This window comes from Oreochromis aureus, linkage group 22 (genome assembly GCF_013358895.1).
Source record: "Oreochromis aureus strain Israel breed Guangdong linkage group 22, ZZ_aureus, whole genome shotgun sequence".
Taxonomy (NCBI): Eukaryota; Metazoa; Chordata; class Actinopteri; order Cichliformes; family Cichlidae; genus Oreochromis; species Oreochromis aureus.
Genome location: NC_052962.1, coordinates 17461458 through 17571540, shown reverse-complemented (window position 1 = coordinate 17571540; position 110083 = coordinate 17461458). Strand labels below are relative to the sequence as shown.

The 110083-nt window shown below is 40.5% G+C and overlaps 3 protein-coding genes across 3 annotated transcripts; 1 reads left to right on the top strand and 2 right to left on the bottom strand.

Moving 5' to 3' along the window:
* Positions 1–8801: 8801 nt before the first annotated feature.
* elp2 (elongator acetyltransferase complex subunit 2) lies at positions 8802–44864 on the bottom strand. The gene is made up of 22 exons (XM_031729280.2): positions 44697–44864; positions 44489–44567; positions 44021–44094; positions 43664–43808; positions 39317–39394; positions 38883–38947; positions 38695–38761; positions 34726–34872; positions 34369–34464; positions 33267–33367; positions 26552–26683; positions 25908–26057; positions 24396–24587; positions 24120–24189; positions 23892–23987; positions 21636–21693; positions 20586–20658; positions 16767–16959; positions 11428–11549; positions 11165–11304; positions 10618–10731; positions 8802–9599 (listed from the first exon to the last, which is right to left on the bottom strand). The coding sequence occupies exons 1-22, from the start codon at positions 44826–44828 to the stop codon at positions 9404–9406; spliced, it is 2520 nt and encodes an 839-aa protein (XP_031585140.1). The 5' UTR covers positions 44829–44864; the 3' UTR covers positions 8802–9403.
* Positions 44865–50763: 5899 nt separating this feature from the next.
* Positions 50764–106518, top strand: ctnnal1 (catenin (cadherin-associated protein), alpha-like 1). Its single transcript, XM_031729278.2, has 19 exons — positions 50764–51253; positions 79796–79985; positions 85812–85999; positions 88242–88361; positions 89744–89833; positions 90088–90258; positions 90844–91044; positions 93573–93659; positions 93941–94099; positions 96663–96755; positions 97713–97863; positions 98742–98779; positions 98870–98920; positions 99264–99418; positions 101248–101296; positions 101846–101902; positions 103219–103338; positions 104046–104129; positions 104967–106518. Exons 1-19 carry the CDS (start codon positions 51158–51160, stop codon positions 105135–105137), a joined length of 2271 nt encoding a protein of 756 aa, XP_031585138.1. The 5' UTR covers positions 50764–51157; the 3' UTR covers positions 105138–106518.
* Positions 105445–109533, bottom strand: abitram (actin binding transcription modulator). The gene is made up of 6 exons (XM_031729442.2): positions 109342–109533; positions 109103–109154; positions 107582–107711; positions 107419–107495; positions 107271–107340; positions 105445–107004 (listed from the first exon to the last, which is right to left on the bottom strand). Exons 1-6 carry the CDS (start codon positions 109421–109423, stop codon positions 106867–106869), a joined length of 549 nt encoding a protein of 182 aa, XP_031585302.1. The 5' UTR covers positions 109424–109533; the 3' UTR covers positions 105445–106866.
* Positions 109534–110083: the final 550 nt, after the last annotated feature.

The following is a 110083-nucleotide window of genomic DNA, read 5'->3' as shown; positions in this document are numbered from 1 at the left end:
CTTCGGATGAAGCACATAAAGATTATACTCTGAAAAAAGAAGGTATCTAAAAGTGTTTAATTAAATTGCTATGCAGATAATCTACTCAAACACACCACTGTGTGTTGGAACAGGAACAGGAAGTGATACCCTACCACAGAGAGAGCGAACACCAAGTGACAGCCAGTGTGTAGCCACCACAAAAGACAGGATCATCCTAAGTAGATCCTTGAGTAGCCACCTGGCCAGGAAACGATAGGTGCAAACACTGGTTGGCGACCTGTCGAGCATGTACCCCGCCTCTCAACCCATGGCAGCTGGGATAGGCCTGGAGCCTATCCACACGACCGTGAATTGGACAAGCAGAAGAAGATGGATGGATGGTTTCTTTAGTTCACTCATGACCAAGAGTGTTATTGCCAGCCAAGCTGTGGTTCTACCTATAGACAGCAAAAGTCAAATGTTGGGTAATGAATGTACCTTTCAAGTTGCTGCGATAATTACTAACAGCTATTAACCTTATGAACAGAGCTTGTTCTTCAGAATTAAATATATATTGTTATGTACATCAGACTGTGTGAACGGTGACCCATGCATCTACTGTCGTGCATTTAAAAAGTGCGCATTAATGACATTTTCAGTCAGTATTGTGTGATTTAGTAAGATGTATTTACAATTTCTGAGGTAATAGCTAAGCTAAGCAATTATGTTGCTCACAGTGTTACACTTATCAAAAATCGCACTGATGTTCATTACGTACAGAAAACAAAACCTTACTGCCTTTGCTGCACATGGTTTGGACTTGAAAAAAACAGAATAACTTTAATTACTAAGAAATAAGAAATTGCTGGTATTTTTTTTCTTCATATTCTCCCATGAATAGCCAGTAAATGTAAGAACTGCATGTTCTTAATAAATAAGTAATAAAATCTCCGTTTACTAAGGATGTTCAATTTGTCACAGTAGGAAAGGCATGGGGGTGAACAATTAGTTGTAATACTGTGTCAGTGAAACACTTAGCATACACAGAATTAGCAAAAAAAGCTATTTTTTAGTGCTTATAAAAGGCAATACCACTTGCAGAAACCTCAGCACTACAGATACAGCAAACATTCAATTTGATTCCAAAGCACAAGAAAGTGTGGATGTGATACACTGGCCAGTCAACATCAAGGCTCTTATTGGCATGCAAAGGGCCCACAATGAAATCTGCTGTCCTCAAACATGAAAGCAAAGTGCAAAGAATAAATGTACAAAGAAAAGTCTTGTACACTGAGTTTGATAAATAATTGAACCGTGAGAAGAAACCCAGTGGCACACAGGATGAAGGAGAGTGTGTTACTGACAGGGTCACAGTGTGTTTGTTTTTGCATTTGCATTTGTGACTCATTTAAATAAGCTTGTTTATCATTTGCAAATATTGAGCCTGAACATGGTTGCAGCATTGTGCTCCACACAGAGAACCAGTAGAGCAGCCGGTTACGACTGTGGCTGACTGCATACCATGATCTGACTTTTCTTCACCGAGTGCAGACTTCACTCTAGTCTAAATTTGAAAAAGTCTTGCCTTCGCTCTGCGGTCCATCTCATTCCAAACCATCTTGACTCGTTTTAGGTCAGGTGACTGTGGAGGACAGGCCTTCTTGGTTAAATAGCCCTTACACAGCCTGGAGGTGTGTTCGGGGTCACTGTCCTGTTGAAAAATAAATGATGGTGCAACTAAACGCAAACTGGGTGGGATGGCATGTCACTGCAGGATACTGTGGTAGCCATGCTGGTTCAGTGTGCTTTCAAGTTTGAATAAATCCCCAACAGTGTCTCCAGCAAAGCACCCCCACACCATCACACCTCCGTGGTGGGAACCATGCATGTAGAGATCATCCGTTCACCTTTTCCATGTCACACAAAGAGACAGTGGGTGGAACCGAGGATCTCAAATTTGGATTCATCAGACCAAAGCACAGATTTCCACTGGTCTAATGTACATTTCTTGTATTTTTTGGTCCAAACAAATCTCTTCTGCTTGTCGTTTTTTCCTTAGTCATGGTTTCTTAGCAGCTATTAGACCATAAAGGCCTGATTTGTGCAGTCTCCTCTGAGCAGTTGATGTGGAGATGTGTCAGCTACTGGAACTCTGTGTGACATTTATCTGGGCTCTAATCTGGGAGGTGCTGTTAACTTGTGATTTCTGAGGCCGGAGACTCGGATGAATTTATCTTCAGCAGCAGAGGTGACTCTTGGTCTTCCTTTCCTGGATCAGTCCTCATGTGAGTCAGTTTCGTCGCAGCACTTGATGGGGGGTGTGGAAGTTAGCAGTTTTCTGGACTGACTGACCTTCAGTTCTTAAAGTAATGATGTTATTTCTCTTTACTTAGCTGATTGGTTCTTGCCATAATATGAATTCTAACAGCTGTCAAATAGGGCTGTCAGCTGTGTACCAACCTGACTTCTGCACAACACAACTGGACAATTGTCCCAACCTCATTAAGAAGGGAGGAAATTCCACAGATGAAGTGTCACAGAAACACAAAATTTGTTCTAATTTCTTCAGCTGAATCTATTAAAAATACCAGCAATAACATAGTCCGACAAGTATAAAATAGTATGTTGGCACCAAAAAGGTGATTCACAAAGAGGTATTATATAAAACCTTGGCATATCTCAGCATGATGTGGAGTGTGTCATGAGAGCTCCATCTGGCCCTGTAGTTAATCTATTGTTCACTGAAGCCTCATCAGAAATGGTGTCAGTGGAAGGGTGGCTGTCAAGAAGCTTTCTCAATTAAGTGAAACAAGGAGAAAAGGCTGAGGTATGCCAAATTATTGAAGAACTGGATCAAAAATCAGTAGTAATGGGTCTTATGGAGTAATGAAATTTGAAATTAAAATATATAGAGGAGGTCAGGAGAGACATACAGCAGCAAGTGTCTACAGCCACCTGTAAAACACGGTGGAGGGTCTATCATGGATTGGGGTTTATTTCAGCCAGTGATGTTGGGGATCTTGTCAAAAGTGATGAAATTATGAACACAGAAAAGTACCATCTGAATTTGTTCCACCCTACAACCTCATCTGGAAGGCATCTGATTGACAACTGCTTCATTTTTCAGCATGACAATGATCCATAACACACTGCCAATCCAGTAGAGGCATACCTGGATAGAAAAACACACAATAAAACACTCTCAGTCAGCGATTGGCCAATCCAGAGCACGGACCTTAACATTATTGAAGCAGTGGGGAAGAGAAAAAAAGACAGCCAACAAATTAAGATGAGTTTTGACCTTCAAGACTAGTTAAAAGAATTACAAGAAAAGTTGCATAAGAGAGTTTGGGCTGTGTTGAAGAGCAGAGGTGGTCTTATTAAATATTGACTTAGAGGCACTTTAGAATTGTACAAACTCTTTTTTTGCTTTACATAAAATATTTACATGTATGTTTGGACTTTTCAATGAATCACTGAAATTTAAGGAAATGGCTCACGACTTTTGCGTAGTATTGTCCAATGGACAAATACTGGTTAAAAACTCTGTTTCTGATGCTGTTAAAGTATTAGCCACTAATTTACATAAATAACCTGTGGATTGTGTGAGTACTCTACTTTATAGAAAACCCCAGATTAACATGGAAAATGCTTTGAGTAGATTCAGAAATCTAAAATTCAAATTTAAACATCATGAATGCTTAAACACCATTTTAGTTTTTAGTATTGATCATGTAAAGATCAATACCTCTCTAGGGAAAAGCTATGGAGAGCTAAGTATTTAATTTCATAGATTAGAGCATGTGAAGCTTTTTAGTTCTTGGAGAAAGTCTACTAAATGTGCCTTCACCCTTACTAGGTAGTGTCCAGATAAAGAAGTGGTCCTGTTCTTCTAAATGCTGCATGAAAGCAAAGCTGTATGTGCACAAAAAAATTGTAACTCTTCCTTTAATTTTCAGATGAGATAGATTTTCAAAGCCCTTTACAAGAAAACTGATAACTTTGTAATGACTGTAATTGTTTTTCAGGGAACTTAGCAGGACATCAAGTGATCAACTGATCAAACAACATCAAGTGAATCAAGCTTTTAAATACAGCCGATGTCTGTTCTGCTGCTTACTGATTCAGAGATATCCACGCATTTCACAGAAAGGCTTTGGCAGGAAGACATGCTCCAGTGTGTGTAAATGCTTCATGACCTTCTCTCTTGTCTCAGCGGGATCGTGCTGTGCAAATGGAAGACAGATTGATTAAGTTGACCTAAGTGTCAGTGGAAGGGAAGCGTCTATGTATCCTCCTTCGTGTGATGGCTCCATTGCAGAAATTAAGCCTGGCTGCAGAATAAAATGGAAAGTATGCAAGCCAGTACTCTATCCAATTTATCAAACTCGTGCACACACATAAATATCATTGATCTAAAGATTGTAATAGAGAGAAACAGATACAGAAGAAATCATGTGGTTATAGCAACCGTGACATCACCCACGAGTTTACAAAGTGAGCGTCATGGTGTATTTATAGATGACTTAAAACCAGCAACTAAACCCATTAGGAATTTGTTATTGAGGTCAATAATCAAGAAAAGAGGGAGTAAATTTCTTCTATAAAGTCTACTTTTCAGTCAGAGGTGTCGCCCTCTGCTGGTCAGACAATGCAGGATTAAAGCATTTCACTTTTGAGACTCAAAGCATACATCCACCAAAGTGATAAGGACGTTGGGACATATTGTCCTGATCATAATCACTTTAATGACCCCCTGACATTTCATCTGGTTCTACCACGAGGTGACATTTATAGCCTAGAGTGAAATTTCTAAACAACTCTTCTGTCTAGCATTGTCTGTTCAAATGTTCAGTCTGTCTGGCACTTTGGTTTAGGACATTCCCATCAGCTTTAATCTAATTAGCAGATGTTAACATGCTGTGATAGTGGAGGCAGGCTAAACTATATCAGCTCAAAATCAGAATGTAGCCATTAGCCCTGAGTTACCAAGGCACAGCGGAAGTACTTGACTCTTAACTATTAAAGTTTCATCTCATTTTATGTACAGCTGAGAGCTCTGCTAACTAATTTGCTTATATTAAGCGATGAGTAAAAATCAAAGGGTAGTTATTTTTTACTTTTTTCTCCAAAGTCCCCACATCTGTTCAATTCAATTTTATATTTGACATAGCACCTATTCACAACAACAATCTCCTCAAGCGGCTTCATGTTGTAAAGCAAAGACCCTACACTAATAGGGAGAAAACTCCAACAATCAGGTGAACCCTTATAAGCAAGCAGTTGGCGACAGTGGGAAGGAAAAACTCCCTTTCTACAGGAAGAAACCTCAATGCTCAGATGTGGAAATGCAAGAAATTCCTAACTAAGACTGACCAAAAATAAAAGCTTTAAACCGTATCCTAAAAGAGGGTGTCTGTCTACAGTTCAAACAAGGAGCTGATTCTACTGAGGAGGAGACTGAAAACTGAAGACTCTGCATCACATTCTACTTTTAAACACCCAGGAGTATTTTAATTTGATTCTAGATTTAAAAGGGAACCAATGAGGAGATGCTAGTATGGGAAAAAATATGTTCTCTCTTTCTGGTCCCTGTCAGTAATCTGCAGCATTTTGGATCAACTGAAGACTTTTCCGGGAACTTTTAGGACAACTTGATAATAATGAATTACAATAGTTGAGCCTAGAAGTAATAAATGCATGGACCAAGTTTTCAGCATTATTCTGAGATGGAATGTTTAGAGATACTGTGCAAATGCAAGAAAGAAATCCTAAATATTTGTTTAACATGCACATTGAAGGACATATCCTGGTCAAAAATGATTCCTCACAGTGTTACTGGAGCTCAAAGTAATGCCATCCAGAGCAACTATCAGGTTAGACACCATGTATCTAAGGTTTTTAGAGCTAACTACAATAACCTCAGTTTTATCTGAATTTAGAAGCAGGAAGTTAGAGGAGAGAGCAACCAATTCTTTCGCAAACATTTGTAGAAACACCTGCATGCCTGGGTGTTTGATTTTATACAGTTGGAAGTGATTGAAAACCTGAATTTGATGATTTGGATGGCTGAATAAATACTTTTGGCAATATAGTGTAGAACAGGTCCTAGCACAGAACCCTGGGGAACTCCATAATTAGCACAATTGTGAGAACAGGACTATTTTACATCCTATTGGACCTAATAGATTAATTCTGAAATTATCTGACTGTTTAGACTGACTGAATCCAGTCCTTGACTAAACGTTCAAAACACTTTAAATGGGATTTTGTAATAATTATGTTTGCCACACCCATTGGCAACTAATTTCAAGTGTACCTCTCCATCTTTGGTGGGAAAATATATCAGTACCCTCAACCAAACACACTAAGACATGACCTATTCAGAAACTTCACCAAGTAAACAGTAGATACACTCTGCGCAATGTTATCATTTAGACTGTGTAAAAACATATTCATTAAAATCTGTGATTATTCACCTGGGAGAACAGACTGACACCAAGGCATAATGATATAATCATCTCAAGTATTCCTCTGTTCAGTCCTTTTTTAAAGCACTGGTCCTGAAGTCTCTTATTGGTTTATTTACTGAGTGAATGGTTACAATTTTTTTTCCATTAATCTTAAGCATTAAAGGCTTTCTAGGTAAGACTTTTAATTTGTTTATATTATATTAGGGCAATCCAACCTCAGATGAGGGATCAAGGACACGCTGGAGAAAACGTGCACATATATGCCTCATGCATTAGTATGCTAGGCAGAACATTTAAACCATAAGAGCTCTTACCACAAATGTGTTCTTGAAAATCCTTAACAAGATAATCTCTCATATTTAAATGGAAACATAGTGATAATGATTTAATTATTACATTATGTTATATATGATGTGGAAAATCTCTCGAGAAATGGCCGCCTTGTCCCAAAACCTCATTTTACTTTTGAAAAACAGCCATTTCCTGGAGGAGCTGTGTGTGGCCTGGGTTGACTGATGCCTCCGCACTTACCAGGATATGTGATTAGAGGGAGAGTTATGGCCAGTAGTTACAGTCTCTTGCAGATAAATTTATGGCTAATATATAATGACGGCACACCCGGCTGAGCTCACAGTAAATCTGTGACATGGAATTCTCCTGTCCTTGAGAATTCAGTTCTGATCCTCATTGGCCAAAAGCAGATGTAGCCGAAATCAAAATCTGGGTTCAAAACCAGCCCTGTTTAGATTTATCCATCCTTTTTTACCAGCATTTTAGCAGGTCATTTTTTGATTTTATGAGGTGCAAAAATGTTCTAATAAAAGAAGGTTGTGAAAAAAAGCTCCATTAAACCTACGGTATTGTCCATGACTACCATGTAATACGATGTTTTTTTAAAAAGAGTGAGAGAAGAAAAAATAAAGATAAAAACTAGTTTGGGGAGTTTTTCTACTAGAGAGCAGGATTTTACACTCAGAAGTTTGTGGAAAAGCAAAAACAGATACAGGTCAGAAATGTACAGCCTCTTCCACTACCAACCAGAATCCAGGTGTACAGTGAAGGTAACAGTTATCGCTGAATTTGTAAGTTTACTCACAAAGAAACTAACAGTCTCAAAGGTTTATGATAGCTGAATATTAATGGAAAGAGACAGAAACTGATCGCCTACAACCTAGCAGGAATTCTGACTCCCACAGATTGGCCAGCAAGAAACTTGATGAGAAGGTCACAACTTTTGGTGAGATTATTCAGAAACGGAAGAAATATAAAATGACCTTCAGTCGCTCTCAGTCTGGCAAGCCCATGAGGCAAGATTTTAACTCATGGGCTGAGGATAATCATGAAAGGTGGTGGTGGTGGTGGAACAACCCAAAACTACATGGGTAGAGCATCGGCGTAACTTTGTGCTGAACATTGGGGGGGGGTCAAGATCTCTAAATAAATAAATCTGGGTAAATTCCCAGATGATTAAACATGCAACTGTTTGCTGGTAATACCTGAAACGAGTAAAGAAAATCAACAGCCTATTTATGCAAGATAAATTATAATTTTATTGGGGGAGTATATTGGTTGGGTCTTATTATTCGGGGGCTCATAACCCCCCTAACCCCCCTGGAAATTACGCCCCTGGGGAAGAGCTTGATAATGATTTGAAGGCAGTTGGGACCACAGAGACCAAGAACACCACTGGTAATACACCACACCATAATGTACTGAAATCTTGCAGTGCCCCCAAGGTTCCCCTACAGAAGATGGCACATACCACAGTGCTTGTAATGTGGTTGTTTTTGTTGTTCATTTTGTTGCAAATTAGCAAACTTACGAATTCAGCAGGAGATCAAATAATTATTTCACCCACTGTGCTTGATGATGATGTGGCTGTAGCTCAGGAGGTACGAGGTCACATACTAATCGGAAGGTTGTTGGTACGATCCCTAGCTGCTCTAGTATGCATGCCGAATATCCTTGAGCAACATACTAACCGTAAGTTGCTCTCTAATGCATCCATCTATCAAATGTTAGAAAGCACTTACGTAAGGAAAAAAAAAAAAGACAAAAGTGCCTGTGTGAATGGATGAATGAGGCAAGTTGTATAAAGCGCTTTGAGTGCTCAGCTAGAGAGGACAACCATTTACTATGAGAATAACCCGGCCACAGACAAGCATCTTACCTGGTTTTGTTTCACGAGAAAGAAAAAAAAAACTCCTCGAAACTTGCTAAAAACTTAAGATCATCTTTTCCGAGCCAAATTTTGGACTTTCTTTGTAAAGCACTTTACTGTAATTTTCACAAAAAATATGTTGAGTGCACTGGATTACAGAATGCCTGCAAGGTAGGAGAAATCTATTAAAAAGTCAAGACAGCAACAATATTTGCAAAATGGTCATCTTTAATACACTCAAGTTTGCACAGAGGATAAAAATGTGATCCCTAGTGTGTAGCAGTCATACATCATTGCTGCATACTGCACTGCTTGCACACTACCTATACACATGCGTGACATACATGAAAGACATTTAATCAACTGATCACAAGGCACAAACATGCAACACAAGCCCCGTCTCTGATGGCACTCAGAATTGAAGTGTTCCTTCAAGAATACAGTTCGCCATGCCAATGGTTACTTAGATGACCTGTATAAATACGCAGTCTGTATAGAAATCCTGCTGAGTCTTCTTCTTTGAATCTAAAACACTTTGAAGTGTCTAAGCAAAATACCACCTAAGGTCATGGTGTTTTTACCATCTTGCTTCCACCCATCAAATCCGTTCAGCTGTGTGCAGACAGACTGCAGGGCATGTGTGCTGTGGGTTTGTCCTGTGACTGACCCATGACTTAACTGGCTGTCACAGGGACTGCACGGCATGCCAGCAAGCAGCTGTGGCCTCGGTGCCTCAGTCAGGCCTGTGGCCCTCAGTCAAAGTGTCTCTCTGGGTGTGAGAGACATAATAGTGTCAGTGTTGGTGGTGCTAAAGAGCCCGTTTGTTGATGTTGAAGATTTTGACAGAGTGGTCTGCACTGGCGCTGGCGAGCTGGACCCAGGAGCTCTCCTCCTCGATTTCACTCTCTCCGTCACCCTGTCCATCCTTCTTGCCGTTCCCCCGACCTGCTCGGCCAGTCTTGGGCCTCCAGCGGAGCCGCTTTACTGCCAAAGTGTGGCTTTGTCTGTGAGAGGATGTGTGATGAAAGGAGACAACAGAATACTTGTCTGGATGACAAAACAAGCTTTCAGACAAAATCTACACAACTGACACAACTATTTTACACCAAACCATCATTTTTCTGTTAAACATATCCACACAACACAAAAACTTTGTTTGGTATATTTTGCTAGTACTGGGTTGGACCATCTTTTGCCTTCACAACTACCTTAATTGTTCTTGGCAAAGACTCAGCAAGGTGTTTGAACAATCCTCAGATGTCATATGAGTAATGTGGTCTCATTCTCATGTTTAAGAAACCAGTTTAAGATGATTTGAGCTTTGTGACATGGTGTGTTATCCTGCTGAAAGCAGCCATCAGAAAATGGGTACACTGTGGTCATAAAAGGGTTGGACTTGGTCTGCAACAATAGGCAGCAAGTAGAAACAATGCTCAGTGGTTCCAGGGGCTCTAAATGTGGCAAGAAAGTACCTTTGATACCTTGAACCTTTAATACAAGGCAGGGTGGATCCTTGCTTTCATGTTGTTCGTGCCTTTGTTACATATTGATGCTTATTTTTCTAATTTTAGTTTATTTCATCTCATTAAGACTGTTTTTATCATATTGTATTTCATTTATATTATTATAATACATATTAACGTTCTTTTGTTATGTTGTTCATTTTTACTTGCAGTAACAAAGGAATTTTCCAACTTATATATCATCTTAAAATATGAAAAAAAGGCTTATCTGAGGTGTGACTTTCTGATACAAAGACTGTGCAACCTATCTTGATCTTTACAGACTATAGTGGCACAGACCAGTGTGAGATAAAACATCGACAGAACCCAAATTAAGGTACCAGTTCATGCCATCTGCATCTCCTCTTCAAAGGAAGCAGACATCATCTCCATCGCGCTTATCTAATTTTTAAATGGTAAATAACAGAAAGCTTCTGGTTCTCAACAGCAATCAGAGTGAAGACCCACAACTGACACTGTGATGAACTTCAGATCGACTGCATGTGTGTAGTAAGGATACGAGGTGTCGGTTTCTCCGCAGCAGCTCCAGTTGTCTCCTCCTGCAGGCTCGCTGCCAGGGCTCCACCTGTACAGCCGGATCCTGCCACACTCCAGGCCAATTGCAAGCAGGTAGCTGCGGAAAGTAGGAAGGAAACACAACAAAGTAGAACTTCAGAGCAGACCTCGTTTTCCTTTGCTCTGACCTAGATGTCTTGAACCAGTACTGTCACTCTTCGCTACAAGAGTTAGACACTTTCACCACATTTAATTCCATTTCAGCACAGTATGAATGAACCTCCGGGGTCTTTAGATGAGAACGTGAAGCAGTTTGGTGTCAGCCACAGTTATGTCATGTGTTTAAATTAAGTGGATATAATGTTTCTTTATATGAGGTTAACAGCTTCTAAACCAATTAAACAATCAGTTAACTGATGAGCAGTTTAAGGGAGACGAAAATAGTTCAAACTGCAGCTTCAAATTATTGAAGCAAACTTCCAAAGTACTGAAGATAGATATAAGACCTGGCCAGTCGATATGACGGTAGTTGGATGTCATGTAACACAAACCTGTCATTAGAGCAGAGTACAGGGCAGAACGCTATAGCAGTAGCAGAATCGCCCACATCTAAGATGGAAGAGCATGGTTTAATCTCAGGAGGCAGCACAGGGTCTCCAGAGGCCAAACTACATGGGCCCCATATTATCACCTGGACACACACACACACACACACACACACACATTTTGTTTAGAAAAAAAATGCTACAACTCAAGAGCGCAACAAGGTGGTATAACTGTCAACGCATAATGTGACGCAACATTTAAAAATTACCTTCTTGTCTCGACTTGATGTTACAAAGAATTTGCTGTCAGGGCTCCAGTCACATGACCAGATGATTCGGCTGTGTATGGCTGTGTCCTTCTCTGTGTGCGCATACAGCGAGAACAGGGGCTCTATATGGAAACAGGAACAAAGAGCAAGAGAGATCATACAAACAACTGCATTCAAACAATGGTATGAGTGCCGGCACTACATGTACTGTGTCACATTTCATCTCCACAACAACACTTTTCCAACAGAGGATGAGCTGGTAGCAAAACTTTGTGTTATGATTACTGCAGCATGACATCAGCACGTTTAGATCCCTGCCTCACAGCTCGGTAGCAACAAAGCCTCTCCCGAGCGACAAATAAACAACCGAACAAGACAGAGAACCTCATTCCAGCCCTCCATTTCAGTCAGTTTTGGTTTATGACCTGCTGCTGTTTATTTCCCTAGCCTAAGTCATTTCAGCCTCCAGATTGGTTTTCCCTAGAGAGCTTGTTTGTATGCTGCTGGCAGCTGCCTGCCTGCATGTCTGCAGTAGCCCTGCTCTCCACTGGCACTCTCTCACACACGAACACACACACACATAGCATGAATATTGTAAAACATCAGCACTGCCACAAAAGTCTGAGTTAACCAAAGTGTTGAGGTTTGTGTTCAAAGGATTCTCCTTCTCTCTCCTTCACACTCTTTCATTAACACGACTGGCTGTTGAGCTATATCACATCACACACATATGGAGACTGGAGACACAGACTATAGAGAAAGTGTCCATCTTAATAAAACACACAAAATATATCAAGAAGACTAAAAGGTAGAACATAAAAAAGGCCACTCAGGTTTAAAAAAAAAAAAAAAAAAAGAGGAAGCGCAGAGGAGAGAGAAGGTGACAATGTCTCCAAGACCAAGACATTGGTGGAGGGAAATGCTCAGGCAAAACAGGTAGGAGCCAGAAGATGTGTGAATAGAATAGAGGTAGTCATTTTGTTTGATCAGCTCTGACTTCGTTTAACCTTCCCTAGTCTGAAGCTAGGAGACTGTGCGTGTCCGCGTGTGTGTTTGCGTGCGTGCTCTTCACAATCACCTTGAGTGATTCAGCAGTCAACCACAACAGACGGGGAGCCCCCCGCCCCTCGAAAAAGCAAAAAAACCCAAAAAACCCTGTATTCCCTCGCCATTTGTCTTAAGAGAAACCAAAGACCAACACACACACACACACACACACACACACACACACACACACACACACACACACACACACACACACACACACACACACACACACACCACCCTGCCTCTGCGTAGCCCACCATTCAGGCGAACAGAGGAGTGCGGGACGCCTCTGTCAGTGCCCATTAACACCATCCAGAGAAGCCAAGAGAAACATAAGATGCTTTACCAGGTGCAGGAGGAGGTAATCCTTAGGGCTTAAATGTCGTTCTCTGTTCACCTTAAATGCAGGATTGAGTTATTTGTAGAGTCTGTGTGCTGAGGTTCTCTCATATAAACATCCTCTCCAAGAACACACTCCTGTTGACAACAGCAACAGCTCTACACAGAACTTAGGCCAACAGAAATCCAATATCTGAGCTAGTTTTTTCTTTTTCTTTTAAATAAAATGTTTGATTGCTTTAAAATGTATTGTTTCTGAAGGTGTATTGATTATCTGGGTCCATATTCACAATGTTTCAGATGTTTGAGAATTAGATTTGGGAGATGTTTTCTACCTACTTAGAGTGAAAGTATAAAATTAAGAGCACCTCTCACAGTATCACACCATTAGTAAACACATATATATAATCATATTCAGACACAATTTACGCTATATCATGATAAAACATGACTCAAACTCTAAAGAAATACATTTTTCTGAGTCATACTGTGCAAAAGCTTTGAGTTGAATGATTTCAAAAATACTGATACGCCTAATCCTACGGTACAAGCTCCCAGCTAGGTCATATTGAAGAATTTGTGAACTACTTCTGTTTCTTCATGTAATTCCAGAAAACCACATCAAGATTAAACAAGTTCATAGGTAACTGACTACACTAACTAAAAAATAATGAGAAAAAATGAAAACTATTGAGAATTAAAATCTATGGACAAGTCAAGAAGGCTCACAAACACTCATATCTAGAACAAGTGAATCTTGCCTATTACTAAATGCAACGCTTTGAATTCAGAAGTGTTATGAGGACATGGTCGGTAGTAAAAAGTATAAAAACATGTCAATGCCTCAGTATGTCAGAGCACTGACTGTATTACTGATGTTACTGATGGTGACAGGAAGGCTCTAACATTTGGAGGATGTGGTCAACCAATAAGACCACGCCCCCATGATCATAACCTATCAGTTGATTATCATCATCTAAGAGGATACAAGTCGTATGGAAAATCTGTAGCAAAGCGATATCATTTCATACATGAAACATGTATCAATACCAACAATCTTATGTTAATGACTTGCTCGGTACATTAGGAGCGAGAACTTGTAATTGTAAGTAGTGTGCATGAAGTATATGCTGTGAAAATGGAGAAATGTTTGCAAAACAACGAATGTGACTTTGAACGTGAGCACAGCTTGGGTGAAGATCCATTAGGTGCAAATTGGACTAAATTCTGACCAATCCTCCAGTGCAATCTATTACAACTTGGCTTTTATCCACCAATGTCTTCAAATTCAACTATGATTTATGGTTGAAAATTCAGAAAAAGTTTTATAACTTAGAACCTATGTTTCTGACAAGTGAGATGTGTAATGTCATAATATAGAAAGAACCCTATAAAGATTTTAAATATGTTACATTTGAACTCTGACCTCTTTTTCAAGGCCAATAGAGTCATCTAAAGGTCAAATGATAACATTATATAGAGTTATTTAAAACAACCTTTCTTTCTATCATTGTTTATATTTAAAGCATACAGGCATAATCCCTGGCCTCTTCTTCAAGGTCAAATAAGGTCATAAAATGTCTCACTTTTACATTTTACATCTGCCTTTCTTTCAAGTTGACTCCAAAATGCATTATATGTTTCAAGAAAGTAATGTTAAGAGAAAGTAAATAAGCTGCCTAGTTAGTTAGAAATATGTTGTGGTACATTTCTAGATACAAGATAGTAGATGTAGTAATAATAATAATAATAATAGAAATAATACATTTTATTTATAGGCGCCTTTCAGACCCTCAAGGTCACCTTACAGTAGCACGTAAACAATACCATAAAAAACATTAAAAAAAATGTATATATAGCAAACATGGTAGATAAAATTTAGACATAGTATACGAATATAGTAAGCTCAATTTATTTATGTCCAGTTATTTACAAATCAGTGCCTATTATCCATTACCTACTCCTTCATGATGTTTGTATAATTAGAGTGAGCATCTGTCATGCTACCTTTATTTGATTTTAATTCCACTTCAAACTTCTTAAAGTATGTCCAAGAAGAGCAAAGAAAACAAAATGACTATATAGAAAGCACAACAATGTTGCCTTAAAAGTAAATACTGCCCAGAAAGCGAGCTGCCTTAGCCGAGGTTTGTACTCTGTGACTGCTGGGTGAGCAGACAGATGATGATCCTTCAGCTGGATGAGCTAAAAACTCTGTAATGTCGGGATTACAGCTTCATACCACTTCTGGCAGAGCTCCTTTTTCTCATCAGTGAATATTTATCACCCTTTATCACTCTGGTCGTGTGTCTGGAGACTCTGACATGCAGCAGAATAAATCTGGGACCAAAAAGATACCTTATGCCAGATGTGACTGGTTAGAATCTAAGTAGTACTGATTATGTAATAAAATGAAATCAACAAATTTATTTATTTAATAGATCATAAAAAGGCAAAAAACATTTAAAAAACAAGCAAAGTGAGACTGTTTTATTGGTTGGTTGTTCCATGGAATCGTTTAAGATTTGGGTCCAGAGATGATTTCTCACCCAATGTGAATCCTGACGGTGGTGACCTTAGAGAGACAAATCTATTTCTCTGACCATGTCAAAACCACTGAGTTAAGTCACAAAGGAGGGTAAAGGTCAAAAGAAATTGACAAAACGACTGAGAGAGCGCTAAAACTGAGACTTTTCAGCTGATATTTGCTGGGTTAAATTGGGCCAAGGTTATCCGTAGCTGACCGCAGCATGGCTACTCTTCAAGGTAACTGGGGGATATTTAACCTCATTATCTCCACTTTCAGCAGTGTATACACTCTTAAATTTGCTCTTAATAGTTTAAATAATGACTGAAATATGTATTCAGTGAGTCACATTAGACAGGATTTGCCAACCATCATATTTTTAGTGCAAGACACCAGCTCTCAAAGTGCGTAAACAAATCTCACACCTACCGCAAGGAAGCATCAAAGTATCCTCTTTATGGGTTAAACTGGCTTTTTGCACACAGCACACAATCTGAAGATCACACTTTTTAAACATTTTAGCACCTACACTGACCCACAAACACCACAGGAAGTGGAAAAGACAGTTTTTGTGGCTTGTAGCTGAAGTTGGCAAACACACAGAGGCCTCTTTATATTCACAAACCTTTCATGTACCTTCAGTGTTTTCTCATTTACTTCTCTCTACAATTTCACAGATCAGAGCCCCATAGAGCGCTACCCCCAATATCACAAATCCCAGTTTAACACAAAACTATAAATATCATTGTGGTTTGTCTTTATCAGCGCATGCAAAGGCTACTGCATCATGTTTTATGTCTGTATTTATTCAAAGTGTTACTTCAGAATTTTCTTTTCCAGCTTCATCCCAGAGAGCATAGATTTGATGAGATCTCTGCAATCCACCGCAGAGGATTTGATGTATTCTGCGTGGTAATTACCCATTTGAAAGCCTGTTTCAAATCATTGCTCTACCTACAAATGTGGAATTATAAGCCTTGAAGGAGGGAAGTAAGCAGTAATCGTTCATTTTGGTCTGGTCAGTTTCAAATCTTTCCTATATTATTAAATCCCTTTTGGACTAGATTCATTCAGTGCGTCACTTGTTTGGCTCTTCATAGTATTAATGAGGGGAGTCCTTCCAATAAGGCCAGCTTGACTTGAAATTCAATTTGGAGGAAATCTGCTCTGTGGGTTTACCTTATTTTAATTATTTGGAATTAGGGGAGCAATTCTATGTGCCAGAAGGGCTCCGGCATTGTCGTTTTTTCTTAATATTCACTCAAGCACATTTTTTAATTAAACGGAATTTATTTACAAAGCATTATGAGGAACTAACGTCTCATCCTGAGTCACACTGCATTTGAAAAGCAAATCCTAAAGACCAAACACGAATAATCCTGTAAAACAGATTTCCTTATTAGTCTGTGTTGTCCTCATTTCTCACCTGGACTTTCAGGTGTGGGGAGGTTCCTTCTCCATAAAGACCAAGTGCGATCTCGGGACACAGCCAACAGGAGCTGTGCATCAGGTGAAAAGGCCATTTGGGTGACCGTGAGGGTGTGACATGGAAGAACCTGCAGCTGACGCCATGTGGTTGTACTCCACAGCAGCACCGCTGCATGCTCAGCTTTGGATGCCTGGAAAGATAGTAAGGGGTCAGTTCATTGTCAGACATAAAATACACAATGCTTTATAAAATCACCTGTGTTTACTTTATAAGCTACTTCTACAGTTGAATTATTAGCCACTTCTATGAAAAATGTTATTTTTGAAGTATTGCCCAAGTGCCGTTAAACAGAGCAAGACATTTTTAACAGTTTTCTAAACATCCTAGCTTTATTTTAAACCCCTACATTACTTTACTTTGCATAATGAAACAAGATTATTCACAAAAAACAAAAACTACCACCATCAAAACAATTAGCACCCCTGATGCTAACAGTCAGTTCTGTATCATTTTCTCAAGCTCCTCCAGATTTGATGGTCTTCTGGCATGGACTTTGCTTTTCAGTTCACCTTCATAAACAATGCCTCTGTGGCCAAAGAGCTCCCGTTTCCAGTACGCATAAACTTTCTGCAGGTCGTTCTTTCTTACTTTAGTCTGGATTGCAGGTGTCTCTTCTGCAGAAGTTTCCTTGGTATGCAACCTCACACTTCATCTAGTGGTTGTCTTCTTTGAGACCACAGTTCCTGACCTAAGCCATTCAGTTGTATCTTAGCAGTTGTTCTGGTGTCTTTAGACACATCTCACACTTGTTTTCTTTCCAGAGTCTTTGAAATCTTTTGCTTCCTACCCTATGTCAAGTTTGTTCTGTACTGTGTAGTACTCTGTGATGATACTTCTCACTCCAGATCTTAACACTTGGAAATGTTGTGATAACTTTGTGTATCCATGTCCTGCTTTGTGAGCATCAACAAATCTTTTTATCAAGTCTAAACTGATTGATTTTGTTTTGGGCATGATGCATTCTCAAGTAACTGATCAAACCCTCACTGAAGTTTTTATAGTGTGTGTAAATTGGAAGATAACTCTCAGTTTGAACTTGATTTTTAGAAGCTTTGAGCATTACAAAGTTAAAGTACACCATTGCACAGCAGTGGTTTCTGCTTTGACTCAATAAAGAGGTCGGTTTTTCAGCAGGTCTAATAATATTGACCCTGATAATCTCATTTTTTTCTGAAATAATTCTGTTATTGTGTGCAAACAAAAATGATTTATGCTTTCTAAAGAAAACTTTTTTAAAAAGTCTAGAAATACTATGTTGAAAATCCCACGGTTTGTTGAAAAGAAAGAAAGAAAAAAAAACACTGAACATTTTTGACAAAAACCTTCAATTTCATAGGGGCTTAATAATTCTGTCCGAGTCCGTTTTTTGAGTCTGACGTTTTGCACAAAATATATCTTGAAGAGTAAAGAGATTAGATTTAATAAATACTGGATCAAAAATATACATTCACCCACATAGAAATGAATCTGGTGCTGCTGAAATTAACAAAATATCTTAACGTAGTTCCTCTTAATGGTCTGTGAAGTATCCATGATTAACTACAGCTGGTAATTTATTTGTGCAAACATAAAAAGGGTTTCACAGCTCACACAGTAAAATGTTAACGTTCAAGGATGCCAGTGAAGATCTGAGAAAGAGGATCACAGATTTAGACAAGTTAGTAATGTCTCTGTCTGCATAATTCAAGATGATCTGTTTAAACAGCTGCACAAGATTTGAAAACACCCTCAGTTATAAGGAAGTTGGTTAGATGGTCAGAAACAATCCAGAAACCACAAAGGTACAGGCCTACATAAACTGGAAGCTGCTGGACATCGCTGTCTACTCTCAAGTGAGTCTCACATGGCTATGTAAGGAGAGGCTGCTGTCTAAGAAAGAAGAAGGAAAACCTGGTTTCAAAATGAACAACCCCAAGCTCGACTAATGCTTGTAGCTGACCACATGGACGAAGAAATAAAACCTCTGAAAAAAGGTTTTATGATCAGATGAGACCAAAATTAAGTTGTTTGGCCACAAGTATTGTCAGGTCAGCCTGGGGTTTTAGAAAATATTGGGACCTAGAGGAAAATAAATCAACATACGGACTGGAAAGCAAACTAAGTAGAACCAATCTGCAGTCTGATTTGCCAACCAGAGCGTTAAAAGACCCACACAGCAACAAGAGCAGCAGCAGTCCAGAAGTTTTGAGATATACACGCACAGAATGGTGAAAATAAAAATAGTTATTAACTGTATTTAAAGCACATTTGGGTCAATTTGTCACAAACTTTGTGTACAGGATATTATGGGCTTATGGTGAAGAGCGGTTAAAATGGATGGCATAATTCAGCTTTTTTTCTCTAAATAATTCATAAACATTTGAGAAAATGTTTTGTTAAAATAAAGTAAAAATGACACATTACTGTTCGATGCGCGCATAATTGGGGATTGGCTTTATTTACATTTATTGTAAAAAATGGTCAAATGAAGTGGTAGAGGTTAGTTGGATGGTTCTATTGGATGTGTATATTTATTAGCATATAGATATTTTTTAAACTGGTTTTTGATTTGAAGGTTTTTCATCTAAAGATCTAATGACCCAATGACTAGTGTTGAAAGAAAAGTTAGACAACTGAACTAATTGAATCAATTAAAAAAGGTAAATAAATTAAAATGTACATGGTTATTGAGGGGAATCTAGTAAAACCACTTTGGGTAAATGAAAAAATCGCTTTTAAGCAAGGAAACTACACATTTAGGTAACTTGACAAATAAATCTAGTGAAGTAAAGGTATCATAGTGCTGGGCGATAGAACCTGTGGGACTGGCATACGTGGATGTAGTAATTAAGGAAAACTACCTCAGAAATCTTCAACATAACTTCCAACTAACCATGAGCCTGACAGCTGAAGCTTGAACACAGTGGGTGCTTGCAAAGGTCACTGACCCCAAACACACATTAAATGTGGTTGTGGAATAAGTAAAACAGCCAAAGTCCTGTCCTCAAACTTATTAAAAGTGTGTGGACTGTGCTTACAGTCATGTGAAAAACAAAGTATACCTTAGATGCTTCCAAAGGAATTAAGAGGGTAAGCAGCAGCCAGATGTTGCTGATCAAATGCATGCGATTAATTGATCATCAGCAGGTGTGAGCGCCTCTATAATAACAGAAGTCTTGGCAGTTTGCTGGTCTGGAGCATTTTGGTATGTGTGAACACATTTCCACCAGTGGATGTCCCAAGGTCAAACCACACAATGCTCAGAGAAATTATATTTAAAAAACAAAACACTTAGAGCTATATCTCAGACTCTACAGACCTCAGTTGCCATGTTACATGACAGCACAATTAGAAGAAGACTGAGGATGCTTCTTCTCTCTAAAAAGAACGAGGCGGTATGACACAGAAAACGATTACTTCCAGTTACTGCTGCTAAAGGTGGTTCTACAAGCTACTGAATGATGGTTGTACTTGGTTTTTAACAGGACTCTGTGAAACTGTGCTTATAAGAGTATTTAAATATCAAACTGGAAATATATTAAGTGTCTTCCATGTATAATTATGATTCTGCATGTATTGGGGGGGGGCAATCTTTTTATTCCCAACTGTGGGTTTTGCCCAATCATTGAGCCCCGAAAAAAGGAAGAGGTCAAAGAAATCATTGAAAGCCTGATATTGCCTTGGCAATCATTTGTATGATGACTGTAATTAAACTTTCGACTGCAATTGCAGTGCTGACTGTGACATGCAGTCCGGCCTGGAGCTTATCAAACTGACCTTGCATGCAGATGCCACCACTGTTCTGCTGCTGTCAGATGCAAGACAGAACATCTCAAAGCCGTGCCCATACCTGGGGACAGGGGACAATCATACAGAGGTTAACCATGAACAGCCACTGACTGTGCAGAAGGACAGATATATGTTACAGACAGACAGGGAAGGGATAAATGGTGAGGCAGAACAGAGGAAGTGCTCCCAGTGTGACAGTAAATTAAGTATTCTTTTATTCCAAAGTGTCACTCCAACAAGCTTCCAGGCTCGAGCCGTCGCCACTTGCTGACAGGTAAATAATTAGAGTGTGAAATTAAAATACTGATCTGTGATGACTAGTCCTTCTCCTGCTGACAGAGATGAACAATGATGATGCTCTAGCTAATCACTCACGGCCTAATTGCTTTTAGCTTGCCATCACCTGGTTGTTTTAAAATGCCAACAAGCTCAAACTGCAGTCTGCAACTCAGTGGAAAGAATTTCCTACCCCTACCAGCAAGCTTTCAAACACTGCAGCAATTTGGCCACAACAGGGAGAGGATTATTTATGCCACGAAAAATAATTTAGCCACTTACTCATTTTAATGTTTCTATTCTGCACTAAACGATTCAAGGGATGAAGCCAAATGAAGGTAGAAATATGCTTTTCAACACACACAGTGTTCGCACCTCAAATAAATGGCTGTGTCGTATGTCATGTTTATGGTGGAATGACCGGTAAATGGATTTAACATTGGCCAAAGTGAGGCAATATATTCAATCTGGAGAAGTGGCTCATGGGAAGCCAAGTAGCTGGATTCTGACTAGCTGATGAATATGCTGCTGGAGTTGTGGGTGCAGAGGTGAGGGGGTAACAAAGAAGTCTATGTAGGGAAATCTATTATTTTCAGATAGAGTAGAAACTTTTCAATAGAAGACACGAGGAAACACTGGTGTCTTTATAGGAAACAAAAGAACAAGAACCACAAATATATCAATAAGTATGTCAGCATTTCACTTACTCTGCATATTCTTACAGCAGGTAACAGAAAATACATATAAGATTTAGATACTCACAGTTTCTGGACCTCAGGCCAAAGTGTGTTCTGGAGAAGATGATCCTCTGGTGGTGGCTCTGCACACACACACACACACACACACACACACACACACACACACACACAATACAAATAGTTTGCTGCTATTTGTAACGCCCTGATATCTTAGTTGTTCAAAAATAATTAACAATCACTTTCCAGCTGAATAAACAAGGAATGACTGTCATAATCTGAATTTAAACACGTATCTGGAATCCGCACAAATTAAAGAGCAAAGAAAGACCTTAAAGGATTATAAGGGGGTTTAGTAAAGCCCTTTCAGAAACAACATCACTAGTATTTGCGGAACATAATGTACCACACTCAGTAGCTACACTGGGACACAGCTACATGTTAATAGCTGCTTTGATAGTTACAGGGATGTAAACATACACGCTTCAGAGTTTAGTAGACTGAATAAGACGATTACTAGACTGTAGATTACAAACTGTGACTAAGCACACATCATCATTTGCTTTCAGATCCTGATCGATCCCGTCTCCAAGTCAGGGATAATTTTTTAAGGTAATTAATCAACTTACAGATGTGGTGTGAATAAATGAGTGGCACTCTCTCAATTTGGAAATGTTTTTTGATTCTGTTGATGTCCGATTCTGCAGGTATGTAAGAAACTCAAAGACTTTTAAACCACAGAAATTAGAATAACAATTTAGTTATTCAATTTGTTAACACTTCACCAGAAATTCTGTTGATGATAAGAAAGAAAAAGAAATCAGATTCTCAGATTTTATACTATTTGCAGAAAATAAAACTATAATATATTTTTTAGAAATCAAAGGACTTCTTTAGGGGAGAGTGAGACTGGAAACCGGTGTCGCCTGCTCTTGCCAAATTTTGTTTTCTTAACTTGTGAACAGGCTGCACCTTCAGACATTAGGTAGGGACACTCAAATGCTCTCAGAAAATTGGAATTTAGACTAAAACTAAGCTTTAGTCTAAATTCAACCTGAACAAGCTGTTTGATCTATATTGAGCCTACGTCTTAGCCAATGCAAGGTGGTTACATTTCTAGGGAGGTGCACATTAGGTTAAGGGTTTGTGGTTAAACTGTAACTATGGCATAGCACAGAAGTGTGTGACTATCCCCTTTCAAAAAGGTTTATGATACAGACTGAAAAGAAGAAATGCTAAGAACATGAAAATCAGCTCAAGACAATGTCTCATATTCACATATATTTACATTTAGTTGCATGAAATCCTGAGAAATAAAAAACCCATCAGCTTCCCCCTAAAAGCAACACATTATTTTGAAATAACTTCCTGTTTCTTTCTACTGTGTGTTTCTTAACATTTGCAGGTGTTCAAGGGAGATTAAATGATGCCCAACTCTTTCCCTCACATCACCGGATCTGCACAAGTTCAGTTTCCCTGTCTGCTGCATGTAGTTGATAGCTGCACTTTTTGCGTTTTTGCTATCGGACATGGGCTTCCCATTTAGCCTGATTATTCATTTCTCTCCTTGCCCGCAGAACCCAATCAAACAAGTAAAAATGCATTGTTAACAGCGGTCTCCACACTTGGTTGCTCCCGACATAGCCCGGGGTCATCAATACTTAAACTTTGCAATCACATAAGCCCGCTTTCTAATTAGCATTGCAGATTAAGGAGTGGCTTCAATCATGCTGATGACAGCCCTTGACACCCTCTAGCCCAGGGGTTTTTAAAGGCTGCACTACTTTCTTTTCATTTGACTCTCGTTCAGTTCCCATCTGCCCGTTTCCTACAATTACCTTCTCTTTTGTTCCCCTAGTTTTCCTTTTCCTCTGTGACCGTTTTAAACCTTCTCTGTTTTTAAATGATCAGTTTTAAAACTTTTTTTTTTCTGGTTCCTGTTTCAACATTTATTAATTTATTTTCTTGTTGCTTCTGCTCGCATCACTGGCTCGGGATGGCTCTTCTATTTCCAAACACCTTTCTCCTGCTGTGATACCATCAGCCTTCAGCAGACCCCCCCACCAAAAAAAAAAACCCCCACAGTGGACTCTATAAATAAAGCTCTAACTAACTGCATATCATCGGCTCTTATAAGAGCAACCAGCAATAGGCATCTCTCTCAAACTCTTAAATGAGGAGTATGACTCAGGCTTTTAGACTCTAGAGGGAAACAGGGATCCCCTTTTGACTTCAAAATTATTTATCAGAGAGGTTTACCACATTTTAAGTGAGACTAGGTCACCTGTAAAAATACTTGAAAGTGTAGGTCATGCAGCAGTACCTGTCAGGTTGAGTGGGTGGAAGTAAGACTCCTGGTATTGGTCAGATACACTGTTGAACTGCTCCTCTTCTTCTTTGTTTTTCGGCACAAGGTCACCTGTAAATTGAAATTATACTATTACATTATGCAAAAGGAATGAACAAACCCGCATATGAATAAGCTTATGAAGCAAAATTGATTTCTGATGGAAATCATCAAACAAAACTGCGGCGTAATTCTCCATTTTACCCTGAAATACAGCCTTGTTGGACAGCCCGAGGGCAGGTGTGCTGGCTCCTTCTGGGAGGCTGGCAGAGTCCTGACATAGTTGAAACAAACACAGAAGGTATATTCATGTGTTAGAGACTGCAAAGGCTTTTTAAGGTGACTGAACAGTCCATTAAGTACTTTTCAGAGAATAAAGCTTTTGTAAGATTTAATTCCAAACATTTCCACCAATGGGAATAATATACCTTCAGAATAAAATCAAATATTCTTTAGATACACATTTAGCTGAACACTTACACTGGATGTTAACAGAGTTTCTTTTGAGGTCCCAGATATATTAGCAAAGTTCTCCACAAAGTTACGAGGTGCTTGAAATACTCTCAGGACCTTCTCATCAGCTCCAGACACAAACTGAAACCTTCCGATCATGGCCAGACACTGCATGTCATATCCATGGATCTGCGGCCGAGAGATTTCATGCCACGTGACCTGCAGTGATGAAAGTCACAAAAACATGCTGAACATGTGGCTCTGTTCATTTGGTCGCGTTGGGCAGTGCCTCCCTTTTCGATAGATCTCTGATGTTTGGGGATTTATTTTCTTGGCCCAAAACCCGGGCCTTTGAAACAACGCCAAATACAACATTGATTCTCCCGTGCAAGTGAAACATTTCCAGCTTAAGATCCAAAGTGTTCTCACAGGGGACGATGGAAGGCTCCAATGTGATAACTAGATTTCATTTGGCACTAGCATCAGGTGGTATTGTGGCAATAATCCAAACTGGCATCTTGAATAATGTAGCGGAAGCAGGAAGCTTGACTACAAATGTTTCTACCCCAACTGAATGCTAAACTGCTATGTCTTACCCTGCTTCTAAAATGCTAGGTGGATAACCATATTGGCAATTTAGAAGTGCAGTCTTTTACTTTAATATATTACCTCACTGCAATATTGGTTTCAGTCCCAGCTGAGTCATCTTAGAATATATATAGTGTTGAAACTAAATTAGATATAGCCTAACATTTTAACAAATGGAAAGAATAATACATTAGAACCTGCATATATATCCCATAAGGGACAAGGCAAACGGCCTGCGCCAAAAAAGAACAACACGCTAAGTAACAACTGTTAGGACGAGACAAGACGAAGCAAATAATTTGAATGGCAGCGATATTCACAAAAGTGCATGAAATATGGCTGATATATTAAATGATGAAAAAAATAAATGCTGTGGATGTTGTGCATGTTTTGTTACATCTAAACTGGACTACTGTAATACACGGCAGTTAGTCAATCATCTTTTGCCCCTTTTCAATTAGTCCAAAAATAAAAAACTGACTGGAACCAAGAGAGCCTTGCACTGCCTCCTTGTGCATTACAGAGTTGGTGCTGTTTCTGTTTAAAGCCTTATATGGTCTTGTACCGGCATATGTGGTAGATATGCCGGTACAAGACCAAAAGACCTCAGACAAGCATCAGCTGACCATTTTTAAATCTAAGTAGAAGACATAACTTTTCTGTCAAGCTTCCAGAAACTAATGATTTCTGGAACTGAGATTGAAGGATTGGCTGCTGTTGGATTATTTCAGGTAAACACTGAATGTGTGCATGTACGACATGGCATGGATTGTAGGTTTATGCTAAACGAAGCTTGAATTTTTGTTGAACGGTGAGGAAAAAAGAACTAACTAATATACCTCAAACACATTTTCATGGTATTATATCTCTAAAGCCGTATAGTGAGACAGAAAGGTCATTGTAAGTGCTGTTGTTATGATTTATTGCTGCTAATTTTGCATCTGTTTTTACCTTTTTGCTCTCTTGTGTCCTCCATGGAGTAAATAACCTGGTGGTCTGGTCAGAGCCCACACTGAGGATGAACTCACCCTCAGGGTCCCAGCTCAGGTCCTGAACTGCATTAAAGTGACCTGATATCACAACTCCAGGTCTCCACTCTCCCTGGAAGAAAGGATCGTGACAGCTCAGCTACAACAGTCCTGGATGACCACCACCTGGTTTTAGACATTAACAGCTATATCAGCGGTACATGTTCCTGTCTCAGAGGCAAATTTATTTTAAAACACAACCTCAGGTTTGTGCTGAACCGTAAATTTAAGTTCCAACTGGGTATAAATGTAAACCCAGTTGTCCCAGAATTAAATCATTGGGCCTTGAGACATTTATTCGATTTCAGGGACAAGCAACAAAGACAAATGCTAAGCCAGTCATACTGAGTGGCAGGCAGGAAACCTGGTGTGACTAATTACACTCAAATACACTCTCACAGTGAAGCCGAGGGGAAATTCACAAACAGTGAATCTTATTTCAAATTGAACTGCCACTCTGCTTCAACATAAAAACGATGTACACTTCTTCGGGAAATGATGGAAAAAACTAAGTAAAGGACATTGATTTAAAAGTTTGGGTATAATCACCTCATCCATGGCTCTCACCTCTTTGTCTAGGTCCTTGCACCAGAGATGTAGTGCACCGTGAAAAGCATGAGCCAGAATCATGGAGCCGTCCGCACTCATCTGGCAGCCGTAGAAGCCTAAAGTGTTACCACCAACCTCCCCGACACGCACCTGGCCGGAAAAGAAAAAAATAAATAACTGAGGGCAAACCTATTGGGATTTATTATATATATAATTGTGAGGAACCTAGAAATAATGATAATGCTGTCACTAAAACCAGCTTCTTTTTATCTAAGTCTACTCACAAAAGTGAAGCCATTCCTCTGTTTAGACTCGACTACTGTAATAGGCTTTATTCATGTGTCAATGTATCACTGCTTAGCCGACTGCAGCTGCTCCAAAGCACTGCTGCATGGTTATCAACTGGCACGTGCAATTGAGACCACACATATCTCCCACATTATCTCAACGTCCCTACACTGGTTGCCTGCGAGTTCAAAATAAAAGTCAAGATTTTATTATTTGCTTTTAAGGCATTTTATGGGTTGGGGCCTTCTTGGCTGTCTGATCTTTCAATATATCACCGAGGTCTGCAAATGCTCCTCGCTGTCCAGAGGTCCAGATTAAAGCACAGAGGAGATCAGGCCTTTGCAGTTGCTCTACTCACAAAATGTGGCTTCCAAACTGCCTCTTCACATCCAGATTCTTTTTTTATTCTTTGGCTTTTAAATCAGAATGAGCTGCGAGTCTTTTGTGTGTGAGGGTTGCTCATGTTATGTTTCCTTTCTTAAACTACGTCATTTTGTCCCATGCTTTTATGTTATTTGATTATTTTAGATGTATAGTAGATTTCTAAATAAATAAACTTGACTGAACAATCATCACTGACATTAACGTGCATTAAGTGTCACATCAGTGGCGTAAAGAAAGGATCCTACTGCATATAACAGTCTCACATGCAGTAGTGCATAAAGCTCATGTGTCTCCTCTTGGTTCTATGTAAGCCTACACGCTGAGGTTTATGCAAAACAGGTTGAGGGAGGAAGAAGTTAGGATTGTCAAAGCTCTTCTCAGTCTCCCTCTAAGACTTATTAACTAACAGACTCCGTAATGGTAGACAGAAGCAGGAAAAAAACGAAAAAAATAAAAACCTAACAAATTAAGCCAGCGAGCCAGATGAGAAATTATGTAAAATGGGACTTATTAGTCTCATTGAATAATAATAAGAAATTAAAAATTAAAATAATAAAAATTGAGTTGAATTAACTCTCTGCCCCCCCCCCCCAAACAAATACATTTGTCTAATACATAATGAATGCAATTGCAGCCCAGCGTATCACATTAAACAAATAATGATGAAAAATGTTCGAGCTTAAAAACACAGAGAGATTTGCATAAATTGGATTTGGTTGAGAGCTTGTGACCCGTGCATCATGCTATATAGAGACTAAACCCTCCATGTGGTGTGAGCTCGCAGTACAAAAGACATCCAATTTTAAAATTACCAGTAATCACGGCCAGAAAAATGATTGACTCCTTTAGGATTTTCATCACCTGTCCAATCATGTGCACCTTGCCTTTGTGCATACAGACAGTTTTGTATTGAATTTTGTGGATTCAAATCGCTGTCTGTAACAGAAAGCCCATTTTGATTTAAGTGCAGTTACCAATTACCCAAACAAATGAAAATTCACTGTTTAAACCCCCTATGAGGTCATCCGAACTCACTTTAAGTTTCTTTAAAGTTTATTCTAAGGCAAGAAGAGAAAAGAAGTGAAATACGTAAATCAAGTTTGATATAAGAAGTTACAGGAGAACTGCAACAACAAAAAATGAATATTCCACAAGAATTAGATGGCAACAAGAATACAGGCTATAAAGCTTTGCTTTAGCTCCAAAGATAAACTGCACTGGATTCTGGATTAATTCAACCATTCATTGAAATTAATACCCAAAGTAAATATAAATTACATCCTAAAATAGACGACAATATTAGTATTGTGCTGTTGCTTATATAATCAGTACAATTCAATGTGGGATTACGTGACAGAAATAACTTAAAAACAATGTAGAAATTAATCAGAGTATTCAGGCCACAGGGAGCTATTTAACCATGAGCTGTCAAGTGATGCAACTGGTTCGCACAAGAAAAGAAAACTACCTTCATACTTCAACAGTGATAGACAGCGCAACACACCGAGTCTGTACACTTCAAGGACAGCGGGCATATTGCAGACCAGGTTAAATTCTCACTGCCATGAAGAATTCAAACAATTAAAAGCTTTATTGGGCCTTGAGGCCTTGGAGGCAAACTGGGCCCAAAGGGGAGATCTATTCAAATCGATAGCAGTCAAACCAAACATCGAGTGCTACACTGCTCCCTCAGCAGCACTGTGTTCTGTATCCAGGTATCTCTTCCATCTTTAATTAGCCCATGCCTTAAAATGATATATGCACTGGCTATGAGGAAATTTGAGAATTGCTAAATTCACACTTTTTTTCCCTATTGTACAGCTTGGTCAGTAACCTTTGTTTTTTTAAAAAAGGGTAGTTTATCGTCACCAGTGACCTGAGGCAAACAGCAGAACACAGTGAACAAAGTGTATCAAACAAAGACCTTAAGAGGCTACGCAAAAACACAGTATCAGCAGAACATGCATAATTTAGCTACGACAGTGTACTGTATGTGGACATAAACTGAGGATCTCAGTCATCCTACGTTCTCGCCTGCATATACTGGTCAACAGTGACCTTGAAATTAATGCCTGTATGCAGGCTGAAACACAGCGGAACTAATGACAGCGATAAAGGCATGCCTTTACTTTGAATGGCACAATCTTCCAGCCATCTAGAAAGAGACAGAGTAAGAGAGAGGAAAGAGAGACAGCCTGGAAGAAACATAGATGGCGAGATTGAGAGAGAACAGGATGCAACATTAAGCAGATTGATTTTAAAATTCTGCACACAAGGGGCAGCCGTAAATCATGTAAAAACTCGCAGAGGCAAAAAGCCGTCATCTGTCTTGTTTACGAGAGCAGGAACAATATGGATGTGTGGTGTGCCTTATCGCTGGACAGTGGGTAGTGGGAGTATTTGGGAGTAATAGAACAAGGACAGTAAAAATAGGGAGGTATACATCATTCTCAGAGAGAGAGAGCTTAGCCATACTGAGAAAACCTATACAGCATGAAGCACAGGTGTTAAAACCCAGTTTTTTTTTTGGTTTTTTTTGGAGCAACACTGAAAGATGGTGAGAGTGGCTCTTCAGTTTTACTCGGTCCTGTAGAAAATACAATGTGAAAATCTGTGTAAAATATAATAAAAGATATAGTGAAGCATTATTTCCATGATATATGCGTTAATGGACTTCTCTTAATTATCTTGGCAGGCAATTAGCATAATCTACAGTGTGGGAATATTTGTGCTTGCCTAAAGATTTGGAAAAGATCTGACAGAATAAGAATGAATCAATGACGTATACACTATTTAACAGAAGGGCCGCCTGTTTATTACAGTGCTTCTCAGTATAAAGTTTGCAGGGTGTAACTGAGTTCAGACTGTCACGTGTGGGTTATTACTTGAAATATTATTTGGGAATTCATTTTCAACTTGAAAGTGGTTCATTAGGAAGAACAGATAAAAAAAATGTTTATGTGTGAAAGAATATTTTTTTTTAGCTTTCTGTGTTTATGATTGGGTTTTATCTTTGTTAATTCTTTTTAAAAACACATCTTAGTACTTTCACTTTAACGTTTGTGTACACATAATGTCAACAGCAACAGAAACTAATTCCTTTAATTTTTAGAGAAAACTGTGATATACATCTCAGAACCCAATGCAACTTCTTCAGGTTTTCAATTTTCAGTAAAACAGTAGTGTGCAAAAGTCTTGGGCCACCTATCGTTTCTTAATTTTGTTTGAGGATGATGGGAAATGGCTGCAGTGATTTCATGTAAAGTACAAAAATACATGAAAATGTAGTATGTAAGGCAAAAACTACCATTTTAACGACCTTTAAAATTGATATTTGGTATGACCACCTTTGCTCTTCAGCACAGCTTGATCGTGTTGCATTATGGATCATGCTGGTGAAATGCAGCCCTAAACCATGATAAACCATGGCTGTAGATACTCACTATTGTTCCTCCTTTCTAACGTCCTCCGTACATAAGGACAATGATTGGAGCTAAAAATTTCAAACTTGGATTCATCACTCCATAAGATATGTTACCACTGATTTTCAGTCCAGTTCTTCTGTAATTTGGCATACCTAAACCTTGACAGCCACCTTTCCATTTCTGATGAGTCTTCAGTGAAGAGCAGATACAGAGATGATGCAGAAATTCAGATGCATCTCTCAGGTCTTTGCTTTATTTCTTTCTTTGGTATTTTCCAACTAACGTAACAGCAGAATATGTGCTTTTGTGACAGGCTGCTAGTAACAAAGTGTCTAAAGATGCAAGTTAAAAATGGTTGTTTGCTTCGTTGTTTGTTATGTGTGGTTCATCTCTCGAATTAGGTGCCCTTTTTTATGCCTGAATGATTCGTAGGTCAACATTAGGTAGCTTAACATAAACATAGCAAAACAAACACATTCCTATGAAAATGGTCATGTACAAGCCTCGAAGAACTATTGCTCAAGACCTCTTTAAAAACTTACAAGAAAGTCTGGGTCCTTGGAAAAAAATATAAAGAAATGACATGTGGTTCAAGATTTTTGCAAAAAGAAAATAATAAAAATCACATGTTTTGGATTACTGACACGTTTGATTTGCCGATTTTTTTTAAACTATAGACTCACTTTGCATGAAATGAACTACGTGTAGCGTCATCTATAAAACAGAACTCACTTTGGACTTTGTTGCTTTCTGTGATCTTCCATGCGACTAAGTGTAACCTGAGGAGGATACATACGCAGAGGTCTAAATAAAAGGTTATCTTCAGACACACACACACACAAACTGATAATCCCTCTAGGCGTTGTGGTGGCCCGCTGTGGTCAGTTGGAGATGTTAATTACCAGTGTGCCTCGTTAGTGAGATGTGCTTTACGCAGCGGTGGGCCCCAACCATCCCACTGCTAACCCTGCTCTCCATTAAATCTCACCAATTACTCTAATCAGCGTAAAGAAGTGGAGCGCTTCTTTGTAAAAAATAGCTAATTAAGGCACACATGGCTGGTCATTTAGCTCTGTAGAATCCCCCCCCCCCCCCACAAAGAAAATGCCAGTCTCAAATGCCTTTAATTCCCAAAAATATATCATTATATAAATGGAGTTTAATTCAATTCTAGGTGTCATTGTTGTACCTGTGTGTTTCTGGTGTAAGTGACAAAGTGTCTAAGGTTAAGTTTCCTCTGCAGGCAGGGGAAACTGTCAGTTCAAAGGGTTTGAATCTCAAAAAGAAATGGAGGGGAGAGCAAAGAGAGGAGGAGACTCATATGCTATGCACTCTTACATTCAGCAAAAAGGTTATTTCAGGTATGGGGGTTATTTCTTTATTTTTGGTATCAAGACAAAAAGCTCTGGCTATGGAGGGAGATTGGCTGCACTAGACTTGACGCCCATCGCTGCTTTTTCTTTCCCCTCTGACTGCTTTGTCTAATCATACTGGGAAGAATTTGTGACATCAGTGCTCGCTTCAGGCCCTAATCATCGTCCCTTTGTCGGATTCAAGACTTTTATGATTTTCTCCTTTCTGTGGTCTTTGTTGCTCGTCGCTCTGGATGTGGACGATGAGATCAAAGGTGCAAAAATGCAACTGATCAAGTGTGGAATCTTATTCATTACTGCGGAATGTGATCACAGCCGAGGTGCCTGCCATGACGAGGTCAGCCACTTCTGTTCAACTGGATGAGTGCGATATGTGTGTGTGTGTGTATTTTTGGTTATCTTTCTGGGATGCCTCTGTGTCCGAGCATATCTTTGGCAGCAGTTTGCATCCGACTCCTATGCAGTAAGTGTCAGGTAGGAAGGAAGGTACTCTGAGGTAGCCCTGAACCACATGAGAATAGGCTTGCGTAAAAAAGAAAAAGCTGTGGGGCAGATGGGCAGAGAACTGTTTTTTTCTTTGCCATCCACACTTGAGTTAAATTTAGTCTCATTCTAGCACAACAGCAGCTGTTTGGGCTCCAAAGACACGAGGTGGAGGGGGGAGAAAGAAAAGGAGGACAGAGATGATGTCAGAAGGGGATAGAAAAAGAAAGGGAGGAGAACATTATGAAAGGTGGGTGTGAAGAGTCAAAAAGAAAGACTGATGATTAAAAAAAAAAATAGGAAAGGTGCTGCAGTCAAAGACTATGGCACATCTTCCACCAGCAGCCTCTCCATCTCTTGTTGGATGTGTTAGGGAATGGGCTGTAAAAAAAAAGGGGGCTCAGTGTGAGTAAGTAATAGAAGGGAGGATGGGGGGAGGACAACACCGGCTTTGCTAAACTCACAGTGCTGGGCTCAGCGCCTCTTCATCACTGTCTATCACTTCTATTCCTGACACTTCAATGTCAGGGAGAGTGGAAACTGACGCAAGGGCACTGACAGCAGGAGAAGGGATACTGTGGGCGGAGGGTGGAGGGGGGGTTCAGGCTCCAGATCATGTCACAAGCAACTGAAAGGAAAACTGGCCAAAATAGACTGAGGAGGTGGGTGTGCGAGTCTCCGTGGATGTGTGAACAAACCCTGTGCTGACTATCGAGAATGACTGAATTCACTTATTGTATATGTGTGTAGGCTCTGTGGACCTGCATGCACAACACTGACCTTCTCTATCCACACTCCAGAACCCTCCTCAGGAGCCCAGAGGATCATGGTTTTGTCCATAGAGGCAGAGAGCAAACAGAGACGCTGTTGCAGCTCGCCACCTGCAGGAGGAGATAAAGAGATCTATTTTCAGGAAAGGCATGGAGATCAAAAAATTGCTTAACAGTTGATCATTAGGCCAGTGCTTCTCCATCTTTATGACTTTTAAGCTGAAGTACATACTACTCCCAACATCCTTTGTTCTCGGCCGCATGCGCAAGTTATTTCAACAGTCAAATCTTCATAGCATGTTTTTTTAAACTACTTATCATTTTAATAATCTCAGCGACCTCTTTACTTTTAGTGCAGCTCAAAAACTCAAGGAGTACTGATGAACATGTTTTGCTCTTTTCAAACTGACTGCTCTCTATTTACAACAAACACCAAGAACAAGAAAAGATCACAAACGATGGTGCTGTGGTTAAAAGCTCTCTGCTCCCCAAACACACAGATAGCTGCAGGCATGACTGCTTTCCATGCAAAGACCACCAAACTGCAGGGAGAGTGCAACTGTCATTTCATGAAGTGTTTTTCAGTTTGGACAAATGTTTTTGCATTATAATTATTGTAACTTATGCTGAATTATAAATTAAAAATAAAAGACTGTTTGTAATGATGTATCTGAAGCAAAGATATATGTAAATTGAATGCGATGTAAATGCTTTTAGGAGAACCAGAGGTTTAAAGCAAGAATTTGTCACATCCATCGGTCATTCCTTTGAGGACTAATTAAGTCAATAACTTTTAACACTTCTATTTTTCTTTTTCCTTTTAAAATGTCACAGTCTCTCGCTGGCTTTTGTAAGCCAAGACTGAAAGACAAAAGGAGGAAAAATGCCTCTCAGCGTTGCGTCCAAGCCAATTCATTTACTTCCACCAGCTGTGGAAATTGAGTAAGTGATTGAAATGTTTTTTCTCTGAATCTAAAATAAATGGTCTGATTGTGTTTTTGACTAACATAACTAATAGATTGTAGCAATGACCTACTGGCAATTTTATGCAAGTGCAGGCCCAAAAACAGGCGTCATAGCAGCCATTTCCTCCCAGGTTTTAATCAAGGTACCTTGATAGAAAGGAGGCTGCCAGTGAACTCCATACACCCAGTTTTCATGGCCTGCCAGCACAGTTTCAAGGGACACAGCAAACACTGAGGACTTATCTGTAGAAAGAACACAAACAGAGGCCAAATGAAGCCTAAAAAACAGCTTAAAAAACAAAAAAAAACCCCACACAGGAATAGTGTCTGATTATGACAACAACTGCATGACATTTGAAAAATTCCACACACAAAAAAAACAATTATGTATAAACATACATACAGGTCTGTAACCATCATGTGCCATTAAACCTTCAAAAAGCATCTCTCTTCATTTGGCTAATTAGCGCCCCTTTTATAATCAAGCCTGGGTGGCCCACTCACCTCTCTCCTTCACTTCAAAAATGTCCTCTTTCATTTTGATGATGCTGTGATTGTCCTCTGCATGGGTGTCTGTGCCAGACTTGGCACACAGCCTCCACACTCTGATGAGAGAGTCCTGCGAACAGCTGGCTAATAACAGCTCCCCACCTGAATGAGTGAGAGTTAAAAACCCAAAAACCTTCACTACAAAGTTATTTTGTGTCGGCTCTTAAAATATTCTATTGCAGAATCTATCCTCATTTTGCATCGTTTTATTTAATCAGATCATGTCCTTCAATGAAACGTGTGGTATTATGAAATATAGTGCTATTGTTTTGGTGTGAACAGAAGCAATGACAGTCCAAAAAACCATAGAGAGATCAGACACATTAAGTTTAATGGTTAGTATACTTGAAAGTGTTGAAAACCTCATGACTTCTTTGTACTGTTCTTTCCACAAAGTGGAATAATTGTACATCTTCCGTGACTTTAAATAACAAGAACTGGGTGTACAAATTTAAAATTATTTGGGATTGGTGTCCACAGACCCGGCTTTTAAGCGTAGTCCACAGATTTTCAATAGGGTTGAGGTCGGGGCTTAGACAAGTCTATTTCAGAAGCTTTTCTAAACAGCTGCAGATTCCACGATCATCAGTTTAAAAAACTGTACAAGTTATCAGGACATGTCAACACTTTGCCAAGGTCTAGAAGAAGACCCAAACTGTTACCCTCAAGTAAGAGGAAGTTGGTTAGAAGCAACCCATGAACCATCAAAACTCAACCCCTTCATGAACTGGAAACTGCTGAAAGACCAGCATTACTGTCCATAGTGAGTAGAGTTTTATATCACCCTATCTTTACTGTACGCAAGGTGTCCCTCAGGGTTCAATTCTAGGCCCACTGTTATTTTCACTTTATGTAAATGACTTGCCCAATGTGTGCAAAAATGTGGACACGATTATGTATGCTGATAATATAATTTTTACACAAGCCAAAACTGCTGATGATGAAGCCCATCAGCTTTCATTGGCATTACATGATCTACAAAAATGGCTGAATGATTCATGCCTGTGCCTTTATAATTGATGTGTTTCCGTTACTGTCATCTATATTGTCCTCTGTTGTCCACTCTTCTTGTCATTGTTTGTTCTAGTATAATGTGATCACTGTTTTTGTCCTTGTCGCATGATGTAAATAAATAAATAAATAGTGTCTCTTTATGTTTTTCCTAACTTGTGTTTAACACCAACCTGCCAGAGGGTCTGCCGATGGAAATTAGCCCAAGGCTATAATCTGGCATATTTACATTTGTTAAAATGTTCATTAATATGTGTTGCCCCTCTTTCTAAATAAAATTAATAAAATAAAATTACAAAGGACTGAGAGGATGCCAACCAAGAAAGTAGTCCCTGCTCCAAAGTTAACACCTTCAAGCCTGATTAAAAGTTGCAGCTGCGCACATGGACAAGCAAAATGTTTTTTGATGGTCATATAAGACAAAGACTGAGCTATCTGGCCACAACGACAAGAGCTATGTTTCCAGGCGTAAAGGTGAGGTTTTCAAACCTAAAAACAGTGGGCCAACTCTCAAGCATGGTGATGGTAGCATCATGTTCTGGATGGAATGAGATGGAATAACAAAGTTGGAAGAATACCTTCAAATTCTTCAACTTCACTGCAAAACAACAACTAGATGGTAAAATGTGGATATTTGGCCAGGAAGAGTGGCCAAATATCCAGACAGAATTATGCCAGAAGCTGACTTGTAGCCAGTCAGAACACAGGTATGCTGGCCAAATACGCACAGACAGGTGGCAAACAAAGCACATGCCACTATTCCTGAGTGTGCCCGTCTCTCACATTGGTGCTTTAGTTTTAGTGCAGTAGCCACCGTTCCATTTTTATCTCTGCCAAGATAAACGGATATAACAAAAAAAAAAGTCCTGTGTTGCTACCACCAAAGGCCTCCAGAATGCTGGGATAAGAAGGATGAAGCCATTATAGTTTGTCAATCATGGCATAATGACACTAATGATAACGACAGCCATGATTTGTTTTGCTACTCGCCTCAAACTGTGCCAAAACGACGCGCAGTGGTGACTATTTCTTATGCAACAGTGTTTTAAAACGAGAACTGGGCATCAAAGTCATTTTTAACTTTGACTTTTAATTTATGATACTTTTACTATCTTAATCTTGTAGTTTCTGCACAGTCTCCGAAGAGGCCAACACACCCATGTTTTCTGACCATTTAATTATGAGGAAAAATATCAAACATATTAAAAGCCTTTCAAGTGAGACTTCTTTCTACAAAGCTTTTAGTGCATGACAGATGTCAAGCTGATTTTAAAGCAACATATAATTAAACCTAGTGAAAAAGAAAAAAAAAACAGACTAAAAGAGAGAAATACAAAACTAGAAATCACGCTCTGAACCCCAATATTGAACAGCTATGATAAACTGCTCCTCTAGTGCTCCAATTTGCCATCTGTCGAGTCATAAAAGAACAGAATGATTTATTTAACTACCCTCGCAGCAGAGAGAGGGTTTTTGTCATTCCTGTGAGAATACTTCATATAAACAAACTTCATTCTGTCTCTTTTTTGGCTTGTAGCTTGGCAGCATGGAGTAGGTCATAGACTGTGAGTAGGAAGGAGACACTGGTGAAGAGGGTTGGTTAAGGAGATGAAATAGCTTTTACACAGTCAGAACAGTGCAGTAATGAAGTGCCCTTGAAGAGGGTTACACAATTAGTAGAGCCTGGATTGGATCCATGCATTACCGGGTGCCATCAAAATAGTCTGAATGCAGTGGATGGTGAGGCTGGACTTTAGCATGGAAAGATGGAAACCATGTGCATGCTTTAGACATTTTCTGGGTCTGCGAGGAGAAAATTGCCTTTCCACTTCTTTGTTTTTCAATTTGCAAAGGTCAAAGACCACATGTCAGCCTTTCTTGTCAAATTGGTTAAAGGCTAGGACAGGAAATCTACTCCCACCTCTCAGCATTTACTCAGCAACATGTTATCTAACTCTTCCAAAGACCAGAAACTGTATTATCCCGCTTTGCAGGCTTTCTTAAGATCGACTAAAGATAAGTGAGAAATCAAGCACATGCTTTTCAGGCTCTGGAAGACAAAACACTACCATATCAGAAAAAAGAAAATAAGATAAAAAGGGTAAATAAAGGGATAAAGGGACTCCAGACCACAAAGTTATCAAGTCATTTTTTCTTTAATATGTTCTGTGACCATAACAGGTCCCTTTTTAGTAAGCTTAGTACATTTATTACCCACAGAACTCTTTAATTGACCAGCAACAAACATTATTTTATCAAATATTTAATAACTAAAAATGATAAAATAATGATTGTTACCGGTTAAAGAGTTCATTTTGGATATTCAGTAGTTGCCACCTAAAATTGATCCTGTGATCAAATCTCAGCCTACATACCCAAACAAAACAGGACTGGTTTAAGAAGACGCTGAAGATTGCCGGGCTGAATGTCGATTCAGCATGACTGTGTCTTTGTGCAAAACCTTTTAGTCAGCCCTCAGATCTTTACATTTTGCTTCTAAGGAGAAAGACTTCCAGTTTTTCAAAGCCGTCTTTAGCAAAAGTTTCCAGGTTTTCAAAGTTATTCCTTGGCAAACATCCAAAGAAGAGCTTTAAATGTCCTTCAAGTAGGTTTTTGAAATATTCCTGAAACTACATAAAGAAATTACAAGAGAGCTTGAAAGAGTTCAGCCTATGCCATACCAACGACTGACTTTTTTTGCCTTATATACTGTGTTTACATATATAATTGCAAACGTTTCAATCAATTGTTGCATCTATTATAACTATTATAATAAAATGAAGTGAGAGATCACTCAAGACTTAATGTACTGTACTTTGATTTTTAATTAAATGTGTCACATGTGTACACTCTACTAGGATAGTAACCTGCTTATACAGCTGATACAAAGAGTCTACAAACATTACCACTCACCTGCAGATGCCCACTCCACTCCACGAACCCAGTCTTCATGTCCTTGCAGGGACATGGCTCTCTGCAGCTATTGTAGAGGAATTAAAAAGGGTCAGACACTGCCCTCTAACTGTGGAAATTCAAAGGAAAGCATACACACAAAGAACATAAAAGAGCACTTCCTGAAAGAAATATCAACCTGAGCTTACCTGCCCATTGGCCTGCACATAGAGATGCACCCGAGAGTCATCACCCCCACAGGCCAATATGGGAACTGTGAGAAGAAGTTTTCACACAGTCACAAAAGCACGCGCATACACACACACACTCTCACACTCTCGCGCTCACAGCAGGCTTCATGCATTTACATCCCCATCTAGGTTTTATAAACAGAAGCGGAATGGAAAGGAAGCAGCACAGCATGAAACAGACAGAAAAGCGTGTAAAATAGCGAGGCAAAATGACACGAGACACTTCAAACGGAGACAGAGTTTTGAATATGTGAATATGACGTTCAGTTACAGGCACTAAAGCAGTCGTGTAAATTGAGATGGATGACAAGAGAGGAAAAAAGAATGTATGTGTGAGTGTGTGTGTGTCTCATAACTTAAGAGATGTCTATGGATGAACGGCTTAGGCTTACCTCTGCTGCCTGGCAACAGTACCAGAGAGACATCCATCATGAAACCGCTGCCAAAGGACACGTTATGGAGGCACTCAGCTGAGGAACGGAAACATACATGAAATTAAACTTTAAACACGATATAATAACAGGAAATAATTTAAGATAATACAGATGACATTATACATGTGGACACAGAGTTTTCCCCCCCCGTCTCCCCACGTTGATGAAGAAAGTACATTTCGAGCCACTGCTCTTCAAACGGCGCCGATCTGAAATAGACTGTATTCTTAACTGGGAATATAACCCAAGGTGATGCCTAGTCCACAAAAACGCACGCTTGATCTCGACAACTGTCAGGCTTCATTAATGTTTTTCTGCACTGAGAACTGGACGAGAACTCTCAGCAAAGAGGAGACGTTACGGGGGACAGCTAGAAACAAGGAAAGGACCATGGATGACAGAAAGGAACACGAAAGATGCTCACGTTTATTGAAAAGTAATGTAAATAAATAAAAAGACATTATTAAGGAAAAGATTTTACCAGGGATAATTATACAGCTTTGTATGATATGGGGTATAATAAATTTGGCCTTTTTTTTTTTTTTTTAAATCACCAGCAAGTTATTTTACCTACATTTATAAACATACACGTTACCCTTTAAAAGAACAATCAGATAATGAAGCTTTTAGATGTTCAAAGGGAATTTATGACTCTAGTTAGAAAAGTCTGAGGCTCACTCAGTTTGAAAGGTGATCAGTACCTGTAACCAATTAGTGTGCACATGGTGACTTAGTTTTAAGATTTATATCAGAGAGAAGAGTGAGTTAGTTTGGAAGCTTTGAGGGTAAAGCTTTACAAATAAATACATCTAATTCTTCTTAAATGTAAGTAAGTCCACTGAACCATGAAGACAGTCTATTGTAAGTGCTGTGGCACACATGACAAGCCTAAATAGTTTTGCAGCACAGCACTGATCATGTTACAAACATTGCCATGTTCTCTGAAAACCATTACTACAGGGAGTGCAGAATTATTAGGCAAATGAGTATTTTGTCCACATCATCCTCTTCATGCATGTTGTCTTACTCCAAGCTGTATAGGCTCGAAAGCCTACTACCAATTAAGCATATTAGGTGATGTGCATCTCTGTAATGAGAAGGGGTGTGGTCTAATGACATCAACACCCTATATCAGGTGTGCATAATTATTAGGCAGCTTCCTTTCCTTTGGCAAAATGGGTCAAAAGAAGGACTTGACAGGCTCAGAAAAGTCAAAAATAGTGAGATATCTTGCAGAGGGATGCAGCAGTCTTAAAATTGCAAAGCTTCTGAAGCGTGATCATCGAACAATCAAGCGTTTCATTCAAAATAGTCAACAGGGTCGCAAGAAGCGTGTGGAAAAACCAAGGCGCAAAATAACTGCCCATGAACTGAGAAAAGTCAAGCGTGCAGCTGCCAAGATGCCACTTGCCACCAGTTTGGCCATATTTCAGAGCGGCAACATCACTGGAGTGCCCAAAAGCACAAGGTGTGCAATACTCAGAGACATGGCCAAGGTAAGAAAGGCTGAAAGACGACCACCACTGAACAAGACACACAAGCTGAAACGTCAAGACTGGGCCAAGAAATATGTCAAGACTGATTTTTCTAAGGTTTTATGGACTGATGAAATGAGAGTGAGTCTTGATGGGCCAGATGGATGGGCCCGTGGCTGGATTGGTAAAGGGCAGAGAGCTCCAGTCCGACTCAGACGCCAGCAAGGTGGAGGTTTTGGCTGGTATCATCAAAGATGAGCTTGTGGGGCCTTTTCGGGTTGAGGATGGAGTCAAGCTCAACTCGCAGTCCTACTGCCAGTTTCTGGAAGACACCTTCTTCAAGCAGTGGTACAGGAAGAAGTCTGCATCCTTCAAGAAAACATGATTTTCATGCAGGACAATGCTCCATCACACGCGTCCAAGTACTCCACAGCGTGGCTGGCAAGAAAGGGTATAAAAGAAGAAAAACTAATGACATGGCCTCCTTGTTCACCTGATCTGAACCCCATTGAGAACCTGTGGTCCATCATCAAATGTGAGATTTACAAGGAGGGAAAACAGTACACCTCTCTGAACAGTGGGTGTTTCTCAATATGCGTACTTGTGCGTACTTGCGTTCTCGTGTACTCGTGAAACGTCATCAGTCGGAGACCAAGTACTGTTCCAATTCGAAGTACGCATCACGCCGAGAACGCGAAAAAGTCCCGGATGTGTTCTCGATCCGCCCGTTTTATCGAGCATGCATCAGTGTAGACTTGGGACAGCTATATATCCCAGAATGCATTTCGTCCAAAACTCAACAGCGGACTCCCGGCACATCGTCTCCCCCCCCCCCGCTCGCGGACTTCTCTCTACTCAGGTTAAAGAAACCCCAGCAGCTGTCTATAGTATTGAGTGTCCACTAAAATAAAAATAAAAGCGTTCTAACATCTCACCTGCTTGTTTTTATTAAGGTATGTACACGTATGTACATGTACACTATTTTTATTAATAGAGGTTTCACTACTGAGGTTAAAATGATATATAAGTCACTTAGATCACTTCTAAATGTTAATGTTTGGTTCATTTCAGTGTTTTATTTGTTCCTGAGTAAACCGGTTTGGCTGTGATTAAAGTTAAGCTTCATAACATGTTACTCACAGTTAAATTAGGAGGGGACGGCAGTAAAAACTCCGGACCTGTGACATCATCACGTACGCAGGTGTTCCGACTGTACAAATCACAGGTCCGTGCTCGCGTACTTGAGAATTGAGAAACATCCCACGAGTCCGTGCTCGCGTTCTCGGCGGGTACGTACTCCCGTGCGTTCTCGGCGAGTACGTACTCACCGAGCACGCGAGTACGTACTCGCGTACTTGGGCATTGATAAACGGCCAGTGTCTGGGAGGCTGTGGTTGCTGCTGCACGCAATGTTGATGGTGAACAGATCAAAACACTGACAGAATCCATGGATGGCAGGCTTTTGAGTGTCCTTGCAAAGAAAGGTGGCTATATTGGTCGCTGATTTGTTTTTGTTTTGTTTTTGAATGTCAGAAATGTATATTTGTGAATGTGGAGATGTTATATTGGTTTCACTGGTAAAAATAAATAATTGAAATGGGTATATATTTGTTTTTTGTTAAGTTGCCTAATAATTATGCACAGTAATAGTCACCTGCACACACAGATATCCCCCTAAAATAGCTAAAACTAAAAACAAACTAAAAACTACTTCCAAAAACATTCAGCTTTGATATTAATGAGTTTTTTGGGTTCATTGAGAACATGGTTGTTGTTCAATAATAAAATTATTCCTCTAAAATACAACTTGCCTAATAATTCTGCACTCCCTGTAGACAGTTAATCAGAAACAGTATGATAAACTCAAATAATTAAAAATTTATATGTCAGTTAATAGTTGGTGTATATAGAGGGGAAAGGATCTTGAAGCATTCTAGCTTGTGGCTGTGGACCGCCTACGTTTCCAGGTCATGTAATTTAGTTAATATCTTGTGAAATCTTAAAGGACACAAAAATATTTTGTTCTTTTAAAGCTCTTCACAAATTATTGCTTTTTCTTCTTGCTAAACTCTAAGCAGTGCTACCACTTTAGGGATCTCTGTTGAAACACATCAAACAATATGTGAAGAGAAATATAGATCTTTAGAGTAACCATGCCTCATAAGACATAACTTCTGACTAATCACACTCCTACCCAGCTCCATATTTTTACAGACTGAACTGCAGTAGCTTTGCATGATTCATCGTTCAAAATGATCCTTATTTAGCTTATCTTTGGTCTTGATGCAGCCCCTCAGTTCATCCACTGTATGAAATAAGATCTTCTAGCTTCTCTCCTTTTAATTCAATTTACTATTGATTTTGTGTGTTGGGCTTCTGTGCTTATGCTGCGTTCCAGTTACAAAGGAAGTTAGCTGTTGGGAACTCGGGAGTGACTCCTGAGTTAATGAATTCCAGGAAAAGCGTATTTAGCTTATTTGGCTTATTTAGTGAGCCACAAATGCACAACAGTGGCAGGACGGAATATTATTATGTGTTTACTACTGTTTATGGTCATTGCAGCCATCTCGGACTGTTAACTCTGGGTTCTTAGGGCTGCTTCAACATCCTAAGCAGGAAATCCTAGCTGAGAGGCTGTTCCTCTCTATGGGAACATCATTACTTTGATCAAGTTTAATGCAAGTAGAATTGTAACAGTACAAACAAGAAGACACTGTAACTATCAATTTCAGGAATCACAGCAACTTCCACGATCACAATTTGAAAACTTTTTCTTTCTTTTTTTTGGGGGGGGGGCAGTGTAATTAATTTAATGTTTTTTATCTCTTACCTTCTTTGGCGTCACAGCAGAGCCAGAGTTTAACTGTGGAGTCTGATGCTGAGGAGGCCACCAGTATCTTTGAGTCCTCCACGTAGATGGCATCAGCAGCACATACTGGACCAGTGTGGCCCTTACACTCAACAGACTGGATAAACTGGAAACATCACATTTTATTTATTTTTTTTAATCCACCTGTGTTACCTATATGCTGCCAAATCATGATGGAGATCACTTCAGAAAGTATGGCCATTATTATGGAATGAAATCAACATTTCTCCAAGGAGCATGCACTTGCTTTACTCGCTGAATAAAGAGGTGGCAAGGTGTAAGAAACAGTATGAGCAATATGTGCTGCAGGTGCTTCACCTTTCCATCCTGTTGAGCCTCCCAGAGGATGAGTCGATTGTCTGATGCTCCTGAGACTAGATGACCCTCTGGAGCTGTGACAATAACAGTAACACGGTTTTGATGGTTTGGCGTACATAACACAGTAACAACTACTGTAAACATAAATTTTGTAGCATATGGTAACGTTTTTCGAATATAGTTTCTCAATGTGCCAGGAGTCTCTGGAAAGCTCGCTGTAGGCTTGCTGCAGAATAAGATGACTAACCTGCATAGTGTCCTGACAGAAATATAGCTCAATACGAGTGCAACCTCTGCAAGGCTCTTAAAGAACAGCTGCCTTTGTGGCAGCACGAGCAGCATTGGATCAACAACGGAAACACGCACGCACGCGCGCGCGCGCGCACACACACACACACACACACACACACACACACACACACACACAAGCGGTTTGACAGCCATCAGCTCCATTCTCTCCACACTCACCGCTGTCCTCTCTGTGAACCCACTGGACCGCATTCACTCTGCCGGTGTGTCCGTTTAGAAGAGCTACAACTCTCCTCCCCTAAAGAAAGAACAAGTTTACTGGAGTAATAAAAAAAAATATATCGGCCCATTTAAAACTTCAGCATGCTCGTCGCTGGCTGTGACAGCTGACAGCGGATTCACAGTAGAAAGTGACGGCCTGTCCTACCTCTGGGTCGTATAGAGCCACTGAGTTACATGTCCCATAAGCGATAGTTCCTCCGCGACCCCAAGAAACAACATTTGGCGTCCTGTTTGCACAACAAGCTACATGGCATGTTTCAATTACGGCCGCCGCCATCTTGAAAGCTGAAGTTGTGGAGTTACTGTAAATGTGTCCGGGGCTAAACGGTATCATTGTGACAACGGTTCCGCAGTTTGAGCACAGTGAATGTTATTTTTTTTTAAAACAATTTACACACGTCTATAATGTGACTTATTTTAATAATATTAATATTTTAATTACAATATGGGTGCTTACTATGGACTAGTGACGGATATCACGCGGAGGATTAGTTATAGTTGCACTACCGAGTGGAGTCCAGTAGATGGCGTAAGGATATCACAAATCCATAGACACGCTACAGACGCGTGACAATTTGAAGGCAAAACCTGAACTTTTGACTCCTGAAGTGAGAATATCGGGCGACACTGTTGACTAGAGTAGAAGGAGCGTTCCGGAAAAATGAAGAATTAAAGCCAAGGTGCACTGAAGCTGCCTCAAAACATCACTAAGACGGGAAGGGAAGGTTTTTTTTTCCTTTAATAAGTCACAAAACGATAGAACCCTTTATCAATAGACATTTTATAACCCATTGTAACACCTTATGCTTAATATTCCCTAATTTGTATTGTATTGATATTATAACATTATTAAAATAGTATACATAATAAGCTATTTGTGTGACTTTTGATCTCTAGCAGGACTGAATTAAAGTAAAATAGGATAACAGTGAGTTGATTATTTTTTATTCTGAGGAGATTTTGTTTCATCTCCCCTACAGGGAATTTTGAAGGCTAGACAAAAACAAAACTGATGGAGATTTAGAGCCTTATTTGGAGATATTTTAGCCGGATGGATGATTGGAGATTTTGTCTTGTCTTGTGCCTGAAGGACAGCCACACTGCATCAACCAACGTACAAATATATAGAACTGTGGATTTGTATAAAATATTTGTATACACCATAGAGATGCTGGCACTCATAGTGCAAGTGAGTGCCATTTCAATCAAAATCTCAATTAAAACTCTCTATCAACAATCAACACGCCATAGCATAAGCACAGAGCTGTGTCAGACTGTATCATCTACTTGTCACTCTGTATTGAGGGTGAGTGGTCACAGCTGAGCTAGCTGCTAGCCAGACAACCTTACTTGTAAAGAAAAAAAGAAAAAGAAAAAAGCCCCCTGGGCTTTTTGGGCTTCAACAGCTGACACTTTTGTAACAAGAAGTTTTCGGGGCACCTATTTGACAGGATCAGAGGGGAAAATGTGATGGAGACTGTGAGGCCTTAAGTCATATCATAAATGACAGTGTAGCCAAGACAAACAGGAACAGACCCAAATAATAAGGAAAGTGAGAAAGGATGAAGGAAGGGAGGGTGTTGGGCCTGTGTTGGCTCACCTCTGACCATGCTGACTTACGGTATACGGGTGTGACAAAGACAAAACAGACACCCTGTCACCAACACTTCAGCAGAAAATAGATTATGCCCGGCTTGCTATTGTTGTCCCTCCTCAGTCACAGTGAAGCGGGATTTAGACAGACTTGGCAGAGTGAGACAACCTCTCTATGGGGCGCACGCCATGTGGAGGATACCCTATGGCTCTCATCTTTGGAGTGTCAGCTCATGAGTGGCAGAAAAGCCATTTTCAGATGCAGCCAAAGAGCTTCATCTGTGACGAAGTATCTGTATTATCTCTCATCCGCTTGTGTCTCTGTGGTTGCTTACATAACGCATGATTAATTCGATCAAATGTAACAGGTCATTGGAGGAGAGGGGAGATTTATTTAGGAAAGATCCCATTCATCTCTCATAAAGTGGAAAACAGGGTGTATATGGTTATGTGAACACATCTTTACACTGTAAAAACTCTTGTAATTCAATTCACACAAAGTACTTTAATTTATCCAGCTGATGCACTCTGCATCAATGCTGATGGCCTCATCATGAGGTTATGCTTGGAAGATAAAAACGTTGTTTCCTGCTATTCTGTGTATGTCAGCGAGGTCAGTTTGATAAGAAATCCACAGTAATGGATTTATGATTAGTTAACAGAGTCTGGAGTCCATATCATGACAAATGTTGTGGATATGAATGCAGGTATCTTTACTTTTTCTGTGTTTTCATTATATATAGAACTTTTCACGTTACATTAATGATAAAACTAATGCTATTCTTTCTGTTGTTACTTCAGAAAGTCTGAATCCTGACAGAAATGTAGAAACACACTTCTAAATAATGTCTACAAAATGGTGAAAATCTCACAAGGATGAATGAATACACAAAATGTCTTTAAATGTTCCACTCATTCATTTTATCGTACCATTTATTGCCTACAGGTGCAACCAAGGATCTCTGAAGATAGTTTTGTTAGAATATAGTAAATTAGAGAATCACTAGATTGAATTTTATATTCTATAAGAGTACTTAGGGGCTGATGGACGATGAAGAGACCTTCTAATATATTTTTTTAATATCTAATAAAATATCGTTCTGGTTTTTCAAACCCACAAAAAGGCATACTTTGCCACTGTAGTTGCAAGAGTCTATAAAAGCACACCTAATGAGTCTATAGTCATGCTTTTACAATTCCAAACTCCCAAGTGATAACAGCATTTTGCAACAGCTCACTGTGAATACTTTCTCCGAGCTCTTTCTTCAAGGTGAAAGAAGTGGGATTATCTTGGTGCGCACTTGCGTGCGAGAATGCAAATTAAACTAATAACCATTTATGTGTGTCATCTCCACACGGTCCCATGTGTTTGTTATTTCAAACAGCAGAAAGCATCTCTGACAAACGAGGCAGCCTTCAGAAAAAGGAGGAAAAAAAAGGAAAAAAAGGTGATCTGGATGAAAACAGAATGATAATGAGGCTATGTGAGGTGTCCGTGATTATGTAACAGCAGAAATGGAGACGCGGAAAAGCCGAGATTGCAGGGCTGGGGTGTCTGCATGCCACTTTGCTGCTGCCTGGTTTTGTTTATGTACAATTAAATTTGTCTTGTCCCTGAGGGCGCCTCCTTGGCAGAAGGATAACATGACCCGCTTCTTATTAGCACTTGTACTTAACTCTCCTTTTTATTTTGAACATATTAAAATGTCTTTCCAGCCAGTGTCTGTTATTCTCTGCATATTGTTTTCACTCAGGCAGTGCAATATCCTCTGACCACACCACAGCTTGTATTAACATAAACACCTGGGATTAAACTCATCTAACATTACAAACAACTGAAACCTTTAAGCCGCAACATAACTATAGGTCAGTTAAATAAAAGCAATGCAAAGCCAGCTGAACAGCCAAACAGGACACCTCACCTCAGCCTGAACTCCTCTCTTTCACAGAGGTCTCTGCGGTCACTGTATCGTGCTAAGGGGATGAGTTCAGCTGCAGGTCTCTGTGAAGGCCATGGCAGCTTTACGTGCAAGACCTAAGTTCATCTGATCAGCACGCTGTAGGTTACAGTTTCCCCCGGAGGACATGAATTTCTAAGCTGTGCATAACAACTGCATTAAGCTGCTAAGAAAAACAATGAAAAATAATGTTGTGCGAATGTGTGAGGAAGATTGTGATCACAAACATGCGCATTAAAAGCATGCTTTCATGCAGGCATGGGTTGTTTCCTCCAGCTGAAAATGTTCTACTGTTTTAAAAAATGCAAGGGGAAAAAAATCCATCAACATTCCACCACAATCCTCCCTTTGAAATCCCCAAATTTCAATCTACTTATCCAGCAGGGGACTATGACCGAGTGCACTCATTTTACATCTTGTAGACTGCGAAATCACTATCTCTTTAGGCTCAGCAGTTCCCGTCCCAGGAGCTGTACAACCAGAAGGAATGATCCAGAGAGAGAGCGAGCGAGAGAGGGAAGTCAGCACTTCTAAAGCACGGGAAGAGACAGTAGCAGCTGTTAGCAACACAATCACACCACGCATAAGCATCTTTTATTTAATGAGCAATACCCTTGGACTGTGCGAGACGAACATACACATCAGGGGCTCCCTGCTTATGTGCCGTTTCAGGCAAATTGTCAAAATGGAGCATGCCTCAAAGAGATTAGAGGCAAAAGAGCAAATATTGAATATTCCAGAACAAATGAGATGCTGTTTAGAAAAACAAGCCAGTGTCACAGCTCGGATGTGGCGATGACAAAAAAAGGAAAAGGAAAGAAACAAGAACAGACACGCAACTGCGTTTGGTTGAGATTGTGTATTGGAAGCTATCCGTCTTGGTGATAACTAATCTATTTCAGTCAAAATGTTACAGGATGTATCATATTTCTTATCTCACTCTTCCACTCGAACTTAAATGCTGTGACCAGCATCATTTCAGCCAAAACAAGCTAATACACCACAATGCAAAAAGGAGCCCGAGTGGAGTTTATCGCCTTATCAGCTGGAAAAGAGCCTCAGTGCAGATTACCAAGAAACATACAGATACTATCTAGCTGGTAGTAGAGCCATTCATCAAGGTGGAACAGAACCTTGTCCACACAGCAGCCAACCTACTTGCATGCCTTCATAATGATGCATTGCAAACGTGTGTATTTGTGTGGGTGTGTACATGTCTGCTTGTGAATATATGTGTGTATGTGTGTGGAGTGAAACCAATGTAAACAGGGAGGGTTAAACTAAAGCATAGCTCTGGGGTTTTAAATAAATACTGGCTAGGCCTGAGAGTGGCAGACACATACACTCACACAAACACAATAGTTGTCTCCACTGCTGACACAAGAGTGCCAGCCAGCCACCATAGGTGATGATAAAGCAGGCAGCAAAAGGCGTCACTAACAGTGCCACGGTGCTTATAAGCCGTATCTGGTCTCTGCCATCTGCTGTGTTTGTAATGTGAATCGTTTCTCACCACTTGTCATCCACTGACTGCACTTGTAAAGTTAGAAATAGCTTCCGGACCGGCTTGAGGAAACGGAGAATTTTGGCAGTCGTTTGGTCGGCCTCGGATACAGGCAACCATAAAGTACATTCGGTTCTGTTCTGCGGATACAAGTCACCAGGTCACAAAATAAGAAGAGGCATTACAAGGATGAGACGTTTCCTCCTCATTTCGGAGTGTGAAAGAAAAGGTTTAAAGGTTTGTAGAATTCAAACATAGGCTGTGATCTGTAAAAGGACTGGACACCTGGGGAATTTGGGAGATACATCTGGGTAAGTTCAGTAGAGATACATGTTTTGACTCTCTCTTTTGGCCAAATAATGAAAACCAGGGGGAAAAAATGGTTGTAAAAGGAAGTCAGCGACACCTCTAACTGAAATGAATGTCATTAGTGATGCAAAGCTTTCATAACTAAATTTTCAGTCATTTATTAAAGTCTGCGTAAGAAATAACTGTTTTGATTGTAGGAATTCAGGCAGATCCGCTCGTTCCCTTTTGTTCCAGACAACAAAATATCAGCGTTCAATGCAGTTTAGCTGATTTCCACCAAAATAAGGAGGCAGAATTAAAACACAAGAACTTTACTGCAGGCTTACCAATGCAGTCACTCGAGAGCCCTTTTTAGTTTCACAGCCTAGAGGACATCAAATGGTACATCATGAAAATGAATGTTTTCCCTCAAGACAGACAAAGGGTAACATTTGTAACTTCATAAGATCCCAGTCCATGTGCTTTAGTACTGCCTGGTTTTAATTGGTATGTCTGGTGAGGCTTTCCAGAGGGAAAGTAAGGCATTCTCACACTCCAGGGGATAATATAGGATTCTGTGTCTCAGAGATCAAACCAGAACTGTGGTGTGAGGGAGGCTATGCCCCTTCCTCTCTGATGCCCAGAGCCATGAAATCTTCATTCATTTTCAAAAGCAATAAAAAAAAAGTACATTTACATCAATTAATGATGCATTTCCCTTTATAATGTCCCTTCTTCTAGGCGCACTATAGATCAATTTGAAATGTAATTAATACTTAAATGACGTAACTGTAATTGCCACGTGCGTGAACACGTACTGTATATTAAAACATAAATAGCTCCCGGATCATCACTGTGCAGTGCACACAATGATGAACTGCTCAGCGCTCCCCACTTGAGCAGTCAGCAGTGAAAACCCGACTGCGTGTGCGTGCTCTGTGCGTGGTTGCCCACAGTGGTGTGCTGCAGTCCGCTCCCTGCCGTAGTTGAGTAAAGTACATGGACATTAGCGGGCGCAGCGGCACAACCACCGAGCTGGAGTGGATTAAAACTGCGTGCGTGCGTGGAGAGCCACTCGACGACCGACTGCGAAACCCCCGGAGTGTAATCCCAAGTCCGTTACACCAGTTTGCAAATGCGAAACAGCAAAGCAGAGGCTCTCGGTAAACTCAGTTAGTGGCGTGCATTGTGTGTGCGTGTATGTGTGTGTGAGAGTGTGTGTCAATCAGGGAGAGAGCGAGAGAGAGAGAAAGCTCGGCGGGAATGGCTTCATCTCCGTGCGGCAACAGTAACTTTGATTCCGGTCTGGAAATCAAAACTCGCTCGGTGGAGCAGACGCTTATTCCTTTAGTTTCGCAGGTGAGTACTCCGGAAACCTAAATCGTGACGTTTAGTTGTCGTATCCGAAGCCCTTGCGCTCTCAAACCACACTTAGACTTTACAGCTGTGTCGAGCACATGACACCGATTCTGTTGTTTACCTATTTGTGCACTGTGTCTGCAGTGCGTGCTTCCTTCCCGTGCTGCGTTTAAAAGCAGTCCCACGTGTGAATAGTTCATCAAGTTACGACACTGTGGTCGTCCTGTAACTGTTGTAGAAAACGGAAAAGTAACAATACTCAAAGTTGTCTTAAGTTACAAAGGTGGGCACAGCCAAGTCTGAAGAAAATAAGCTGTGGATACGCTGAACGGGTAACTAGGGAAGTTTGTGATTTACAGAATTACATAACAGACTAGAACAATGCAGGGTAGTGAAACTGTTCACACCCAGAAGGCAATAAAATTAATTATGATGATGGTTCTTTATCTTTGTGAGGCGATCACAAACTCTCCAGGAAGTCTTCACACTCTTCAGAGAGTAGCCCAGAAGCAGTAAGAGTTTTCCCTGAAGTCCTCCTTCGCCACTCCTGAGCTGTCCCCGAGCTGTGGCTCTCTCTTCTCTAATTGAGCCACTTTAAAGCACGTGCTTTGTTTTTCAATAAACACGGGAAAATGAAGGACCCACTTAAGGCCACTGCACTCCTTCAGCAACTCTCCACTCTTGCACACTTTAACAGTCCCCGGATTAAACAAAACAAGGAGCTTAGGTCAATGAGTTAATGAATTGTTTTATTGTATTTTGGTTAGAAACTTGAGGCTGTTTGGGCCATTTTAGGCTTTGATTTGCATGACTATCTTCCGCTCTTGTTTCCAGCATGTCACAAAAAATGGGGAAGTCGTCTGCTCCTGAATAGGGAAGTGACCACTAGTCTTATAAATGCTAATATCCCCCTGTTTTGTAGGACAGGGTCGTGGTTTTCACTTGAAAGACAGTGGGAGAAATCAGCATCTCACTGCTGGGTTAACAGAGGCTGGATAATACCACACTGGGAGGCCCATGACACTGTCCCTGCCCCTCCTGTGCTCACTGACAACCTGCTTCCTCCCTCTCATTGCACAGGCTCATTTGGAAAAAAAAAAAGGTCATCCTGTCCCGAATAGATATGGGTTACTTATCAGAAAAGGACATCTGTTAGAGGGATGTGCTTTCCATGTAGTATGATAAATCAGGGCTAAATCTGTGCAAGTGTATGCAAGCAGGAGTTGGGGGAACAATATTCACACTAAGTACTGCTGGAATAATGCGCAAAAGTGTACAATAAAAGTCCCATCCCTTGTGTTAGTGTAATATTTACAGTCCAGCAAACTTATGGTGCACTCCTGCCCGCTGAGTTATTGGCTGGGCTCCCGTCTGTAGAGGGGTAAACTGTAATATGCATTCAGCTTATTACAGTCCATAGAGGGCCTCAAGGACAGTGTTTCCTAATTTTCTTTTTTTCTCAGTGTAAGGCATGTCCCCATAGCAACAGAGCTCTGCAATGCTGAAAGAAACCACATTTTCAAGGACCGTCAACTCCATATGTAATATTTTGTTGTCGTTTTGTCATAAGAACAAGGTCACTGTTAACTGATACACAGGTCTTTGTGTGCAAAAATGCACAAAACTTTTTTGTTTTGTTTTTTTTAAAGAAATTATTCTGAGTATGAAATGATTAGTCTATTTTACAGAAGCAATAATTTTGACAATCTGATTCTGACAGTGGATGTTATTTGAATTTAGATTTTGAAACTAGACTTTCTCTCGGGGCTTAAGTCAGCCTTTTCTTCTGTTTGTGGAGATGCAATAGATTCAAAGAATAATTGCTTAAGGTAGAAAATTGTTTGTATGATTCTGATTTCCTAAAAATAGTTTCCACAAAAAAACCCAACAAAAAAACGAATGTTATAGTGAACTGCTTTACGGAGTCAGTTGGATTTTACATGGATTGCTTAGTAAATCTCAAGCATTAGGTGTGGTAGTTTCTTTACAGATTGTAAATAATCAGTTAAATTGAATGAAATTATAAAATTGTTTAAGTTAAGTCATTAATTTTAAAGGGTTATGATGGTTATTCTGACACTGATTGTTGTAAATATGTGGTTTTTGGTGTTTGTGCATGCTAGGACAGTTCTAGGTTATAGTTCGTAACAATTGGGACCCTGATTTGAGTAATCATGACCAGCTAGCCTTCATTTTCTGTCTAAAATGCAGTGAATAGAGCAGCAACAAAGCTGTTGTCTTGTCATAATTCAAGAAGGACAGTAAGCTTTATTCTGATTGTAAGGATGGTGACTTGCAGGTGTCATGATATGATAATAAACTGCTTATTGAGATTCCAGAAGAAATGTGCAATATCTAAATTAATGAAAAAATAATAATTAATGGCAACAAAACAACTGTTAGTATTCGAAATACTTTTTCCAGTAAGAAACTGCTGTTGTAGATTACAGTAGGTACACTGGAAAATAACGGCTAATATATCTTCAAGAACTTCACCGTAATTTACAGGAAAACAATCCTGAACGCTTGCTGTTTATGTGTTTTTGTGTGTGCACTGAATGAGAGAAGAAGAAATCTGTGGTTCGTGTACGCTTTGTGAGAAAAGTCAGTAGAAAGACTGATGGTTAACCCAGCTGTGATAATAAAATTACCTGGCTTCAGGTGTGTATGATAACTTTGTTAACGGCCTTATGTGACATTTCTGAGAATGAGTATTGCCATACATGCGCATCAATTGAATTAGTGTACTTAGAAACACTGACTGTGAGGGCTGTGTTCTGCAGCTTGTCTTCTTAAGGAGCGTTGTATGTATGCGTGTGTGTGTTTGTGTGTGTGCGCGCACACGCGTGTGTGTGTGGATCTCATAACTATCAAAGCGGAAATGAAAAAGCAGTGTCAGTCTGAGAGCCTATGTTTGATAAGGTTTTATGTATGTTTACTCTCCCCTTTTATTTTTTAATTATTTATTTCCTCTCCTCTCCTTTCCACTCCTCTCCTCTCCTCTCCTCTCGCCTTGTTGACGTTGATATCCTCAGGCCTCTGTTATCAGCTTCACTCCCACCAGGGTGTAATTATAGGCCAGGGGAACCTCCCTGTCTTGCACTTCATACATATACACAAACTAGATGGATGCACGCTGTCCCACCTACGTCTTTCCTTTTTATGCTTGTATGTTCTCCTGTCATACTGATTATTTTGTGTATGCATTTTTTTGTTTGTTTGGGGGTTTTTTGCGCCAGTAGGTCAGAGTCATTCCCAATTTTCCAGCTGGTCTGAGATTCTGCAATTTAAATGAGTCCTGTTTTCTTAATGGACCACCTGGATGCTTTCGGGCCGCATTCTTTATCATTTTGACCAGTTCCTTCCTTTTCTCCTTCGACTTCTTTTTTCTAACTACAAAATGCATTTTCTTGATTTCTAAATGACACATTCTCCTATGTTAATACAAATTTTGTAAAATGTTTTGCTTCACCTTTGCCATCGGTTTTGTATTCAGGGGCATGGTGAGGCTAATGAGTTGCTCTGGTGGTGGTCAAAATGTAATGGCCATCATGCAGAGAGAAGGGGAAACTAAAGCAAACATGTCTGCTGTTGTGTGTGCGCGCTACCTGTGATGTGGTCTATAGCCAGCTGGAAGGCAATTAGCAATACTCTGGATGCTTTTTCCTTGAGATCCGATTCCTGTTTTGAAGTGGTAATTAGTGAAAAAAAACAAACCAGTTATGTTCCTGGGCTTTTATAATTGAGGTGTGTTTTCCTATTAAAAACACAGCAGCCCAGTCTGGGTGCGGACATGGTGGTCCACACTGATGAAGTGTAAAGGTGCCGTTTTGAAGCAAAGACTTGTGGGAACGAATAGGAGCTTGGGAATAATCTCTAAGACTTTGATCAGATTGGTGTACGTTAAACACTCGTGACACCCTGGCCTTGTGATTACATAGCTCAGCTGTCTCCATCATTTTTCTTCAGGCCCGAGCCAGGAGTTTCTTAAAAGATTTTCTCCTATAATTGGGCCTGGAAAATCCGTTCTCTGTCCGAGTTTGTTAGCATCGACTTTGTCATGCTTCCAGGGGTTCTGTGGTGCTTGCAGTTTTGCTTTCTGAAATGTTAAAGAACACTGTGGGTAAAAAAAGCTTTCCCGTGTTCTTTTTGCTCTCAAACTGGATTGAAATGGCATATTTATCACCCAAACAAATGCTCAGGGGAAAGTCAGAGGATGTGATTTTCTCAAAGCTTTGCCATTTTGTCACATAAATTTCAACATTAAACAAAAAAGCTGACAAAACGCGCTTCATAAACATACTCCAAACTTAACGGCTTCGTAAGCACGGCCATCAGTCAAATTTCCATTCCGCCCTCTGGAAATATTGGAAATTGAGTTTTACTGAGGTACGAGGCTCTATTTCCTTCCTAATGTTCCTGGTCCTATAGTAGAGTGACATGACAAACGTCCAGGTAGTGAAGTTGTTTTTTATATCCAGACAGAGAGGCATTACTGTTGCCATGAGCCCTAACAGATCTCCGTCCTCGAGTCGTATGATGATAATGGAGACAAATGGGCCCCTGGCATGAAAGTAAAACCACATGAGGATAGCAACGCACTCCAAGCTTGCACGTGAATACACACTCATGTACCGGAGTATATGAACATAACAAGATTGGGACAACATATGCCTTTATTGTAAATGTGGGAGATGGGTGGGGAATTCCACAGTGGTTTGAACGTCTTTGTATCTGTGTACTCTGGTCTGTGTGTGATTGTCTGCTCATGGATAATAGAATCTACACAGATGTGTGGTGGTGGGATTGTGGTTTCGTGTGTCATCGTCTCTGTTTTGTGTTCTGCTGCTACAGGTTGTCACCCCGTCCAAGTTCAACCCACTGTGGTCGTGACTAAAACGGAACGCCTGATAACACAATCTGAGATCAACCTTTTTTCCTGTTACGTCAGTATCAGTGAAAGATGCTGATTAATGGCCACGCTATTTACACAAACACTCCCAATCACCAGTGTTGGGAAGGTTACTTTTAAAATGTATTCCACTACAGATTACAGAATACATGCCCCAAAATGTAGTTTGTAACTTATTCTGTTAAGTTACTCAATGCAAAGAAAGTATTCTGAATACTTTAGATTACTTAATATATTGTCATGCTTCTACAACTACATGAATGTACTATTGCTGTGTGATTTATTACGATTACTGAGGGTTACTCGCCACCAAGCTAACATTAGTAGCTAAAGTTAGCTTAGTTCATAGACTGCTTTCCGAACAGAACATGATTATTTGCAGCTAGCAGGTTTTTAATGCTATCCAACAAGTCTAACAGTCTGCAGTCTATGAACTAACCTCAGCTAATGGCAGCTAACAATGTTAGCTTGGTGGCGGGTAGCCTTTAGTAATAGTAATAAATCACACAGCAATAGTACATCAAAGATACTGAAGTGGCACATAACCCAGGTAGCTACCACAACTAAAACATGGTAGTTGCAGTAGGCTAGCGAACTTACTTCCAGATGTTTCTGTAGGTTGGAGGGGGAGGCTTTTGACGCTGAACGCAGCTTGGTTGCTGGCAAACAGAGTTTGCATTGCACGGTCAGATTTCGCCCATCCCTTTTTTCTTTAAATGTGAAGTGGTGTCGGAATTTCCAAGTAAGAAATGCATTCCTGCCCATGCACTGCTGGCTCTGTTGTGCTGGCTCCGGGTCCATTGTGTAACTGATGCCACCAACATTAACATGACGCTTACATTAGAGCCTCTAATTGCAACAATGTGTGGAATTACCAAAATTAGAGAGGGGATAGCCTAACATATGAAACAGGAAAAGACCGCCATGAAATCCATTTATTTCAACAAAGTAACTGTATTCCAATTATCACCTTTTTAAACCGTAACTGTAATGGAATACAGTTACTCATGTTTTGTATTTTAAATACGTAACACCGGTACATGTATTCCATTACTCCCCAACACTGCCAATCACTCATATTTCCATACACTATATACCCTTTGTCCCCTCTAAAGAAACTGGGAGATCATGCGGTTTTGCGGGTTGGTTCTGCACATGGGCCCTCAGCTGGTTTAAACATCTAATATAGGAATCGCAGTGAGCCTGACTCGCATTATTGTTGAATAAATGATGCTCTTTGGCATGTCCTTGTTCAGCAGTAGGAAGTAAACAGTCAACAAGCCTGTTTCATCAAAGTGAAATGAGATGTAATTCCACTCGGCTCCCCTTGTTTTCTAGTAAAGTGGTTGCATTAGGCAGCTAACTTTGTCAATTTGGAGAATTCACATTCTCTCTTCTGATGATTAAATCCACTCTTCTAAACCTCCCACCCTCACTTTCTCTCATATTCACTTTTCATTGCATTTCTCTCACACAAACACGCACTCAGTGTCATGTAAACACACATGTGCAGAGCTTAAATGATCAGTGTTTCCCCCTTGTCCCCTCAAGCGGTCTTTTCATTATTGCTATCAGGGGAGTCATTACAGATTGCTGTTCTCTTTAAGTGCAGATAAAAGGGTCTGTCTCACATGTCGAACCGTTGACCTTTCCACGGTTAATATACTTCCAGATGAGAAAAGTGCTTTTTTTTGCCTGTGTGTGTGTGTGTGTGTGTGTGTGTGTGTGTGTGTGTGTGTGTGTGTGTCTTCATTTATATGTGTGTGCACCTGAAACCTCCAAATAACCTGGCCCAATGGGATCAGTCACCTAGAGGGAACAGCAGAGTTAATTTAATGGTGCAAGAAGGCAATCTCACGCTCTGCAATTTAAGTTATTTGAAAGGTGAGGCTAATAGCAGAAGCTGCTTTTAATTGTCTAAGGAGAAGCCACTGCCTCTGACCGAGATGTATGGCTATAGCTTAAAGGCTGATAAAGTATTGATTAAGCACCTCTCCCATCATCAGTCAGCCTCAAATTGCTTTCATTCAGTCTTTCGTTCACCATCAAATGAAAATGGGAACGGACTCATTTTGTCAGTTTGTGAAAACTTGGGTCCGAGTTGTTTGCAGTAACACTGACAGTTTGGTTTTTATCCGTCAAGGTTTTACAATTTTCCGCCGTCAGATTCCTGAGAGAAGAAGTGACAATAACAAAACTGCTGTTAGTGGATTCTTATCACGACTAACCAGGATATTATTTTCGTAAAGATATGTTGCCATGCATTTTTTTTTCTCTTTGCAAATTAACATTATTTTTTTTATTTCTGTTATCACCGCAATTTCGCTGAGCTCACTGTTAATATGCCACCGTGTTCACGCTCTGTGTGTGAACGATCCTCGAAGGCCTGCAGAGGCTCTTAGGTGCTTATTATTCCTGTTTAATATCAAGTGATTGTCTGGCCCATTGCCGCCCTGTGTTTACAGTATATTTTTCTGAGTTATGATGATGAGGTAGTCATGAGACGTCTCGTAAGTATGAGCACACAGGAGGAAATCTCTCTGTCAGTGAAGATGTGATGCCTAATGTGGCGTAATGTTTTGTGTTGTCCAGCCTCACACCCTGCGGATTAAGATGGATGTATAAACACATGGCTGAAGCACAAACAAGGACATATGTATTAATAAACCTCACAACCGTTTCCTTGGCTCTCATTCTGTAGCTGCACATAAGGAATATTTTACTAAAATAGCACAGATACAGGTTGAATAGCTTTCTCTTTTTTTAAACTGTGCTCGCTAAGAAGTAAGATATAGTGTTGCTATACATGCTGTTAGGACATGCAGACTGAAGAGTGAGACAGGGCAGGCCTCTTACTGTAATCTTGTAGGCATGCACTCTATTTGCCTTGTCATGTACTGCTAGAGATATGACATGATATATCTATATTATCTGCTGCCTGGACAACCGCAGGTAAACACATCACTGTTTGGCAGGCAGCTGTTTGTTTCTTGTTGTTTTCCTCTTTGTGTGTTTGTGGCTGAGCATTGTGATCATTCTGGTCTTGAGCCCATGAGATTGACCTGACAGTTTTTCACACTGTGGGGTTTAGAGGTTAAGCTCTGCAAATCCTGGTTACGACAGGAAACCTTTCTACGTTTCCAGGTAAACCATTTCACCATCCTATAGTTTCATGGTAAGGGTGACGTCTTTATATAAAAGTGGAGGTTGCTGTCACTGAAAATATCGCACCAGTCGGTGTTACTATTCCTTCCTGTACTTGATCAGCCGGTCCTTGTCACGATCTTCTTACCTCTGTCCTCCTGGCTTGCTGCACTGTAAGGAAAGTAGAAATATCTCAAAGTGAAAAACTGTCTAGGAAACGAAGCAGTCTTTAAGCATTAGTTGGATATAGGTATTATTATCTTTTTGATCATGTATTATCTATAAAGGTTATCTGACACTCATCCCAGAGCTGTCCAAGTCTTCCTGTTTGTTCTTCTCTCCTTCTCCATCAGCAACATTGCTAACTTTACCTCCGAGGAATCCTTCAGCCTGGCTTGTATGTGTTAATTGCTTTCTTCAAGCGTCTTTGAACTTCTCCCCCCTCGATAATGAGTTCTTTTAAAGAGATGAGTTTTGACATGACAGAACAAAGACAGTGTGAAGGGCACAGGGAACATAGAATACCAAACATTTTCTGTAATTCAGAACAATTTCAAATATTTCAAAGTTGCCATGTCACCTCTACCATCACTTAATATCTGCACTGTTTGATTAAAAATTGATTTTTTTATTTTAGCTTCTTTGTTAATCTTTTGATTACTTAAATGATATATTTCGCTTTACACTAAATTGGGAAGCGTGCCACTTTTAATTCAGTGCGATATCACTTTTAGTGACTACTTCAACCTCAAGCAGTCATGTTGAGTGACTGATCACCTCACTTTGTTGGGTGATTCAGGGTGTGTCTGTAAGGAAGTATCAGTATGTAAGATGCTGTAGCACCTCGTTTGTATGTCTTCCACCCTTCTTCTGTTGCTCTGCCCAATTTCCTGATTTCGTTTTCCTGTCACACCCCTTTCTCTTTTGGTCTTTAGTTCTGCCTTTAGCCTTGTGCCTGTTTTCTTCTCACCGCTCTCCACTTACCTTTCAGTTTTCTAACTATTAATCTCAACTTCTCCAGAGAGTTAGGGGCTCTGTATCACCTCATTAATTATGCAGCTTGCTGAAAACCTAGCCAGAGGCTGCAGGTATAGCCTCAGCTGAATAGCTCAGCCCAATCATTTCTTTGGATCTTTCCCTTTTTCTTCTCTACCGTAAAATGAGACGCAATCTTCGGCCCTGCACCCATTCTGAAAAACACTAATGGGAATAGCATGTAACCAGCTGAGCCAGATTTGGCAGTCTCTTTCTCTGACATAGAATGGACGAAGATGATGCTATTCTTACCACGTTTTGTCTGACCGTCACATATCTTCAGGGGAAATGTTTTCTGAAGGGAATGCAGTGTTGAAAGCACAGCTGTAAAGAGATCGGATCTTGGACATTTTGAAAAGACTTTGTATCAAGAATGGGTTTATATAATTTTAACTTGCAGGATTGAGCTATGTTTGTAATTGTCAGATTTCCATGGGCTAACTATAATGAAATGGGAAAAGCAATACATTCCCCTGCCTCTCAACTAGACTTTTATCCTTTTGATGAGCTCCAGCGAGATTGTCTAAAGCTGCGTCCACACCGGAAGCGATGTGGTGACCGTATAAAGTGAAAGAAACTTCAAGTAAGCAACTATAAGTAAATATGCGTAAAATACCCACTGGCGGCACAAAGTGGGAGGGACCCAAGATGAACTTTTCTCAAGTTAGAAGTCAACCAGTGAGAATGTACCATACTGTTGATTGACAAATGACCTTGTAGTAAATACGTTAATAGGTTACCTAGGCAACAGGAGGCTAGGATGTGAGCGACCAGCTGTCAGCTTCACAGTAATGCACGATGACTGAACCACTTCCAGTGTGGGTACAACTTTAGACTACAGCTGGAGATGGTAGTTCTTGTTCTGTGGGCTCGGTGTAGGAGCCCGTGAAATAGATAATCAGCTTCTGAATGTTCTGGTTAGAGCAGAACGTCTGTCAACAGGTGCAATGGATAAAAGTGGCATACAACAACATCCTTTTGTAGAAGCAGCCAAAAGAAATCAAGGACCACCCCAGCAATCTCGCCACAGCAGTCTGATTAGCAGCGCCAAAAACCTTCAGAATAACAGTGAGGCAATTGTCCCGTAGTACATCGATGGCGGATGGCATTATCTCAGACCCATGAAAAGTAAGTCACCCATACACTCAGGTGCCTATCAATATACCTGGGCAGCCTGCCAGGTAAAGTCCGTGTGCGGCAAACACTCTGACACCTAGCTCTATTGGTATGAGGAAGATGTTCTCATCTTGTCACCGTTTCTAGATGACTGGAGCAAGCGGGTGACAGCTGGGGCCAGTCAGCCGGGATTCATAGCCCAGTGTGTACATGCGTACTTAAGGACACATACTCCCAGTACCAACACCTATAAATAAGTTAAAGTCACTCTCCTCCTATAAATAAAGTTCTAGTTGTTCTGGGCATTTCGCTGGATCTGCTATCTGAATGACTGAAAAGAGCTCTTGATATGAAAACTAATATCAAAACGTGAGTGTGAGAGTTAGTGATTTTAGAAAAGAGTGTTTACCGCATTGTGGGTGGGACGTCTATGGGTTGCAGGTACTGGTTCATATTAATGTCGTTTGATGTTTAAATTCTGCACTGATAGACCTCAAACCACTTGAAGACATAGGTATGTGTCATGTAGTGAAAGCACGTTCCCGAAGCCCCTGTGAGAATGTGTCAGGGAGTCTGTGTGTGTCACAACACAGGCCTTTATACAGCATGAAGTTAGGGGGGGCTGCATTCCTTTAAGGGCTCAAGTTTCGAGCTCCCACAATATGCATGTGTGCATGTGTGTGTGGTGTCTGAAATTGTGCCTCCATGTTCTTTAAAGGGCATCACGACTGAGGTCAAAAGTCAGAGTCTCAAAGGGCGAAACCTTGATTCTGGCTGGTATGCATGTGTTTGTCTGCCCCCCCCCCCCTTCATTCATCGGTGAATCATCCAGCTCAGCCTATAACTTTCTGTGTTGTGGCTTCTGATGTTTGGGCTGACACACTTCATTGCTTTATTAATGCAGTCCTTCACTTTCTAAAGTCTCTTTCTTCTCACATGTCAAACCTTCAAGACCACATTCTTAGGAATTTATCTCCTTCTGGGCAAGAATGTATCTTGCTCTGGGGCTAGTTTGTAGCTGCGTTGGCTTTTGTCTACACCTGACAACTCGCATTTCTAAATGCTTCCTTTCATTTTGTAAGAAGTTGACACTCCCCCCCCCAAAAAAAGAAAAAAACGTAGGAGGCCAGAAATCCCGGAGGTAGCTTGTGGAAATCATTTTGGTGGTTTTCATCAGATTTGACCTTCAATAGGCAGCTGAGAAATGAAGCACATTTTTCTTTGTCACTTTGCTTTTTCATTCACAAAAAAACAAGCCGTGATTAGTTTCGGAGCAGGCCAGTGTTTCTGACAGGTGCATTTGGTCAGCTTCCCCTGCTCCTGCAGAACATGCTGTTGCTGAGGGAGGCTGTCACGGAGCCTGGTTAGGCCGCTTTCACACACTTTTCACTGCACACTACTACTTGTATTAGTTGTCCATTACTTGTAATTACCAATTACGATGACTGATGGAATGTTTTGCGGGCTAAGTTGGCAAGCAGTTCGGATTTTCCTATTGAGGATTTTATACAGTTACCCAGTCATTAAACATGGCTCAGCATGAGGACAACCTGAGGGGGGTGACTTACATGTGTTTTGGTTGTATTGTTCATAACTTCGGGTTTCGTAGGGGGGCAGTCGTCGTCATGCAACACCGCATTCATGAAAATCACCCAAAGACAAATATTGACTGCAATGTTCCAGGCTAAATAATAAGTCAACACTTCTAAACGAACTCTCCTGTCTTTGTTTTACTCGCAGGATGTTGGTTTGCGAGCTTGTGATGATGTGAGAATATAAACTTTAATACCCCTGATTGTTTGGGGTTATACTTGTGGTTTCATCTAAATAGATGTTGCTTGATGATGGATCTGGAGATGGATTTCGAGCAAGTTGCTTGCGGTTATTGTTCCAACTTTTATATTTCTTGTACACAAGATACTCATCAATCTTTAGTGGTGGCTCAGGAGGTCTTGATTGAGATAATTAAAGGGCAGAATGAGGACTACGATAAAAGGCTCATCAGGAGCTGGAGTTTTCCTTTTTCATGTGCTTTCAAATGTTTCAACAGCACAGATAAATCTTAGAGGGAAGTCAGATGCAAGGACAAAGCAGATACAGTGCTTAGGGCCACGTTGTGTGTGTTTTTTCTTTTTTTTTATGGGTTCAGAGGTTTCAAAGAAAAAGATTTGCCATAGTCAATTTAAATTTCTACACCCCATGTTTCTTTTGAAGGTGTATGAAGGGTGAGATTGACTAAAATATTTAACTTCTAGGAAGAAAATTGTTTCCATGTTTGACTTTGTGCTGCTTCTCTGCTGTTATACCCGCTACAGAATACCAGAGACCTTTTAGACTGCAGGTTTAAGTTATTCATCAGTTGGAAATTTTGGTCTGTTTATGCACACCAACAACGGACCATGTCTGCAAATGAAGACATCCACTAAAATGGTTTATTTTCTTTACTCCTTCTCGATATGCAACGACTTGCCCAAAATGAATGTTACGAAACAAAACAAGACTTAGTGTCTAAGCAAAGGCTTCTGAGCAACGCTGTCTGGAATTTGTAACCTGCTTCTGGATGTGACAAGAGATTGAAGACTTCACATATCATGAGTCATGTCTTGATGGGTTTTTTTTTTCTTCAGTGTTTTGCCGTCTTTGTGACATTGACTTGCCAGATTAAATAACTGCTGTACTCTCGTGAGGCTTTCTTGGGGTGGGGTAGGGAGGGGGTTTGGGCCATGGGGTGGACGTCACTGTGAAACTTCTCGGTCTTCAATGGAACAAAGAGCTCAGTGTAGCCTGGAGAAATCTCTAGCTGCATATGGTGTACGTTTCCAAATGGGTGGGATCTCATCTGCATTGCCTCGCTGCCTGAGCCAGAGATGTCTTTGATATTGCATCTTGGATGTTTTGCAAAAACGTGCTTAGATCAAAGATATCAGTGCTGCCAGGCTGGCTGTCTTGGTTTTACTTTGATAACAGCTTGATCCATGTAAAAACAGTTAGATCCAAGTAATTAGCGTCATTGTCCGCTATTCTTTCTGTCTGTTTTGAGTTCGTTAGAAGCTGACATGGCATGGTTTACGCTCTGAAAGAGACTAGGATATGCTTCCTAGAAGTTTTCAGTAGATGAGGGTTTTGGGCATCTTTTTGATGTAAGCAGGAAAATCTAAGCTTTTTTTTTTTTTTGCTTTTTTTTTGCTTTTTTAATTTCATATAAATTTATTTGTTATACTATTTGTAAGTGGTAGTCTGTTACAGGTGTGCCAGCATTATTATGATGCTGGGAAAAAAATACTTTAGCACCATTCAGGCCGGAGCCACTCTTATAAAATATGAAAGGAGATATGTTTTGATTTCATTATTTAATATTCTTTTGAAAGGAGAACTTCATCTGCATTGTGTAATAAAAGTGTCTCTCTCTCAGCTATAAACTCTCAGATGGTTTTAGCGAATTACTTTTTGTACACTTTATGAATACTGCTTTTCAGCAGGTGACTTTTTTTTGACTCCCCCAAAACATTTTTCATACTTGCAAAAACTTGAATCCACTCTGCATCATGTAGGACAGAAAATAGTCTCAGTAATACTGTACAGATGTTACTGAATAATTTATCATATTCACATGTAAGCAGCATTCAGTATGAGATTCAATCTTGAAACTGAGGCTAGGTGATAAAACTGCCTCCTGTTATTCCAAAAAAACAGCAAATGCGAAACTTCAGCTTGGCATAAAAACTCAGAACGGAGAAAAATGGCTACACTGACACTTTTTATTATTATTTTTGAATCATAATTTATGTCTATATGCAATGTGTCTTTGATACAGCAGTTGCAACACTTAGCACACACTCAGTCAGATGCACGAAAAAAACAAACACTGCTCTTAGTAAAAATAATGAGCTAAATGTTAACTAGCGTCGCTAAACGTAAAGAGAGCTGATGTCCTAATTGGAATTTTTTGGCACATATGATGCTGTGAATTTGTCCAAATGAAGTTGTAAGGAACTTTAATCTAAAATTACAATTTTGTAAGGTCAGCAGTCTCACGAATCCCAAGCCTAGAATAGCTGCAGATGTGCGAGTGATGCTAACGATTTCCCAGACTTTATGCTAACTAACTGGTGGCTATAACTTCAGTGCTCTCAATTTTGATATGAGAATATTAAAACTTCTAGGTCTTTTATCTATACAAACAGTTGATTTTCTTCTACTTATCCAGTTTAGGGTCAGCTCGTGACCACACCCTACATGTGTTGGCAGGCTGTTGCAGAAAGTACACCTAGCAGTCTTTGGACTGTGGGAGGAAGCCAGAGTACCTGGAGTGAACCCATGCAAACACGGGGAGAATGTGCAAATCGAACTCTGCAGTAAATTCTAATGGCTCCACGTGCACAGCAGTAGAGCCAGCGCAAGGGGTCTTTTCATAACGTGTAGCTTTTTAAAATCATTATAAAGGGTTTCACTTTTCAGTGAGGCTGTGTAATTAATAGCTGACAATAAATTAGCAGTTTTTAAAAAAAAAATTACTATTGTTGTGCTGCGACAGTGAAGGGTTTCAAAGCAAAACAAGGTCCTGAACCACAACAGCACTTTGTGTCATGGTCTAGTGCTCTACAAACAGAAGAGATCGATTCCCTCCTCTGCTCTCCTTCCCATCTTGGTTAACCTTGGATTGTGGTTAACGGAGCAAAAATTGATCCGCAGCTATGGTTTGTTTGTCTACCCCCCAGCAAGGACTACTGAATCAGAGGTCACTCTCCACACACTGCCTCATACACTCTATTCTCTGACTTGCTCTTAATGGAAAAAGAGCAATATCTCTCAGAAAGTTTTCAGATAATGTAGAGTTTTTGGCTTGTTTTCTCCGTGCCTCCTCTCGGTCATATTTTTTGTGTTCCTGCCTTAGTTCTCTACCCTTTTCCTTATTTACTGTATATCCTCTTCATTCTCCTTTCTATCTCTTCATCACAGCTGTCCATCTGTTTCTCTCCCAGGTTTATCATTTGCTCTTATCAGCTGCTGGTTCCTCTAGACTTCCTGCACCTCATATCAGCCGTACTGATTACACTGTAGCAGCGCTTTGCTTTCAATAGACTATGTGTTACTGTCAGTGCATGCACAAACAAACCAGAACGGTGGGGTGGGGTTTCATTTCTCTCGTAGCTATGTTTTCTACTTAGTTAAGTAGTTCATCTACTCAAATGTCAAGGAAGCCTTCCAGGCACGTTAGCACTAAGCAGTTTAATAAAGGTGTAAAATGGTCATTGTTAATAAAAGATGACTGCGTTTAATAACCTTTGATTTGCTTTGGTTTGTCAAAAAAAATTTGTCAAGCCACAGACTGCCTGAACCTCAGAGTGACTCTGGAGAGCTCTGTGCTCAGCCCACTCAATGGGCCCCACTTAAGACTTGATAGATTTCCCATTATTTTTAGACAGCAGTGATGGAGTACCAGGTAGCACACACCCATTTCTGCTTTCCTCTGAGCTTCTTGCTTCCTGTGTGGAAGCACTGCCCAACAATGGCACACAAACACTAAGCCAGTCTGCTGCAAAGCCCCAGAGATAAATGCTTCTTCATGTGAAACAATCACAAAAATGTAATCTGGAAACCCCGGGCCATGCTTCCATCCCTCTATTTGGAAATCTGTCTCTGAGAGGTTTCAGAGCAGCTTTGAACACTTGAACCGTGGCAGAACACGGAGGATCGATGCCAAGCAATAATTCCAGGCAATAAGTGGGATTATATTTGTCGTTTATTTGACAGTGAATGGTCCCTTGGAAAATATGAGCTCAGTTTATTGGTTTGTCTACTGTGTGCCAGCCATGCAATCTATTCGGCTGCTCTGCTTTACTCTGCATACGCGCGGCCAGACAGATCTGATTAACTGTCACACTGATACAATGTGGACCCACTTGCTCTTCGTAATCATACCGGCTGCAAAATATGCAAGAGGACCTCAGACTAGAATCCAAAGATGTTTAATTCTAACATTTCATTTTTGTTTAATTTTGGGAACATGATAGAACAATATCAAAGGGTGTGAAGAGTGTTGCGGTATGTAGTAGAAGGGACAGACGTGTTCAAGGTGGGGGTGGGATTACATCAGGGATCGGCTCTGAGCCGCTTCTTGTTTGACATGGTGATGGACAGGCTGACACATGAGGTCAGGCAGGTGTCTCATTGGACTATGATGTTTGCACACGGCATAGTGATCTGTAGTGAGGGTAGGGAGCTGGTAAAAGACAACCTGGAGTGCTGGAGGTATGCTCTGGAGAGAAGAGAAATGAAAGTCAGTAGAAGCAAGACAGGTAAAATGAAAAAAAGATGAATATGCAAAGAGCAGAGGTATTGAAGGTGACTGAGTTTAAATACCTGGGGTCAACCATCCAAAGCAACAGACAGTAGGTAGAGGGGGGATTTATGACAGAAGGATAGCAGCAGGAGTGAAAGGGATGATTTACTAGACTGTAGTGAGACTATGATGTGTGGTTTTAGGGAAGGATTTAGAAGGATTTTATTGGGAGTGACCAGAATGAACAGTACATCAGATAGACAGCTCAGGTTGAGAGGTTTGGAGTTAAAGCTAGAGAGGCAAGGCTGAGATGGTCTGGACATATGGAGAGGAAGGATGGTGAAGATGGAGCTGCCAGGCAGTAGGAAAAGAGGAAAACCTCAGAAGGTTTGTGGATGTAGTGAAGGAGGACTTGCACAGGGTTGGTGTGACAGAGGAGGAGGGAGAGCGAGATGGAGGTAGGTGAACCATCGCAGAGACCCCTAAAGGGAACAGTTGAAAAAAGATGATTTATGGAACATCTAATAAATGTAGTTTTTGGGGTTGTTTTTGAGGCCGAGCCAAAAAAAACAAGTTTTAAAGAAATCTGTGTAGTCAGCATTAAAAATATTTTTGATTGATTCACCCCCTTGTTTAATTGCTTCAAGTTCTTTGTCCAGTAAAACATATTTGCATTTTTTTTTTTTTTTTTATTGTATTCAAAGGGCTCTCTGCAGAGTCAGCTAATCTAGCCAAGGCTGAGTTCCTTTCACACACAAAAACTGATGATGCGCAATTGCACACTGCAGCAGCGCTTGCTGTTGTGCAGCAAGTGCAAAAACTATAAGGAGAGGGGGGAAAAAAAGTCCACTGTCTGACATGTTTCCATGAGTCATACAAGGCAACATTTCAGTTGACTTGTCAAGTGCTGCATGCCGCCTCAGCTTTAATAGGAAAGCCATGGTAACCTAAAATAATCTGAGTCAAAAACAAGTTTAGTTTATAAAACACAATGTGCCAGAATACTTATTCAGTTTCTAATGTATTCGTACCCCTTTGCTGTTCACATATGTTTTGCACATACGGTAAAGGGAAATGTTTTAATTGAGTTATTAAATGTCCTTTAAAGTACCATGTTTCCGCTTGCATATTAAAGCCATCAGGCCTCATCGATATAAAAGCTGTGCGACTTTGGTGTTTTATTAGTTTGCTTTACATCGAGCCTACCGACACAGCTAAGACGATGCTGGAGAAAGCGTAGGTACAAGTCTGTCAATGTCCCTGAGTGCCCCAACGAGAGACTCGACGTCAGCACGAAAAAAATATTTCTGCAGAAACTGACAAATTTTATCACTGCTAAAAGTGCTTCCGTTAAGTAGCGAGTAAAATGTATGCATACTTATGCCAATAGGATATTTCAGTTCTCCTTTTTAATGCATTTGCAAACAGTTTCTGTGTCATTATGTAGAAGGGATGAAAAGAAGAATAAATACTTTTGATAACTGATTGGAACATAAAAGTACTATAATGCAGAACAACCATCATGTCAATCTTTATGAATTTCTGTCGTAGAAAAGAAATGAAATTTTGGTACATTTTGAAATGTAACATAGAAACCTAACATATGAGTGCACCAGTCAGGAAGAAAAGGTTAGGAAACGAGATGAGCCGCCGCCTCGGGGAGTTCTGTACTGGGTGCTAACCCCCGCAGTACACATGTATCCTAGGCTACATCCCCCAGGTACACTGAAGGGGAGGTGGGGGAGGAGGTGAACAGTTGAGACAGCCGGAGTTTGACCCAACAGTTACACTATGTTCAGATCACCTCTCTGCTCTCCTTGGTTGACCCCACTCGCTGACTTTCTCTTTGTCTCTCTCCGTTTCTCTCTCCCTCCCTCTCTCTCTGTCTCCCTCCCACCGACTATCCACCGAATTACGTGAGCAAGAGGAATGAAAAGATGTATTGTGTTCTTTTGAATGCGAGCTGCGTGTGTTTGTGTTTGAGTAGCTGCCATTCTCTACCGCTATGCAGCTATGCAGACATTGCGGCCTTGGCATGCTACAGTGGTCAGAGGAGAAAGGGATGTGTTTTAAGCACCATTGTATTTACCGCCCTTTTCCTCATGTCAGAAGTCCAGTGTTGCTTGGAGCACACACAGAGGCTCCATCTTAACAGTCACACTTGTACACAAGCTGTTTTACTCACTGAATCATGTGGAGAGTGGAAGTTAGCCCACTAAAATTGCAGCGTACACTCTGGTTACTGTATAGGTTTTGCATCAAAGTCCAAGTTGGAAAAACTGCGTCCACTAAAACTACCATTTAGACAGCAATGTCTTTTTTTTTTTGTGCACTCTGCAAATGGAGCCATCTGACTACTTTACAGTGATGATGAAGACACACCAGTCTTTAATTATCAAAAAAAAGGGTAAGAATTACCTCAAAAAAACAAGAGATTTGGCAAGGTTAGATTTATTTTTCACAGCTGCTTTCTTTTTAATGTGCAGACTTTTTTTTTTTTCTGGAAATCTGAACGGCGTGCAATGAGAAAAGGATTCAATGAACTGTTTATATTCATTTTGCAGTGATGGAAATTTATGGATGAAATGAAAACTGCACTGCACTGTACTTCAACTCCAGACCATTTTCATGATTTTTTTTTTTTTTTTTTTTAAAGATTTGTAGCATGAATTTATCATATTTTAGCGCATATTTTTTTTTTTCCTGACAATAAAACATAAAATAAGAGAGCCTGTGACAAACGCACTTTGCCATTCAGTCACTAAGCAGACACGATACTCTATTGTCCTTCTTGAGCAGCTGCTTAAACACAGTGGGATGCAGCTAGTTTTTATTCATCAGCGATAACCTTTCTTGCTGATGTTTGCTGTGGATTCAATCTGTCTGTCCACATATTCAAATGTCACCTCTCATTGCTAAGCGAGAGCTTGAAGGCCAAAGAGTGCCCTTTTCTCATACAACTCAGATGGGGTACAGTCTGATGGAAATCCAACCTCATTCAACTGCTACACTGTATTCTGTTCAGGTTGTCTTTACTGTCAAAGAGCCCTTCTTTCTGTTTGCCTGCCTCTGCATCTGCAAGCCTCATTACGCCCCCACTTCTCCCTGTCTACCTCCATCAGTGTCCCCGCACGCTTGTCTGTCTCATCAGCTTCATCTCTGTTGGCATACATGACCGAGTGGGCTACGGTTCACGCCATGTTCTCGGCTTCTGACTCGTGACCTTCGTCACTCACGTCTAGATTTTAATCAAACAAAGGAAAGTAACACAGTGAGTTACAGATTTAACAACTTCGACACACACAAGAAAACATGACTGTGTAAAACAAAAAAACCCCAACTTATTATAGCTTGCTTGAGCAATAATAACAGAATTATATAAAAATACACTGAGGGAGCCCTGGTATTCACCACAACAGGGAATGCTCAGTTCAAAGCCAGTTTGACAGGTTGTCAGCTTAGTTCAGTATAAACACTGGAAGCAAAGGAACCAGCTACATTGGCTTTGTCCGAAAATAACAAAAATCTAGATACTGGAACCTTTTGAGGCCAATTTGTGGAGGTGAGAATCGGTTCTTTTGCTAGAACCAGCAGCTTCCCTTCGGCCTTTTCTTGCCAACATAACAGTACAAGTACAAAAGTTCAGGAAGATGCAGTTATTTTACAAAATTTTGAACTGTTCCATCAAAATGACCCGAGGCGCCAGGTGTAAAAAATCTCGATAAATGCTATGGGCAGCAATCCAATACCAACATTTACTGACTCTATAAAATTGTACTGTAATTATGTCTTTATTATGAAATTTTATGGCTTACATTTGTCATTCGTGAGGGAATTAAAATTTTACCAGATGTTGTGTTATTAGTAATAGTAATAGGATTCTGTTTGGCTCACTTCAGAGGCCGGTCTTAACACAGTCTGTTTCAGAAAATCTCATCTTTTCCCGTTGTTGTAATCGTCTCCCTCTGTGAGCTCAGTGCCATCTGGGAATCCCTGTGCTCCCACATCGATGGAGTGTAGGGATCCCTCTAGAGACACAGTCACGCTCACAGTCTTGTGCTTTCGGCTCGTGACGTACATTTTGTGACAAGGGAGGCATCAGCAGGCGTAAACTGAGGTTCTGGTCTGAAGGCTGCCGTCTCTGGCTTCGGGAGCTTTTAATGGGGCCACCAAATCGAACTGATCTGAAGTTGGTCTCCGAAAAAGATTTCCAAGGTCATAAACCTGTAGCTTTCCGCGTGACCTCTGCAAGTTCATTACAGCAAGCACAGCTGTGTGTGCTGATAAGACCTATTTTTTCTGTCACTTTGTTCTCCTCTGTTTTTATGACTGATCTTCCCCTACGCACTTACATGTTATAAAGAGTAATAATACATATCTTTAAGTGACAGGTATATAGTATTCATATTATCTCTACAAAATAACCATGGACGGACAGACGGATGGATATTCCAGCCTCGATTCGAGGGCTTATTAACTTCTTTAAGCTGCAGTGTTCTTCCTCGCTTCTGTTACTTTTCCTTACAGTACAAGTAGTTTGGGCATGGTGCCAAAATAAGGCTTTAAAAAGAGTATAAAGATTAAAATTTACACTCCTCAGGGTGTTATATAGCACAGACTGACTTGTGGTACAGTAGGTGTGATGGTTCCTGCAGGTGTGTGTGTGTGAGTGTGCTAAATGAAAATAGCTCTGCATATGTGGTCTAATTCCCAAAGAATGCATGACTAGTCAAGACTACATATGGATGTGGTTTAGCTCGGCTTTAATGCTAAATTGAACTGCAGCCTTGTGGTTGTAATTTAACAAGGTCCACCACAAAAAGCCTCTGGTGCGAAAGGTGAATTTTGCTGCCATTAGCTGACTCTGTAGCGCCTACTATTGTATTTGTAGGCAGCTGGAAGTGTTTTTATATCTTTGCTAGACGTGGGCATGACACATTATTGCAGAATATTCCTGTTAACTGGCCACTGGCCATTGTTTTACAGTGTTTGTGTTTAGTAATGACCGGTGCTGTCCTGAAGATGGTCCATATCCATATGGGCCAATTTCCCAGTCAGTGTGTGCGCTTAGTTTAATCACTTGTACATTGAAATCACAAGGGATGAATGCGCATATGCTGTCTAAGTAATGTGTTAATGCAGTGTAAGAGTAGGATGGTGCAGTTATGCACATGTACAGTGTACCCTTAAGGATGCAGCTTAAGCACTGCAAGCTGTTACTGTACTGTATGTACTGCAGCACGGCAGCTCTAGGGACAGACTAAAATCACTTGCTGCACACAGAAGGAGTGTAAAGAAGAGAGGGATGGAGGTAGAAGGGGAGACGGGAGACTTCTAAAGTCACAAAGGAAGGAAGTGTGAAAGAGAGGATGACTGTAGGTGTTCATTGAGGAAGAAATAAAGACTAGGTAAAGAGCGATGTAGATGTGACATGTCCTCGACTTTATTCTTTTCTTCCCTTCACCTCTCCTCATCTATCTGCGTTCGCGCTACTTCCAACTCCCTTGTCTCTCTTTTCATCTCTTCATATTTTAGAGTCTGGCAGTCGACCAGCGCAGCATCGAACTCTGTCTGCTTGCGGCCAATTTGGAAGGAATTGCTCACCCATTAAAGCGCATGTTCACTGCGACTTTCATCCCTTTCCTCTTATGTTTTTTTCCCTTCTCTTCTTCTCTCTCTCGCTGTCCTGGGTGAACAACCAGCCACGTCTCTCCTTGCATCAATAAAGACCGAACTGAAACTTGGATTTTTCAAGGGTACCACTGTTCATATTCAAAGACGGGGGAAGCAGGGGGGGGAAAAACTAGTGGAAAACACAAACACTTATGGCGTCCTTTTGGGTGCAGTACTCCTCGCAACAATGATTCCTTTGTGCTGTAATAGGCTGAAATGAGACCTGGAAGTGTTCTTTTTCCCATTTCACAGTGATCCATAGGCTGTAGAGTCTATTTAATGAGAGATACAATCTTAGGCGTACACAAACAGAAGGCTGCCAAAGTTTTAACAGATGGAACGTATTTTTTTTCTTTACATATCAACAAGGACAAACACAAAAAGGCAGTCAGATTAAAGGAAAAAACACAACAAAACTCATTTTCATCCATTCAGCAGGTAAATATGACCAAGATGTCAAAACTCTCCTTTTAGTTCTTTCCATCTCATCCGCTTCTCTTTTCACGAGCTGTCACCTCGTTCTTTTGTGCCCATAAAGAAAAAAAAAAACATGCAGCAGTTCTCCAGCAAATCAAATACCTGTATCTGCAAATATGCATGCAAATGCTTACGGGGACAAAAAAGGGGAAAAGAGCTCTGCTGTCACCACACATGGATGGATATTTTTTTTTCCCACATAGTTCCATGAGCTGTAGTTCCGTGTCAGGATACATTTCACTGTATGTTATACTTGTATAACTATGCATGTGACAAATAAAGAACCTTGAACCTTGAGCTGGATTTGTAGCCATTTCTGTCTAAACTCTAGAAAAAAGTCTCTTTGCTTCAGATAAGTTCCCTTTATCAGGAGGGAAAGTGAAGCTTAGAAGCACAGATATAAATTAGACAAATAAGGAGACCAACACAACACTTGCCGAGCAAGCAATTATTGTAATAAATGTCAACAATGTGTGTTTAATAGGGCCCCATCAGGCCTGTAGGATCAGCTTGTTCACGCTCACGTTTATCTTGCTGCCTTTGCTTTTATTAAATGACAAGATTGATGCAAATTTGCCATCGGAGAAGAGGCTCTGAATTGATCTGTTTTGAGTAAATTCGATTTCTCCTCCACAGCAACACCCATTTATCTAGACGTTCATACATCTCAATGAGAACAGAGGGGGGGAGGACAAAAAAAACAGGCAGAGAAAAAGAAAAGAATGACTCAGATAATGCCAAACTTTCACCTAGTACTGCCATTCAGTCAGTAGCCACGGGAAGCAGCCACAAATGTTCCCAGCTTTTGTTACCCTCTGATTTATAGTCAGTCACTGTGTCCTTGAGGTGTTACTCTAGATTTCCTGCTTACCAGTGGGTGGACTCAGTGTATTGTGTTGCTAAGAGTATGCTGTTATCATTTCTTTTATGACCTTGTAATTGCTATCGTAATTATTCACAAGAGAAGAGAGGTAAATGGTTTGGAATTAACTGGTTGCGAACCAGAGGAGAGGCTCTGCTGTGTTACTGTGAGAGGGGAAAACGTGTATACAGAACTCTGTGTGTACTGTACACACTGTATGTAAGAGAGTACCAAGGGTAAATGGACCACTTCAAATAGCAACATGTGCATTGCAACCTGGCTCCACGCATTCATCAAGTCACATGGAAGATTAAGCTGTTTTTCCTCCACAGCAAAGCCTTCAGTATTCACGCCAGTAAAGCGCAAGGACTCAACTATTACAGGAGGGAGTATGTGGAGGGGTTTTTTTAGGTTGCAGAGGTATTCAGTTATCCCTGTCCATAAAAAGATCTGTCAGGGTTTTTGACTTTTTCATCTAGAGCAACATTTGTGCTCATTCATTGGATTTCATACTATGTAAATCTTTGGTGGGGTTTGGAGGCTTTGGGCCGATGCTGCTTGGTTCACAGTGCTCATTGGCATTCAGACACAGCTCTGTGTGTGTGTGTGTGTGTGTGTGTGTGTGTGTGTGTGTGTGTGTGTGTTTCAGAGGAATGAAGTGAAGAAGGCTGAAAATGTAAGGGAATATTCAGGTGTGTAAAATGCAGTCAAGTCATAACCTTTGACCTCGAAATAGTTTTAATTCTTCAAGGCATCAGAAAGTATTGCTCAGGTCTATGGTAATTTCTATAAATGGGCCTCAATATAAAGTCATATGAAGGTGAGATTTGGGATGCAAAAGTATCCACTGGATTTCCAGTAGCTATAAGTTAAAACACCTAAAAATTGCCATTTTGTTTTTTCAAAAACCTGAAAATTGAATCTTTTTTAAAAAAAAATTTAACGACCAAATGTAAAATGAACATGAACTCTCCTCCCTCTGTGTATGTGTCAAGTTCCTCTGACACATACACAAACACAGAGGCCTCTCTTCTGCGATGGCACTGTATCAATATTATGCTTTCTCCACCCTGCTCTGTTCCTGTTTGCACAGCCCAGTAAACGTACCCATCTAGTAATCCCTAATGGAGGAAATCCAACTCTCCCTTTGTGATTCGCCGAGATCTTTTCGTCTCTATTTGCTTCTCAGAGACCCGCCATGTTAAATTTGTTCAACTTTTTTTTAACCTCAGCTGCAGCTTTTTTGTTAACACAGGAAACTCTGTACTGGAGGTGTCTTTCGGTGTCACTTTTAACCTTCTTTTTGTTTCACTCTGTCTGTTTCACAGTTTCCCTCTGTCACTTTCTCTTCCTCTCCTGCTCTCACTTGAAAGTCTAACTCCCTCCATTGTACTCTCGCCATGATCGGAAGCATGTTTTTGGATTTGTGCCGTGTCTGTTCGCGTCCCTTTCCTTGTACAAGTCTTTTAGGAAAAACATACGCACCGTGTTGTGCAGACATGCATGCACCCTGCTGAGTGAAACGCTTTAGTCATCAGAAATGCATTTTACATCACAAAAGCAGCAATTAGGTCTGTTGTATAACATGAACTCCACTTAATATTGAACAACAGTCTCCTAATGACGTAGATGTGAATCATGTGTCACAGTGATCTAATATCTTCTGATAGGCTGCATAATGTCCAGCCAGACGGCACTGTTTTTTTTTTTTTTTTCCCTTTCCTTTTTTCCTAAGGAGTATCCCACTCTGTGTGGATGACTCAGTGAAAAACACTAGGCTCGCAGGAAGAGAGCCTCTTGTACTAAGGCAATATATAAAGTGACGAGTGACAGACTAAAAGAAGGGCTTTAAGAGCGCTTCAGGGTCATGATCTTGCTTGAAAACAATAGTGTGTCAGCGGATGGAGAACGAGGGGAAAAACTGTGACAAGTGAAAGAGGGGTATGTGTAGAGAAAAACAACAGAGAATCAAGGCACAGATGATTTATTTCAGCTTTGTAGCTGCCAGTACAGCTTATCATGTGAAACCAATAGCGTATATATATTCAGAGACCACTTTATTAGTACTGGGTTGGACCCTCTTTTGCCTTCAGAACTGCTTTAATTCCTTATTGTATAGCTTCAACAAGGTAGTGGAACCAGTCCTCAGAGGTTTTGGCCCGTATATATAGGTGATAGCATCACACAGTTACTGCAGATTCATCGGTTGCACATCCATGATATAAATCTCCTGTTCCAACAAAATCTCAAAGATGATCTTTTGGATTGAGATGCAGTATTATCCTGCTGGAAGCAACCATCAGAAGGTGGGCACACTGTGATTATAAAGAGATGGGCATGTTCAGCACAATACTCAGGTAGGGTCTGATGTCCAAACAATGTTCAGCTGGTTCCAAGGGTGCCAAGAAAATGTGATCCGCACCATTACACTTGTATCAGCCGGAACCGTTGATACAAGACAGGATGAATTCATGCTTTCATGTTGTTTATGCCAAAATTCTCACTTTTCCATTTGAATGTTGAGATTCATCAGACTAGACAACATTTTTTCAATCCTCTAATATCCAGCTTTGGGCTGTGTGAATTGCAGTCTCAATTTCCAGCTGCTGTAGCCCATATGCTTCAAAGTTTGACATGCTGTACATTCAGAGATCCTCTGCCTTGGTTCTAATGAGTAGTTATTTGAGTCACTGTGCTTTCTTATTATGTCTACCTGCCTAAATACATTGAGTTGCTGCCTTGAGATTGGCTGATTAGATTCGCATTAATGAGCCGGTGTAGCTAATTAAGTGGCTGGTGAATGTTTACGTATAAATTTTTGACATTGTCAGAACTGCAATGTCAATCTCTTTCTGTTGATATAAGTTATTATCATTACAATGGAGGGACAAGATATCATCTTTTATACCTTCCAGTATAGCTCTGTTGAACAAATCCAGGTGATGTGTGTTTTGCTTGTATATTGTGGTGCTTAAACTAACTGCTTAACTTTGTGGCCTTGTTGGATGTGCTGTTTGGCACATAAAGCTGGTTGTAGGTTTACAGCAGAGCTGCTGACTGCCCACCCTGCGGTGGGGCAGGTAGAAGAAAATCCTTGCTTAAGATTATGTGGTGGAAATGTAATCGTGATAATTATTATCAAGGTACTCTGTCTTCAAGTAAAATATATTTTTAGTATTTTCTTTGAGCAAACGAAAGACATCCAAGTCATCATGAGGGTCTGAGAAACAGTCTGAATGAAATGCTGGACACGTTCTACCTCGGCATTCTACCTTTGTGTAACCCACAGAGGACACTAAAATGAAAGGATAACCCCCAAATGTGTTGGAGTGCAAAAGGGTCAAAGTAACACAAATCACTGAACAATAAACAGCACTCAAAGGGGAAAAAAAGGACACACACACATGCATCCTTGTCCTATTTTGTGTTGTAAGGAAATGATAAAAAAAATAAATAAATCGACAGGTTGTGTACAGTGTGCACAAACTAGAATAAAACACTAAAATTGTCTTTACAGGCAATTTTGTTGTAAAATTCTTTGTTTTATCTCCCTGGTGCTGACGTTAATCAAATCTAAATTGAGTGAATTGAGTGAATCAGAACATTGAAAAAGAAGAATAGGTTGTACCGAAGTGAACAGCAATAAAATCTTGTAATTTATTTTGCTGTCTTATTTTAAGTTTCATGACAAAATGTTCCACGCAATGTTTCAAAGGAGCACCTCTTCAAGGGAAAGAGCTCCATTGTCCCACTCCATTGAAATGAAATGTCGAAGCACAGTTTTGATAGCTTAATACTAATACCAAGTTTGGATTTATCTACACAGATACTTAGATTATACAGTAAGGCTGAATTTTTCTGTATAAGTCTTACACAGAAATGTATAGTTTATTTGTCATGCAGATAAATATTTGTAAATGTGTGAAGTACGTAAGTATTTTTTCACAGGTTTAGATTATCTACCTGTTCTAGATATGTGTTTTGTACAGGAAAAAGCTGCAGAAAACACATATTTTAAAATTATTTGCAATGTACAAAAAATGTTAAAAAAAAAAGATAATTGAAGTGAATGTTGGGAAATCTGAGCGAACATTAAAGAATCCTGCACAGAATGAGAAGGGGCTGGTCATTGATAGTCACGCTGAATGAATTTCACACCTTAATGTATGAGTAAGAAAGTAACAGTTTGCTTGATGACACACTTGTGGGTTTTGGTTTTGGTTTTTTGTTTTTTAATTTAAGAAAAACAGCAGCTTTTCAAGACATCTGATATTTAAATGTGTTACAGTCGTTCAAATCTATCAGGTCACATTTCAAAGGGTCTCATTCAGAATCTTTTGGCAGAGGAAAATCCACAACCTGCTGCGTAACATTCCTGTGTCAGGATGCTGTTTGTTCAGCCATCTGAACTCAGCAGAGCCAGCATAGGTTCTGCAGCCCCTCAAAGACTTTAGCACAAAAGCGCCCCCCCTACTTGGACCACCTACAGCCATAGACCAATTAAAATCACCACCTGCCATTTCCTGACCCAAATGGTTTGCCACACACACGTGCCCCTCATTCGTAGCCACCTACTCAAAGTGATGATGATGCTAACAACTGGAGAGAATAGAAGCGATCAATAAATAATGGATGATAATTGGCCCAGCTCATTTATTATTAATATTCTCAATTACCACTAAAGGACCCACCTGACTTGTCTCTGTGCACGCGTTTCTGTGTATAGGTCACAGAAGATGTGTGTAAACACGAGCAAACTGGTGTTTGTAACTGGTCTTCTATCGTACTGGGTGCATGTCCCACAGATACATATGGCAGATGCTATATATGGTTTATAGAAGATGGTATATGCTATAGGATAATTGCAGCCTCAAAAAATGTGAGATACATCGTGATATTCAGTTATCAGGTGGCCCGTTGCTCAAAGATTTACCCCCTTCTTTCTGTTTTTAAATGAAAGCACAAGAATTACAGCTGAATCTGTTTTCTAACAAGGCTGTCCTGCTTTCCTGTTTTTCCTTTCTCCACACATTCTTGCAGATCACCACTCTGATCAACCACAAAGACAAGCCAAAGAAGTCAGAGCGCACCCTGGCAGCTATACACAGGGTGGGCCAGGCGGTGAGTGTAGCAGTGGGGCGTTTTGTAGCAGTCGGGGAGGCCATCGCCACAGAGAACCAGGAGCTGAAGGATGAGATGGGTCAAGCCTGCTTCGAAGCTCGCAGAGCAGGTGAGCATCTTTGGTTGGGCCTCTTTTTTACTTGACATTTTTACTGAACTGCTGCACATAAACGCAACACATAGTGGAGTGTTTGTTTTCTAGCTTTCGCTCTTTTTTATGTGTTTGATGTAAAAAGTAAGTGTTTTTATTATCCTAAAGGCTTCTTCGTGATGGATCCTGTATTTTCCTGTAGTAAACTTGGTCGTTGCTTTATGATGCTCGGTTTTTCCACTGAGGGTGTATTGACCTGGTTATCCAATAAGCTGCAGGCTTCTCATCAGTGTTTTGTTAAGACAACCAACGACAGTTTCATAAAGCATCGAGCATCACCTTCAGGCTTCAGTCTTATCAAATTTTATCAAATTTCGATTAGTCTGAACAGCCTGGCTGTCAAACAGTATTACACCAGAGGACCTCCAGAGTGCTCTAAAGACATTGCTGTTATTAGGTTGGAAGTAAAATATGAAAAAGTGCTGCTGCACCCAAGGGTGCTGTGTAGAGTGAGGGAATTAATGTGTCTATGTGGGCTTGGGAAGCACTGCATAATGGATTCTGATAGAAGGCAATTGGAGACTTTATGCAGCAGGCTGTTGGTGAGATTAAAAGGGTTGGAGTTTCCCTAATATTCAGCACCTCAGACAGAAATTGATAGTTTCTTTGTTATGCAGATAAATATTTGTAACCTGTGTGAAGAACCAATCATATTTTCCCATCGATTTATATTATTTGACCTTTTCTGTGTTGATTTCTCTCCACGGCTGCATCTCTAAAGAGAGATTCTCTCTACTAACATCTCTACATTTGTAAAGTGTTCTGTAAATATTCTTCCCAAAAGCTATATCGATGTGGATAATCCTGGTGTCCTTGGAAGTTTACATAGAAAGTTTCATCCATAATAATTCATGTGTCTTGGAGGAGTTAAGGCACAGACATACAAACATACACTACAATCATTATATTAAGATTGGTGGTATTAGTAGTAGTAGCAATACTACAGATTATATAATACTGGATACCCTAATGGGATTTTGTCCTGATAAAGGTATCATGCTGAACATCTCAGAGGGTTTCAGCCCAATTTCTAAAACACGCTCATGAGGTCCTGGAGTTGAGTTGAGTTGAGCATTTAATACTTGCCCTCTCTCCTGGGATGCAGTGCAATCCATTTCTTCATAACCCTGAGCAGATCGGAGCAGATTTGCTTGGATGAATGAATGAGATATTGAGTGTAAAAACTGAGGGTGGCATCAGTTCAGGCTGGCCGCCAAGTCAAGCTCGGCATGCAATCGATGTACATCATTTGATAGCAGCTGATATTAGTGCCAGCTCTGCTTTTCGGTAAATTTCATATGCATGCTATTTAAACCTGCTTTAGCCTCCATTTCATTGTTGAGATGCTGCAAGCTGCTTTGCAACCCACTCGCCTTTTCCCTCCATGTGTGACTTATGGTACAGTCACACTACTGATGACAGTGGTTGGAGACTATAGCACATGGTCAATATTTTGTACGTGCCCCAGCTTGTAATCTCTTTGATTTTTGAAGTAATGGCTTTGAAAAGAGGATCGAAGTTTGCGACCACTCGCAGTCAGATGCAGCTAGTCTGGTATCAGTTTGGGTTGTGTTTACATGCAGTCTGTTTTCGATAATACAGCAGTTTACAGTGATAAATCAGCACAAACTGTAAATCTGGTACCATCTTTTGAAAATCTGTTGTTGTCTACATACACAGAAATTCACATTAATTACTTACATTCAGAGTCCAGTCTGATTCTCATACATTTGAAACAGAAATTCCTCCAGAAATAGTGACATAGTTGCTGACTTGCGCAATCTGCAACTACTTTTTTTATGTAGGAATATAACAAGAAAAAGTTGATTCGAGTCTCCCGTTGTAAGGAGACGAGTTGCAGACGAGTCGTGTTCCTCAGCTCAGACTGACTCAGACTGATTGCAACGTGTTGGCAATTAAATGGCATTTGTTTGTAAAGCTTCACCAGTCTGTCTGACAGACAGTTGTTTGAAGAAAGGTTGCCACCAACCAGGAAAGCCCTCATTTTTTTTATCCATCCATCCATCCATCCATCCATCCTCTGCTTATCAGGGTCGGGGGCTATCCCAGCTATCGTAGGGCAAAAGGCAACCCTGGACAGGTTACCAGTCTCATTTTCAGTTATTTATCTTTTTCTTCCCGCTCATTGCAAGGCTACTGTCTTTTTATTTCTTTCTTTATGACTAAGCTATAAATGCATAACATATCTGCTGACACTGAAGCCTGTACCTGGGGTCTTCTTGTTGCTCCCTGAAAACTACAGAGATGCGAGGAGTCTTTGGAGAGGTCAAAAAAGTAGCCACCAGTGTTAAAAGACAAGAACGAGCGAACAGTTAGCTCTAACTGAAGATGGGAAAGACGAGGTGATATTTTTGTGAGAGATTTGCTTTTCCCACTGTTTTTAGCACTTCCCCTTGTATTGCCTTTTAAGATCCTGTCTAAAAATATACACTCTCTGGCTTCCTGTCAGTCCAAATGTTCTCACAACCCTTAGTTTAGATAGTTGTTATCACTTGCAAGTGTAACTTTTCTTCATCTCTGCCAACTCTCGCAATCTTATCAGACAAAACAAGGACCTCATTTAGCCTTCTACAGAGCAAACCGGAAACAATATCGCAGCGGATAAGAATTTAGCCTCAACACCGTGATAATAGGTTTATGTTGTGGGAACCAGCTTGTGTAGCTTTAATCCTCTCACAGTGCTGATTTGTAAAGACAGCTAAAACTCAAACAAAGAGAGCGCTGGTGGGAGGAGGAGAATAGACTGATGAGAAAGTGTGTGTGTGTGTGTGCTTGTGAAGCTGCGTGCGCTGAGGTAAAACCAAGTAAAGTGTATGTGTGCACCTGTGTGTGCGTGTGTGTTGCTTGCCCACTGTGACTAATTTATTCCAGTTCTTGCTTTCCTCTCAGGGAGGTGTTTTCACAGTTTTCCGTCATACTTATACTGACAGTCTGTACAATTGTTCCCTGATTAAAAAAACTTTTTCCCCCCTTTTTTTTCTAGTCTCTGACTTTAAAAAAAAAAAAATAAAATAATGGAGACATCTTGAGGGATGATAAAAAAGGTCTTTTCTCTTAGATTTTGTTAAAGTCTCTGGGAGAAAGAAGGGCTAGTTAGTGAAGGATTGACATTTCTCTAATACCTAGCCGCAGGGAGAGTTTAATCAGGCAGGCTTCAGCCTTGTGTGCGCTGTAATGAATGAAATAAAAGCAGGCTGAAAGCACTAGTTTAATTAGATGCTACCCATCATCGGCGCGTCGCAGGGATCCAATGAGGCAGGTCAGTGAAGGCAATCTGTGCCGGATCTCTGTCTCTGTCACTTTCACTCAGTTTCTTAGTGTCATTCTCACATTTCCGTGATTTCTGCCTTTCCCTTTCTTCCCAAGATGTCAAAGAAGGGTAGCTGGGATCAGGATGAGAATGAGTAAACAATCAAAATGTTTTATCTAAGTAGCATATGATATATGAATGACACAGAAACACGGCTACAGCAGTGTTGGCACCTATACACTCTCTGGCTTCCTGTCAGATATCAGATTCCAAATGTTCTCACAACCCTTAGTTTAGATAGTTGTTATCACTTGCACTAGCCTGCACTAGACACAGTACAACTGAGGTGGTGGGGTACATATTCATTTTGAAAGTTGTTATGTAGTTGAAAGTGGGATTATACAAAATTCTAAGTGTAATGTGCCTGATCCATCGCCATCCATAGAGTCAGGCAGTATACCAGCATATCACTGATTACACGGTCAGGTTTTCACTTATCAATAATGAGTCGATCATTCAGGAAACAAAAGAATTCATTCACACAGCAAACAACTTTTTGTGTAGGGCAACACTGCTTTGTACATGAACAGATAGATTTGACACGTAAAGGCTTAGTAGGATAGGTTTGATTTCAACTCAAGATTATGAAAATCTGCGCCGAGCACAATTTATATTCTGCTAATGGAGAGGCGAGAGTTGGATCAGGCCTCTGTTATCCACCCTGGTCGTGGTCATGGGGGGGTTGTGCAGCATTCTTTGTGAGGCGGGCCTCAAATGTTTTAACTGGTTAGCAGAGCTGGCACTGAAAAGCAGCCTGTCGGATGCAATCAGTTCCTCACTGCAGCTTCTTTTAAAGGACCAGCCAAACATAATGGACAGCTAAGCTGCAGCACTTGATAGCGACCTATCCCCTTCCCTTTCCTTTCTGAACTCTGAACTCTTGCTGGGATTTCTTAACTCTGTACATTTTCCTCTTGATAGAGGATATTTTGGTAATGGGTTTTCAGCCTGCTCTGTATAACTCTACATTCTTCCCTTTTGGGGGTAGTTCTAGTGCAGAGTCTGTTCCAAAGTGTGCCCATTCGGAACTGGCTGATTGCTTGACCTCTGGTATAGCTGCTCGCAGCTTTCTCATAATCACAGATCAACCGCCCAGCCGGAGAGAAACACTGCTGTGAGTCCTTTTTGTGTTGTTAACCGTATCTGTCTAAATAGTTGTCTGATCATCTAAAGGAGCTGACAGAGTGTGAGACGTCGGCAATCTTTTAAGTAGATTGCACACATCATTGTGCAACTGTAATAAAGTTGCATACAACATCAGGTCCGTTGTATGTGGACTATAAAAAACCATAGGCTGGAATAAAGTCAGTTTCTCAGTTAATTCCTTCATTTATTAGTGATATGAGCATTTTTTGTGTGTGTATGTATTAGTATTATCTGAACTAACTACTTTTTTTTTAAACTCTTAAAACAAGTCACATTGGAAGCATACCAGTAAGTTGGGGGCTGGGTTGTAATAGCAGATATGCTAGTGTGCTAAGTTCCAGTCTGTCCAAGACTTTACTGCCAGAGGTGAAGAGTGACACACTGGAGGAACATGACACAGTGTAATAACTAACAGGCCATGATCAATTGACTGTCCATCCGTCCAATTTCTTCCTCCTATCTGGGTCCAGATCTCAGTGACAGAAGGCAACAGAAAAATAGCCCTAGAGGTGTTTCTTCCTGCCACATCCTGCAAATCTTTCTGAGTACTTCCAGGCCAGATGGGATATGTAAACCCTGCAGCATGTTCTGGGCCTGACTCCACAAATAGGAGAAGATCCTTTTTGGATAGCCTGACACCAAGTCAGAAAGTGTTCAGGGCCAACCAAGTTTCCATGGCCTCTTCAAAGTGAGCTTTTGGGCCGTGTGACTTGACCTTTCACTGCCTAATCTGATTGTCAGTTTTTATAAACAGAGTTAAAAAGTCCAAAAAACTTCGCTGCTGGATATAGCCCAACTAGAACTGGACTTCTTACATAACATAAACACATTAAAAGCATTTAAAAAGCAGACTTGTACCGAGCAGAACTCTGCCAATAGATCATTTCAAAATAACCTGTTTTCTTTTTGTTTCCAGCTCACGTATTTGGTGAGGTGTAGAAAAAAAAAAACTGTAAAACAGATGGTGGATGGCAAAAAAACCTCTGTTGGTATAATTAAAATATACACAAGCTTATAAAGAACTGATGTCTACACTTAAGGAAAAAAACAAACTATATTTAATTTTCATGTGTGAAGCTGTGTTTGATCTCAGAGATTAAATTCAGTAAAATTTCCCTTTTATTTTAACGTGCTCTTAGAAATTAGGCTTTTTTTTTTTTTTTTGGATGAGAATGAAAAAGAACACTCATAACCGTTAATATAGCATTCCTCTTTATCTGCAGGTGAAGTAATGTCAAACAGGTTATCATCTCAGATGGTTTAAAGTTCTACCATTGTGGATTGATGACCCACGCTGTCTCTTACAGGTGATGCCATAGCCCAGCTGACAGATGTTGGCTCGGCCCTGCCGTCCCAGTTGGATGGACGTGTCACAGTGTTCAGTGATAGGACAGCGATGGTGAAGGCTGCTCGATTGCTCCTCTCTTCTGTCACCAAAGTCCTGGTCCTGGCCGACCGCATCGTCATCAAACAGATAATCACATCACGCAACAAGGTGAGTCATAACGCACGTGAGCCATAGCCATATAACCACATGAATGGGTTCTCTTGCTTTGTTTATCTTCTACACGTTTTGGTCCACACAGAAATACACACACATGCACGTGCACACACGCACGCGCACACACTAGCAAACTCCATCCTGAGTCCTTTATGTCCTAACAGATAAGCACTGGCTCTCTGAAGAAGTACTCTGGAGGTAATTGAAGGGAAACAGCACATTTAGCAACCACATAAAAACGCAGAACCAGAGACTGTCTCTCTCTGTCGTACCTGGCTATGCTCTTAGCCAGACAATGTGATACAGATGTAGCTCTGTAGACTGAGCCAAGAATGGAAACGGGCCCTAATCATGACTGGTTAGCCTCGTTTCGACAGACAGTCGACAGCCCCCTGCTCTCCATTATTGGCAAACGCAATTATAGCTCTTCCTCCTCTTTACGTGGCATGGATAAAAGCTGCTTATGCTCGGTATGCTAGAATGGCCTCATTGCCTAGCATAAATGTGATGCAAATGAATTTAAAGAAGATATTGCTGATATACTTCTATCACATTGAACTGTCAATGCAACAAATGGCAGGATGAGGTTGACAGAAATAAAACGGTGTATATTAACTCTAGTATGGCAGATGATGTTTTTAGTCTCCCTACTAATATTCTCATCAACATAGACAGTATAAAAGATGAATGTCGCTGCCATGAAATTTTGCCATTTTGGTTTCAAAAACCTGACTGCAGCAAGGAGTGTGAAATGGCTTGCTCATTGGCTAACTGGTTATCACCTGTCAATAGCCAATGAGCTTACTATGGATAATCTTCCGGTATCCACTGACTAAGATTTGAAAATGCACTTCATTTTTTGTTCAATATGACACGAAATGAGTGACTGAGTCCACAAAGTCATGAGGAACTTGTTAACAGAGGTCATGTCAAGGCATTTTCCCTCAAACTTCAATTCAGGTTTCTCGTATGATGTCTTGCACTCATTGCTCGATTGTTGGCCATTGCATATGATACCACCAGTTGTTATGGGAAACATTTTTATTCCCCAACTGGTAAATGTTGGCATTGCTGGCAGTGGATCCTGAAGGTTTGTGGCTATTGCTAGATGAAGTTGGTTGCAAAGAAAGTGCTACACCAAAGACATCCTAGTGACTGCTTTGGTTGCTACCAGATTGCCGTGGTTTCCTGTAGTTTTTCGTGCGAGTGGTAGGCGCATCAGAAATGGAGAAGTTTCATCCTCAAAAATAAAAGTTGCACCTTTCTAAACATGTTGGCTGAAGTTTCACTACAGCTCAGAGGGTAGCTGGACAGTGTTTGTAGAGAAGTCCATTTCTTCCACATCAATATGCTAGCAACCAAAGTAATCTGCCAACTGGCTGGGGACTTCTTATTTTTCCCTAATTACAGGTCCTAGCCAACCTGCATGACTGCGACTTTGGCAATCATTTTCCACACGACCGCCTCAGCAACCATTCAGCAACAACTCTGGGAATATTTGTTTTTCCTTCACAACTGGTGTTAATTTTGACAGCTGTTTTTGGTTTTGCTTTAGCCTTAGTCTTTTGACTAAAATTACATTTAGGTTTGGTCATAATTTAAGCCTCCTAACTCTATTTATTTTTAGTATTGTGTTTTTACCATGGTGGATGACAAACAAGGAGCTTGGGTCCTTCCCACCCTGTGTGTCAACAGCAGATTAAATGTGTGCGTCTGACCTTACTGCACAAAGGGGATTACATCTGATTAGATCACCTTCAATTCAAACTTTGTTCTAATTGGAAATTGTCTTTTCAGAACATTTTCATCTTGTTTTTATTCATTGATGAAAGTGTCAGGACACTTCAGCACACCGTCTGACCTCATGCATTTGTTTTTATTAAGTGATCGTCTTGTTTTTGTCATAAAAAGTGGTCGTGGATGAAAATTATTGGTTGACGTAATAAACACTGCTCACAACTGGTGGTTGCCAAATGGTTGCAGACCTGTCTCTAGGCCTTTTGACTGAGTCCTTATTTACTTGATCCTAAACTGTCACCCATGATTGTCACGTGTTCAGAGTGTGACATGTGTTTGTAAAACATGTCAGTGGCCTTCAGGTAGAATCCAGGTTTAAAGCACTTCCACAGTGGCTTCATTTTTCAAACCCAAAAGCAACACCCAGGTATTATACTACCTATGATACCAAACCATGTGGCCATTTCCAGTGCTACTCTGATGTTCTTCCTGCTTTCAGGTTCTGGTAACGCTCGATCATCTGGAAAGAGTCAGCACCTTCCAGGAATTTGTTCAGATTTTCAGCCAGTTTGGCAACGAGATGGTGGAGTTTGCTCACCTGACGGGAGACAGACAGAATGTGAGTGGCATCTTAAGAAACACAATCTGGTTATTTTTGCTTGAAGAGGATAAGAATCCTCAGTTTACTTAAAAAAAAAAAATCCCTCATTAAATGAAAACGTTTGCAAATTTGTATCACTTTATGAGCATGAAGTCTTTTCAATTCTGCAACACTGAAAAACATGTTTGTTTATTCATATCGGCCTAATCTAGCAAACGTTGATTTCGTAAACACAATTTTCTGAATGTGAAAGCAGGCGATGAAATTGCACTTTAAAACCTCATGTACCTACACTGTGAATGTGCCGGCAAACTCAGAACAAATCAATAACACGCGTCAAATATTTACACTCCCCAGCAAATCAAACAATTACAGAGTAACAAGGCTTCCTCTGGTTTCTTTTGTTTCCGTCAAGTTTCTTCATCTCTTTCTGTGTCTATTTATTCTCCCAACCAATGTCTCAATCCATAAAAGAAATGCACAGGTCAGTTATGACTCACATCTCTCAAATACGGTTTGCAACACGATTCCGTGCTGTGCTTTCAGCAGTCCTTTCTCTTTGCAATTTATCAGCTATCCAAATTTGCAAGACAAAACTTTTGCTCAAAGCTTTAAAAACAGTCCAACTTCAGGCAGCTAACTTTGTACTGTCAGAGACTGCTAATCCTATTTTGATCCATACATCCAGCCTCTGCAGCTAAAGCGCTTTGCCTGCAGAAGTTGATGCAAAGTGCAACGGCTGCGATATCTCTGCAGGGAGGGGAGGATCGACCATCCCTCTTTCTGAATTTCATCAGGTCTCGTGTTTTGACACACACGTCACGTCTCTCTCCAACGCTCCTCGTTGCTGCTAATGCTCTCTCCCCTCATTTGCCACCCTGTTTTGTGTGTGTGTGTGAGTGAGTGAGTGTCAACTCCAGCTCAAACACTCACACGCACACACATTGCTTTAGAAAATCTACCATCTTCATCTATTGAGGCCAGGCGCGCACAGAGGCAAAAATAATGACAGATAATCACACCGTCTTTGTAATCTATGGCGAAGTGCCCAGAAAGGAGTTGATTCAGCTGCCTTTTCCAAATCCAGTATCTACATAATTCAAGCTGCCTATTTCTGAGCGGAGTACACAAAGAAGATGCGGCAGGTCATCCACAGTGTATGTTCTTTTCTATTCCGGTAGCACCTCTTTTTGATAGATGACAGCTTACCTATTAAATTTCATGCGTATAACTTGGAAACAGATCTGTGTTTCGTTCGGGCGTCCCTTCACACAGCATGAAAGATTTGTTGAATAGCTTTGATGCTTCATGTCCCTTGCTCACCCTGAGAGTTCTAAGACACCGTAACTTAAGTAAAGCCACCCAAAGCCATCTGGTGTGTGTGTGCGTTTGCGCTGCAGGACTTGAAGGATGAGAAGAAGAAAGCCCGGATGGCAGCAGCTAGAGCAGTGCTGGAGAAGTGCACCATGATGCTCCTCACAGCCTCCAAGGTAAACTCCTGGCCCACCAACAGCCTCGAGGCAAGGTTTATAAATTCTGTTCGCCTTAAAGATTTAAAGCCTTCTCGGGTTTCTTAAGACTCAAGATTTTTGGCCCACTTTGATCAGTGTTAATAATAAAGCCAAAGTCACATCATAAAAGAAAAATACTATCTGTGGTTGACAAAACATGACAAATGACAGAAGTTCAGAAGAGCACGACAGGCTTGTAGGGTTTGACATTTCACATCTTATCCCTTCCAAAGACTTGCCTGAGGCACCCAGACTGTGAGTCGGCGCGGATCAACAAAGACGCCGTGTTCCACCGAATGCGCTGTGCCCTGGAGCAGGTCATCGAGATTGTCACTGAGGCACGGTGCTCTGGGGAGAACAGGATCCTTCCTGCCAGCATCTACAATGGCATCAAGGAATTTAAGGTAGGTTTACAGATTACACTTCGCACGAGTCATGGTGAAGGCTTCAGATTAATGACGCTGACGTGTGTTAGCCTGTGAAGTTAGGTAGTGATCCTCTTTTGTTAATGCAAAGCGATATTTAAGCGTCACAGCAGCGCAGCGGCTTATTCATCATCAGATTTTTGGAGTGTTGATTTGTGGTCGCAGAATTGGCATTTGTTGCATTCACCGTGTTTGCTCTAGCTTCAGATGTGACTCAAACAATCAACACAGAGGAGCAGACCTACTCATTTAGTAATTTGGCTCATACGGTTGAGTGAATCACCAGTAAACCTACCTCATGCTTACTAATCTTCTCTCTCCTCCGTGTGCGCTGGCAGATGAAACAAACGAACACTTGTAAAAACATTTTTTAAGGAGGGGTCTTTTCCACTGAGATAAAAGAAAGAGGAAAGTATTTTAATGAAAAGGCCTGAGATGCTTATTGCTTTTAATGATCCTCCCGGCTGCTTTTAATCGCCGGGATCTCTTCTCATCTACTCTCCAAATGCTCCTTCAATTCACAACCCGCAATTCCCAACTTTCCCCCCACCCTGCCCTCTGCAGTCCGGCGTGGAGTGCCTGCGGGAGAACCTATACTCCTTGTCACCGCAGAGCATGTCCAGCCAGCTGGAGGCTCTGGTCGAGCGGACAGAGGACTTCACTGATTCGGCTTACACCAGTCACGAGCAGCGTCAGGCCATCCTTGGACTGTGCCAGCTGGCGCGCCAGGACACCCAGCAGCTGGTACACGCCTGGGTTGAGGCGGTATGTTGGCACATGCAGACAGGCTTTCACAGATGTACACAGAGACACAGGAATATTCATAAAAAAACATACACTTCTGTATAATGACTATCCACAAGTTCTTATCTGTAAGAGGCTTCAAGTATTGGTAGGATAAAAAGATGCAAAGAGTAGGAGCTCTAGATGCTGATGTTGAGTTATTGCAAAGAAAACACAATATATATTTATTCTGATCCTATTAAGACTGCTGTTTATCATATACAGGACTGTACAGAAGACTCGAGCAGCCCTAATTTCTTTATATTTTGCCAGGAAAATAGGAAATGGGTGCAGTAATTAAAAAAACATCTGCAAACATATATGGAAACGCAGAATATAAGGCAAAAACAATTCTAATAAGCCTGAATATCAATATTTGGCATGACAACTTTTGTTCTGAACTCTCTTAGGCAGCTTTCTTGTAATTTGTTGAAGTAGTCTTCAGGAATAGACATCGAGGCTAAGTGAAGAACATTCAAAGCTCTTCTTTGGATGTTGGCTGCCATTAGTTCTGTTCTCTGTCATCATGATCCCATCCCAAGATGCTTAAAAAATGTTGCGGTCCAGGCTCTGGAGAGGTGAATCCATGACTGATAGGGAAACACAGAAAGCAGCACTATCTAAGTATGCTTTTACTGCACCGATGATGCTTTCCAGATGCTATTACATGGTGGATCAAATCTGATTGTAGACAGACGGAGCCTCCACCATGTTTTGCAAATGGTTGTAGACGATCACTGCTGCACCTTTCTCCTAACTTCCTCCATATGTATCCACAACAACTTGGATTAATCACTCCATCAGACCAGTTGCTACTGATTTTCAGTTAAGTTCTTGTGTAATCTGCCATACCTCAGACCAATTCTGATAAGGCTTTGACCAACAGTGTTGATGAAAGATCACCTTACCACCTAAATGCATCTAACAGGTTCTGTGTCAGTTGGATTTTTTTCCCCTATCACTTGACCTGCAGACACTGTTCATCATCTATTTTGTATTTTTTATTTTTAAAACCCTCCACTTCTTCAATCCTCCACACAATTTCCTCAATTTTTTTTAAAGAGACACTGCACACAATTATGAGAGATGCCGAGTTTTCAGTTAATAGCTCTTTGGGTTGGTCCAGAAATCTTATTTTGGCAATAAATCTTGTGTTTTGGTGACTGGCTTTTACTAACAGTGTCTGATGATGCATGTCTGCTATGTGTAGGTTCATCCCTTTTTTATGCTTGAATGATTGATAGGCCGCTTGACTTAACAAACAAAAAAACTGGTCAGGCACAAGGACTGGACTGAAAATGAGTTTTAAACAGGCCATGTCAAAAGAAAAACTTCAGAAAGCTTGAAGAACTATTGCTTAATGCCATTTTACGAAAACAGTCTGGCTCCTTGGAAGTAAAATGTAAAGGAATGAGGGGTGACTTGACACTTTTCTACAGTAATGTATGACCATTCACTGAATTTGTTTTTAGTCTGTTAGTCAGACAAAACAAGCAAATTTAAACCACCACAGTGACCTCAGATAAATTATAAAGTCAAAATTTAATAGATTTGAAAAATTAAAATATTAAGAAATTGTTAAAGAACATCATAGTCAGGCTTTTGTAAATGTATTTCTCAAGTGGGAACAATCTTGTGTTTATCTCTGCGTAGCATGCAGTGTGGCTGTTTAAACACAGCTCCGCAGACTGAAACTCATACAGGCAGACCCACACACATTAACATTAGGCCCCCCTCCTCCTACAAACTCACTTACTCATTCACCTTGCCTCCTCAATTTCTTTTCACACATCTCTCCTGGAACAACAGAGCATAATAACCCACCTGAATCACTGTTTTTACCGAGGCTCATTGAGCTGTGAAAGAAAATGTTGTGTTCCTCCTCATTCAGCAGTGTCTCCTTGGCCTTCAGAATTGATGGACTTATGAAACGCAAGTCATTATGTTGCAGTTTCTAGTTGTAAACTTTTTTTTTCCCAGTGTACTCGGAGTACACAGAGATGCTACTGCTGCAAAACTGTACAGTACTGCCTCATCAAGCCTTTGCAGCTGAAGGTCGTGTGGGGACTGGAACACTGCGATGTTTTCAAACTGCTGAGAAAGATGTGCAAATACTCTAGGATCTTTTGCCTGGCTTAATTTGTGCTTTTCAGTGTTGTTGTAGCACATTTAGCAGCATTTCTGTCTGAAATTTGGAGAAATTGCAGTGAATTACTTCAATTATGTAATTGCTTTGAATCTTTTTATTCATATTGCACTGAATCACGCGCTCTAATGCCTTCTTCTCTCCTCATATCCAGGATATAATGGGCCACAAATGTAATTAAAATATCAAAACCTGTGCTGCTAATGCACTCAATTCCTGTCTTTTTCCAGTCATATCTCATACTCTACTCATGTAAATTTGTGTTTGTGTTAGTCTTCTGCTGCATGTGTATCTAATGGATGGAGCATGTAAAAGCACACTGTGTCTCATGTTTTATTCTCCTCTTCTTCTGTCATCGGAGCAGCAGTCTGTCCACGCCAAAGAGGCCACGAAGGACATGGAGGTGGCCATCCTGAAGACGTGCCAGAGTGTCAGCGACCTCAGACGTGAGGTGAGCAGCAGTCTGTCGCTAACTGTGAAAAGATGTTCCCGGTTACAGAATGGGACATGACTGAAATGCCTCTGACTTGCTGGTGGTGCCTCTGTAGCTGCTTTCCTCGCTTTTATTTTCCCAGCACCTCAGCCCACCCGCTGCTGCTGCTGCCTCTCTGTCAGCTCACTGTGTCACCTCTGCTCTTCTTCCTTTTTTTGTCCCCGTTCCTCTTCGAATGATCGTTCTCATTTGTGCCTTTTTTAAAAACTCTTTTATTTAACCTTTGTTGACTCCGTCAGCTCCACAAGGTTGCGGTGGGCCGAGCCTCAGATTTGCTGAAAGTTCATGGGGAGCAGTTGCCTCTGCGGGCTCTTAAAGCAGCAGGCGCCGAGGGAAACCTGGAGGAAGTGGCAGAGTATTCCCGCACCCTCACTGAGCAGAAGGAGCAGCTGGTGGAGGTAGGTGGGATCAGGGGCACAGGGAGCAGAGGAGCTAGTAGGAGGGTGATGGCTACTTGAATCTGTGGATGGAAGTCAGTAGTAATGTTTGCATTTATCTGGTTCATTACCTTCTGATGTCACAGTAATCACTGTGCCTTTTTAGGAAAACATGCTTTGGTGTTATGTTATGATTTACATGTTTACTGAAAAACTGAAATAAACACTCATTTTCATAAAATAGCACATTCAAAAAATCAGGTGCTTAAAAGAAAAAAAAATGTTTTAAGAAGATCAATTATAATCTCTGCACACTGTAACACTTACTACAGTTTAGTTCTGTTTTTTGCACCTGATGAAGATTGATTGGACTCAAACGTGATTTAAAGATGGAGGTTACAAAATGGCACATACCAACTTCCATCCATCCATTTTCTTCTGCTTATCCAAATTAGGGTCATGGGATGGGGGCGTTGGGGCTGGAGTTTATGGAGTTTGCTAACCTTTGTTAGCAACAACAAGGCAACCATGTTAACTAAACCACTATGCCACACCATCCATAGATCTACAGGGTGGGCCATTTATATGGATACACCGTAATAAAATGGGAATGGTTGGTGATATTAAAGTCCTGTTTGTGGCACATTAGTATATGTGAGGGGGCAAACTCCTCAAGATGGGTGGTGACCATGGTGGCCATTTAGAAGTCGGCCATCTTGGATACAACTTTTGTTTTTTCAATAGGAAGAGGGCCATGTGACACATCAAACTTATTGGTAATGTCACAAGAAAAACAATGGTGTGCTTGGTTTCAACGTAACTTTATTCTTTCATGAGTTATTTACAAGTTTCTGACCACTTATAAAATGTGTTCAATGTGCTGCCCATTGTGTTGGATTGTCAATGCAACCGTCTTCTCCCACTCTTCACACACTGATAGCAACACCGCAGGAGAAATGCCAGCACAGGCATCCAGTATCCGTAGTTTCAGGTGCTGCACATCTCGTATCTTCACACCATAGACAATTGCCTTCAGATGACCCCAAAGATAAAAAAAGGGGGTCAGATCGGGAGACCTTGGGGGCCATTCAACTGGCCCACGACGACCAGATGCTGGAGATGCTGCAGTAGCTGGAGTTTGTAAGGGTGCCATTTGTGAGTAGCTAATATCCGCCGAAGGGATGTTCGACTAATGCCACTCTCCAGTGACATGCGGCGAGTGCTACGCTGTGGGCTCTTGCTGAATGAAGCTAGGACAACCACTGATGTTTCTTCATTGGTGACAGTTTTCTTGCGTCCACATTTTGGCAAATCCAACACTGAACCAGTTTCACGAAACTTAGCAAGCAGTTTGCTAACTGTAGCATGGGAGATGGGTGGTCTCGTAGGGTGTCTTGCATTGAAATCTGCTGCAATGACCCGGTTACTGCGTTCACCAGATATCAACACAATTTCGATCCGCTCCTCACGTGTTAACCTCTTCGACATGTCAATGGCTGTGAACAAAGAGAAACTTGTAAATAACTCATGAAAGAATAAAGTTACGTTGAAACCAAGCACACCATTGTTTTTCTTGTGACATTACCAATAAGTTTGATGTGTCACATGGCCCTCTTCCTATTGAAAAAACAAAAGTTGTATCCAAGATGGCCGACTTCTAAATGGCCACCATGGTCACCACCCATCTTGAGGAGTTTGCCCCCTCACATATACTAATGTGCCACAAACAGGACTTTAATATCACCAACCATTCCCATTTTATTACGGTGTATCCATATAAATGGCTCACCCTGTATATTTCCTTAATACAATATGCCAGCTGGTGTAAAATAAAATGTACAGTGAATTTCTTATCTTGAACCAAATATGAACCATTTTGGGGAACATGTGAGGTACACACATGAGTCAGGTTTTGCCATGTCTACTAAACGGCAATTATAGTGAGTGTTTTATTTAAAAATTAGTTCTGGAGATGAGCCATAAAAATAAAAAACAATACTGATCTGCATTGAGGTGCTCAGAAGATGACTTTGAGTAGATGATTGGTGAAAATTGAAGGGATTTTGTTTGTTATAGGTGAGATTCCACGATTCTTGAGCACAAAGGGTGCTTTAAAAATATAGACAAATGTCTTGCGTAACGATTTGGCCAAATGATTGTGTTTTTGCCATCGAGTATCATGCCGTTAGCATGTTCCTCTGCCAACAAGGTCATGTGATCTGTCAGGTTTGTTTGTTACCAATTACTCAAAAAACATTAGGGAAAGATTTACATGAAAATTTCACCAGGTTGGCCTTATTTTAAGATATTGGTCCAAATAGAAGTGATTAAATGGAAGTGGAGCTGATTCAGATTTGCAGCCAGGAATTTTTTGGAAGGATTGTTTACCATTGTGGGAGAGGGCAAAACTGGATCATCACAATCTTCACACAAACATGTCAAGTGTTTTAAAAAAAGAATTGCACATTCTTAATTTAGAGCTATGGACTTTTTGTGCTGGGGGTATACATACTGCTCTTTTTAGGGATTGCCTCATGTATACTTTATGTCAGAAGCTTTATTTTCCTTCTCTGTTTCACTCCAGACGTGTCGGCTGTTGTGCCATGTGTCGGGCACAGAGCCATTAGAGATCACCTGCATACACGCCGAGGAGACCTTCCATGTCATTGGTCCACAGGTAACATAATCTTTCTAAACATTATCCGAATAAATTATTATTTTGTTAAATTAAGGGCGTATATTAATAGTACTAGACTGAATGTGTAAATAGCAGTAGATGGGAGTAAAGAGTCTGGTAAGGAATAAAAGTTGGCTTAATTAAACTCCAGATACGGGTCGTTCCATTCAGCACTTTTATTGTGTGTCAATAAAGTCAAGCTGGTCATTCTGTGGTTCAGGTGTAAAAGTCAAACACGGGTAATAGTCTTCTTAGGAAAAGTAGACGCTTAACTTCCCATCTCCTCCGTCTTCCTCCCACATCTTCAGTCCGTGGCTGAGAACATGCTGTCCACTTAGTCCCCCATCCCAGATCTAATTATGTTTGCTCTTGGAAACCATCCATGCCCGTAATTATCCAGCAATGTAGAGTGTTCCCGCCTTGCAGCGCTAATGTCAGGCCCCACATGACTCCGCAGTAATGACTCCGCTCCTAAGTTCAAAGGTCAGCCAATCAATAACTGTGCGGCATGAGGGGTGGTAGTGGTGATATCTCTCTCTCTCTGCACCCAGAGTAACGCAGGGGTGGGCCAGAGGGTAATTGGCTATTAAATACTACACTGTAGAGGATGGACATTGGTGGAAGGGAGGTGGTGAACGAGTGCGCTGGTGGTCATGTTTCATATTTGTCAAATTTTTCGAACATCGTACGTCAGTTGGATGTCAGGACCAGAAGTGTAGATATAAATTGCTACATATGTGTGAAACTGCTTCAGCGTGAGTCATGCTGAACTGTACTTAGCTGCCTGAACCCATTTATTTTGTGAAACCAAAATCTGATGATAAATCCTTAAATACTTAACAGTTATACAAGCTCAGTTTATGAGCTTCATTCACAGGCACTTGGTAAACATTTTAGATCAACAGCAGCATATGTATGAATGTAAAATGTATCAAAAGTGTTCACTCTTCTGCTCAGATCATCTCAGCAGCCCAGACACTGGCTCTCCACCCATCTAGTAAAATTGCAAAGGAGAACCTGGAAGTGTTCTGCGAGGCCTGGGAGTCGCAGCTCTGTGACATGGCTCTGCTGCTGAGAGAGATCAACGACGTCTTTGAAGGCAGGCGAGGTCAGTTGAAATCACTTCATTGGTTGTTTGTGTCCATTCAGGTGAGTTGTGGTAAAAGGAGAGCACAAGTAAGGATGGGTTATAAAGGGCAAGGGAGTAGAGGTCAATGTGCCATCTATGGTGTGTTAACTTTGGAAAAAAAAGGAAAGGAAAGAAAAGAAGATCCAATTCTATGAGAAACCTTGATGAATCATTTTCTTCTTGAAATTTTCAGCAATATTAATAAAACTTAAGGCAGGCAGTATGAATGTATCTTTTCAAAATTAGTCATCACAGACCGTGGGAAGCTTTCTATCAAAGGAGTAACATCAATGCCATTGAACATCCCTGTATTTATTCCACCTCTTTACACTCTCTCTATTCATTATCGTGCCAATAACCAGAAGCGTCCGAGTCATGGACAACCGCTCTGACGAGCTCTGCTGTTTGCACACTCGGTCACACAGCCAGAGACAGAAAGTAGATACTCAAGTGTATTCGTGTGTGCTGCGCAGAAGTCTGTGTGCACGTATTTGTTTGAAAGTTAGATCCAAGTACTTTTACACGCTGCAAGTCTTGCTCATAGCCCCCAGTCGCAAACGTGATGTTGACATAAAATGCAGTAAATATTTTGAAGTGTAGCACACTGGGTGAAAGGGTGAAGGGATCACATCCATCGCACGATTGTTTTCCCACGAAGCCAAAAGGCTGCATTGAATTATTTGACAGACTCCTTATTGTCTCCCTTGTGGATATCTGCTCACAGCCATTCATAGGGAAATGGCAACAGGGGTGCGGGGGGTTCTGTTAAATATTTATTTAACATTAAAAATCAATTTCTTCTTCTTCCCTTTTTTTTTTTTTTTGTCCTTATAACAACAATAACTCTTTCTTCCTAGGAGACAAAAGGCCTTATTTGTCACTTCCTAGACCTGGGGTGAGTGTCACACCATCCGTCCTCATAAATGTCTCAATGATACAAACGTTCGTAATCCTCTGATTAATACCACTCTCTTTTTCTCCACAGAAGCACTTGGCGAACATGAAGACTGCCAAGGCTGTCAAGTTGGATGCAGAGGTAGCGCACACACCACCAAATCCTCGGGCTTTCAGCACAATACATCACGTCTCATCTTGTACTGTCTTTTGGCAGCAGTATATTCATCTCTAGGAAACATTGTGTCACTCTCTTGAAGAATTGATAGGGTTTGTATGGTAATGTGCTGCAATTTTGTTGGGCAGCACTTTTTCACACGCTGTACCGCCACAGAAAGCAGGATTATGCTGATTACAGGCTTTCCGAGTGTGTAAACAAGTGAAAAGTACCCTGCTGGCTAATATACATTTTTAAAAAGACATCAATTACACTTCATCAAAAAGAATCGTGGTTTTTTTTCTTTCTTATTCTTCTGCGCACCCAGGAGCAGACAAGTATGGCCAAGCTGGGTCTGGAACTTCGTCTTCTGTCGTCAGATGTAGACACAGAGGTGGAAAAGTGGGAGGACCAGGAGCATGAAATTGTCCGGCAGAGCCAGAGTCTCGCCAGTATGGCCTACAACATGTACCTGTTCACCAGGTAGCCTTCGAGTATCACACTGACACACACACACTAATTTTTTTTAATATTATTTTAAAGCTCAGTGTTGTAAATTCTCTTAATCATCCCCGTTAATCTATTAAGAGACATGCAAAGCAAAAGTTTTGAGCCACCGCTCTTTATATTTTGCTAGGAAAATACCACCACATTTATTCTTAATAGTTCTCCGGGCTTCTTGAACGACATTCAAAGCTCTTCTCTGGATGTTGGCTTCCTTTTGTTCTGTTGTCTGTCAACATGATCCCACACTGCTCCGGACTCTGGGGAGGCCAATCCGTGACTGATAGTGTTGTAATGTGTGTTTTTCTATCCAGGTATGCTTTTACTGTATTTGCAGTGTGTTTGTGATCATTATCATGCTGAAAAATGAAACTGAAGCCACTCAGACACTTCCCAGATGGTACTGCAAAAACGTGAATTGTGTTCATAATTCCCCAAAAGGTTGATTCTGTTCATCTGGACGTAGCGTTTTCAGTGGGAGAAACGTTTCGTCATTTATCCAAGTGCCTTCTTCAGTCTCAGCTGACTGCTGGTCTCCGCAACCTTATAAACAGTACATTTGCACAATGACTGAAACTAGCACCGCTGAATGAACAGTGGGCTGTGTGCAAATTGTCATGACCATTAATCAACAATCACTGATCAAAGATCATTGATCATAGTGTTCATAATTTCATTAGTTTTAAGAAGATCCCCAAACCCAACAACAGCCTTTCAGTGTTGTAGCTCTCTTCTGACTTCCTCTGTACATATCGACAGTGATTTGAGCCAATAGATTAAAATTTTGATTCATCACTCTCTTGGGGTGGCTGTAGCTCAGGATGCTGAATGCCTGGTTGTTTTCCAATGCATTCATTGCAGTGTGAAAGTTAGAAAATACTTAGGCATAGAAAAAAAGTGCCATATGAATGGAGGTGAATGTTATATAAAGTTGAGTGCTCTAGTAAAGGAGAAAAGCACTATATAAGAACCAATCCATTTACCACACTATAAGACCTGTTGTCACTCATTTTTCAATTGAGGTCTTGTGTAATTTAGCACACCTCAGTCTTTTATCCCAGTTTCCCTTCTTGAAGGATTGCCTTGACAGACACACTTCCACCAAGTACAAGGTCCAGATGCATCTCAGGTTTTGGGTTGTATTTTGTTCCCATTTCTTAAAGACACGACTTTCAGCTACTTTTCATCTGCTGTAGATAGTGTTTTTTTTTTTTAGCCATGCTATTTCTTCTGTTGGTGCAAAAATGCTATTTCATGCCTGTCAGACTGTGTTATCTTTGACATGTTTTTTTCTGGATTCAACTTAAGAAATGGGAACAATTTTTTTTTTTTTTTTTGTTAATTTTCCAACAGGCTGCTAGTAACAAAGTGTCTAAAAACACAATTTGCTAAGTTGTCAGTTACGTGTAGATGCAACACTGGTTCATTGCTTGATTTAGGTGACTTTTTTATGCTTAAATGATTCATAAAGTGTAACGTCGATTAACAAATAAACAACAAAAACATTGTACCGAAAATGGTCAGGTACAAGGACTGGACTGAAAATGAGTGAAAAAGCAGCCTATGTCCAAAAAACAAACTTTGAGAGACCTTCAGAAAGCCCGGAGAACGATTGCTCAAGACCACCTTTAAAAACTTACAAGAACATTTCAGTCATTTGCAGCAAAATATAAAGAAATGTGGCTTGTCTCAAGACTTCTGCACTGTATTTTTACTAAACAGAGTTGATTGCTTTGGAAGATGTTTGCCCTCGTGCATATTTCTAATCCGAGCTTCTCTTTATTATTTCCTGCATGATTGATCCACAGAGGGGAGGGACTGTTGAAAACAACACTGGATCTTTTTCATCAAGCTGAGGTATTTTTCATTAAGCTTGCTCTGTTTGTTTTCCTTCTATTTTATTGAAGTTGTAAATGAACGCATCTATCGTCCCGTTCGATCTAATGCGCGCTGAAGCTCGCAGATCGATAGGTTAGTAAATGCAAGGATCCCTTCATTCACGACTATTTCGCAGATTTCACCGGGCATTACGGGGATTTATGAGTGCAGTGGGAATATAGCGTGGCACATTCCCGGCCATCTCTGGCACATGGTGTAACAAGGTTTGTGCGTACGGGTGTTTCCTATTGAACTGGGATCTTTGCCAATAATGTACAGTCATTTGTAGAATCTGGGACCAAAATGTCAGACAGGATTTATTCAATTTGTGTTGAGCAGGGGAGATAAGAGAGGAAGAGGAAGGAGCGGGGAAAGAGACGGGAAGGCATACTGATAAGAAGAGCCAAGAAAAATCAGAGTCATAGTATTTACTGACTAGGCTTCTTTTTAGTTAAGAGAGCTGTAGTGTTTCTTCTGTGTGTGTGCAAGTTGTTTGATTTTTGTCTCTTTTTCTGACCTACTCTTAAGGTTCTTTCTGAAGAGGGGCTCCAGCTGTGCTCATCTCTCCGCACTTTTTCCTCTCAGGTATATTCCCATGCAATTAATCTATCTTGAACACACCAAAGCACAACGATTCACATAATGCAATTCCAAATAATGTTTTTTTTTTCTACAGTAGGCATTTATAAAGAAATCTAATATTAAGAACAAAAGAGGAAAGAACAAAAGGGTTTTTTTTCTAAGTAGAAATAAAATGAATACAGTAGAATATGAACCAGGAGAGAAGTTTACTTTATGCACAGTATTTTCTTGCTTGTCTTGTAGCATGTGATTGACTGCAGCGTAGTAAGACAGAGCTAAGGAGATCGTTATAGCAAAGCAATAATGGAAGAATTGTTTATTTTCTCCTGAAAATGGGGAGATGCTAACCCACTCTGTGTGCAGACACACACACTCACACACACCCTCCGATACTAATACACACCCGTATCACACATTGTGGCATGCCACGGTGCCAGGTCTGCCTTATAAATCACACAGCGGGAGCAGGAAATTAAGGCTGTCACACACTTTCACCATCCTCTTGTCCTCCTCTCAGACTCGAGTTTCAACAAAAGTAGCCTTGGTGCTTTTCCTTCCTTCAGCCCTCAACAAACTTCTTCCTCAGGTCCTCCAAGTTTAATTAAATGGCTCCTTTTGACAGCCTTTAACGACTGCCATTTGTCACCGCCGTGTGTCCGAGGCTGCGTGTGTTTGCGCACATGTGAATGGGTAGAGGGGGTGAGAGCGGAGGGGGAGGTGGGTTGACTGTGACCGCCCAGGAGCAATTCATAATCAGGAGGCCCGGCTCTCCAGCTTCCTTCATGCTTCCTGATTAATTACATCAAACAAACTGGTGCTAATGGAGTCCCTCTGTCTCACCCTCCACTCCTGTAGTTCTTTGGCACCAAACACACAAAGCACATCTGTGTAGCCCTAATTATGCAGATGAGATTAAGCATTTTTTTTCTTACTAAGGTTTAAGAGGTTTTATATGTTGTTGCTGGGCATGAATGACAAGGGATTGAGTTCTTGGGTCACTGGTGGCATGTAACTGTGTAGACTACGATCTGGGGATTAACTCGGATGGATAACAGACTTAAGCAGCAGATCATGGCTATTGCTGATGGATTACATCAAGCAGCCTTTTTGTTTTTTAAACTTCTTTTTCTTTAATCCACTTCTCCTTTTCCCGATGCTTGATTTGTCTTTGACCACAAGCCCTGTGAATCTTGTTCAGTGAATCTATCAACGTCTGCACATATTACCCCCGTCTCCCAGCGAAGTGCCATTATAAAACCCTGTCTTCTGTTCTGAAAGACATCCCACCCTCCCTCTGTGTGTACCTCTCTCTGTTCCAGTTGGTTGATGAGGAAAAGACTGTGGTGATGACAGAAATGGAGAAGCTGCTGGCCTTGTGCCAGCAGCTGCAGATGGGGGCTAAGACTCCTGTACAGGGCAAGACTGCCACCTTCCAGAAGGTAACCATACTACACCTGTTTGTGTTTTTTATCTCTCTCTTCTTGTTAGTGTCTGCACTCTTTATTAGAAAAAAAAAGAAAGCCAATTACTTATTTTTGCCTGAAGTCTGTTCGGTTTGGTGGACGATAAATAAGTAATATCGCAGAGATCGAACAAAGCAGATAAAGAGTGTTTTTATTGAAGGACCGAAGAAGCTCTGACACTATCAAAACTATCACCCCAACAACCAATGGGTGTCATTAAAGCGCTGAACACACAATAGGGCATGACTAATTGTGTTCATTACTGGCTTCAGAATAATCTTTCAGTTATCTTTGAGTAATACGAACATCTAACGCAGGATGCTGGATTAATGAGTGTCTATGAGAAATTAATGAGCACCTTGGACGGGGATGAGCTGCCTTTGCTCACCTTGTAATAAAGGCGCTGGTTTGGAATCAAAAGGACACGATGAAGAATAGCATGCTCAAGGCTGATTAATTAGTGCCTCTTTTATATGTATTGGCTCCCGCCTCTATATCTCTTTACCTTCACATCGACCGTATCATTTATCTCGAATGGTAGAGAGAGCCTGTCTTATGGGGGTTGGTAGGACATGGATGAGGAAACGTTAAATTATAGGGTCAGTGTAGTTTAGCGCTGCTGCTGCAGTGAATCTCTATGCGTGCATTCTTAGTGATGTATTATTTTATGTCTGTGCTTTCAGGTGGACTCATCCATTCAGGCAACCAGGAGCATCCTGAGTGTGGTCCTCTCCCTCCTGCCATTCTGTAATAAGCTCAATAGAAAGGTGACATCCACTGACCTGGACACTTTATTGACAGGCAGCTTGAACATGTATACCAACGTAAAGAAAAAGCTTGAGATCTTAACGTGTGAAATTATTTTCCAGATACATATGCAAACGTCACAGCACGCTGACACTTGCAAACATGTACCTTTTATTTTTAGCATGCAGCAGATATACAGCAGCGCTAGTGTTCATTTATAGCTATGTTTTGCGGGGGATAGTCACTCTCTTTGCCTCCTTTTTTGCTGTCTGTCAAATAACTCTGCGGTGAGTTGCTAAGTGTCTGCGATTTTGAGCTGAAATCCTTGTTGAAGCTAAAAGATGTCAGTTGTTGGACTGATTGCCACTGAAACACATTCACAAGATCAAACTTTAGACTGTAAGCAGAAAGCTGCAGCTGGCATTGGCAACTGAAATTTCACTCGAAGCCTCTGTTTGGGCTTTAAGGTCAACACATCATGATTTTCGAGAGCCGTAAGTGACCACATCTACACCAAAGTGCTATGTTACCGGCTAGGTAGTGAGTTCAATTAAATTCAGTTTTATTTATAAAACAGTTGCCTCAAGACACTTTAAAGTTGCATCCAGAGATGGTACAGATTTCCATAACTAATATCCCACTAAAAAAAAAAAAAAAGCTTGGTGATGTAGTTTTTTTTTAATAACATAAACACAGCAACACAAAAAGAACTGAGTCCAGAACAAGCAATCAATATTTCATATAAAAATATTGATTATGCCAGCTTTGTGTGTGTAAACAGTTAGAAATGAGCCATTATATTTTGGAGTTTGTTTGTTTTTTTCACTTTGTCTCTACTCTATGTCATCTACTTTCAGTACAAGTCGGAGAGGAACAGCCTCAGTTCCCCGCAGGATTGGAGAGAAAGGCAGGACGCATCCACACCTGTCAAAGAGGAAGGAGCTCTCAACAGCAAGAACAGCAACGGATTTGGCGTTAAATCTTTGGAGCAGCACATGGCTGGTCTCAACCTCCTTGAGAGCAAATAATCCCACAGACAATTTCTTCCTTTGTCCACTCTTCCCGATAAAGCAGCACATAGCCGACCTCACCTCTCTGGAGAAAATATGATCCTGGAAATAGCCCCAGTCCCCACCCCCATCCGTCATTCAGTACTAGTCTGGTAAAGATGGTTGACTTGGCTCAACTGGAATTTGCATTTGCTGCCTGGATGCTGTTTGCACAAGAAAAAAAGGAAAAGCAGGTCTAAGCTCTCTTTCCCACTGAGGTTGATTTAATCCAGGGTAGCATTTCACCTGAAGCACCAGTTCCACCCCAGTCCACAAGATGGAGTTATTACTATACAAAAAAAAAAAAGTCTTCAAAAAAAGTGAGGCCTGGCACAAACCTGATTTTTTTTTTTTTTTTTTTGTAAAGCTCTTTTCTTGATTCTGAATTAATAAACCAATTAAAAGTCAGGAGAGAACTCCACTTGATGCTCAGCCATACATCTATCTTCACTATGTGCCTCTGTGTGACAAGCCTATGTGTTTTGTGGTGTTCTGTAATTGTGTTGCACAAGTTATGTAAAAAAAAAGAAGAAAAAAAAAAGTCAAATTAAGATCCACAATGCATGACGCCGTCATCACCAAACCCCCGTGTTAGAATCTCCTGTGGTCACAGCCTTGTAATGTGACACTTTCTTTGTAATGTGCGCCACAGCAGTACACCACGATCACTTGCATTATTTTGAGCACCTCATTTACATTAGGTTTTACAAGCTGACCACACCATATAACATGCAATGGATGTCTAATAGCCATTATTGTACGACATTCCCCATGTGCCATGCTAGTAGGAAAATGCAAAAAAAAAAAACTTAAATGCCAAATACGATTGTTCTTGTGTCTTCTTACTGTTATAAAATATAAAACCTAGTCCTCCAGTGTTAATGGAGACACTTTTATTTAAGCTGGGTTTCTCGACTTGATCGAACCTCGGTTTATATTGTCCTGAGAATTATACAAACCAGTCTACATGGCATACTTTCTCTCAAAGAAATGAAACAAGTTTGAACTGGCACACGTGTAAAATGGAACCTTGAAGTGTACTTGTTATGAAGACTATCATTGTGAAGCTGCCTAACAGACCATTATGTATTAAATGGTATATATTACATGGTACTTGAAGCATATGTATCCCGAGGTAATCACTTTGGTACTAGGAGAGGGAGTTAGAATGAATGAAATGTATAACCACACAGGAAGCTTTAGAGAATCACTGTACAGTGTGAGAGCAGCTAAGAATGCTGGGTAACGTAGTGTCGCTAGAGATGTGATGAAATCGTATATAGTTTTGGACCACCTATTCTTTTGACGATTCAAAGGTTAATAAAAGTGACACAAAAAAATAAACAATATTTTTCTTAAATTATTGTTTGTCTTTCTTTATATTCCACAAAAATACTTCAAACTCATGATTATTTGCAGTATGTAACAAGAAAATGCAAGCCATTGTTCATGCGTTCCACTAGTTCCTTATTATATTTATCAAATCGGCAAATCCAAGCATAGATAAATTACTTGAAATATGACTGCTTCTTGGGTCCTTAAACAAAAATGTTAAACACTTTTAAAATAAATGAAAAATATAGAATAACCTAGACACAGTGCTTCATTATAAACAAAAGTCTTTCAGTCTTCTAACTTTAAGTGCATGAGGGAAAGAAACTCTCCCACAATAGAACGGGCTTGAATAAGGCAGGAATGTGGGGAACTGTCAAGATGGTTGGGACTGGGCAGAGCTGCGTTTGGAGATGATGTTCTCAAACTCGTCTCTGTTTAGAAGATTTTCTGTGATGCTCTTGCTCTCTTCAAACTTTGGCAGGATGACGGCGATGTATCCTTCGGTGGACGGCTGTAGAGATTTGACAAATCAAGCATTATTACATGTGTTTATGAACCTTTACTAGTGTTATCTAATCTCCTCATAGGCATATGAAGCCCTATAACCATCAGGTATGCTAAATTAATGTCAACTACTCATGCAAGGGTGTTAAAAAAAAAAAAAAAAAAAAAAAAAAAGGTACAGTACACAGTAACAGTATGCAGATAGGGACATATTAAAGACGACATGTAATGTACTTTACATTTACTTGTGTAAGGTAAAAATGTAGGTTTTACCTTTTCCAGCAAGAGATTTGGAGTTTCTAAAATGTTCTCATTGACTTCCAGAAGACGGCCCCGAATGCAGCTAAAACAGCAAGCGATGAAGACGTATGAGCACGTGGAAGATAAATATATACTTTAAAAGTCAAAGACAGACTCTTACCTGTAGATTGTATACTCTGTTTCATCTGTGCATGTTATCCTGCATAACGGTGCAAAATCAGTAAGGAACTGTCCCCCCTGTTGTACAGGCCAAAAGAGGAATGTTAGGATAAAGGATAAATGTAAGAGCACACAGACCAAAATCCAGAGCTTTATTAACTTACCCGCTTGGACTTCCCAGAGACTTTATTTTTCAGCCGACTGCAGCCATTACTGATCTGGTAATTGATGCATTTGATTGTGCGTCCGTTTTGTAGAATTGGGTGAGTCTCTGCCAAAGTGATGACACATATTCTGCCAAGAAAAACATTCTTTTAAGACTCTATCCTGCTCCTTTTAAAATCTATATTTCTCTAGCGACATACTGATGTAGAAGTAATATAAATCACTCATACAGAGCAGGGACTACATTGTGTAACAGATACAGTGTAATGTAGAATCTAATTATTATTATTCCCCATTTTCTCTTTTTTTTTCCCCGAAAAAACTTCTACTTAGTCATGACCAGGCCTACAAAAACACTAAGTTGCTGTTCTTCTTTTACCCGTTCCCTTTAGGGGGTTCTTCAAACCAGTCAACTCAAACTGTCCCTGCAATGAACTCATTTCTTGTCCATTCAGGTCACTCCCAATGAAAAACCTAACATCTTCAGTTCTGGCACCTCCAGCTCAGAGCTTCCTGTCTTTTTGTCAAAGCCACCGTCTCCAACCATACATCATAGCAGGTCTCACTAGGATCATGAAAATATTTCCTCTCACTCTTCTGCCACAAATCACCTCTGACACTCATCTTCACCCCCGCTTGCACTCTCTTCTTCACCTCTCTTTTGCACTGTGTGTTGCTTTTGACACCAGGTATTTATACTCTTCTACTGTCACTACCTCTGCTACTTTCATGTTCACCTTTCCATCTGTCTTCCCCTTCATTCACACACACATATCAAGTCTCGCTTCAGCTGACTTTCATCCCTCTTCTCCCCAGTGCATACGTCCACCTCTTCAGGTTCTCTTTCACCTGAGCACAATATTGTCTGCAAACATCATAGTCCACAGAGACCCCTGGTTGACCTCACCTGTGAACCTGTCCATCACCACTGCAAACAAGAAGGGGCTCAGAGTGGTGATGTAATGCGACTGCTACCTTGAACTCATCTGTGAGTCCTACCACACACCTCACTGTTGTCTTGCGGTCTTTATACATGTTCTGCACCAATCTCACATACTTCTCTCCTACTCCTGACTTTCTCATGCAGTACTGCACTTCTTCTCTTGGCACTGTATCATATTCTTTCTCTTCATAGTATGGCTCATCAACTTTACCCCTCTGTAGTAACTAAAGCTCACACTTGTTCTTGAAAATCTGTACCAATACACGTCTTCTGTATTCCTCAGGTATTCTGACTCTCCAAGATCGTGCCAAACAAATCTTAGTCCAAGACAATTCCATACCTCCACAGGTATGTCTTCTGGAACAACTTCCTTTCCACTCTTCATCTTTTTCATAGCTATTCTCACTCCCTGATTCACCACCTGTCCTCTCTCATGTGTTAGGAAGGGCATCCAGCGTAAAATCTTAGCCAAATCAAACATACAAAAGGGTCATCAACATATAGTTAATCATAGCAATTGGTGTGACTCATGGTCACTTGGTGTGATTTTTTTCTTTTCTCAGGAACCTCCTGTTACCTGTTTGAATGCTGTAAGATGCAATGGTCCTCGCATGGCTTTCCCTTCATGTCTAAAAACAAAAAATGAAAAAAAGGTGTTCGTGACATTAAAAACAAAATAATAAAAACATCTATTCAGACTAAAACTAATAGTTAACGCCATCTCTCCCTGAACATTTAAGTTCACCTAACGTTAGCTCACTTAGCTTAGCCACTTAGCTAGTATACATGAGACACATTCAAATGGACATTATTTACCGGCTCTGTACCAGCGGGTGTAATATCGGTCGATAACTGAAGGAGCATTTGCTTTGGTATCTTCATGTTCCACGCTCTCCATGTAAAATAATAACACTGGAAAACTAATTTAAGGTATTAGCTTGGCGTCAACTTGTCTTGACGGACAGTAAATGGTGCAGCACCGGGTAGTCCGTCCTTGAAATATATCCGAAAACCCCAGGCAAAGAATTCTGGCTGTTCTTTTGTTTTGTACAGCGATTCGCATTTTTGTACTGAATCTTCATTGACTGTAGCAAGAAACAATAAATTAATAAGTTTAATATATTCACCAGAAGAGCTGGTAACTAACTACAGCTAGTATCATTTGAACAGTCTCTCACTTTTCACTAATCTCAATATATAAGATTGAGACAAAAAAAACTTCAAACATCCAGAAAAAGGTTTTTAAAAACTTTATAAAACGGTCTTTTACGTAGTTTTAAACGTTTTGATTATTATTTCTATACATGGAAACGTGCTTTAAGCGTTCAAATGTTACACAACAGAAAAAATGGGAAATCCACGTTAAATTATAGTGGAATAAACACAAAAGTATATTTATTTAGCCTTTCCATACTACTCTACTACCCTAAATGTCATTCTTTTAGCCAAGTCTTGTAAAACCTACAAGTAAAGAAACTGTCCCTGCTCTTGGAAACATTAATTAAGGATTAATACTCCATTTATTGATGTCAGACAGGTTAGTAATGCATTCTAAACA

Excerpts from the sequence above, each read along its gene's own strand:
- abitram (XM_031729442.2), bottom strand. The coding sequence starts at position 109,423 with ATGGAGAGCGTGGAACATGAAGATACCAAAGCAAATGCTCCTTCAGTT. Across the intron at positions 109,155-109,341 it reads CACCCGCTGGTACAGAGCCG|ACATGAAGGGAAAGCCATGC; the intron begins GTAAATAATGTC and ends TTTTGTTTTTAG. Across the intron at positions 107,712-109,102 it reads ATCTTACAGCATTCAAACAG|AATATGTGTCATCACTTTGG; the intron begins GTAACAGGAGGT and ends TTTTCTTGGCAG.
- ctnnal1 (XM_031729278.2), top strand. The coding sequence starts at position 51,158 with ATGGCTTCATCTCCGTGCGGCAACAGTAACTTTGATTCCGGTCTGGAA. Across the intron at positions 79,986-85,811 it reads CTTCGAAGCTCGCAGAGCAG|GTGATGCCATAGCCCAGCTG; the intron begins GTGAGCATCTTT and ends TGTCTCTTACAG. Across the intron at positions 93,660-93,940 it reads TCAGCGACCTCAGACGTGAG|CTCCACAAGGTTGCGGTGGG; the intron begins GTGAGCAGCAGT and ends TGACTCCGTCAG.
- elp2 (XM_031729280.2), bottom strand. The coding sequence starts at position 44,828 with ATGGCGGCGGCCGTAATTGAAACATGCCATGTAGCTTGTTGTGCAAAC. Across the intron at positions 34,873-38,694 it reads AGTGGAGTGGGCATCTGCAG|GTGGGGAGCTGTTATTAGCC; the intron begins GTGAGTGGTAAT and ends TCACTCATTCAG. Across the intron at positions 33,368-34,368 it reads GCAGCCTCCTTTCTATCAAG|GTGGCGAGCTGCAACAGCGT; the intron begins GTACCTTGATTA and ends CTCCTCCTGCAG.